Genomic DNA, 138348 nt, shown 5'->3' with positions numbered 1-138348 from the left:
ATGGTCACTCCCTCCAGAAATGCCATCTTCACCTGGCTTTCTGGATGCTATATTCTGTTGGTTTTCCTCCCATCTCACTAGCTGCTATTTCTCAGACTTTTACTGGTTCCTCCTCTTCTCCCCATCCTCCCAGGGCTCAGTCCTTCAACACCTCCACATTGGAACAGGATATGGGTAGGGCACAGTGGCTCACATCTGTAATCCCAGCACTTTGGGAGGCTGAGGAGGGAGGATCGCTTGAGCCCAAGAGTTCAAAAGCAGCCTGCACAACATAACGAAAACCCTATCTCTACGAAAAATAAAAAAATTAGCCGGGTGTGGTGGTGCGCACATGTAGTCCCAGCTACTCAGGAGGCTGAGGTGGAAGGATTGCTTCAGCCAGGGAGGCAGAGGTTGCAGTAAGTGGAGATCAAGCCACTGCACTCTAGCCTGGGTGGCAGAGCCAGACCCTGTCTCAAAAAAAAGTGAATGGGATATAGGACCTACTGCTAAACATTCCTGTCTCTGCCTAATCATTACTTCCTCTCGGAAAACCTTGGATCCCTCAAGATGATATTGGCTGTCTCTCCTTGGGAATCCACCCAATCCTATTCATGTGCCCTCCCGTTAGCACAGGTCACGTGATCGTACTCACCTTGTCTTGCACACTACAATATGAGCAGTTGAGCACAGTATTATGTAATATAACTGGTATGTTCGCAGCCTAACAGGTCACCTTGATTCATCTCTTATAGCTGTGTAATATTCCATGGGATGAATGTGCCGTAGATTGTTTACCTTGCACTGATCAAAAGTTATCTGGAGGTCGGTGGCTCACACCTGCAATCCCAGCACTTTGGGAGGCCAAGGCAGGAGGATTGCTTAAGTACAGGAGTTTAAGACCAGCCTGGGCAACACAGGGAGACCCCCATCTCTACATAATAAATTAATATGAAAAAAAAGCCATCTGGGTTGCTTCTGGTTGGGCTATTACAAATAAAAATGCTATGGATGGGCTGGGTGCGGTGGCTCATGCCTGTAATCATAGCACTTTGAGGGGCTGAGGCAGGTGGATCATGAGGTCAGGAGTTCAAGACCAGCCTGGCCAAGATGGTGAAACCCCATCTCTACTAAAAATACAAAAAAATCAGCTGACATGGTGGCACGTGACTGTAATCCCAGATACTCAGGAGGTTGAGAAAGATAATTGCTCAAACCTGGGAGGCAGAGGTTGCAGTGAGCTGAGATTGTGCCAGTGCACTCCAGCCTGGCCTGAGTGATAGAGTGAGACTCCATCTCAGAAAAAAAAAAAAAAAAATCTATGGATGTTCATGTACAGGTTTTTAAATGCTGAGAAATACTCTTGCTGGGTCATTTGGTAAGTGTACATTTAATTTTAGAAGGAACTGCCAAACTGTTTTCTAGGATGGCTGTAGGATTTTACACTTCCACAAGCAGTGTATGAGAGATCCAGTTTCCCTGCATTCTCATCCACGCTTGGTAGTTAGGATTGTGTATTTCAGCCATTTCAACGCATGTTATTGGTAGCTTGTCATGGTTTTCGTGTGTATTTCCTTAATAGCTAGTGATATTGAACATCTTACGATGTGCTTATTTACCATTCTTATACTGTCTTTCACTGAAATGTCTGCTTGAGATTTGCCCATTTTCTTTTTCTTTCTTTTTTTTTTAGCCAGAGCCTTGCTCTGTCGCCCAGGCTGGAGAACAATAGTGTGATCCTGGCTCACTGCAACCTCTGCCTTCCAAGTTTAAGCGATTTTCGTATCTTAGCTTCCCGAGTAGATGGGATTAACAGGCGCCTGCTACCAAACCCAGCTAATTTTTTTATTTTTAGTAGAGAGGGGGGTTTCACCATGTGGCCAGGCTGGTCTCGAACTCCCAACCTCAAGTGATCCACCCACCTCAGCTTCCCAAAGTGCTTGGATTACAGGCAAGAGCCACCGCTTGCTTGCTTCCTTCCTTCCTTCCTTCCCTCCTTCGTTCCTTTCTTTCTTTTCTTTCTTTCACTCCCTCCCTCCCTTCTTCCCTCCCTCCCTCCCTCCCTTCCTTCCTTTTACTTTTTCTTCCTTTCCTTCCTCTCTTTCTTTCTCAGAGCCTCACTTTGTCACCCAGGCTGGAGTGCAGTGGTATAATCACAGTTCATTGCAGTGTTGTCCTCCTGGGTTCAAGCAATCCTCCTACCCCAGCCTCCGGAGTAGCTGGGACTACAGGCACACACCACCATGCCTGGCTAATTTTTAAATTTTTTGTAGAGACAGGATCTCACTGTGTTGCCCAGGCTGGATTTGCCCATTTTCTAATTGGGTTGTTTGGTTTCTACTTCTTGAGCGTAGAGAGTGTTTTATATATGCTGGATACAAGTCCTTTGTCGGATATGTGATTTGCAAATATTTTCTCCCAGTCTGTGGCTTCTCTTTTCATCTTATTAATGTGGTCTTTCACACAGCAAATGTTTAAACATCTTGATGAAGTCCAATTTATCAATGTTTTTTATTTTGAGACAGAGTTTCACTCTTGTTGCCGAAGCTGGAGTACAATGGTGCGATCTCAGCTCACTGCAACCTCCACCTCCTGGGTTCAAGCGATTCTCCTGCCTCAGCCTCCTGAGTAGCTGGGATTACAGGTGCATGCTACCAGGCCCGGATAATTTTTTGTATTTTTGGTAGAGATGGGGTTTCATCATGTTAGCCAGGCTGGTTTCGAACTCCTAACCTCTGGTGATCCTCCCACCTCAGCTTCTCAAAGTGCTGGGATTATAGGCATGAGCCACCGTGCCCAGCCCAATTGTTTTTCTTTTATGGATTGTGCTTCTGGAGTCTCGTCTAAGAACTCTTCGTCTTTAGCTGGGCGTGGTGGCATGTGCCTGTAATCCCAGCTACTCAGGAGGCTGAGGCAGGAGAATCTCTTGAACTGGGGAGGCAGAGGTTGCAGTGAGCCGAGATCCTACCACTGCACTCCAGCCCGAGCAACAGAGTGAGACTGCGTCTCAAACAAACAAAAAAACAAAACTCTTCGCCTGACCCTACACCATGAAGTTTTTTCCTAGATCACTATCCATTTTGTATTAACTTTTTGCATAGGGCTGAGGCTCATTGCTTTGCCTATTTGTGCAATTGTTTCAGCACCACTTGAAAAGATCGTGCTTTCCCCATTAAAACGCTTTTGTACCTTTGTCAAAAACAAGTTGGTTGGCAGTGGCTCACGCCTGTAATCTCAGCACTTTGAGAGAGCTGAGGCAGGAGGATTGCTTGAGTTCAGGAGTTCAAGATCAGCCTCATCAACATAGTAAGACCTCGTCTCTACAAAAAATAAAACAAAATTAGCTGGGTATGGTGGTGTGTGCTGATATAGTCCCAACTACTTGGGAGGCTGAGGTGGGAGGATGACCTGAGCCCAGGAGGTCGAGGCTGCAGTGAGCCAAGATTGTGCCACTGCACTCCAAGCCTGGGTGACAGAGTGAGACACTGTCTTATAAACAAACAAAATTTATTTATTTATTTATTTTTATTTTTATTTGTTTTTGAGATGGAGTCTCACTCTGTCGCCCAGGCTGGAGTGCAGTGGCGATCTCGGCTCACTGCAAGCTCCGCCTCCCGGGTTCATGTCATTCTCCTGCCTCAGCCTCCTGAGTAGCTGGGACTACAGGTGCCCACCACCACGCCCGGCTAATTTTTTGTATTTTTAGTAGACAGGGTTACACCGTGTTAGCCAGGCTGGTCTCGATCTCCTGACCTCATGATCCACCCACCTCAGCCTCCCAAAGTGCTGGGATTACAGGTGTGAGCCACCATGCCCGGCAAAAAAAATTATTTTTTAAAGAGAGTTAGTTGACTGTACTTGTGTGAATCTATTTCTGAGGTCTCAATTCCATCTTATTGATTTATGTGTCTATCCCACTGGGGAGACCATAGTTTCTTGGTAACTATATTTATATAGTAAGTCATAAAATCAGGTAGATAGTGTGATTCCAACAACTTTTTCAAAGTGGTTTTAACTATTCTACTTCTTTTGCCTTTCCATATAAAGTTTAGAATAAACATCTATATTTAATACAAACAAACATTGCTGAGATTTTTGTAGGAATTGCATTACGCCTATAGATCAATTTGGGTTTTTGTTGTTGTTGTTGTTGTTTGAGACAGAGGTCACTCTGTTGCCCAGGCTGGAGTGCAGTGGCGGGATCTCAGCTTACTGCAACCTCTGCCTCCTGGGTTCCAGCTAGTCTCCTGCCTCAGCCTCCCAAGTAGCTGGGATTACTACCAGGTGTACGCCACCACACCCAGCTAATTTTATATTTTTAGCAGAGATGGGGTTTCACCATGTTGGCCAGGCTGGTCTTGAAATCCTGACCTCATGTGATCTGCCCGCCTTGGCCTCCAAAGTGCTGGGATTAAAGGCGTGAGGCACCACGCTTGGTCCCTATGGATTAATTTGAAGAGAATTGGTATCTTTAATATGTTGGATCTTCCAATTCAATCCTAATCTTGTGGTTAATGAAAGAATCTGAAGTAAAGGAAAGAACTATGGGATTGAAATGGGGTGCTGGGAGCAAATTTCTCTGGAATCTGAACTCTCTTTGACCTGTGATCAAATGAGGTCGGACTCCATCCTAGGGAAGTGAGAAGGGTCTGGGAGACATAAATATGCCAACTCACCTGTGTAGGTTTACAGTTTACAACATTACCTGGGGTTTCACAATTCAACTGCAAGAAAAGAATTAGCATCCGCATTTTTTTTAAACCAGTGTTTTCATATCCTTTATTCCCAAGTCAATGTATTTGTCAGTTTGAATGTTACATGTATGATAAAACAGATTATGAAAAGTATACTTATGATAAGAACATTATTTTATGTAACTGATCATTGAATATGCAACCTCTTGTAACAATAACTTAATGGACCCAACTCTACCTTCTGAATGGACAAATTTTATGATTCCCCTAAAACACTTTGAGTTGGGTATAGTTTCTTGTTGCTTCTTCCTGTGACCCAAGACTTAAAAATGAAGCTGGGCACAATGGCTCACGCCTCTCAACCCAGAGCTTTAGGAGACCAAGGCAGGAGGATCACTTGAGATCAGGAGTTTGAGACCAGCCTGGCCAACATGGTGAAACCCCATCTCTACTAAAAATAAAAAAAATTAGCCAGGCATGGTGGTGTATGCCTGTAATCCCAGCTACTCAGGAGGCTGAGGCAGGAGAATCGCTTTAACCTGAGAGACAGAGGTTGCAGTGGGCTGAGATCACGCCTCTGCACTCCACCCTGGGCAACAGAGCGAGACTGTCTAAAAAAAAAAAAAAGAATGAATCTCTGGAAACTAGCAATTAGAGCCAGACCTCCCTAGGACCAAGGAGACAGGAGTCGGGTAAAAGGACACTACAGGCCGGGCGCGGTGGCTCAAGCCTGTAATCCCAGCACTTTGGGAGGCCGAGACGGGCGGATCACGAGGTCAGGAGATCGAGACCATCCTGGCTAACACGGTGAAACCCCGTCTCTACTAAAAATACAAAAACTAGCCGGGCGAGGTGGCGGGCGCCTGTAGTCCCAGCTACTCGGGAGGCTGAGGCAGGAGAATGGCGTAAACCCGGGAGGCGGAGCTTGCAGTGAGCTGAGATCTGGCCACTGCACTCCAGTCCGGGCGACAGAGCGAGACTCCGCCTCAAAAAAAAAAAAAAAAAAAAAAAAAAAAAAAAAAAAAAAAAGGACACTACAGATGATGCCCACAGTCTCAAGCACTGTGGCATATGCTTGACTTCAGAGCATTCTGGCGCTCAAGGTCAAGTGTGGAGCCATCTATATATCCTGTCAATGCAAATGCCTGCAATGGCTACAATTAACAGGATATGGGAGAGAGGAGGCACATAATGTGTGGAGGAATAAATCAGTCCCAACAATTACGTGAACATTTCGAAAATTTCAATACCAAGGATTAACTTCTAAAATACAACTTTACATACTGCATGCCTGTAGTCCTGGCTATTCCGGTGGCTGGGGGAGGAGGATTGCTTGAGCCCAGGAGGTCAAGGCTGCAGTGAGCTATGATCACACCACTGCACTCCAGCCTGGGCAACAGACTGAGACCCTGTCTCAAAAAAAAAAAAAAAAAAAAAAAGACAAGTTTAGGCTGAGCATAGTGGCTCACACCTGTAATCCCAGCACTTTGGGAGGCCAAGGTGGGAGGATCGCTTGAGCCCAGGAGTTTGAAACCAGCCTGGGCCACAAAGTGAGACTCCATCTCTACAAAAAAATTAAAACATTAGCCGTGCATTGTGGCGCACACCTGTGGTCCCAGCTACACAGGAAGCTGACACAGGATGATGGCTTGAGCCCAGGAGTTCAGGGCTGCAGTGAGCCATGTTCATGCCACTGCATTCCAGCCTGGGTGACAGAGTAGGAGGACCCTGTCTCAAAAAAATGAAGTAAATTGGCCAGGTGCAGTGGCGTGTGCCTGTAATCCCAGCTACCCAGAAGGCTAAGGCACAAAAATCTCTTGAATCTGGTAGGCGGAAGTTGCAGTGAGCTGTGATCACACCACTGCACTTCAGCCTGGGCAATAGACTGAAACCCCGTCTTTAAAAAAAATAAAAATAGGCCGGGCGCGGTGGCTCAAGCCTGTAATCCCAGCACTTTGGGAGGCCGAGACGGGCGGATCACGAGGTCGGGAGTTCGAGACCATCCTGGCTAACACGGTGAAACCCCGTCTCTACTAAAAAATACAAAAAAAGCTAGCCGGGCGAGGTGGCTGGCGCCTGTAGTCCCAGCTACTCAGGAGGCTGAGGCAGGAGAATGGCATAAACCCGGGAGGCGGAGCTTGCCGTGAGCTGAGATCCGGCCACTGCACTCCAGCCTGGGCGACAGAGCGAGACTCCGTCTCAAAAAAAAAAAAAATAAATAAATAAATAAATAAATAAATAAATAAATAAATAAATAAAATAAAAATAAAAAGACAAGTTTAGGCTGAATTAAGCCCAGTGGCTCACACCTGTAATCCCAGCACTTTGGGAGGCCAGGGTGGGAGGATCACTTGAACTTAGGAGTTCAAAACGAGCCGGGGCCACAAAGTGAGACTCCATCTCTACAAAAAAAATTTTGAAACTCAGCTGTGCGTTGTGGCGCACACCTGTGGTCCCAGCTACACAGGAAGCTGACACAGGATGATCGCTTGAGCCCAGGAATTCAGGGCTGCAGTGAGCCGTGTTCACGCCACTGCACTCCAGCCTGGGTTACAGAGTAAGGCCCTGTCTCAAAAAAATTTAACAAATTGGCCGGGTGCTGTGGCGTGCGCCTGTAATCCCAGCTACTCAAGAGGCTGACGCACAAGAATCGCTTGAATCTGGTAGGCAGAGGTTGCAGTGAGCTGAGATCACACCACTGCAGTCCAGCCTCGGCCACAGAGTGAGACCCTCTCTCAAAAATAAATAAATGCAAGTTTATAGTCAGAAGCTATATAGCTAGCCATTCAATAAAATGCATGTGCAATATGGTGGAGGAGCTGTTGTGAACATCCCCATTTGAATGCTGGGCAAACAGAGTAGTTCAAGGTCCCCAAAGGATGCAGCAGGTCCTACTCATTTCAGAAGGGAACTCTAGAAACCATCCAGCCTGGGCAGAGCCCCCACTCCACTGGCCTGGAGAGCCACGAATCCGGCGCACGTCCTCCCCACTTTGCCCACCAGGGGGCGACAAGTCCCTGTTAAGGGGTCGCGGGCCGCAGAGCTGGTGGGAAATGGTTGAGGGGCGTGCGTGGGTCAGCGTTCCTTGGGGACCCGTGAAGCCTGGGCTTAGGGCTCACAGCGTGGGTCCCCAGCAGAGACAGGAGGCGGACAGCTTCCCGTGAACTGCAGGGGAGTCCCGGGACGCTGTCCTCCAGCGAGGTGGGGACCGGCTACGTCCCTCAGTTCCCCCCTCGGTCCTCGGGCCACAGGGACATTAGACTAGGGGGTCAGTTCTTCCAGGCCTACTCAGGCCTCTTCTGACCAGAGGCGCTGCAACGGACGCGGAGTTCAGGCCTCTTGGCGACCGCGGTCTCCTGAACCCTCCCTGCTCCCGTGGGGAAGAACCCCGCCCCTAGAACAGCCTCCCCTCCAGGTGTCTCCCTACACTACCCCTCCGTCAGCCCTAGGGAGGCCGATCCTGCCCCTTCTAGCGCCTCCCCTGCTTGGACCTGGTCCCCGCCCTCGGCCGCCCGCCAGTCCCCGAGGCGTACACGTGGTAGATCCCGTCAGTCCCGGAAGTCTCGCGTTACTCAAACGCCTCGCGCAGTCGCACTTGTGCTCAGGGAAGGGGCGGGGTGAACGGAAGCCGGGAAGGAGAGTCTCGGTTCGCGGGGTACGGCCGCGCGTGCGCATTCCGCAGCCCGTTCAGGACCGAGGCGCTGGCCGGGCGCCCACGGGCCGGCGGGTTGGTTGCGCCCCCGTCCTTCTTTCCCTGGGACCTGGGGTCGCGGTTACTTGGGCTGGCCAGCGAACCCTTGAGTGGCCTGGCGGGGAGCGGGCCTCGCGCGCCTGGAAGGCCCTGTGGAGCGAAGAGAGTGAGCACGGGAGGGGCGGCGGAGAGGCGCGAGGTTGGGGGAGACGCGGGATCTGGAGATGGGTAGGAGGGGACGAGGGACCGGAAGGAAACAGGGTTGTCGAGTGTGTCCCCTCTCGGGTGCACCCTTTTTCTTTGTATTTGTTTCAGACAGCGGCTTGCTCTGTTTCCCAGGCTAGAGTGCAGTGGCGCGATCACGGCTCACTGTAGCCTCGAACTCCCGATCTCAAGGGATCCTCCCGCCTCGGCCCGGGTAATTGAAAAAAATTTGTTTAAGACAGGGTCTTGCTGTGTTGCCCAGGCTGGTATCAAACACACAGGCTCCAGTGATCCTCCCGCCTCGGCTTCCCAAAGTGCTGAGGTTACAGGCGTGAGCCACTGCCGGGCCACGTGCACCCTTTGTACAGGAAAAGGGGTAGGAAAGCCTTCGAGGTCACTGTGATCCCTCTGATCTCATCTCTTTCCCATGCCAGAGCACACAGCATGGCAGAAAACCGAGAGCCCCGAGGTGCCGTGGAGGCTGAACTGGATCCGGTGGAGTACACCCTTAGGAAAAGGCTTCCCCACCGCCTGCCCCGGAGGCCCAATGACATTTATGTCAACATGAAGACTGACTTTAAGGCCCAGCTGGCACGCTGCCAGAAGCTGCTGGACGGAGGGGCCCGGGGTCAGAACGCGTGCTCTGAGATCTACATTCACGGCTTGGGCCTGGCCATCAACCGCGCCATTAACATCGCGCTGCAGCTGCAGGCGGGCAGCTTCGGGTCCTTGCAGGTGGCTGCCAATACCTCCACCGTGGAGCTTGTTGATGAGCTGGAGCCAGAGACCGATACACGGGAGCCACTGACTCGGATCCGCAACAACTCAGCCATCCACATCCGAGTCTTCAGGGTCACACCCAAGTAATTGAAAAGACACTCCTCCACTTATCCCCTCCATGATGTGGCTCTTCGCATGCCGAGTACTGGACCTTGGACCAGAGCCATGTAAGAAAAGGCCTGTTCCCTGGAAGCCCAAAGTACTCTGCATTGAGGGCGGGTGGGGGCGGGGGGGGATAATTGTCTCTTGGTGAGCCCAGTTAGTGGGTCTTCCTGAGTGTGTGTGTGTGTGTGTGTGTGTGTGTGTGATCTGTAACTATTGCCATATAAATAAAAAATCCTGTTGTACTAGTGTCCTGCCACCTCCACTGCCACTGACTCTTTCCTGTGTAAATTCTGTGTGTGCCTGAATAGGGATGGTAGGAAACGCTACAAGTATCTAGCTGAAAGGGGAACCCAAGTGTTTCTTGCCTCCATAGAGACCATAGATTATGCTATGAGCAGTGTAACAAAACGGTACAGTGCAGAAGCCCAGTCATCCCAATGTTTGTTTTAACGATTTTCATCTTCTAGTTGGGTGCAGTGGCTCCAGCTTGTAGTCCAAGCTGCTGGCGGAGGCTGAGGCGGAAAGATCGCTTGAGCCTGGGAGTTTGAAGGTACAGTGAGTTATGATCGTGCCATCTGCACTCCATTCTAGATGACATACTGAGACCCTGTCTATGCAAAAAAAACACTTTTTTTTTTTTTTTTTTTTCCTGAGATGAAGTCTTGCTCTGTCACCCAGGCTGGAGTACAGTGGTGCCATCTTGGCTCACTGCAAGGTCGGCCTCCTGGGTTCAAGTGATTCTCCTGCTTCATCCTCCGCAGTAGCTGGGATTACAGGTGAGCACCACCACGCCCCGCTAATTATTTTTGTATTTTTAGTGGAAACACCATGTTGGCCAAGCTGTTCTCGAACTCCTGACCTCAAGTGATCTGCCCGCTTCGGCCTCCCAGATGCAAAAAATTTTTAAAAACTAGATGAGTGTAGTGGCTTGCACTTATAATCCCAGCTACCTCATTGGCTGAGGCAGGAGGATCACTTGAGCCCAGGAGTTCGAGGCTGCAGTGAGCTGTGATCACCACACTACACTCCAGCCTGGGTGACAGAGCAAGACTGTATCTCAAAAAAAAAGAAAAAAACGAAGCAAACTAAGACTTCAGGACCTTCTTAGTGTCAGGCTCCGTGGTAGGGACTGACAATTGGCTTCATTTAATTCCTGGACCTGCAGGGCCTGCTGAGATGGCACCCGGGCTTTCAGGTCCAGAGCCCTTCAGACCTTTTTTTTTTTTTTTTTTTTTTGAGACAGTTTCACTCGGTCATCCAGCCTGGAGTGCAGTGGTGCAATCTCAGCTCACTGCAACCTCTGCCTCCTGGCTTCAAGGGATTCTTCTCCCTCAGCCTCCTGAGTAGCTGGAACTATAGGCGTGCACCACCATGCCCTGTAATTTTTTGTATTTTTAGTAGAGAAGGGGTTTCACCATGTCAGCCAGGCTGGTCTCAAACTAATGACCTCGAGCATTCTGCCCGCCTTGGCCACCCAAAGTGCTGGGATTACAGGCATGAGCCATTGTGCCCAGCCTTCAGACCCTTCTCACTGGGCTGCTTCAGTGGCAAAGAGACCCCCCCACACACATAATTACTGGGCACACAGGTAATACTTTCTGTTTGGATATTTGTGGGATGACCTGATTTTTCACATTTATCAAACTAGAGTCAACTAAAGCAATGTTTATCAAAGCGGGTTGTGACCCATTTGTGGGTCACAGCTTCTTAAAAAAAAAAAAAAGGCCAGGGGTGGTGGTTCACGCCTGTAATCCCAGCACTTTGGGAGACTGAGGCGGGCAGATCACAAGGTCCGGAGGTCAAGACCATCCTGGCTAACACAGTGAAATCCTGTCTGTACTAAAAAATACAAAAAATTAGCCAGGCGTGATGGTACATGCCTGCAGCCCCAGCTACTCTGGAGGCCGAGGCAGGAGAATCGCTTGAACCAGGGAGGTGGAGGTTGCAGTGAGCTGAGATCGCGCCACTGCACTCCAGCCTAGGCGACAGAGCGAGACTCGTCTCAAAAAAAACAAAAACAAAAACGAAAAAAACAAGGACGGGTGTGGTGGCTCACGCCTATACTTCCAGCACTTTGGGAGGCCGAGGCAGGTCAGTCTCTTGAGCCCAGGAGTTCGAGACCAGCCTAGGCAACATGGTGAAATCCCATCTCTACAAAAAATATAAAAAGCTATCCGGACATGGTGGCACAAACCTGTGGTCTCAGCTACTTGGGAGGCTGAGGTGGGAGGCTGAGCCCAGGAAGGGGAGGTTGCAGTGAGCTGAGATCATGCCAGTGCACTCCAGCCTGGGTGACACAGCAAGACCTTGTCTAAAAAAAGGAAGGAAAAAGAAAAAACAACCCAAGTTAAAAAAAAAAAGTGCAACTTAAATGGTGGTGTTTTATTGCAGATTTTTTTGTTTTTTTTGAGGCGGAGTCTCTATCACCTAGGCTGGAGTTCAGTAGCACAGTCTTGGCTCACTGCAACCTCTGCCTCCCAGGTTCAAGCGATTCTCCTGCCTCAGCCTCCTGAGTAGCTGGAATTATAGGCACGCGCCACCACGCCCGGCTAAGTTTTGTATTTTTAGTAGAGACTGGGTTTCGCCATGTTGGCCAGGCTGGTCTCAAACTCCTGACCTCAGGTGATTCACCCGCCTCGGCCTCCCAAAATGCTGAGATTACAGGTGTGAGCCACTAGGCCTGACCAGCAGATTTTTCAGTTAGGCATGTGTATTATATGTATGTGTAGCATAATAGGATGTACATTGTGTTTTTTACCGTTTGAGGTCATAAGCGTTTAAGAGCCTCTGATTTACAGATTAGGAACAGAATTTCATTCTAATTCAACTGAAGGTAGTTTGATCTGGAGGTCTGAAGATCAGGCTTCTAATTCATCAAAATCCCTTCCTCTGGCATCTGCATATGAAATGATCCCTACATTTAAGGAGCTCGCCATCTAATTGGGAAGGTGGATACATAATTTTTTGTGAATGAGTAAGATGTGTAAGACATAAGAGTAGCAATGATAAGGAAATGTGGAGATGGAAAGGGCTAATAACTTCCTGGTGGGACCCAAAATGGTTTCACTCACTTTTGATCTGGGCGTTGAAGGATGAATAGGAGTTTGCCAGGCAGAAAAGAGGGGAGATGGCATATTTGGCAGAGAGATCATAGTGGGGTGGGGAAATGGGTGGATTTGGCTGGGAATGGTGACTCATGCCTGTAATCCCAGCACTTTGGAAGGTCGAGGAGAGAAAATCGCTAGAGCTCAGAAGTTTGAGACCAGCCTGGGCGATAGAGTAAGACTTTGTCTCTGTCAAAAATTTAAAAATTAACTTGGCTTGGTGGCATGCACCTGTGGTCCACCTACTCAGGAGGCTGAGGTGGGAAGATTGCTTGAGCCCAGGAGGTTGACGCTGCAGTTAGCTGTGACTGAGGGCTTGCGAAACATCAAGAACCTGTCTCAAAAAACAGTGGGCAGGGAGGGGATTAATGAATAGGCAGCTACGTTCTGGGACTGGAGAGACTCGAGGTGGCTAGAAAGCAGGAGGTACTGGGAGACAAGGCTGCAGACATTTCCTTTTTTTTTGAGACAGAATCTCTATTACCAGGCTGGAGTGCAGTGGCGTGATCTCGGCTCACTGCAACCTCCGACTCTCTGGTTCAAGCGATTCTCTTGCCTCAGCCTCCTGAGTAGCTGGGATTACAGGTGTGCACCACCATAACCAGCTAATTTTTGTGTTTTTAGTAGAGACGGGGTTTCACCATGTTGGCCAGGATGGTCTCTATCTCCTTACCTCGTGATCCACCCGCCTACGGCCTCCCAAAAAGTGCTAGGATTACAGGCGTGAGCCACTGCACCCGGCTGGCTGTGGACATTTCTATCGGGCCACATCCCTTCCATCAGCCTGACTGCAAGGCTTCCTTGCCCGAGAGCCCCCCGGTAGCTGAGTGGGGAGCCGGCAGGAAGCTGGATGGAGCTGTGTCTCCCTGCACGTATGTGTTCCGGGCCTAAGCCCAGCAGAGGTGGTGGCAGGCAGCCTTTCCCATCTGGTTTGTTTTGGCAGTTCCCTCCTGCAGCCTATTTGTTTGTTGTTTCTACTCCATGTTTTCTCACTGCTTGCCAGTGGGGCTTCCCTCAGTGGCAGTTCTGCAGAAACAGACCTCCACATTGCCACTGAAGGAAGAGCGGGGCCTGGGGCTCACTCTTTTGTGTGTAGGGAGGCCTGAGCCAGGTTCCTGTATCTACTGGAGTCCATGCAGGGCAGGTGGGGTAGGGAACTCTGCCTGCAGGCCCGTCTATAGGGTGGCTTGCTCCAGCCTCTGTTCTCCTCCCTCTACTGTCTCTCCAAAGTGACTTCCATCAAAGCTCAGGAGGCTAGGAACAGTGAGTCATGTCTGTAATCCCAGCACTTTGGGAGGCCGAGACGGGCGGATCACCTGAGGTTAGGAGTTCAAGACCAGCCTGGCCAACATGGTAAAACCCCATCTCTACTAAAAATACAAAATCAGCTGGGTGTGGTGGCAGACACCTGTAATCCGAGCTACTCAGGAGGCTGAGGCAGGAGAATTGCTTGAACCTGGGAGGCGGAGGTTGCAGTGAGCCAAGATCGTGCCATTGCACTCCAGCCTGGGCAACAGAGCAAGACTCAGTCTCAAAAAAAAAAAAAAGGCTTGAAAAATAGGGGAGAGGGGTAAGGAGATGGAGGCAGAAGGTGTGTGCAAATGCAGTGCCCTGCCCTCCTTTTTACATTTTATTTTTTAAATTTATTTACGTTAGAGACAGGGTCTCACTCTGTAGCCCAGGCTGGAGTACAATGGTACGATCATAGCTCACTACAACCTCGAACTTCTAGGCTCAAGCAATCCTCCTGCCTCAGCCTCCCAAGCAGTTAGGACTACAGGCAAAAAAAAAAAAAAAAGTAAAAGCTACTATTGTTTTCTTTGTTTGTTTATCCGTTTGTTTTGAGATGGAGTTGCGCTCTTGTTGCCCAGGCTGGAGTGCGATGGCATGATCTCGGCTCACTGCAACCTCTGCCTCCCGGGTTCAAGTGATTCTCCTGCCTCAGCCTCCTGAGTGGCTGGGATTACAGGCATGTGCCACTAAGCCTGGCTACTTTTTGCATTTTTAGTAGAGACGGGGTTTCACCATGTTTGCCAGGCTGGTCTCGAACTCCTGACCTCAGGTGATCCGCCCGCCTCAGCCTCCCAAAGTTTTGAGATTACAGGCGTGAGCCACCGCACCTGGCCAAGAGCTAGTATTGTTTAGTATGAAGCCATTTTGCTAAGAAATGGTTTTACGCTTCTTTTTTTTTTTTTTTTTTTTTTTTGAGACAGAGTCTCGCTCTGTCGCCCAGGTTCGAGTGTAGTGGCCGGATCTCAGCTCACTGCAAGCTCCACCTCCTGGGTTTACGCCATTCTCCTGCCTCAGCCTCCCGAGTAGCTGGGACTACAGGCGCCCGCCACCTCGCCCGGCTCATTTTTTGTATTTTTTTTAGTAGAGACGGGGTTTCACCGTGTTAGCCAGGATAGTCTCCATCTCCTGACCTCGTGATCCGCCCGTCTCGGCCTCCCAAAGTGCTGGGATTACAGGCTTGAGCCACGGCGCCCAGCCGGTTTTATGCTTCTTTTTTTTTTTTTGAGACGGAGTCTTGCTCTGTCGCCCGGTCTGGAGTGCAGTGGCCGGATCTCAGCTCACTGCAAGCTCCGCCTCCCGGGTTTACGCCATTCTCCTGCCTCAGCCTCCGGAGTAGCTGGGACTACAGGTGCCCGCCACCTCGCCCGGCTAGTTTTTTGCATTTTTAGTAGAGACGGGGTTTCACCGTGTTAGCCAGGATGGTCTCGATCTCCTGACCTCGTGATCCGCCCGTCTCGGCCTCCCAAAGTGCTGGGATTACAGGCTTGAGCCACCGCGCCCGGCGGTTTTATGCTTCTTAATAGGAATGGGGAGAAGTGAAGGAAGGCAATTTTGTGTGTGTTTAATTCTCAAGTCTGAGTTATTAGTTTCTGCCAGACTCAGTTGTCACTCGCGTAACAGGGAAGGGGACAGGGCCTTGAAATATTAAGTGGTTTGGTCAGGCTGATGATCCTGCTAGAGAGGCCCAGCACTTTGTCCCAGGTGGGTTTCTGGTGCTTGGTCAGGAGTTGGGGGGAAAAATGGTGTTTCACAAACCCTCAAACCACGAGAGAGGTTGGACAAGAATGTGTCAATTGTAGTTCCTTAGGAAACAGAGGTCCAATTGCACAGAGATTTGGAATGAAGTAAAGGTCATCCTACCAGAAGGAAGCCTGTGAAAATGGCCACTTAAGTTCCCATCTTCCTAATGAGATTATGGGCGTTTTTCAGTTTATGTGTTTGAGTTTAGTGCTCTTTTCTAATTTTGGTCGCGTATTGTTTTTGTAATGAGCAAAAGTTCATTACAAAAGGTTTTTTTTTTTTTTTTTTTTTTTTTTTTTTTTTTTTTTTTTTTGAGATGGAGTCTGGCTCTGTCGCCCACACTGGAGTGCAGTGGCACAATCTCTGCTCACCGCAACCTCCGCCTCCTGGGTTCAAGCGATTCTTCTGACTCAGCCTCCTGAGTAGCTGGGATTACAGGTGCATGCCACCATGCCCAGCTAATTTTTGTATTTTTAGTGGAGACGGGGTTTCACCATATTGGCCAGACTGGTCTCGAACTCCTGACTTCGTGATCCGCCTGTCTCGGCCTTCCAAAGTGCTGGGATTACAAGCGTGAGCCACCGTGCCCGGCCTACAAAAGTTTTATGAAGCCTATTCCTGACTGATCCTTTGTTCTCTAAGTAAGGTGATCAGGCAGTTATCAAACTGATGAGGGGCCAGGCAAGGTGGCTCATGCCTGTAATCTCAGCACTTTGGAAAGCTGAGGTGGGAGGAACATTTGAGGCTAGGAGTTTGAGACCAGCGGGGGCAACACAGTGAGACCCTGGCTCTATAAAAAATAAGTAAGTTATTTTTTATAGAGTTATATTTTATAGAGTTATATGTTTTATATAAAAAATAAAGAAGTTAACCAGGCGTGGCGGTGCATGCCTGGTGTCACAGCTACTTGGGAAGCTGAGGAAGGATGATCATTTGAACCTAGGAGGTCGAGGTTGCAGTAAGCTATGATCGTGCCACTGCACTCGAGCCTGGGGAACTGAGGCAGATCCATCTCTAAATAAGTAAAAATAAAGCTGATGAGATACCACAAGAAGTTATTTTATTGCCCAATCCAGTAACTAATAAATATCTGATGAATGAATGGGTCAGTGGATACATGGATGGTGCAGAGGAGAATGGCTTGCTGTCTCCTGTATAACAAGCCTCTGCTCCCTTAAGAAAAGGCAACCATCTTGTCACTTGAAGTATGCAAACAGAGGGTGGACTTTCGCCCTCACAGGACCTGCTAGATTCCTTCCAACTCAGTCTATTAGTCTTGTTTGCTATTAGACAAATATACTTCCCTGAAAAGGGAAAAATTATTTGCTGGTTGATGAACTAAGACATGAGCAGAAGAGCTTACTTAGGCCAGGCACAGTGGCTCACGCCTGTAATCCCAGCACTTCGGGAGGCTGAGGTGGGTGGATCACCTGAGGTCAGGAGCTTGAGACCAGCCTGACCAACGTGGTGAAACCCCGTCTCTACTAAAAAAATACAAAATTAGCCGGGTGTGGTGGTGCACGCCTGTAATCCTGGCTATTTGGGAGGCTGAGGCAGGAAAGTTGCTTGAACCCAGGAGGTGGAGGTTGGAGTGAGCCAAGATCGTGCCACTGTACTCCAGCCTGGGTGACAGAGCAAAACTCTGTCTCAAAAAATAAATAAATAAGTAAATTACCAGGCACGGTGGCTCACGTCCGTAATCCCAGCACTTTGGGAGACTGAGGCAGGCGGATCACCTGAGGTGGGGAGATCGAGACTGTCCGGGCTAACACGGTGAAACCCTGTCTCTACTAAAAATACAAAAAATTAGCTGGGCATGGTGGCACATGCCTGTAATTCCAGCTACTTGGGAGGCTGAGGCAGGAGAATCACTTGAACCCAGGAGATGGAGGTTGTGGTGAGCCAAGATCGCACCACTGCACTACAGCCTGGGCAATAAGAGCGAAGCTCCATCTAAAAAAAATTAATTAATTAAATTAAAAATATATATAGACAGCCAGAGACACCTCCCTCCACCCCACTATTCTGATGACATTTTTTCAGTAAGTTGTATGGTAGGGGCAGCTATAATATAATACCCAAGGTAAAGTGCCACGAATCTGTCCCTGGCTCCCCAGAGAAACAGGAGACGATGCTGGAGGAAGGCTAAGGAATACACTGGACATTTGGTCTCCAGGTCTCCCAAGAAAGGACAATAGGAGAAATGATAAAGTGGGGAGTAGGGCAATAACAGCTAGTGTTTATCGATTACCATGTGCCAGGAGTTCCATAATCCCACCACAGCTGTGGGAGGCAATCACTACCATTTCTACCTCCCCACTCTGTGAAGAAGGCTCAGAGATAAAGTCACCTGCCCAAGTTAGGCTCCTGGCAAGTCAGTGGCAGAATTCAGGCCACCAGGCCGCGCGCAGTGGCTCACGCCTGTAATACCAGCACTTTGTGAGGCCAAGGCAGGCGGATCACGAGGTCAGGAGTTCGAGACCAGCCTGACCAACATGGTGAAACCCAGTCTCTACTAAAAATACAAAAATTAGCCCGGCGTGATGGTGTGTGCCTGTAGTCCCAGCTACTCAGGAGGCTGAGGCAGGAGAATCACTTGAACCCGGGAGGCAGAGGTCGCAGTGAGCCGAGATCACTCCACTGTACTCCAGCCTAGGCAACAGAGGAAGACTCCATCAAAAAAAAAAGAAAAGAAAATTCAGATCACCAATCCGATCACCAATCCAAGCGCTCCTGGTCACCAGACAACCAACCCCTTGAAGCCACCAGGCCACAGATCTGTTTGCTGAGAACAGAAACCTGGATGTCTGGTTCTATCAATGATTTTCTGACGAAGCAAGTAGCCCTTGCCTCATCGTCTCCAAACTGACTTGGCAAAGGATTTTCCTTTGGTTCTCTGGCAGGAATTCCTTCTTCAGCATTCTTTTTTTAATTTTTTTTTTTTTTTTTTTTTTTTTTTTTAAGAAAGACAGGGTGTTGTTCTGTCCCCAGGCTGGAGTGCAGTGGTGTGATCATAGCTAATTGTAGCCTCCAACTCCTGGGCTCAAGCAATCCTCCAGCCTCAGACTCCCAAGTAGCTGGGACTATAGGCATGTGCCAGCATACCTGACAAATTTTCTGTAGAGACAGGGTCTTCCTATGTTTCCCAGGCTGGTCTCAAACTCCTGGGCTCAAGGGATCCTCCCTCCTTGGCCTCCCAAAGTGCTGGGATTCCAGGCATGAGCTACCACGCCTGGACCTCCAGCATTCTTTCTTCCTTCATAGTTCCCCAAAGGCCACCCAACAAGGTCCCCAGCCACCTCCCCTCCTAGCACAGAAGGTCTTCTGGGCCTCTGGCTGAACTCGAGCTGAGCTGAGAAGCCACTGCTTGGAAATGAGGAGGGAAAGTGAAGCCGGGAGGCCCCCCCCGAAGTCTGACTCCAGGCAGCTGGGACTCCGTGCTGCCTGGGAGTCTAGAACAGCTCAGGGGGGCTGTAAATTTGCTTCTGCTTGGATTTCCGATCCGAATCCGCTGCCAGGAGGAATCCGTGGAGCACGGCCTGCTTCCACGCCCGCCATCCTCCTGTCACAACTGGCCCTTTTCAAACCCTGCCTTAGTGGCTGCCTGGTCAGGAAGTGCAGGAAGCTTCTCACGCCCCAGGATCCCAGGGAGCTGGGTTGACCGGGGGATGGCTCAGTGCCCCCTCTAGGCTGGGCCCTTCTCTGAGCATGTAGTGGAGGGACCACATAATGCAATCCACACATGGGTGGTGACCACAGAAAAGGGATATGCTGGATGCTTGGTAGACACAAAATTACATCAGAACTTCCATACGCAGCCCTTCACTCTCTTCGATGGCCAGGGCACCTGCACTACATGACTCCAGACGGTACCATTCCCATCAGAGTCTCTATGGACGCCCCTGGGAGTTGTGCAGTGCTCAACTTTGATGGCTGTCCGTGGCAGCCCTGCCAGTGAGATGCCTAAGACATGTACATAAATGACGGCAGTGCCAGGGAAGGAGACGATTTCCTGCTGGGAGATCAGGAAAGGCTTCATGGAGGAGGCGATGCACAGATTTGGGCTTTAAAGAAAAGGGGGAGATGATGTGGAGGATAATCCAGGAGGAGCCAAGGGCAGGAAGGCACAAACCATCTCCTGTGGTGGAGGGAGTGGGAGTGAGCAAAGTGGGAGAACAGGCTGGAACGTGAAGTGGATGGTGGGCCTTGGAGGGTCTCAGTTCTGAGGCAATAGGAAGCCGTGGCAGGTTCCTGTTCAGGGAATTGGCACAAATGAGGCTGATGTTGTGCAGCAGTCCTGGGCCTGGGGATCAGCATCATGTTAGAAGAGCAGGCAGATGGCGGGGGTGGGGGGCATTGGGCAGAGGGATGGTGGGCATTGGACGGGGAGCCCCACAGAGCTTCTTGTTTTCTTCCTGTTCCTCAAGGACAGATGAATGGACCCTGCATTACACAGTATCCAAGAGGCTCTGGGCTCCAAACCAGCCTCTCCCATCTTAGCAGAATTACTATGGCTTCAAGCTGGGTGCGGTGGCACACGCCTGCAATCCCGGCACTTTGGGAGGCCGAGGTGGGCAGATCACTTGAGGTTGGGAGTTCGAGACCAGCCTGGGCAACATGGCGAAACCCCGTCTCTACTGAAAATACAAAAATTACCGTGCATGGTGGCATATGCCTGCAATCCCAGCTACTTTGGAGGCTGAGGCAGGAGAATCACTTGAACCCAGAAGGTGGAGGTTGCAGTGAGCTGAGATCATGGCACCACTGCACTCCAACCTGAGCAATAAAGTGAGACTCCGTCTCAAAAAGAGAATTACTATGGCTTCGGATTGGGTATGGGACAGACCAAGATCCTGTCCTCCCTCCCAAGCTGCAAATCACAGCTCTCTCTCCAAAAGCCCCAGGGGACAAGTCAGTCACCACTCCTATCCAGCAGGCTCCAGCATTTAGAGGCTGGTGCCCCTGGCCCATCTCCCGCTCCTCCTCTACTGCAGACAAGGATGTAGGGACCCCTGAGAAGCTGTGTGAGGGGAGGGGCAGGTCTCACAGCCCAAAATGCTCCTCTTTCTCTAGCTGCATCCACCCCACCCATCTGTCTCCGGCCCCCTCTCTATGGTTAGGTCAGGGCATTGACGCAGGAGTCAGGGTCCTGGGAGAGCAGAGGCTGGGGAAGGGGAGCAGCCAAGACAGAACGCACGTGCAGCCATGTGTGGACGTGAGTGTGTGTGTGCACGTCCCAGGACTCTGCAATGGAGCAGAACCAGTTGCCAAGTGGGGCTGGGGGAGCCTGGACAGCAGGTTTGGGAAGGTTCAAGGTGAGCAGAGGATGCAGGGGAGCAGGGTCTGAGGGAATCAGGCCAGCCAGAAGCATACCAGCCTCTGTCTCCTGACCCCCACCCATCCATCTTGCCAAACCACTCATTTTTTTTTTTAAGACAGGGTCTCTTTCTGTTGCTCAGTCTAGAGTGCAGTGGCGTGATCATAGCTCACTGCAGCCTCGACCTCCCGGGCTCAAGAGATCCTCTGACTTCAGCCTCCTGAGTAGCTGAGACTACAGATGTGCACCACTATGCCCAGCTAATTAAAAAAAAAAAATTATAGACACGGGATCTCACTATGTTGCCCAGGCTGGTCTCAAACTCCTGACCTCAAGCAATCCTCCTGCCTCAGCCTCCCAAAATGTTGGGATTACAGGTGTGAGCCACCACACTTGGCCCAAACACCCCTCCCATCAAGCTCTTCACCTCACCACACCCTCATGGTCCCTCACCCCCAACAGGTCTTTTTTTCAAGTCACTTTCTCAGCCTGGTGTCTCTGACTACCTTACTTTAGATACCCCTGCCCGTGCTTTTTCTCTTTAGTTCTTCCGGCTGTTTGATATCCTCTATCTTTTCTTTTCTTCCTTTCTTTCTTTCTTTTTTTTTTTCCTTTTGAGACAGGGTCTCACTCTGTTGCCCAGGCTGGAGTGCAGTGGCAAAACCACAGCTCGCTGCAGCCTCAACTTCCTGGGCTCAAGTGATCCTCCCACCTCAGCCTCCTGAGTAGATAGGACTATAGGCACATGCCACCAAGCCCAGCTAATTTTTGTATTTTTTTTTTTTTTTTTGCAAAGATGGGGTTTCGCCATGTTGCCCAGGCTGATCAAGTCAACTCCTGGGCTCAAGTGATCCTCCTGCCTTGGCTTCCCAAAGTGCTGGGATTACAGGTGTTAGTCACTTCCCCCAGGCGAAATCTTCTATCTTGTACTCATTTTTGTGTTCATCATCGGCAACCCAACTAGAATGTCAGCTCCACCAGGGCAGGCATTCCTGGCTGTATCATTCACTGCTCTATCCCCAGGTCCTTGGCCACGGGTAGGTAGGAAATCCATAAATATCTTTTGAATGAATGAATGTTTCCCACTCTTTCCAAACAAAATCCAAATTCTTCAGAGAGGCATTCAAGGTCATAGCCTGACTCCGCCCTAAGTAGCACCCTGACCTCATCTTCCACCTCTCTCTCCTCTGCCCTCCCTTCTGCACACCTGACTTTCCATTCGCTTTGCTGAATCGACAATCCCCCACCCACCTCATACCTCTTCCCACAGATGCCCTAACCCCCTTCAAGGCTGAGGTCATTGTCATCTCCTCCCTCAAATCTTCCTTGATTTCTCCCAGCTAGCATTGAGCTCTCCCTCTTCCAAACTCTTACAGCTCAGATCTGCACATTCCAGTCTTTTTTTGTTTTTGAGACAGGGTCTCACTCTGTCGCCCAGGCTGCAGGGCAGTGGCGTGATCATGGCTCACTGCAGCCTCGATCTCCTGGGCTCAGGTGATCCTCCTGCCTTAGCCTCCTGCATATTTGGGACTACAGGCGTGAGCCACCACACCTGGCTAATTTTTTTTTTTCTTTTTTTAGAGACACGGTCTTGCTATTTTGTCCAGGCTGGTCTCGAACTCCTGGGCTCAAAGGATTTTCCTGCCTTGGTCTCCCAATGTGCTGGGATTACAGGTGTGAGCTGCGTTGCCTGGCCCTTTCTTGTCTTTTTTTTTTTTTTTTTTTTTTTTTTTTGAGACAGAGTCTTGCTCTGTTGCCCAGGCTGGAGTGCAGTGGCACAATATCGGCTCACTGCAACCTCCGCCTCCTGGGTTCACGCCATTCTCCTGCTTCAGTCTCCCGAGTAGCTGTGACTATAGGTGCTCGCCACTACGCCCGGCTAATTTTTTGTATTCTTTAGTAGAAACGGGGTTTCACTGTGTTAGCTGGGATGGTCTCAATCTGCTGACCTCGTGATCCACCTGCCTCGGCCTCCCAAAGTGCTGGAATTACAGGCGTGAGCCACCGCGCCTGGCCACTTTCCTGTCTTTTATGAAACCTAAGTAGGATAGGCTGGTATTTCACCACACCCATTTGACAGATGAGGACATTGAGGGCTCAAGGACGAGGCCACTTTCTAAGGTGTGAGAGGCCAGTTAGTCTTGATCTTCTGGGAATCTCACCCATCTGGCTCAGGGCTTCCAGAAGCCATAAAACCTTAGCTGTAAATCCCAGCCCCCATCACTCTTGGTGTTAGCTGTATTTCAGCGTTCTTAAGAACTCGGCCATGCAGCCTAGCTAACCTACACCGCAGGTCAAATAAACAGATGTCAAGGTGCATGTGTGGCCTGCACAATGGACTGTGTGCTCTGTGCACTAAAAGTTAAGTGTCTGGGGTGGGGGCTGGGTGCGGAGGCTCACGCCTATAATCCCAGCACTTTGAGAGGCCGAGGAGGGTTGATCACCTGAGATCAGGAGTTCGAGACCAGCATGGGCAACATGGCAAAACTCCATCTCTACTACAAACACAAAACATAGCCGGGTGTAAAGGTGCGCCTGTAGTCCCAGCTACTCCAGAGGCTGAGGCAGGAGAATTGCTTGAACCCAGGAGGCGGAGGTTGTAGTGAGTGGAGATGGCACCACTGCACTGCCCGGGCAACAGAGGGAGGCTACGCCTCAAGAAAAAAAAAAAAAACTTAAGTGTCTGGGTTTGCAGAGTTCTAGACAGTGAGGAGTGGGGTAGGGAGGAAGAACCCCAAATTTTTTGCCCTATTTGCCCCCATCAAATTCCTCAACATTGTCAACATTGTTTCTAGAACATGTCCTGGGATTGTGGGAAGGGAGACCACCCATTTGCCCGTCTCTGAAGCTTCTGGGCTTCCAGACCCAGGTACTTTGCAGGAACCCAGCAACCCAGGCATCTCTAAGTCTCCGCCCAAGACCGGGATGCTACCCAGGGGAGGTGTCCAGGAGCCCAGCCTTTCCCAGATAGCACGCTCCGCCCGTCCCGAGGGTGCGCACCCGGCTGCACTCCCCTCCCGGGACCCAGGGCCCGGGAGCAGCCCCCATGAACCGCACGCGCGTCTGCAGCAGCCCCGCTCACGCCCCAGCGAGCCTCAACCCAGGCGTCCTGCCCCCTGCTCTGACCCCGGGTGGCCCCTACCCTTGGCGACCCCTCACGCACACAGCCTCTCCCCCACCCCCACCCGCGCACGCACACATGCAGATAACAGCACCGACCCCCGGCCGGAGCCGCAGAGTCCCTGGGCCACCCCGGTGGCTAGCTGCGTGCGCCGCACCGCGCTGTCCTCCCGGAGCCGGACCGGGGCCACCGCGCCCGCTCTGCTCCGATCCCGCGCCCCCTGGACAGCCGCCCTCTCCTCCAGGCCCGTGGGGCTGGCCCTGCCCCGCTGAGCTTCCCGGGATGAGGACTCCCGGTGTGGTCACCGGGCGCGCCCCAGGTCGCTGAGGGACCCCGGCCAGGCGCGGAGATGGGGGTGCACGGTGAGTACTCGCGGGCTGGGCGCTCCCGCCCACCCGGGTCCCTGTTTGAGCGGGGATTTAGCACCCGGGCTATTGGCCGGGAGGTGGCCGGGTTCAAGGACCGGCGACTTGTCAAGGACCCCGGAAGGGGGAGGGGGTGGGGCAGCCTCCACGTGCCAGCGGGGACTTGGGGGAGTCCTTGGGGATGGCAAAAACCTGACCTGTGACGGGAACACAGTTTGGGGGTGGAGGGGAAGAAGGTTTGGGGGTTCAGCTGTGCCAGTGGAGAGCAAGCTGATAAGCTGATAACCTGGGCGCTGGAGCCACCACGTATCTGCCGTATCTGCCCGAGGGAAAGCCTCTGTCACACCAGGATTGAAGTTTGGCCGGAGAAGTGGATGCTGGTAGCTGGGGGTGGGGTGTGCACACGGCAGCAGGATTGAATGAAGGCCAGGGAGGCAGCACCTGAGTGCTTGCACGGCTGGGGACAGTAAGGAGGAGCTGGGGCAGAGGCGTGGGGATGAAGGAAGCTGTCCTCCCACAGCCACCCTTCTCCTTCCTCCCCGCCTGACTCTCAGCCTGACTCTGTCTTCTAGAATGTCCTGCCTGGCTGTGGCTTCTCCTGTCCCTGCTGTCATTCCCTCTGGGCCTCCCAGTCCCGGGCGCCCCACCACGCCTCATCTGTGACAGCCGAGTCCTGGAGAGGTACCTCTTGGAGGCCAAGGAGGCTGAGAATGTCACGGTGAGACCCCTTCCCCAATACTTTCCACAGAACTCACACTCAGGGCTTCAGGGAACACCTCCCAGATCCAGGAACCTGGCACTTGGTTTGGAGTGGAGGTGGGAAGCTAGATATTGCCCCCTACGTAACAATAAGTCTGGTGACCCCAAACCATACCTGGAAACTAGGCAAGGAGCAAAGCCAGCAGGTCCTATGGCCTGCGGGCCAGGGTTAGAGCCCTCAGGGACCCTTAAGTCCCCGGGCCGTGTGCATTTCAGATGGGCTGTTCCGAAAGCTGCAGCTTGAATGAGAATATCACCGTCCCAGACACCAAAGTTAACTTCTATGCCTGGAAGAGGATGGAGGTGAGTTCCTTTTTTTTTCCTTTCTTTTGGAGAATCTCATTTTGCGAACCTGATAAGATGGAAGGGAGAATGATCGAGGGAAAGGTAAAATGGAGCAGCAGAGATGAGGATGCATGGGCGCAGAGGCTCACATCTGTAATCCCAGGGTTTTGAGAGGCCGAGATGGGAGAATTGCTTGAGCCCTGGAGTTTCAGACCAACCTGGGCAGCATAGTGAGATCCCCCATGTCTACAAACATTTAAAAAAATTAGTCAGGCGAGGTGGTGCATGGTGGTAATCCCAGATACTTGGGAGGCTGAAGCAGGAGGATCACTTGAGCCCAGGAATTTGAGGCTGCAGGGAGCTGTGATCACACCACTTCACTACAGCCTCAGTGACGGAGTGAGGCCCTGTCTCAAAAAAGAAAAGAAAAAAGAAAAGTAATGAGGGCTGTATGGAATATGTTCATTCATTCATTCATTCAACAAGTCTTATTGCATACTTTCTGTTTGCTCAGCTTGGTGCTTGGGGCTGCTGAGGGGCAGGAGGGAGAGGGTGGCGTGGGTCAGCTGACTCCCAGAGTCCACTCCCTGTAGGTCGGGCAGCAGGCCCTAGAAGTCTGGCAGGGCCTGGCCTTGCTCTCAGAAGCTGTCCTGCGGGGCCAGGCCGTGTTGGCCAACTCTTCCCAGCCTTGCAAGCCCCTGCAGCTGCACGTGGATAAAGCCATCAGTGGCCTTCGCAGCATCACCACTCTGCTTCGGGTGCTGGGAGCCCAGGTGAGTAGGAGCAGACACTTCTGCTTGCCCTTTCTGTAAGAAGGGGAGAAGGGTCTTGCTAAGGAGTACAGGAACTGTCCGTATTCCTTCCCGTTCTGTGGTACTGCAGTGACCTCCTGTTTTCTCCTTGGCAGCAGGAAGCCATCTCCCTTCCAGATGCAGCCTCCGCTGCTCCACTCCGAACAATCACTGCTGACACTTTCTGCAAACTCTTCCGAGTCTACTCCAATTTCCTCCGGGGAAAGCTGAAGCTGTACACGGGGGAGGCCTGCAAGAGAGGGGACAGATGACCAGGTGCGTCCAGCTGGGCACATCTACCACCTCCCTCACCAACATTGCCTGTGCCACACCCTCCCTCACCACTCCTGAACCCCATCGAGGGGCTCTCAGCTAAGCACCAGCCTGTCCCATGGACACTCCAGTGCCAGCAATGACATCTCAGGGGCCAGAGGAACTGTCCAGAGCACAACTCTGAGATCTAAGGATGTCACAGGGCCAACTTGAGGGCCCAGAGCGGGAAGCATTCGGAGAGCAGCTTTAAACTCAGGAGCAGAGCCATGCTGGGAAAACGCCTGAGCTCACTCGGCACCCTGCAAAATTTGATGCCAGGACACGCTTTGGAGGCAATTTACCTGTTTTTGCACCTACCATCAGGGACAGGATGACCTGGAGAACTTAGGTGGCAAGCTGTGACTTCTCCAGGTCTCACGGGCACTCCCTTGGTGGCAAGAGCCCCCTTGACACTGAGAGAATGTTTTGCAATCTGCAGCAGGAAAAATTAAGGGCAGGTTTTGGAGGTTGGAGGGTACTTGACAGGTGTGTGGGGGAGCAGGGCGGTAAGGGTGGAGCTGGGATGTGAGTGGGAACCGTGAAGACAGGATGGGGGCTGGCCTCTGGTTCTCGTGGGGTCCAAGCTTTGTGTATTCTTCAATCTCACTGGCAAGAACTGAAACCACAGATATGACTCTTGGCTTTTCTGTTTTCCGGGAACCTCCAAATCCCCTGGCTCTGTCCCACTCCTGGCAGCAGTGCAGCAGGTCCAGGTCCGGGAAACGAGGGGTGGAGGGGGCTGGGCCCTACGTGCTGTCTCACACAGCCTGTCTGACCTCTCGACCCTACCGGGCCTGAGGCCACAAGCTCTGCCTACGCTGGTCAATAAGGTGGCTCCATTCAAGGCCTCACCGCAGTAAGGCAGCTGCCAACCCTGCCCAGGGCAAACCTGTGGTGCGCTAAGATTGTCATCAAGCAGAGGGAGCCCAGAGGACGGGTCCCTTTGGAGGTTTTGGGGACTGGTAACAGCTGCCAACCCTGGTCACTGGCCCTTGTTAATTTCTGCCTCTTCTTTGGTCTCTTTGGCTGATGCCACACTCCCAGCATCAGCCTTCCGCCTCAATGCACACCCCCGCTAAGTCCAGCTGCCTCCTTTACTCACTTGGAGACTGTCACCATGAATGCTGTCCTCTGAAATTCACAAAAGGGGCGGTACATACAGGTGCGGTTGGAGCCACCTCTATAGACAGCATCTGCTCAGGGACAAGGGTCACTCTAGGTGGTTCATTTATATATTTGTGATTTTGTTTGTTTGTTTTTAGAGACAGTGTCTTGCTCTGTTGCCCAGGCTGGAGTGCAGTGGTGCAATCATGGGTCACTGCAGCCTCAAACTCCTGGGCTCAAGCGATCCTCTGGTCCCAGCCTCCTGAGTAGATGTGACTAAAGGCATGCATCGCCCTGCCCTGCTAATTTTTTAGTCATTTTAATTTTTTTTAGAGATGGAGTCTTGCTATGTTGCCCAGGCTGGTCTCAAACTCTGGGCTCAAGTGATCCTCCCTCCTCAGCCTCCCAAAGTGCTGGGATTACAGGTGTGAGCCATTGCGCCTGGTTTATTCCTTCTACCTAATCTCTTACCTGCTCCCTCACTCCCCTGGGGTGGGGGACATGGAACGAATGAACTCTACTTCCACTCTTGATTTCTACTTCTCATTTTTCCCTTTACTCTGACCACAACTTCAGATTCCTTCTCAGAAATAATGCTTCAGTGGGAAAGGACCACCTGGGAGGGACCTGTGCAGACAGCAAAAAACTGTCATAAAACTGTATGGGAGGCCAGGTACGATGGCTCATACCTGTAATCCCAGCACTTTGGGAGGCTGAGGCGGGTGGATCACCTGAGGTCAGGTGTTCGAGACCAGCCTGGCCAACGTGGTGAAACCCCATGTCTACTAAAAATACAAAAAATAAGCCGGGTGTGGTGGTGGGGTCCTGTAATCCCAGCTACTCTGGAGGCTGAGGCAAGAGAATCACTGAACCTGGGAGGCGGAGGTGGCATGAGCTGAGGTTGTGCCACAGAACTCCAGCCTGGGCGACAAGAGCGAAACTCTGTCTCTAAAACAAAACAAAGCAAAAACAAACAAACAAACAAAAACAACTGTATGGGGACCCCGATCCTGGTTGTTATCCCATGTGAGGGCCCGCCTTTCTGCTTGTATCATCATCTGTAGAGAAGTCAGCCTGTGTTCCCCTGCACATACGCAAACGGGAGAGAATGTTTTGCAATCTGCTGCAGGAAAAATTATGGACAGGTTTTGGAGGTTGGAGGGTACTTGACAGGTGTGTGGGGAGCAGAGCGGTAGGGGTGAAGCTGGAATGTGAGGAGTCTCCGAAGGGGAGGACGCAAGAGAATTTTCCCTCTATTCTAACCTGCTCCTGGGCTACAGTGCCCTCTTCAGCTCTTACTGGGAACTGCTAGAGAATCCATAGGGCTGTGACCTTGTACATTTCTCTCTTTTTCTTTTTCACTTTTTTCTTTCCCCTCCCCTCCCCTGCCCTCCCCTCCTCTTTTTTTTTTTTTTTTTTTGCAATGGAGTCTCACTCTGTCACCCAGGCTGGAGTGCAGTGGCGCGATCTCGGCTCACTGCAACCTCCGCCTCCCGGGTTCAGGCGATTTTCCTGCCTCAGCCTCCCGAGTACCTGGCACCTGCCAACACACTTGGCTAATTTTTTGTATTTTTAGTAGAGGTAGAATTTCACCATATTGACTAGGCTGGTCTCAAACTCCTGAGCTCAGAGGATCCGCCCACCTAGGCCTCCCAAAGTGCTGGGTTTACAGGCGTGAGCCACTGCGACCGGCCGTGACCTTGTACATTTCAATACACATTTGTGTTGTGGTTTCCACAGATGGCATTTGATTCTTGCACTACGAGTGCTGTGAGTCAGTAAAGGAGAAATCTCCCTCTTAGGCTGCTGACATTGGAACTAAGAGGCTTGTTCTTAAGCCAAAGGAATCTAGCTAATAAGAGATCGAGCTAGAACCTGAGCACAGAATTTAGGACTCCTAACCGCAAAGGCTGTCCACCTCTTAGCCTGATTTGTAGTCTAAGGCTCAGACATCTCATCAACGAGTAACCTGCTTTTTCCTCCCTCCTCCCCCTCTGCAGGATACAGGGTCACTGATCTTATTCCACAACTCTCTTCAGACTTCTTACTGCTTTCAGTTTCTAAAATACAATAAAAAAAAAAAAATAGTAATTTTCAACCAGATGTTGCAGCTCATGCCTGTAATCCCAGCACTTTGGGAGACCAAGATGGGAGGATCCCTTGAGCTCAGGAGTTTGAGACCATCCTGGGCAACATAGTGAGACCCCCATCTCTACAAAAAAAAATTAAAAATTAGCGGGATGTGGTGGCATGCACCTGTAGTGCCAGCTACTTGGGAGGCTCAGGGCAAACAGCACTTTGGAAGGCCGAGGTGGGCGGATCCTCTGAGCTCAGGAGTTTGAGACCAGCCTGGTCAACATGGTGAAACTCCATCTCTACTAAAATACAAAACATTAGCCAGGTGTGTTGGCAGGTAGTCCCAGCTACTCGGGAGGCTGAGGCAGGAAAATTGCCTGAACCCGGGAGGCAGAAGTTGCAGTGAGCCGAGATGGTGCCACTCCAGCCTGGGAGAATCACTCAAGCCTGGGAGGTTGAGGCTGCAGTGAGCTGTGATCACACCACTGCCTTCCAGCCTGGGTGACAGAGCAAGATCCCATCCCCACCCCCACAAAAATGGTAGTTATCAAACCTGAACTGTCTGACCCCTCCTGGGATGGATGTGAGAGGCGAATACTTTAGAAACATTTATTCCAAGTTTATAAAATGGCTACTGTGAAGCAAGCCTTTGCACTAAGTGCTAGGATACATGAAACAACACTCATAGCCCAGTGTCCAGTGGGCAGCCTCCTGGGGGCAAAAAGACAGACACACATTAATTCATTTTATTTTATTTTATTTTATTTATTTTTTGAGATAGGGTCTTGCTGTATCACCTAGGCTGGAGGGCAGTGGTGCAATCTCGGCTCACTTCAACCTGGGTTCAAGCAATTCTTGTGCCTCAATCTCCCAAGTAGCTGGGATTACAGGCACATGCCACCACACCCGGCTAATTTGTGTGTGTGTGGTTTTTTTTTTTTTTTTTTTTTTTTTTTTTTTTTGTGGTAGAGATGGGGTTTCTCCATGCTGGCCAGGCTGGTCTCGAACTCCTGATCTCAAGTGATCCACCCACCTCAGCCTCCCAAAATGCTGGGATTACAGGCGTGAGTCACTGCACCTCGCCTTGATGCACATTAATTCAAACACAGTCATTTTGGTATGGGACTCAGTCCTAAGCTGTGCAATGCCAAGAGGCCGGGGAAGCAAAGAACCACAGGAGTTAAAAGAACTAAGTGAGGCCCAGAGTCCGTGCTGAGAGGCAGATTCCCAAGGAAGGTGTTGCCAGATTTCAGAGGTTCTTCGAGTGCAGGCCAGGAAAGGAACTTTCCTCTGAACTATGATTGTGGTTATAATTAACAACACATTCAATCTGTGGCATCTGCATGCTACGATTCTCACCCCAACTCCATGAAGCAGGAGTACAATGAGGATCATCCGCATTTGTCAGATGGGGAGCTAAGTTCTGCTGGAAAGTGACAGAGCCAGCTCTTTTGCTGGAAAGGACAGGAGCCAGCGCAAAGCCTAGTTCTGAGTCAAGAGGTTACATAATTGTTTAAAGATGATGCCTTCTGTTTGTAGAGAGCTTGGCTATTTACATGAAAAGCATGTGATTTCCTGGCCTGCTTTTCATTTGCTCTCCTAACGCCAAAAGGAAGGCCAGGATGTTGGAGGGTCTTCATTTTGCAGAGGAGGAAACTGAGGCCCAGAGAGATTATGGGCCTTGCCCAGGTCATAAAACATGCAGATGGGGCTGGACAAGTGGTTCATACTGGTAATCCCAGCACTTTGGGAGACTGAGGTGGGAGGATGGCTTGAGCACAAAAGTTCCAGACTGGCCCCAGAAACATAGGGAGACCCTGTCTCTAAAAAATTTTTTAAAGTAGTGGGGCATGATGGTGTGCACCTGTAGGCCCAGCGGAAGCAGGAGGGATCACTTGAACCCAGGGATTTGAGACTGCATTGAACTATGATTGCAGCGCTGCACTCCAGCCTGGGTGATAGAGCAAGATCCTGTCTCAAAAGAGAGAGAGAGAAAAAAAAGGTCCGGGTGTGGTGGCTCAGGTCTGTAATTCCTGCACTTTGGGAGACCAAGGTGGGTAGATCACTTGAGGTCAGGAGTTTGAGACCTGCCTGACCAACATGGTGAAACCTCATCTCTACTAAAAATATAAACATTAGCCAGGTGTGGTGGTACACGCCTGTAATCCCAGCTACTTGGGAGGCTGAGGCATGAGGATTGCTTGAACCTGGGAGGCAGAGGTTGTAGTGAGCCTAGATGGAGTCACTGCACTCCATCCTGGGCAACAAGAGCGAGACTCCATCTCAAAAAGAAAAAAAAAAAAGAGAGAGAGAGAGAGAGAGATAGTCAATTTTCTCTCTGACCCAGGGTCACCAGGGAGAAGAAAGAGAAGAGATGGAGTGGATGAGACAGCTGTGGTCAGCAAGGCGTGTCCATCTTCCACGACCGACTCCTTCCCATTCAATCCCCTGCTGTGGGCTCCTGCTTCTGCTTCTTCCCTACGTAGGCAGAAGGTACCTATCAACTTCCTTTCTTCCCAACTCCCCGCTCTGAGTACTGCCCTAGAAGCCAACTCAGCTGCCTCCTGCTGCCCCAGCTCTCCATCTTAACTGCAGCCTCTCGCTCCTGGGTACTCATTGCCTCAAATCCTACCTCTGGGCCCAAGCAGCAGGCTGAACAAAGACCTGTCCCCGGCTGGGTGTAGTGGCTCACGCCTGTAATCCCAGCACTTTGGGATGCCGAGGCGAGTGGATCACAAGGTCAGGAGATCAAGACCATCCTGGCTAAGACGGTGAAACCCTGTCTTTACTAAAAATACAAAAAATTAGCCGGGGGTGGCGGCGTGTGACTGTAGTCCCAGCTACTCCGGAGGCTGAGGCAGGAAAACGGCGTGAACCCAGGAGGTGGAGGTTGCAGTGAGCCGAGATTGCACCACTGCACTCCAGCCTGGGCAACAGAGAGAGACTGTCTCAAAAAACAAATAAACAAACAACAACAACAACAACAACAAACCTGTCCCCAGTTCACAGGTCACCTAGGATTCATCTTTTCTTTTTTTTTTTTTTTTTTTAAGATGGGTTTCGCTCTTGTTGCCCAGGCTGGGGTGCAATGGAGCAATCTCAGCTCACAACAACCTCCACTTCCCGGGTTCAAGCGAATCTTCTGCCTCAGCCTCCTGAATAGCTGGGATTACAGGCATACGCTATCACATCCAGCTAATTTTGTATTTTTAGTAGAGACGGGGTTTCTCCATGTTGGTCAGGCTAGTCTCAAACTCCTGACCTTAGGTGATCTGCCTGCCTCAGCCTCCCACAGTGCTGGTATTACAGGCGTGAGCCACTGTGCCTGGCCAGTCACCTAGGATTCTACTGGAATTACTGAACCCTAGTTAAGTAGGTGATCTCACCACGGTAGGGCTTGTTGCTGGAGTTGTATTAGCTAAATAGGGTCTTTTAGACACTGGAATCTAAGCTGAATGCTAATTATATTATTTCAAGCTGGTCAAAGTTAATTCTACTAAAATTCCATCATGAAACTGCGGCATCGTGAAAGACTGTTGGCAACAGATAAATAGATGATAGTATAGTTTCTCAACTTACAGGAGTCATGCCCAAATGTCTCTAAACTCCCTTATTTATTTAAGAAAACTGATTATTAAAAATGGCCAGTGGCTCATGCCTGTAATCCCAACACTTTGGGAGGCCAAGGTGGGCGGATCACCTGAGGTCGGGAGTTCTAGACCAGCCTGAGCAACATGGTGAAATCCTGTCTCTACTAAAAATACAAAAATTGGGCGTGGTGGTGCACGCCTGTAATCCCAGCTACTTGGAAGGCTGAGGCAGGAGAATCGCTTGAACCCGGGAAGCGGAGGTTGCAGTGAGTCGAGATCGTACCATTGTACTCCAGGCTGGGCGACAAGGGCAAAACAAGAGAAAAAAAAATTATGTGACCAGGTGCGGTGGTGTACACTTGTAAAATCAGCACTGTGGGAGGCCAAGGTGGGAGCATCACTTGAGGCTGGTAGTTCGAGACCACCCTGGTCAACATAGCAAGACCCCGTCTCTATAAAAAATGTTTTAAAAAATTAGCTGGGCTACTAAAAAGTAGGCTGTAGTTCCAACTACTTGGGAGGCTGAGGTTGTAGTGAGCTATGATTGAGCCACTGCACTCCAACCTGGGTGATAGAGCGAGACACTGGATCAAAAAAAAAAAAAAGTGACTGCCACACATAGATTTCTTTCTTTTATTATTATTATTTTTTTATTTTTATTATTTTTATTTTTTTTTGAGACGGAGTCTCGCTCTGTTGCCCAGGCTGGAGTGCAGTGGCCGGATCTCAGCTCACTGCAAGCTCCGCCTCCCGGGTTTACACCATTCTCCTGCCTCAGCCTCCCGAGTAGCTGGGACTACAGGCGCCCGCCACCTCGCCCGGCTAATTTTTTGTAGTTTTTAGTAGAGACGGGGTTTCACCGGGTTAGCCAGGATGGTCTCAATCTCCTGACCTCGTGATCCGCCCGTCTCGGCCTCCCAAAGTGCTGGGATTACAGGCTTGAGCCACCGCGCCCGGCCTCTTTTATTATTATTTTTTGAGACAGAGTCTCACTCTGTCACCCAGGCTGGAGTGCAATGGCGCGATCTTGGCTCACCGCAACCTCCACCTCCTGTGTTCAAGCGATTCTCCTGCCTCAGCCTCCCAAGTAGCTGGGATTACAGGTGCGCACCACCATGCCCAGCTAATTTTTGTATTTTTAGTACATGCTGGGTTTCACCATGTTGGCCAGGTTGATCTCAAACTCCTGGCCTCAGGTTATCCACCCTCCTTGGCCTCCCAAAGTGTTGGGATTATAGGTGTGAACCACTGCACCCAGCCAACATCATAGATTTCTGTCTTTTAAAAAATCTTGGCTGTTCTGATTGAGCCTCCTCCACAGTCTTACAGAGGAAGGAGCTAAAACACAGAGAGGGTGAGAAAAGTTCCCAAAGACACACAGCAAATTTAGGACTGGGCTCCAGTTCTCTCCAGGGGTTTTCCACAGCCCAAGGTCTCTCACACCTGTTCCTGCAAGCTGCCAGTCTTGTCAAGATTGCCAGTCTCTGGGGCCTTGCTGGTTCCTGACTCCCTAAAATACAGGGCCCAAGGGTCCCCCCCAATTTTCCTGTCATGCCTTGAGCTCCCCACCCCCACTTCCATACGGATTGGGAGCTGTGACCCCCAGCTCTGTGTTCCCAAAGGGAGGTCAGCTAAAGCAGCCACCAGGGGACTTATTGCCCAACAGGGAGTGGCTATGATCAATGCCTTCTGCTGCTCTTCCCTGGGTTAACCATTTCCTGGCCCTTGCCCCTCTGTTGATTCCTCTGCTAACCTGGTATGGAGGAAGGGTGGACAAGGGCTTGGAATGGGCACCCTTGATATCCCCAGCTCTGACATAAACAGGCAGGGGGGCTCTCAGTCCTCAGATGTGGTCCTCAGATGTCATCCCTGCGTGGGTTCTGTTGGCATTCCATGGCGAGGCTCTTCAGCCTCATTTGGGCAGAAGGGGTCCTGGAGACTGCAGAGGGGCTTTCTTTTTCTTTTATTTATTTCTTTTTAGAAACATAGTCTCCTAGTGTTGTCCAGGCTGGAGTGCGGTGGTGCAATCACAGCTCACTGCAGCCTTGAACTCCTGGGCTCAGGCGACCCTCCTGCCTCAGCCTCCTGAGTAGCTGGAACCACAGGTGCGCACCACCACGCTTAGATAATTTTTGTATTTTTTTGTGTAGAGGGTGGGTTCTCACTATGTTGCTCAAGCTGGTCTCGAATTTCTGGGCTCAAGTAATCCTCCTACCTTGGCCTCCCAGAGTTCTGGGATTACGGGCACAAGCCACTGTGCCTGGCCATTTCTTTCTTTCTTTCGTTATTTTTTGAGACACATTTTTGCTTATTGCCCAGGCTGGAGTGCAATGGCATGATCTTGGCTCACTGCAACCTCCGCCTCCCAGGTTCAAGCAGTTCTCCTGCCTCAGCCTCCTGAGTAGCTGGGAGTACAGGCATGTGCCCCCATGCCCAGCTAATTTTTTTGTATTTAGTCAAGACTGGGTTTCACCATGTTGGTCAGGCTGGTCTCGAACTCCTGACCTCGAGTGATCCGCCCACCTGACCTCAAGTGATCCGCCCACCTCGGCTTCCCAAAGTGCTGGGATTACAGGCATGAGCCACTGTGCCCAGCCTCTGGCCATTTCTTAATATGATCCAACCACATACCTACTGATAAATATTTATCATGATAATTTTTCCTATTGTAAACAATGTTGCAATTAACATCTTTAGGTATGGGCAAATTTGTGCAAAGTGCATGTACTTCTGCAGCAAGATTCCTAGAAAGGAAATGTTAGGTCAAAGATATGCACGTTTGAAAGTTCAATAGTCATTGTCAAATGCCTTCTAAGAAGTTTTCTGGCCAGGCACAATGGCTCATGCCTGTAATCCCAACACTTTGGGAGGCCAAGGTGGGTGGATCACCTGACATCAGAAGTTCGAGACCAGCCTGACCAACATGATGAAATCCGATCTCTACTAAAAATGCAAAATTAGCTGGGTGTGGTGGCACATGCCTGTAATCCCCATTATTTGGGAGGCTGAGGCAAGAGAATTGCTTGAACTCAGGAGGCAGAGGTTGCAGTGAGCTGAGATTGCGCCATTGCACTCTAGCCTGGGTGACAGAGCGAGACTCCTCCCCAAAAACAAACAAGCAAAGAAACAAACAAACCAAAAAATAAATGCCTTCTGAGAAGTTTTCCCCGTCTGGGCACAATGGCTCATGTTTGTAATCTCAGCACTTTGGGAGGCTGAGGCAGGAAGATCACTGGAGCCCAGGAATTTGAGACCAGCCTGGGCAACATAGTGAGACCCTATCTCTATAAAAAAAAAACAAAAACAAAAACAAACCCAAAAATTAGCTAGGCATGGTGGCTCGTGCCTGTAATCCCAACTACCCTGGGAGGCCGAGGTGGGAGGACTGCTTGAGCCTGGGAGGTTGAGGCTGCAGTAAGCTGCGACGGCACCTCTGCACTCCAGCCTGGGCAACAGAGTGAGACCCTGTCTCAAAAAAAAAAAAAAAAAAAAGGTTTTCACCAACATTCTTTTTTTGTTTTGTTTTGAGACAGGGTCTCACTCTGTTGCTCTGGCTGGAGTGCAGTGGCTTGATCATAGCTCACTGCAGCCTCGAACACCTAAGTCCTCCCGCCTCGACCTCGCAACTAGCTGGGACCTACAGGCACATACTGCCATGCTTGGTTAATTTTTACATTTTTTGTGGAGACAGGGTCTCACTCTTTTACCCAGACTGGTCTCTAGCCTCAAGCGGTCCTACCGTCTCGGCCTCAAAAAAGCACTTGGGGCCGGGCGCGGTGGCTCAAGCCTGTAATTTCAGCACTTTGGGAGGCCGAGACGGGCGGATCACGAGGTCAGGAGATCGAGACCATCCTGTCTAACTCGGTGAGACCCCGTCTCCACTAAAAAATACAAAAAAACGCCGGCCGGGCGCGGTGGCTCAAGCCTGTAATCCCAGCACTTTGGGAGGCCGAGGCGGGCGGATCACGAGGTCAGGAGATCGAGACCATCCTGGCTAACACAGTGAAACCCCGTCTCTACTAAAAAAATACAAAAAACTAGCCGGGCGAGGTGGCGGGCACCTGTAGTTCCAGCTACTCGGGAGGCTGAGGCAGGAGAATGGCGTAAACCCGGGAGGCGGAGTTTGCAGTGAGCTGAGATCTGGCCACTGCACTCCAGCCTGGGTGACAGAGCGAGACTCCTTCTCAAAAAAAAAAAAAAAAAAAATACAAAAAAACTAGCTGGGCGAGGTGGCGGGCGCCTGTAGTACCAGCTACTTGGGAGGCTGAGGCAGAGAATGGCGTAAACCCGGGAGGCGGAGCTTGCAGTGAGCTGAGATCCGGCCACTGCACTCCAGCCTGGGCGACAGAGTGAAACTCCGTCTCAAAAAAAAAAAAAAAAAGCACTTGGGATTACCAGCATGAGCTACTGCACCTGGCCACCAACCTACAGTCTTATCATCACTGAGTTCGTATCTACCTGCATCATCTTGTCCAACACTCCATACTACCGATCTTTCAAATTGTTGTCGGCTGGGCACAGTAGCTCATGCCTATAATTCCAGCACTTTGGAAGGCCAAGGCAGGCAGATCACTTGAGCCCAGGAGTTTAAGACCAGCCTCGGCAACATGGCAAAACCCTGTTTCTGCAAAATATACAAAAATTAGCCGGGCTTGGTGGCGTGTGCCGGTAGTCCCAACTACTCCAGAGGCTAAGATGGGAGGATCACCTGAGCCTGGGGGTTGAAGCTGCAGTAAGCCAAGTCATGCTGCTGCACTCCAGCCTGGGTAACAGAACGAGATCCTGTCTCAAAAAAAAAATTTTTTTTTTGGTCAATATAAGAGTCATAGTTTTGATTAGCATTTCCCTTATTACCAGTGAAACAGAACAGCTTTTCAGATGTTTGCTGGTTGTTTGTATCTCTTCCTCTGTGACTTATCTTTCTCAGTGATTTGCCAATAGGCATTTGCAGTCCTTTTTTATTTTTGACACAGAGTCTCACGATCTCGGCTCACTACAACCTCCACCTACCAAGTTCAAGCGATTCTCATGCCTCAGCCTCCTGAGTAGCTGGGATTATGAGCATGTGCCACCACCCCTGGCTAATTTTTTGTATTTTTAGTAGAGATGGGGTTTTGCCATGTTGGCCAGGCTGGTCTTGAACTCCTGACGTCAAGTGATCCACCCGCCCTGGTGTCCCAAATGCTGGGATTACAGGTGTGAGCCACCATGTCTGGCCGTTTGCAGTCCTTCCTTCACCTAACTCTCCAGTTGCCACCGTTGCCAGTTATAGAATTTTAGGTTTGAAATGGTTTTCTGTTGGAATTCTGCAGACAATGTTCCGCTGTGTCTTAGACTCCATGGTTGCTCTTGAAAAGCTGGATGCCATGTTGATTTCTGATCGTTGGTATATGACCCGTTATTATCTATTTGAAAGTGTTTCAGATCTTCTCTTCTCCCGTGATAGTCTGAAATCCAGTGCTTCCATGGGTCTCTGTGCATTCATCACCCTGGACACCTTTGTAATCTAGAGACTTGTATACTTCAGTGCTGGGTATTTTTCTTGTGTGCTTTTCTTTTTAAAATAATAATTTCTTTTCCTGTGTTCTCTCTTTTGGAACTCCTTTCGTTTGAGGTTAGACTTCCTGGGTTGATCCTCCAAACCTGTTTCCTTTTTGTGTCTTTCTCTTTTTTTCTCCCTTCTCTCTAGTTTACTTCCCTCAATTTCAGTCTACAACGCTTCTACTGGATGGTAAATTTCAACTCTCGTAGCTTTAATTTCCCAGAGCTTTTCTGTGTTTCTCTGTTCATTCTTCATGGCATCCTTGGAAGGATGCCAAGCTAAGGAGGCCAAGGGTGAATAAAAGGGGTCCAGGCTCCCAACTGTGCCCTTCTCCTCTCCCCTGGGAGCCACCACTGAGGTTCCTCATGGTTCCTCCGGTCTGGACTCTGCTGCTGCTGGTGGGGGCTGCCCATCTCAGGTAAGCTGGGCCCAGCGGGTAATGATAAACCAGAGTCAGTTGAGGGTGGCTATAGGAATACGGAAGGGCAGAGCTGGAGGGGGTGAGCAGGCTAACAGCAAAAGACCTGGAGAGAGGCCGGGCGTGGTGGCTCACACTTGTAATCCCAGCACTTTGGGAGGCTGAAGTGGGCGGATCACGAGGTCAGGAGATCCAGACCATCCTGGCCAACATGGTGAAACCCCGTCTCTACTAAAAATACAAAAAATTAGCCAGGTGTGGTGGTGCACACCTGTAGTCCCAGCTACTTTGGAGGCTGAGGCAGGAGAATCACTTGAACCTGGGAGGCAGAGTTTGCAGTGAGCCGAGATCATGCCATTGCACTCCAGCCTGGGTGACAGAGTGAGACTCCGTCTCAAAAAAAAAAAAAAAAAAAGACCTGGAGAGGAAGGGGGAAACCCAGTGGGATAGAAATGGGTTGACCTTGACCACTGACCAGGAAGGGGGAGAGCTGCACAGTCCCAGAGCCTGGAATTAAGGGGCAGTTTCTGGGAGCAGGACAGGGCTACAATGTGAGAAGGGACAGAGGAGGTGCAGAACTGGAAGACACATGTAAGGCTAGGAGAGAAGGATCGAGGGGTCAGGCCCTCAGGAAATGGACAAGACCCAGGGTGGACCCAGCTGATGAGACAGACTTAAGTACGAGGCAGCAAAGAAATGATGGATGACAGGCCAGGCGTGGTAGCTCACCCCTGTAATCCCAGCACTTTGGGAGGCCGAGGCGGGTGGATCACCTGAGGTCAGGTGTTCGAGACCAGCCTGACTAACATGGTGAAACCTTGTCTCTACTAAAAACATAAAATTAGCCAGGCATGGTGGTGCATGCCTGTAATCCCAGCTACTTGGGAGGCTGAGGCAGGACGGTCACTTGAACCCGGGAGGCGGAGGTTGCAGTGAGCTGAAATTGCACCATTGCACTCCAGCCTGGGCAACAAGAGTGAAACTCCGTCTCAAAAGAAAAAAAGAAATGATGGATGTCTTGGTGTCCTGCAGTGTGTTTGGGAGAATTTGAACAAGTAGAACTTCAACAACAAAAAACTGAGGGCTGAGCACAGTGGCTCCTACCTGTAATCCCAGCACTTTGGGAGGCCAAGGCGGGAGGACTGCGTGAGGTCAGCAGGTCACTGCAAACTCTGCCTCCCAGGTCAGGAGGCCAGCCTGTGCAACACAGAAAGACACCATCTCTATAAAAAAATAGAAATAAATTAGCTGGGTGTGGTGGCATGCTCCTGTAGTCCCAGCTACTGGGGAGGTTGAGGTGGGAGGATTGCTGGAGCCCAGGGGTTTGGGGCTGCAGTGAGTTGTGATTGCACCACTGCACTCCAGCCTGAGTGCCAGGGAAAAGAAAAGAAAAGAAAAGAAAAAAAGTCAAGTCACATACATTCACTGCATAAACACGGATCATCCTTACGTGACCACTCAGAAAGCTTACAGTCACTGAGTCTTATAATTCTTGATAATGACAAGAGTTGCATTTTTGCTTTCTCCAAATCACTCCCAAGGAGAGAGAAGCCTCTGGACAAGAAGCTGGTTGTTCGCAGCTCTAGGGACAACTGTGAGTTGGAAACCAGGAGTGCTAAGATTTCTCCTCCCTCCTCTGAACCCACATTCTGCCACCAGAACGCCAGTGCCTGAGTTCCTAGCAGAAGCAGCCACCTCCAGTCCCCTCCGGGCATCAGCCAGGACTACAAAACGTGTCCCACCAGACCAAGTCCAGCCCTCCAACCTCAGTTCATGACCCCGACCTTGGCATTCTGTCCACTCTCCCAGACCTGAATTTCTCCTAAAAGATTCGCTCTTTCAAATCTCTGCTCTGGGCCGGGCGCTGTGGCCTCACACCTGTAATCCCAACACTTAGGGAGGCCGAGGTGGGAGGATGGCTTGAGGCCAGGAGTTTGAGAGTAGCCTGGGCAACACAGTTAAGACTCCATTTCTACAAAAAACAAACAATTTCTGCTCTGGACCCCAAGTCTTTGCGACAGCTTTCTTTTTATTTTCTTTTTTTTTTTGAGACGGAGTCTCCCTCTGTTGCTCAGGCGGGAGTGCAGTGGCGTGATCTTGGCCTCACTGCAAAGTTCGCCTCCTGGGTTCAAGCGTTTCTCTTGCCTCAGCCTCCCCAGTAGCTGGGACTACAGGTGTGCGCCACCACACCCGGCTGATTTCATGGCAGCTTTCTCTAAGCCTAGCAATCTTGCTACTTCCATCTCCCAGTGTGGTTCTGGGCCCTGCCCCTGTCCTCTCTGAAATCTCACAGTGACCCGTTCTTCCTAGACGTCCTCACCCAGTGTGATTTTGAGGACGACGCCAAACCCCTCTGTGACTGGTCCCAAGTGTCCGCAGATGATGGAGACTGGGTTCGAGCCAGCGGGCCCTTTCCCACCAGCACCACCGGGCCTCCCGGGGGGTACCCCAATGGAGGTAAGGGGCTACGGTTTTCGGGGGACCATGAGCAGGGAAGTGGCTGGGAGGCGGGAATGGCTAGATGGAGGGAGAAGGGAGGCAACCAGATCAGAGTGCCGGGGCTCTGAGAAGGGGATGGGTGGGGGCAGCCCTCGGAGGTGACTGGGCCTCAGGGTCCTGGGCTCTGCCTCCCCCAGAGGGCAGCTATCTGCATATGGAATCGAACAACTTCCACCGTGGGGGCGTGGCCCGCCTGCGCAGCCCCAACCTATGGGAGCAAGGCCCCCTCTGCGTGAACTTCGCCTACCACATGTTTGGGCTGTCTTGGGGCGCCCAGCTCAGGCTGCTGCTGCTCTCGGGGGAAGAGGGCCACCGCCCCCATGTGCTCTGGAAACACCGGAACACCCAGAGACCCTCCTGGATCCCCACCACCGTCACTGTGCCCGCAGGGTTCACTCTGCCCACCCGGGTAAGGCCAGGGGCAAATTGTGGGACCTCGGGGGAAATCTGGGTGTTGGGGAGTCTGGGGGTGGAGGTGTGGCAAAAAGGGATTGTGGGGGCTAAGCCATCTAAAATCAGGAAGGAAACTAGGAACCAGGAGGCCTGGCTGAGGGGCTCATGGGGTTGGGTCCATTTATCTTCTTGCAGCTGATGTTTGAGGGAACACGGGGTAGCGCTGCCTACCTGGACATTGCCCTGGATGCCCTCTCTATTCGCCGGGGCTCCTGCAATCGTGGTGAGTCCCTGTCCCTTCTCCTCCCCCCGCCTGCCCTCGGACCCTTTTCTCTCCGCCCTCGCACAACTACCCAGGGTGACAGGAGCAGTTCATGGGCCAGGAGTCTAGTTGCTTCCTCTGCCTCTGCCCTCCATGCCAGAGGCAGAGATCACGCCACTGCACTCCAGACTGGGTGACAGAACGAGACTCTGCCTCAAAAAAAAAAAAAAAAAAAAAGATGAAGAATGAAAGGTGCCAGAGAAAGGAGATGAGGAGCTGGCTGTACTGGGTCTGCCAGGTGGAGCTTGTAGGGCTTTGACTCTGGTAGCAGCCACGCCTAAAGAGAGGTCTCCGCCCAGCACTGTGGCTCAGGCCTGTAATCCTAGCACCTTGGGAGGCCAAGGTGGGAGGATGGTGTGAGGCCAGGAGTTTGAGATCAACCTGGGCAACATAGGGAGACCCTGATGTCTACAAAAGAATTTATTTATTTATTTATTTATTTATTTGAGACGGAATTTCACTCTTGTCACCCAGGCTGGAGTGCAGTGGCGCGATCTCAGCTCACTGCAACTTCTGCCTCTTGGGTTCAAATGATTCTCTTGCCTCAGTCTCCCAAGCAGCTGGGATTACAGGTGCCCACCACCATGCCTGGCTAATTTTTGTATGTTTAGTAGAGCTGGGGTTTCATTGTGTTGTCAAGGCTGTTCTAGAACTCTTGACCTCAGGTGATCTGCCCACCTCAGCCTCCCAAAATGCTGAGATTACAGGCATAAGCCACTGCGCCTGGCCAAAAACTTTTAAAAAATTAGCTGGGTTGGCCGGGTGCGGTGGCTCAAGCCTGCAATCTCAGCACTTTGGGAGGCTGAGACGGGCGGATCATGAGGTTAGGAGATCGAGACCATCCTGGCTAACACGGTGAAACCCGGTCTCTACTAAAAAATACAAAAAACTAGCCAGGTGAAGTGGCGGGTGCCTGTAGTCCCACCTACACGGCAGGCTGAGGCAGGAGAATGGCGTAAACCCAGGAGGCGGAGCTTGCAGTGAGCTGAGATCCGGCCACTGCACTCCAGCCTGGGCGACAAGAGCGAGACTCCGTCTCAAAAAAAAAAAAAAATTAGCTGGGTGTGGTGGTGCCACCTGTAGTCTTAGCTACTCGAGAGGCTGAGGTGGGAGGATTGCTTGAGTCCAGGAGTTCGAGGCTGCAGTGAGCTATGATCACACCACTGTACTCCAGCCTGGGTGACAGAGACCCTGTCTCTAAAAAAGAAGAAATATTATCTCTTCCCTTCTTTCTTTCCTCTCAGTCTGTATGATGCAAACATGCAGCTTTGATATTCCAAATGACCTCTGTGACTGGACCTGGATCCCAACTGCCTCCGGGGCCAAGTGGACTCAGAAGAAAGGGTCGTCGGGAAAGCCAGGCGTGGGGCCTGATGGCGACTTCTCTAGCCCTGGTAGTGAGTAGCGGCCATGCTTCTGTCTTTCTGGGCACCACGCACCCTACCGTAATTGCCCTGGGATGGTCTGGTATGAACACCTACAGCTTCAAGCCTCTTATCAGCTCAAGTTTCACCCAGGAAGCTGATTTCAAGAACCCAGCCAGCCTCCCCCACCACCGCCCTACAAGCTCTTCCTGGCACACCCCATACAGCCAGCTCCTCATCTCCTTTCTCTGGCACCTTTCATTCTTTTTTTTCTTTCTTTTTTTTTTTTTGTTTGAGGCAGTCTCGTTCTGTCACCTAGTCTGGAGTGCAGTGGCATGATCTCTGCTCACTGCAACCTCTGCCTCCTAGGTTTAAGCAATTCACCTGCCTCAACCTCCCGAGTAGCTGGGACTACAGGCATGCACCACCACACCCGGATAATTTTTGTATTTTTGGTAGAGACAGGGTTTTACCATGTTGGCCAGGCTGGTCTCGAACTCCTGACCTCAAGTGATCCACCTGCCTCAGCCTCCCAAATGCTGGGATTACAGGCATGAGTCATTGTTTCTGGCCCCTTTCATTCTTCATTCATTCAAGAAATACTGAGCACCTACAATATGCCAGCTGCTGTCCTAGGCACTTGAGATACACCAGTGTACAAAACAGACAAGGAAGAGTAGGGTGGGGTAGTGGGGGACAGTTACCGAAACAAAGTAAATATAGTTATAAAGTGAGCGGTGCCACTGGGAAAATAAAAAGTTGAACAAGTTTGGAGCCAAGTGCACTGGTTCACACCTGTAATCCCAGCGCTTTGGGAAGGTGAGACGGGAGGATCACCTCAAGTGATCCGCCCACTTCGGCCTCCCAAAGCGCTGGGATTACAGGCATGAGCCACTGTACTCAGCCGTGAGTTATCAATTATTTATTTATTTATTTCTGAGACAGTCTCGCTCTGTCTCCCAGGCTGGAGTGCTGTGACTTGATCTCAGCTCACTGCAACCTCTCCCGCCCAGGTTCAATTGGTTCTCCTACTTCAGCCTCCTGAGTAACTGGGACTACAGGTGTGCACCACCATGCCCAACTAATTTTTATATTTTTAGTAGAGATGGGGTTTCCCTACGTTGGCCAGGCTGGTCTCGAACTCCTGACCTCAGGTGATCCATCCACCTCGGCCTCCCAAAGTGCGGGGATTATAGGCGTTGAGCCACTGTGCCTGTGTGAGTTATCAATTTTAAATGGGCTGGTCACAGTAGGTCACATTCAGGACACATTTGAGCATGAACTTGAAAAAGGTGAGGGAGTAAGGCCTGAAAATTATCAGGGGTAGAGGAGGATATTCCAGGCTGAGGGGCCAGCTGTGCGAAGGTCCTGAGGTAGCAGTAGGGCTGTCAGGGAAGGAGGGGATCAAGGTACAGCAAACAGCCATGTGGCCGGGATGAAGAGGGTGACCTGAGATCCACAGGAGAGGCAGATCACATAGAGCCTTAAAGGCTATCGTCAGGACTGTGGATTTTCTGTTCTGTATGAATGGGGAGCTTTTGCAGGATTTTGAGCAATTATTTGATCTGACTTATTTTTAAAGCATTTTTTTGTGTTGCGAATCCACTAAGAACAGTCAAGGTCGATGCAGAGAGGCTGTTTAGGAGTCTTTTGCAAAACTCCAGGCGATATTCTTTCTTTCTTTCTTTCTTTTTTGAGACGGAATCTTGCTCTGTCGCCAGGCTGGAGTACAGTGGTGCAATCTCGACTCACTGCAACCTCTGCCTTCTGGGTTCAAGTGATTCTCCTGCCTCAGCCTCCCGAGTAGCTGGGATTACAGGCGCGTGTCACCATGCCTGGCTAATTTTTGTATTTTTAGTAGAGATGGGGTTTCATCATGTTGGTCAGGGCGGTCTCAATCTTCTGACCTTGTGATCCACCCACCTTGGCCTCCCAAAGTGCTGGGATTACAGGCATGGGTCACTGTGCCTGGCTGATAGTCTTTCTTTCTGTGCACCCAAGTCTGTCCCTAGCTTCTTTCCAACACCTCCCTATGCTCGCAGCTGAGCTTCTTTCTCTTTCTACTGTTGACTTCTTCCTTTTCTCTCTCACACAACATTCACTTTCTCTCTCAATCTTCTCCACACAACCCACATTTCAACCCCTCACTCAAGAGGCCAAGCATAGAGAGTTCTGCTCTCTAATTTCCTTTCTGAGTTTATACTTCTTAATTTTGAATTTAAAAAAATGTTTTTAAAAACTAAGCCAGGTGCAGTAGCTCAGGGCCTGTAATCCCAGAACTTTGGGAGGCCGAGGTGGGCAGATCACTTGAGGCCAGGAGTTCAAGACCAGCCTGGGACATATAGTGAGATCTTGTCTCAACAAAAAATACAAAAATTAGCCCAGCGTGGTGGCGCACATCTGTAGTCCCAGATACTCTGGAGGCTGATGTCGGAGGATCGCCTGAGCCTGGGAAGTGGAGGTTGCAGTGAGCTGTGATCGCACCACTGCACTCCAGTCTGGGCGACAGAGTGAGATTGTGTCTCAAAATAAATAAATAAATAAAAATAGGGATGGGGGTCTTGCTACATTGCCCAGGCTGGTCTCAAACTCTGGGCCTCAAGCCATCCTCCTGCCTCGGTCTCTGAAAGTGCTTGAAGTACAGGTGTGAGCTGTCACACCCAGCCTATATCTCTTTGTTCTTCTTTTTCCCTTAATATTTCTCCTTCTTCAATCTGTTTCCTCCCTTCCACCTTACCATTTCCACATTTTCTTTTATTTTCTTTATTTGTAAAGATGGGGTCTTGCTATATTGCCCAGGCTGGTCTCGGACTCCTGGCCTCAAGTGATCCTCTTGCCTCTGCCATATTTTCTTTTCTGTTCTTCCCCATCTTTTCCTCTCTCCACTCCATTAGTGTCCACTCTGACTCCTGCCCTCCTGTCTCTGATCTTTCCTGCTGCCTAAACTTTGTCTTCTACAAGGGCCCTGGCCAGGCGTGGTGGCTCATGCCTGTAATCCCAGCACTTTGGGAGGCGGAGGCAGGCAGATCACCTGAGGTCAGGAGTTCGAGACCAGCCTGGCCAACATAGCAAAACCCTGTCTCTACTACAAATACAAAAAATTAGCTAGGTGTGGTGGTGTGCGCCTGTAATCCCAGCTACTCCGGAGGCTGAAGCAGGAGAATTGCTTGAACCTGGGAGGCGGAGATAGCAGCACTGCACTCCAGCCTGGACAACAGAGTGAGACTCTGTCTCAATAAAAATAAATAAGTAAGTAAAAGCAGGAGAATTGCTTGAACCTGGGAGGCGGAGATAGCACCACTGCACTCCAGCCTGGACAACAGAGTGAGACCCTGTCTCAATAAAAATAAATAAGTAAGTAAAAGCAGGAGAATTGCTTGAACCTGGGAGGCGGAGATAGCACCACTGCACTCCAGCCTGGACAACAGAGTGAGACCCTGTCTCAATAAAAATAAATAAGTAAGTAAATAAATAAGTAAGTAAATAATAAATAAATAAGTAAATAAATAAATAAATAAGGCCTTAAGAAGCCCTGGCCCCACCTTCGCTGGAAGCCTGCCAGCCCTCTCTGCCACCCCTCAGCATTTTTAAATTATGTACTGTGGACTGTGCCCAGGAGCTTCAGTAAATGCTGGCTGGCCTTTTGGCTATTTATTTTTCCTTTTTCTCCCTTTCCATTTCCATCTTGCTCGCTTCCTTATATTTTCTTCGCCTTTCACTTTTTTTCCTCCCATTTCTCCTCTTCCGTTTCTCATAGGTCTCCCTATTTTCTTTTCTTTCTTTCTTTCTTTTTTTTTTTTGGAGACAGAGTCTCGTTCTGTCGCCCAGGCTGGAGTGCAGTGGCACGATCTCAGCTCACTGCAACCTCCGCCTCCCGGGTTCAAGTGACTCTCCTGCCTCAGCCTCCTGAGTAGCTGGGATTACGGGTGCCCGCCACCACGCCCGGCTGATTTTTGTATTTTTTTTTTTTTTTTTTTTTTTTTTTTTTTTTTTGAGACGGAGTCTCGCTCTGCCACCCAGGCTGGAGTGCTGTGGCCAGATCTCAGCTCACTGCAAGCTCTGCCTCCCGGGTTAACGCCATTCTCCTGCCTCAGCCTCCCGAGTAGCTGGGACTACAGGCGCCCGCCACCTCACCCGGCTAATTTTTTTTGTATTTTTTAGTGGAGACGGGGTTTCACCGTGTTAGCCAGGATGGTCTCGATCTCCTGACCTCGTGATCCGCCCGTCTCGGCCTCCCAAAGTGCTGGGATTACAGGCTTGAGCCACCGCGCCCGGCCGATTTTTGTATTTTTAACAGAGACGGGGTTTCGCCATGTTGGCCAGGCTGGTCTTGAACGCCTGACCTCAGGTGATCCGCCCGCCTTGGCCTCCCAAAGTGCTAGGATTACAGGCGTGAGCCACTGCGCCAGCCCGTCTCCTTGATTTCTCTTTCACCATTTTCCCACTTCCTTTTCTTTCCCTTCCCTCTACCTTCCCGGTTGTTTCCTTTCTTCTCCTTCCTCCTGCCCATTCCCGCCATTCCAGCCTCTTCGCGGCCGCTCAGGATCCCACCTTCCGCAGGAGTGAGCGCGCACCAGGCAGGACCGAGCGCGCGCCATGCATGACTCCCTGGGACTCGGGCGCGAGCATGCACGCGAGCGCGCTCTCCACGAGTTGGCAGCCGCTTACATTTTCCTCTTCGCTACCAGTTGCGTCATCTAGCGAGGTCCACGCTGATTGGCTGTCTGAACTGGGGGCCGAGGTGGTGTTGGGTGAGAGGGGGTTTGCCACTTTGCTAGTCTGTGTCAGAGCCGCGGTGACTCTCAACAGTTTGTGTGAATAGGTTATGTCCAGCGGGTAAAGAAAAGGAAGAGGCAACCAGGTGTAGTGGCTCAAGCCTGTAATCCCAACACTTTGGGAGGCCAAGGCGGGAGGATTGCTTGAGGCCAGGAGTTCAAGACCGGCCTGGGCAACATAGTGAGACCCCCATCTCTTAAAAAAAAAAAATTAGCTGGGCATAGTGGTGTGCACCTGGAGTCCCAGCTACTCGGGAGGCTGTGGCAAGAGGATTGCTTGAGCCCAGGAGTTTGAGACCTATGCCACTGCACTTTAGCCTGGGCAATAGAGCCATACCCTGTCTCAGAAAAGAAAAAAGAAAAAAAAGGAACAGGCTATGACTCTGGTGGACCTTAAGAGTTAGCACCCGGGCCAGACGTGGTGGCTCATAACTGTAATCCCTTGGAAAGCCAAGGTAGGTGGATCATTTGAGCCTAGGAGTTCAAGACCAGCCTGGGCAATGTGGTGAAACTCCATCTTTTCAAAAAAAAAGAAAAAGAAAAGAAAAATTAGCAGAGCTTGGTGGAGCACACCTGTAGTCCCAGCTACTTAAGGAGCCTAAGGCTGGAGGATCACCTGAGCCCGGGGAGGTTGAGTCTGCAGTGAACCATGAGAGCCATGATTGCGCCACTGCACTCCAGCCTGGGTGACAGAGTGAGACTGTCTCAAAAACAACAACAACAACAACAACAATAAAAAAGAGTTAGCACCCAAAGGACAAAGTTCTAGTGGCTGCTTTGGAGAAGGTGTCTTGAGTTTCCCATTTCAGCGCCGGGTCCTTACCCAGCCCAAGTATTTCTGGAAAAGTTGGGCCGGGCGCGGTGGCTCAAGCCTGTAATCCCAGCACTTTGGGAGGCCGAGACGGGCGGATCACGAGGTCAGGAGATCGAGACCATCCTGGCTAACACGGTGAAACCCCCTCTCTACTAAAAAATACAAAAAACTAGCCAGGCGAGGTGGCGGGCGCCTGTAGTCCCAGCTACTCGGGAGGCTGAGGCAGGAGAATGGCGTAAACCCGGGAGGTGGAGCTTGCGGCTAAGATCCGGCCACTGCACTTCCGCCCGGGCGACAGAGCGAGACTCCGTCTCAAAAAAAAAAAAAAGAAAGAAAAGTTGAAGACCTCAGTCAGTTGGGATAGGACCACCTCGGTGTTGCCTGATTCTAGGCTGCTGTTGGGGCCCAGCCTCCTCAGGGCCCTATCTCTGCTGCCATCTTCCCTCAATTCCATCCACCTCAATTCCCTGGCCTTTTGCTTCACAGGTGGCCACTACATGCTCCTGGACCCCAAGAATGCAAGACCCGGACAGAAAGCCGTCCTCCTGAGCCCCGTGAGCCCGTCCTCCGGCTGTCTGAGCTTTTCCTTCCACTACGTCCTCCGGGGCCAATCTCCTGGTGCAGCCCTCCACGTTTACGCTTCCGTCTTGGGTTAGAGCGGAGAATTCACGGGATTTATACTGACCTGGGCACATCTCCCAGGGTTGGCTTGATGGGGAAACATGGGGCATCCCTCAGGGTCTAGGGAGGTATGGAATATGTGTGAGATTATTCCATGAAGTGGAAATCATGGCTGGGAAGGCTCTTTGGGAGGCCGAGGTGGGCAGATCACGAGGTCAGGAAATCGAGACCATCCTGGCCAACATGGTGAAATCCTGTCTCTACTAAAAATACAAAAATTAGCCACATGTAGTCCCAGCTACACAGGAGGCAGGAGAATCGCTTGAACCGGGCAGGCGGAGGTTGCAGTGAGCCGAGATCGTGCCACTGCACTCCAGCCTGGCGACAGAGCGAGACTCCATCTCAAATAAAAAAGAAGGTTGTGCTGGCCTGGCAAGGTGACTTACTCCTGTAATCCTGCACTTTGGGAGGCTGACGCTGGTGGATCACCTGAGGTCAGGAGTTTGAGACCAGCCTGGCTAACATAGAGAAACCTTGTCTCTACTAAAAATACAAAAATTAACCAGGTATTGTGGCACACGCCTGTAATCTCAGCTACTCAAGAGGCTGAGGTAGGAGAATCGCTTGAATCTAGGAGACAGAAGTTGCAGTGAGCCAGGATAGTGCCACTGCACTCCAGCCTGGGCAACAGAGCAAGACTCCATCTCAAAAAATAATGATGATAAATAAACAAAATAAAAAAGAAGGTTGTGCTTTCATTTGGCAGTAATAGTCCCCAACTATACCCTCTGCTCCTCATCCTCCTGGGTATAGTTCAAAGTCATTTCCCAGTCCCCTTAAGCTCACTTCTCCCTCCGATTCCTTTCACTGCAGGGAGCATCCGGAAACACACTCTCTTCTCAGGACAACCTGGGCCCAACTGGCAGGCTGTTTCTGTCAATTACACAGCTGTGGGACGGATACAGGTACAGAGAAGCAAGGGGTCAGGTCCTTGCACATGGTAGGCACACCCAATGTTGAAATAAATTGAGGGGCGTGGTGCTGTGTCTCATGCCTGTATTCCCAATACTTTGGGAGGCTGAGGAGGGAGGATTGCTTCAGGACAGGAGTTCAAGACCAGCCTAGGCAACATAGCAAGACCCCATCTCTACAAAAAAATACAAAAATTAGGCGGGCATAGTGATGTGTGCCTGTAGTCCCAGGTACTCGGGAGGCTGAGGTGGGAGGATCATTTGAGCCCTGGAGGTCAAGGTTGCAGTGAGCTATGATCGCACCACTGCGCTCCAGCCTGGAAAACAGGGCAAGACCCTGTCTGGGGGAAAAAAAAAAATGAATTGAGGGTCTGGGATAGGGAGTAGGGATTCTGGGTCGTGGAATGGAGCCGAGTCAGATCAGGGGCTTAGGGGTATGGGCTGTGCTCACTCCCAGCCCATCTCCCTTTTTCTCCAGTTCACCGTGGTGGGCGTTTTTGGAAAGACCCCAGAGCCAGCTGTGGCAGTCGATGCAACCAGCATTGCTCCTTGTGGGGGTGAGAACAGGCCCTGGGAGGCCCGGATCTCTCAGAATCCGGGGTGGGCTGGGGGAGGGCTGGAGAGTGTCACTCAACTTGCTTAAATATCCTATTTTGATCCCCCAGAGGGCTTTCCTCAGTGTGACTTTGAAGACAACGCCCATCCCTTCTGTGACTGGGTCCAGACTTCCGGGGATGGTGGACACTGGGCCCTCGGACATAAAAATGGACCCATCCATGGCATGGGCCCCATGGGAGGTTTCCCTAATGCAGGTGAGGAGATTGAAGAGCGCTCGCGCCAAGGAATCACTCAGTCTGCTCCCAGGTAGTGGACTGGCTGCTGTGACTGGTGGGAGAAGTTGTTTCGGACAGGGGGAAGATCAGTCCACAGGTGTTTGTTCGGAAGTTGCCATGGTACCGGAACTGTGGAGCTAGCAGAGTAACTTAAAGATTCTCAGGGTGGGGGGATCACTGAAATCCTAAGAAAACCCAGGCAATCTCACTTCATAGAGCCCAAGGCTTCAAAACCCACCACTTCATTTTCAGTCTAGACATTTATGAGTGGCTCATGCCTGCAAGTCTAGCACTTTGGGAGGCTGAGGCGGGAGGATTGCTTGGGCCCAGGAGTTTGAGCTCAGCCTGGGCAACATAGTGAGAACCCCATCTTTAGGAAAAAAAAAAAATATATATATATATATATATTTTAAATTAGCCAGATGTGGTGGCGTGTGCTTGTAGTCCCACCTACTTGCGAGAGTGACGTGGGAGGATCGCTTGAGCTCAGAAGTCGAGGCTGCAGTGAGCTGTGATTGAACCAGTGCACTCCAGCCTGGGCAACAGAGCGAGACCTTGCCTCTAAAAAATAAAAAAAAAAAAAAATAGGCCAGGCATAGTGGCTCACATCTTTAATTCCAGCACTTTGGGAAGCCGAGGCAGGTTGATCACTTGAGGTCAGGAGTTCGAGACCAGCCTGGGCAACATGGTGAAACCCTGACTCTACTAAAATTATATAAAAATTAGCCAGGAGTGGTGGTGTGCACCTGTAGTCCCAGCTACTCAGGAGGCTGAGGCAGGAGAACCGCCTGACCCCAGGAGGCAGAGACTGCAGTGAGCTGAGATCACACCACTGCACTCCAATCAGGGCAACAGAGTGAGATTCTGTCTTACAAAAATATAAAAAGAAATAATTTTTTAAAAAGACAATAATGAGGGCAGGGTGCAGTGGCTCACACAGGTAATCCCAGTGCTTTGGGAGGTTGAGGTGGGTAGATCACTTGAGGCCAGGAGTTTGAGACTAGCCTGGCCAACATGGTGAAACCCCACCTCTACCAAAAACACAAAAATTAGCCAGACATGGTGGCACACACTTGTAATCCTAGCTACTTGGGAGGCTGAGGCAGGAGGATTGCTTGAACCTGGGAGGTGGAGGTTGTAGTGAGCTAAGATCGTATCACTGCACTCCAGCCTGGGTAACACACACACACACACACGCGCACGTGCGCGCGACATTAATGAATGTAATCTAGGTTGCTGGTTTGCTTCTCTTTTTTTTTTTGAGATGGAGTCTTACTCTGTCACCAGGCTGGAGTGCAGGCGTGATCTCAGCTCACTGCAACCTCCACCTCCCGGGTTCAAGTGATTCTCCTACCTCAGCCTCCCGAGTAGTTGGGATTACAGGCATGCACCACCACGCCCGGCTAATTTTTGTATTTTTAGTAGAGACGGGTTTCACCATGTTGGCCAGGATGGTCTTGATCTCTTGACCTCGTGATCGGCTGGCCTCGGTCTCCCAAAGTGCTGGGATTACAGGCGTGAGCCACTGTGCATGGCCGCTTTTCCCTTTCTTTGTGACCCCACCTTCTTTAGTTAGATGTTAGATGTCTAAAATGAGCGGAAAAAATAATGCTACGACCTGGGGAATTTGAGTGTTTGCTCAGATCCCTGTTCAGAAAGCGAAGCTTTGCTAAAGCAGCAGTGGTATGTCCTGTGCAGGCTTCTTATCTTGCCTGTCCCCTTCCTTTGCCCAGGGAGTCACTATATCTACCTTGAAGCTGACAAGTTCTCCCAGGCAGGGCAGTCGGCCAGACTGGTGAGCCGGCCCTTCTGCGCCCCGGGTGACATCTGCGTGGAGTTCGCGTACCACATGTATGGCCTTGGGGAGGGTACCATGCTCGAACTCCTCCTGGGAAGTCCTGCGGGGAGCCCTCCGATTCCTCTCTGGAAACGCGTGGGGTCTCAGCGCCCTTACTGGCAGAACACCTCCGTCACCATCCCCTCAGGACACCAACAGCCCATGCAGGTGAGAGACAGAGGCGGGGGTCCTGTCTGTGTGGGGTGAGGGGGCCAATGCCTGGGATCTGGGGGCACCACCAGTGCTGAAGAGGTGGAGAACTGGAAAGAGAGCCAAGAAAAGGGGAACTTCATGTTACGGAAAGTGAGAAAGGGGCCGGGACAGGGTTAGACCGTTGAGGCTGGAACAAGGTGACATTTTGGCAGAGGACAGACTCTATGCCCAGCAGAATCACAGAGTTGCTGGAGATTCAATTTTGTTTCTCTCTCTGTCTTTCTCCCTTGTCGCCTTCAGCTGATTTTCAAGGCCATCTGGGGCAGCAACATGGCCTTTGTGGTTGCTATGGGTTTCATCTTGATCAATCCTGGGACTTGTCCAGGTAAGACCAAAGCCCAGGCTCCAGAAAGGGGGCAGTACCCTGAGATCACCATTCCCCAGGGTTCTCTCTATGACCTGCTTAAAATGCAGGTCCTAGCTGGGCACGGTGGCTCAAGCCTGTAATCCCAGCACTTTGGGAGGCCAAGACGGACGGATCATGAGGTCAGGAGATGGAGACCATCCTGGCTAGCATGGTGAAACCCCACCTCTACTAAAAAATACAAAAAACTAGCCAGGCGAAGTGGCGGGTGCCTGTAGTCCCAGCTACTCGGGAGGCTGAGGCAGGAGAATGGCGTGAACCCGGGAGGTGGAGCTTGCAGTGAGCTGACATCCGGCCACTGCACTCCAGCCTGGGAGACAGAGCGAGACTCCGTCTGAAAAAAAAAAAAAAAAAATTGCGGGTCCTCCCTGGAGCCCGAATTCTCACCCAGCTGGCTTTATTTTCCGTCTTCTACCCACCTCTCCTTCCCCTGCACTTCAAGATGTTTGCCTGGGTGAATGTGGCTTAGATACCATGGATTCTGGGGGCTGGATCCAGAACTCCTTCCTTCCCCTGCAATCTTGAAGGCCAGACCCATATCCCATTCATTTTTGCTTTTCTCGTACCTGGCACAATATCTGACATATATTACTGTTTGTTGAGTGAATGAAGGTTGGGGGTTGGAAGTAGAAAGAAAGGTGTATGTGGCCGGGCGCAGTGGCTCAAGCCTGTAATCCCAGCACTTTGGGAGGCCGAGACGGGTGGATCACGAGGTCAGGAGATCGAGACCATCCTGGCTGACACGGTGAAACTCCGTCTCTACTAAAAAATACAAAAAAACTAGCTGGGCAAGGTGGCGGGCGCCTGTAGTGCCAGCTACTCAAGAGGCTGAGGCAGGAGAATGGTGTGAACCCGGGAGGCAGAGCTTGCAGTGAGCTGAGATCCGGCCACTGCACTCTAGCCCTGGCGACAGAGCGAGACTCCGTCTCAAAAAAAAAAAAAAAAAAGAAAGGTGTAAATAAGTCGCCCATTGGAGCCCACTCCAATTAGATGGCAGTGAAGAGGGTGGTGGTATGGTTTTGACTAAACTCCAGGGATTCTTTTTTTTTTTCTTTTCAGTGAAAGTGCTACCAGAGCTTCCTCCCATATCTCCAGTTTCTTCCACTGGCCCTTCTGAAACCACCGGCTTCACAGAAAATCCTACAGTTTCCATAGAAAAACCCACCGTCACCACAGAAAAGCCCACAGTCCCCAAAGAAAAGCCCACCATTCCCTTAGAAAAGCCCACCATCCCTACCGAAGAGCCCTCTCTCCCCCCAGGAAAACCCACTGTCCCCGCAGAAGAGCCCACCACCACCACTGAGGAGACCACCATCTCCACAGAAGAGCCTGCTATCCCCACAGAAAAACCCACTGTCCCCACGGAAAAACCCACTGTCCCCACGGAAAAACCCACTGTCCCCATGGAAAAACCCACTATCCCCACTGAAGAAACCACCACCTCCATTGAAGAGACTACCATCTCCACAGAAAAACCCACCATCCCCGTGGAAAAACCCACCATCCCCACGGAAAAACCCACCATCTCCACGGAAAAACCCACCATCTCCACGGAAAAACCCACCATCCCCACGGAAAAACCCACCATCCCCACGGAAAAACCCACCATCCCCACGGAAAAACCCACCATCCCCGCGGAAAAACCCACCATCTCCGCGGAAAAACCCACCATCTCCACGGAAAAACCCACTATCTCCACGGAAAAACCCACCATCTCCACGGAAAAACCCACCATCCCCACAGAAAAACCCACCATCTCCACAGAAAAACCCACCATCCCCACAGAAAAACCCACCATCCACACAGAAAAACCCACCATCTCCACAGAAAAACCCACCATCCCCACAGAAAAACCCACCATCTCCACAGAAAAACCCACCATCTCCACAGAAAAACCCACCATCTCCACAGAAAAACTCACCATCTCCACAGAAAAACTCACCATCCCCACGGAGAAACCCACCATCCCTACAGAGAAGCTCACAGCCCTGAGGCCACCCCATCCCAGTCCCACAGCCACTGGGCTGGCAGCCTTGGTGATGTCTCCACATGCTCCAACTGCCCCTATGACCAGTGTGATCCTGGACACTACCACACCCCCCAGACCCAATACAGGTATGAGGTGGATGGAGTGTGGGCCAAGGCTGAATGTCAGAGAGTGACTAGGAGAGAGTCAGGGAAAGGGATGCTTCTGGTAGAAAGCTTCTAGTTGCTTCTAGATGCTTCTAGTACTCTCAGGGCGGAGCTGAAGCAATCCATGGTGACTTCAGAGGAAATGGGGAGGACTGTCCAGAGTGAGAGGGATGGCAGGGCTGGAGTGGTTGGGGGTGTCAGGACCTAGCCACGAGGCTTCCTTCTCCTTGTTTGTTATTGAGATATAATCCATATTTCATAAAATTCACCCTTTTAAAGTGTACAATTCTAGGCCGGGCATGGTGGCTCACACCTATAATCCCAGCACTTTGGGGGGCCAAGGCAGGAGAGTTGCTTGAGCACAAGAGTTCGAGACCAGCCTAGGCAACATAAATAGCAAGAGCCTGTCTCCACTTTAAAATGGAAAAAAAAAAAAAAAATTAGCTGGGTGTGGTAGGGCACACCTGTAGTCCCAGCTACTTGGGAGACTGAGGTGAGAGGATCGCTTGAGCCTGGGAGGTTGAGGCTGTAGCGAGCCATGACTGGGTCACTGTACTTTAGCCTGGGCAACAGAGCGAGACCCCATCTTTAAAAAAAAAAAAAGCTGGCCAGGCGCGGTGGCTCAAGCCTGTAATCCCAGCACTTTGGGAGGCCGAGACAGGTGGATCATGAGGTCAGGAGATCGAGACCATCCTGGGTAACACGGTGAAACCCCGTCTCTACTAAAAACTACAAAAAACTAGCCAGGTGAGGTGGTGGCGCCTGTAGTCCCAGCTACCCGGGAGGCTGAGGCAGGAGAATGGCGTGAACCCCGGAGGCGGAGCTTACAGTGAGCTGAGATCCGGCCACAGCACTCCAGCCTGGGTGACAGAGCGAGACTCCGTCTCAAAAAAAAAAAAAAAAAGCAAAAGCAATTCTATGGTTTTTAGTATATTCCCAAGGTTGTGCAACCATTATCACTTTCTAATCCAGACATTTTTATCACTCCAAAAAGAAACCCTGTACCTATTAGCAGTCCTCACTCCCCCTTCCCCCAGCCCCTGGCAACCACAAATTTCTTTCCTTTATCCATGGATTTGCCAGTTCTGGACAGTTCATACAAATGGAATCATGCAATATGTGAGCCTTTGTGTTTAGCTTCTTTCACTGAGTGTAATGTTTTCCGGGCCATCCATACTGTAGCATGCATCAGGACTTCATTCCTTTAAAAAAAAAATGTCTTTTTTTTTTTTTTTTTTTTTTGAGACGGAGTCTCGCTGTGTTGCCCAGGCTGGAGTGCAGTGGCGCGATCTCGGCTCACTGCAAGCTCCGCCTCCCGGGTTCACCCCATTCTCCCGCCTCAGCCTCCGAGTAGCTGGGACTACAGGCGCCCGCCACCACGCCCGGCTAGTTCTTTGTATTTTTAGTAGAGACGGGGTTTCACCGTGTTAGCCAGGATGGTCTTGATCTCCCGACCTCGTGATCCACCCGCCTCGGCCTCCCAAAGTGCTGGGATTACAGGCTTGAGTCACCGCGCCCGGCCTGTTTATATTTTTGAGACAGGGTCTCGCTCTGTCACGCAGGCTGGAGGGCAGTGGCGTGATCTCAGCTCACTACAACCTCTGCCTCCGGGGCTCAAGCAACTATCCTGCCTCAGTCTCCTGAGTAGCTGGGCCCACAGGCCTGCACCACCAGGACCAGCTAATTTTTGTATTTTTTAGTAGAAACGGGGTTTCACAGGCCGGCGCAGTGGCTCAAGCCTGTAATCCCAGCACTTTGGGAGGCCGAGACGGGCGGATCACGAGGTCAGGAGATCAAGACCATCCTGGCTAACATGGTGAAACCCCGTCTCTACTAAAAAATACAAAAAACTAGCCGGACAAGGTGGCGGCCGCCTGTAGTCCCAGCTACTCGGGAGGCTGAGGCAGGAGAATGGCGTGAACCCAGGAGACGGAGCTTGCAGTGAGCTGAGATCCGGCCACTGCACTCCAGCCCAGGTGACAGAGCAAGACTCCATCTCTAAAAAAAAAAAAAAAAAAAAAAAAAAGAAACGGGGTTTCACCATGGCGGCCAGGCTGGTCTTGACCTCCCAAAGTCCTGGGATTACAGGGGTGTAATCCTGTAATTACACTTCAGTCTCGGCCTCCCAAAGTCTTGGGATTATAGGGGTGAGCCACTGTGTCCGGCTCTGGGGTTTCGCCCTGTTGGCCAGGCTGTTCTTGAACTCCTGGCCTCAAGTGATTCGCCTGCCTCGGCTTCCCAAAGTGCTGGGATTACAGGTGTGAGCCACCGTGCCCAGCCTAAAATTGTTTTATTTTTAATTTTGTTTTGTAGGGATGGGGTCTCACTACGTTGCACAGGCTGGTCTCAAACTCCTGGCCTCAAACAGTCCTCCCACCTCAGCCTCCCAGAGTGCTGGGATTATAGGTGTGAGCCACCACACCCAGCCTTCAGGCCTTTTTATGGCTGAATAATACGGTCCTGTTTCCTAGAGAAGAACTTGAGTTTGGGGGTAGAGGAGAGACAGGGAGACTCCCTGAGAAAGCTGTGGAATGAAAGCATGACAGAGGCTGTTTTCTCCTTAGAGCGCTGCCCCCCAAATGCACACTACGAATCCTGTGCTTGTCCTGCTTCGTGCAAGAGTCCCAGGCCTAGCTGTGGGCCGCTCTGTCGGGGGGGCTGTGTCTGCAACCTTGGCTTTTTGTTTAGTGACAACCACTGCATCCAGGCCTCTTCCTGCAATTGCTTCTACAACAACAACTACTATAAGGTAAGCCCCTCGGGATGCTGTGGTCCCATGAGGGAGATTGATGGCAGAACACCTGGGTTCCAGCTCCATCTGCTCCCCAGGTGAAGGAACGGGGATCACTGGATAGTCCCAAGGGGTCAGCTCAGAAGCAATGGTTACACGACAGCGAAGTTATTCATTTAGTCTTTTCTTTTTTTTTGAGACAGGGTCTCGCTCTGTCGCTCAGGCTGGAGTACAGTGGCGTGATAGTGGCTCACTGCAGCCGCCACTTCCCGGGCTCCAGTGATCCTCCCACCTCAGCCTCCCAAGTAGCTGGGACTGCAGGCACATGCCACCGTGCCCAGCTAATTTTTGTATTTTTGGTAGAGACAGGGTTTCACTATGTTGCCTAGGCTGGTCTTGAAATCCCGAGTTCAAGCAATCCTCCTGCCTCAGCCTCCCAAAGTGATGGGATTATAGGCATAAGCCACTGTGTCTGGCTGGGCACATTTAGTTTTTTCTTTTTTGAGACAAAGTCTCGCTCTGTCACCCAGGCTGGAGTGTAGTGGCACGATCTCAGCTCACTACAACCTCCACCTCCCAGGTTCAAGCAATTGTCTGCCTCAGCCTCCCAAGTAGCTGGGATAACAGGCTCACGCCACCACGCCCGGCTAATTTTTGTTATTTTTAGTAGAGATGGGGTTTCACCATACATTCTTTTTTTTTTTTTTTTTTTTTTTTTTTTTTTTTTTTTTTTTTTTTTTTTTTGAGACGGAGTCTCGCTCTGTCGCCCAGGCTGGAGTGCAGTGGCCGGATCTCAGCTCACTGCAAGCTCCGCCTCCTGGGTTCACGCCATTCTCCTGCCTCAGCCTCCTGAGTAGCTGGGACTACAGGCGCCCGCCAGGTCGCCCGGCTAGATTTTTGTATTTTTAGTAGAGACGGGGTTTCACCATGTTAGCCAGGATGGTCTTGATCTCCTGACCTCGTGATCCGCCCGTCTCGGCCTCCCAAAGTGCTGGGATTACAGGCTTGAGCCACCGCGCCCGGCCTCACCATACATTCTTTACCTCTTTAAATCTTTTATCCATATTTATAAAGTGTACACAATAAGATTTTCTACCTCATATAAGATTATTGTAAAGATGAAATTAAATCCTAACACATACAATTACTTAATAAGTGTTAATTATTATCGTTAGTAATTTATGATAAATATATGCAACCTATTAATTAAAAGTGCATTAAAGGGCCTGGCACGGTGACTCACACCTGTAATCCCAATACTTTAGGAGGCTGAAATGGAGGGATTGCTTGAGCCCAGCAGTTTGAGGCTGCAGTGGGCTATGATTGCACCACTGCACTCCAGCCTGGGTGACAGAGAGACCCTGTCTCTAAAAAAAAAAAAAACCACAACAAAATGTGCATTAAGTAATTCATTAATGTCCAGAGCCTCTTCTCAGCTCCAGGTGTTCTTCCCGTTGACATTACAGCTTCTACTTGTCCCTTTTGGGACTATTATTTCCTTCCCCTGCCCCCTTTAACCAGTCTCCTGGGTCTCTCTGAGTTGCTGCTGAGATCAGCCTGGGCAGAAAGATGTGTTACAACCATTGGCACTAAGAGGCTCTTCCCTCTGCCCTAGGAGGCGTGTATTCACTTTTATTTTGTTTTTTCTTTTTTGGGGAGGGGGGCAAACTATTCACTCACAGTCCTCTATTGATGCAAAAACCATTCTAGCCGTTTTTGTTTGTTTGATTTTGAGACAGAGTTTCGCTCTTGTTGCCCAGGCTGTAGTGCAATGGCGCCATCTCCACTCACCACAACCTCCTCTTCCCGGGTTCAAGCAATTCTCCTGCCTCAGCCTCCCAAGTAGCTGGGATTACAGGCATGAGCCACCATGCCCGGCTAATTTTGTATTTTTGGTAGAGGTGGGGTTTCTCCATGTTAGTCAGGCTGGTCTCGAACTCCTGACCTCAGGCGATCCACCCTCCTCGGCTTCCCAAAGTGCTGGGATTACAGGCGTGAGCCTCCGCACCCAGCTGTATTCACTTCTAATAGGTTCATTTATGCATTCAAGAAATGTTTATTTAGTACTTTCTTCAAAGGTTTTTTTTTTTTTTTTTTTTTTTTTTTTGGTAGAGATGGGGTCTGGCTCTGTTGCCCAGGCTGGTCTATGAACTCCTGGGCTTAACCCATCCTCCCATCTCAGCCTCCCGACGTGGTGAACCGCCACACCCAGCCTATGTAGTACTTTCTACTCTCCTGGCCCTGGGGTTGCTATGGATAGGTTGTGGTCCTTGCCCTCATAATGCTCTCAGATTCAGAGACACAAATGGGGGTCTTGGTTTACTCCTTCATTCAACAAGTATTTATTGAATGAGAGCGTTCATGGGAGGACTAAGATGTTGGGTAAAGACAGACATTGGCCGGGTGCGGTGGCTCATGCCTGTAATCCCAGCACTTTGGGAGGCCAAGGTGGGCAGATCACCTGAGGTTAGGAGTTCGAGACCAGCCTGGCCAACATGGAGAAACCAAGTCTCTACTAAAAATACAAAAATTAGCCAGGCATGGTGGTGCACACCTTTAATTCCAGCTACTCGGGAGGCTGAGGCACGAGAACCGCTTGAACCCGGGGGCGAAGCTTGCAGTGAGCCAAGATCGTGCCACTTCACTCCAGCCTAGGCAACAGAGCGAGACTCCATCTCAAAAAAAAAAAAAAAAATGTCAGACATAAGGCTGGGTGCGGTGGCTCACACCTATAATCCCAGCACTTTGGGAGGCCAAGGCAGGAGGGTCACTTGAGCTCAGGAGTTCAATACCAGCCTAGGCAACATAGCAAGACTCCATCTCTCCAAAATGTTAAAAAAAAAAAAAAAAAAAGTCGGGCATGGTGGCATGTTCCTGTAGTCCCATATACTTAGGAGGTTGAGGCAGGAGGATGGTTTGAGCCCAGGGGGTCAAGGCTGCAATGAGCCATGATTGCACCACTGCACTCCAGTCTGGGCAACAGAGTGAGACCCTGTCTCTTAAAAAACAAAAACAAGTGGGAGGAGAGGAGAGCGTTCTGGGAGGAGAGAAAAGCGCGTGCAAATGTGCTGTCGTGGTGAGAATATCAAGTATCAAGTAGGTGGTGGGGAGAGGAATCACATGAGGAAGGTCAGGTCTGCATGGGACGGCAGCCTCTCTCCCGGGCACGGCGGAGGGAAAGGAAGAATAGCTGGTCATGGAGGCTCACGCCTGTAATCCCAGCACTTTGGGAGGCTGAGGCAAGTGGATCACCTGAGGTCAGGAGTTCGAGGCCAGCCTGGTCAACATGGTGAAACCCCGTTTCCACTAAAACTACAAAAATTAGCTGGACATGGTGGTGGGTACCTGTATTCCCAGTTACTCAGGAGGCTGAGGCATGAGAATCACTTGAACCTGGGAGGCAGAGATTGCAATGAGCTGAGATCAGACTCCATCCAAAAAAAAAAGAAAGAAAGAAAAAAGGAGGGAAGAAAGGAACGAAGAGAAAGAAAGGAAGGAAAAAGGAAAAGAAAGGAAGGAAGGAAGGAAGAAAGGAAAGAGGGAAGGAAGGGCCGGGCTCAGTGGCTCATGCCTGTAATCTGAGCACTTTGGGAAGCCAAGGCAGGCGGATCTCCTGAGGTCAGGAGTTTGAGACCAGCCTGGCCAACGTGGAGAAATCCCATCTCTACTAAAAATACAAAAAATTTGGCCGGGCACGGTGGCTCAAGCCTGTAATCCCAGCACTTTGGGAGGCCGAGACGGGCAGATCACGAGGTCAGGAGTTCGAGACCATCCTGGCTAACACGGTGAAACCCCGTCTCTACTAAAAAATACAAAAAGCTAGCCAGGCGAGGTGACTGATGCCTGTAGTCCCAGCTACTCGGGAGGCTGAGGCAGGAGAATGGCGTAAACCCGGGAGGCGGAGCTTGTAGTGAGCTGAGATCCGGCCACTGCACTCCAGCCTGGGCGACAGAGCGAGACTCCGTCTCAAAAAAAAATACAAAAAATTTGCTGGGCATAGTAATGGTCATCTGTAGTCCCGGCTACTCAGGAGACTGAAGCAGGAGAATTGCTTGAGCCCGGGAGGTGGAGGTTGCAGTGAGCCGAGATTGCACCACTGCACTCCAGCTTGGGCAACAGAGTAAGACTCCATCTCAAATAAATAAATAAATATAAAAAAGAAAAAGAAAAGAAAAGGGAGAAGGACTCTAGGAGCTATATGACCATGTGACCTCACATCCCTTTCTCCCAGCCTGGGGCAGAGTGGTTCAGCCCCAACTGCACAGAACGTTGCCGCTGTTGGCCAGGGAGTCGGGTCGAGTGCCAAATCTCTCAGTGCGGGACACACACTGTGTGCCAGCTTAAGAATGGCCAGTACGGATGCCACCCCTATGGTGAGAGCCCCTCCCCATGCTGTCCCTGCCTGCCAGCCTGTTGGAGTGGACGTGACGCCAGGATGCCAATCCCTCGATTGAGCAGAGGAACGGGGGCCTGCCACCAGGCAGCGGGTGGGCCGGCGTGTGGGGTCCAGCCTGAAGGGGCCACAGAAGCAGCTTCGCCTGTTCTTTCCCCCTCCCAGCAGGCACTGCCACCTGCTTGGTCTACGGAGATCCTCACTATGTCACCTTTGATGGGAGGCACTTTGGCTTCATGGGCAGGTGCTCTTACATCTTGGCCCAACCCTGTGGCAACTCAACAGGTAGGCCCTGGAGATGCTGCCGTGGTCTGGGGGAAGGGTCTGTGGGCAGCGCTGCTGGGCATGAGGCATGGTGGGTGGCAGGAAGGGGCAGGGCGCAGATGGGGGAGAGGCAAAATAGGAGCAAGTTCTTCTGTAAGGTGAGGGTTGAAGGCCGGGCATAGTGGCTCACACTGGTAACCTCAGCACTTTGGGAGGCTGAGGCAGGAGGATCACTTGAATCCAGGAGTTTCAGACCAGCCTGGGCAGCACAGCAGGACTCTCATCTCCATGAAAAAAAAATTAAAAATCAGGCCGGGTGCAGTGGTTACACCTGTAATCCCAACACTTTAGGAGGCCAAGGTGGGTGGTTCACCTGAGGTCAGGAGTTTGAGACCAGCCTGGCCAACATGGTGAAACCCCATCTCTACTAAAAATATAAAAAATTAGCCGGGCATGGTGGCAGGCACCTGTAATCCCAGCTACTAGGGAGGCTGAGGCAGGAGAATCGCTTGAACCCGGGAGGCAGAGGTTGCAGTGAGCAGAGATTGCGCCACTGCACTCCTGCACTCTAGCCTAAGCAGTAAGAGCAAAACTCCATCTCAAAAAAAAAAAAAAAATTAAAAATTCAGCTGGGTGTGGTGGGACACACCTATAGTCCCAGCTACTTGGGAGGCTGAGGCAGGAGGATCACTTGAGCCCAAGAGTTGGAGGCTGCAGTGAGCTATGATCACACCACTGCACTCCAGCCTGGGTAGCACAGTGAGACCCTATCTTGAAAAATAAATAAATACATACATAAATAAAGTTTAAAAAAAAAAAAGAAGGCAGTGACTGGGGAGCACAGACGCCCTGGAGGATGTTCCAGCCACTGAACGGAGCCAGACATGTTGCGGCTGCAGGCTCTTCTGACAGAGGCAGTCGTGGTCTGCTCCTGTGTGGGTCTGGCCTTCTCTACTGGACTTTGGGGCCAGTGTCTCTGTGGCGTTCATCTCTCCCTGCGGCGCTGGGCTCAGGGCACTGCTCGTGACGGATGTTGAGAAATGAGCCACTGGGCTCTTTTCATTCTTCTCCCCACCCAGACCCATTCTTCAGGGTGACAGCCAAGAATGAGGAGCAGGGACAGGAAGGCGTGTCCTGCCTAAGCAAAGTCTACGTGACCCTTCCCGAGACCACTGTCACCCTGCTTAAGGGCAGACGTACTCTGGTGAGCCCCATTCTGCCCCCACCATCCTTGTAGGGTCTGACTGTGTGTCCTGGCTGACCCTTCCAGGCCCTGAACCCTCCCACAGATGGGATTCCACAGGACAGTGGCCTGCAATTCCAGCTCCTTGGGAGGCTAAAGTGGGAGGATTGCTTGAGGCCAGGAGTTTGAAGCCAGCCTGGGCAAGATAGCAAGACCCTGTCTCTTTAAAAATAGAAAAAATTAGCCTGGTGTGGTGGCACTTGCCTATTGTCCCCTCTACTCCAGAGGCTGAGGTGGGATGATTGCTGGAGCCTGGGAGGTCGAGGCTGCAGTGAGCTGTGATTGCACCATTGCACTCCAGCCTGGGCAACATAGTAAGACACTGTCTCTTAAAAACAAAAACAAAACAATGGTGAGGAAGCCCCAGTCCACTCCTGGTGGATTAGATTGTTAGGCTGCTGTGGATGGTGTCTTGCCTTCCAGCCATGGAAATGGAAGTCTGCTGGGGTCGTCCTTGACCCCCAGATCTGTCTCTCTGTCTCTTGCCTCTGCCCTGCCTTCCAGGTTGAGGGTCAGCGAGTTACTCTCCCAGCCATACCCTCTAAAGGCGTCTTCCTGGGTGCAAGCGGGAGATTTGTGGAGTTGCAGACGGAGTTCGGTTTGCGGGTGAGATGGGATGGTGGCCAGCAGCTGTATGTGACTGTGTCCAGGTGAGGCAGTGTCCCGGCCAGGCAGCTGCCACTTCTTCCTGCTGCCTCTTCTTCCTGGTGCCCACCCTGCCCACTCCCCTTCCATCCCTGGCAGCACTACTTGATCCTTTATGCATCTCCTGATGGGTGGGAAGCACCCTGCTTAAGTGGCAGGGCTCTCTTTGGACCAGGAGACAGGAGAAAATGGTTTCGGGGCATATGATAGATAGCAGGATGGTTGTACATGCTTTGGTGATGTGCTAGAAGGAGCACTAGTGAGTTCTGGAGGCTTTCAGAAGGGCAGACACCTGGTCCCATTCTCAAAGGAAGAGTGGCTCCCCAGATGGACAAAACAAGGGAAAGAAAGGTTCTTTTTCTTTTTTTTTTTTTGAGACAGGATCTCTCGCTGTCTTCCCCAGGCTGGAGTGCAGTGGTGCTATCTCGGCTCCCTGCAACCTCTGCCTCCCAGGTTCAAGCGATTCTCCTGCCTCATCCTCCCAAGTAGCTGGGATTACAGGCATGCACCACCATGCCCAGCTAATTTTTGTATTTTTAGTAGAGACGGGATTTCACCATGTTGGCCATGCTTATCTCAAACTCCTGACCTCAGGTGATCCTCCTGCCTCAGCCTTCCAAAGTCTTGGGATTACAGGGGTGAGCCACTGTGCCCAGTGAAAGAAAGACTTTATAAAAATAATTTATAGCAGCCAGGTGCAGGGGTTCCCGCCTGTAGCTCTGTACTTTGCGAGGCTGAGGCGAGACAATCCCTTGGGGCCAGGAGTTCCAGACCAGCGTGGGCAACATAGTGAGACCCCATCTCCACAAAAAAATTTAAATATCAGCCAGGCGTAATGGCCTACACCTATAACCTCAGCACGCTGGGAGGCCAAAGCAAGAGGATCATGAGCCCAGGAGTTCCAGACCAGCCTGGACAACATAGTGAGATCCTGTCTCTTAAAAAATAAAAAACAGCCGGGCGCAGTGGCTCAAGCCTGTAATCCCAGCACTTTGGGAGGCCGAGGCGGGTGGATCACGAGGTCAGGAGATCGAGACCCTCCTGGCTAACACGGTGAAACCCCGTCTCTACTAAAAATACAAAAAACTACCCGGGCGAGGTGGCGGGCGCCTGTAGTCCCAGCTACTCGGAGGCTGAGGCGGGAGAATGGCGGGAACCCGGGAGGCGGAGCTTGCAGTGAGCCGAGATCGCGCCACTAGACTCCAGCCTGGGCGACACAGCGAAACTCCGTCTCAAAAAAATAAAAATAAAAATAAAAAATAAAAAACAAAATTAGCTGGTTGTGGCGGGACTTGCTTGTAGTCTCAGCTACTTAGGAGGCTGAGGTGGGAGGATCGCTTGAGCCCAGGAGTTGGAGGCTGCAGTGAGATGAGATTGCACCACTGCGCTCCAGCCTGAGCCACAGAGGGTGACCCTATCTCTAAAATAAATAAATAAATAATTTGACCAGGCACAGTGGCTGACACCTGTAATCCTAGCACTTTGGGAGGCCGAGGCAGGCAGATTATCTGAGGTCAGGAGTTCGAGATCAGCCTCGCCAACATGGTGAAACCCCATCTCTACTGAAAATACAAAAAAACTAGCTGGGCATGGTGGTGTGTGCCTATAATCCCAGCTACTCGGAAGGCTGAGGCAGGAGAATCGCTAGAACTTGGGAGGCGGAGGTTGCAGTGAGCCGAGATTGCACCACTGCACTGCAGCCTGGGTGACAGAGAGAGACTCCATCTGAAAAAAAGAATAATAAAGTAAAATAAAAATAAATAAATAAATAAATAAATAAATAAATAAGGCGGGAGTGTTTTAGGGCCAGCAAGGAGTTTGCTGTGGCTGGACAATGAACAGAGGGGAAGGAGGCTTGGGGGAGAGCCATGGGGTCCTCTTGTCCAGTCCGCACCTCTTCATCCTCCTCACGCCCTCTGCTTTTGGACTTCAGTTCCTTGCCTTCTCTGCCTCGAGGACGGAGGCTCCTTCTCTCCATTAACGCCAGCTCCTCTCCTGTTCCCCCAGCACCTACTCTGGCAAACTCTGTGGTTTGTGTGGAAACTATGATGGCAACAGTGACAATGACCACCTGAAGTCGGACGGCAGCCCAGCAAGAGACAAGGAGGAGCTGGGGAACAGCTGGCAGACGGACCAGGACGAGGACCAGGAGTGAGCAAGGAGCCCTCCCACAGGGGCTCTGGGAGGGTCCCGTCCCCTTCCTGGCATGCTCTCTCTCTTTTTTGTTTTTGAGATGGAGTCTCCCTCTTTCACTCAGGCTGGAGTGCAGTGGTGTGACCTTAGCTCACTGCAACCTCCACCTCCCAGGCTCAAGCAATTCTCCTGCCTCAGCCACCTGAGTAGCTGGGATTACAGGCGCCCACCACCACGCCCGGCTAATTTTCTTATTTTTGTAGAGATGGGATTTCACCATGTTGGCCAGGCTGGTCTCAAACTCTTGGCCTCAAGTGATTCACCTGCCTTGGCCTCTCGAAGTGCTGGGATTACAGGTGTGAGCCACCACGCCACCATGCCCAGTCCTCCCCCACCCCGTTTTTTTTTTTTTTTTTTTTGAGATGGGATCCCCGTCTGTCTCCCAAGCTGGAGTGCAATGGCACGATCGTGGCTTACTGTAGCCTCAAACTCCTAGGCTCAAGCAATCTTCCCTTCTCTGCCTCCCAAGTAGCTTGGATTATACCATGCCCAGCTAACTTTAACAAAATGTTTTGGTAGAGATGGGAAGTCTCACTATGTTGACCAGGCTGCTGGCCCTCCCCAACTTTTTTTTTTTTTTTTGAGATGGAATCTTGCTTTGTCACCCAGGCTGGAGTGTAGTGGCGCAATCTCAGCTCACTGAAACCTCTGCCTCCTGGGCTCAAGTGATTCTCGAGCCTCAGTCTCCCAAGTAGCTGGGATTATAGGCACACGCCACCACACCTGTCTGATTTTTGTATTTTTAATAGAGACGGGGTCTCATCATGTTGGCCAGGCTGGTTTCGAACTCCTGACCTCAGGTGATTCGCCTGCCCTGGCCTCCCAAAATGCCGGGATGACAGGCATGCACCACCGCACCCAGCCTGTGCCCTCCCTTTTAAAATGACTGGCATTGCCCCTTTCTCCTCTCTACCCTGGAGACTTCAAGTTGTTCTTTCAGTTGCTCAATATTCTTCTTTGTTTGTTTGTTTGTTTTTAGAGACAGGGCCTTGCTCTGTCACCCAGGCTGGAGTGCAGTGGATCAATCACAGCTCACTGCAGCCTCCAAGTCCTGGGCTCAACTGATCCTCTCACCTCAGCCTCCTGAGTAGCTGGGGCTATGGATGTGTGCCACCAAACCCAGCTAATTTCATATTTATTTTTGTAGAGATGGACTCTCACTGTGTTGCCCAGGCTGGCCTGGAACTCCTGGGCTCAAGCGATTCTCCCTACCTCGGCCTCCCACAGTGTCTGGCCAGGGCTCGGTGTTCAGACATCCTCTGGGAGGGGTTTCCCAGCTGACAGGCTGGTTCGCCAACCAGGACCCGGCCTGCCAGCCTTGCTGCCTGCTGGGTTAGGGCTGAGCTGGAAGTGAGTCTTTGTCTTTAGGGCGTTTGGGGTGGTTCTCTTGCAGGTGTCAGAAGCACCAGGTGGTGAATCCCCCGTCTTGTGATTCATCTCTGCAGAGCAGCATGTCAGGGCCAGGATTCTGTGGACGGCTGGTCGACACCCGTGGCCCGTTTGAGTATGAAGGAGGGCAGGCAGGGTCATGCAGGGGCGGTGCTTGGCACCTGGGCTCCTCCAAGGGTCTGGCCCCATCCACCCCAGTCCCCCTGACTTGGTCTCTCCCTGTAGGACATGCCTGCTGCATGTGAAGGCCACTTCCTTCTTCGACAGCTGCATGCTTGATATGTGCAGATTCCAGGGACTGCAGCACTTGCTGTGCACACACATGTCCACCATGACTACCACCTGCCAGGACGCAGGCCATGCTGTGAAGCCCTGGAGGGAACCCCACTTCTGCCGTGAGTTGTGCCAAATGCAGGGGAGAGGCCAGGCGCAGTGGCTCACACCTGTACCCCAGCACTTTGGGAGGCCGAGGCGGTGGATCAGAAGGTCAGGAGTTCGAGACCAGGCTGGTCAGCACGCCGAAACCCCGTCTTTACTAAACATACCAAAATTAGCCAGGCATGGTGGCATATGCCTGTAGTCCCAGCAACTCTGGAGGCTGAGGCAGGAGAATCGCTTGAACTTGGGAGGTGGAGGTTGCAGTGACCCGAGATTTCACCACTGCACTCCAGCCTGGTGACAGAGTGAGATTCCATCTCAAAAAATAATAAAAATAGGCTGGGTGCGGTGGCTCACGCCTGTAATCCCAGCACTTTGGGAGGCCGAGGTGGGTGGATCACGAGGTCAAGAGTTCGACACCAGCCTGGCCAAGATGGTGAAACCCTGTCTCTACTAAAAATACAAAAATGAGCCGGCCGTGGTGGCACGCGCCTGTAATCCCTGCTACTCAGGAGGCTGAGGCAGAGAATTGCTTGACCCCGGGAGGCAGAGGTTGCAGTGAGCTGAGATCGTACCATTGCACTCCAGCCTGGGCTACAGAGCGAGACTCTGTCTCAAAAAAATAAATAAATAAAAAATAAATAAATAAATAAATAAATAAATAAAAATACAAAAATCAGCTGGATGTGGGAGTGGGCGCCTGTAATCCCAGCTACTTGGGAGGCTGAGGCAGGAGAATCACTTGAACCCAGGAGGTGGAGGTTGCAATAAGCAGATACTGCACCACTGCACTCCAGCCTGGGCAACAAGAGTGAAACTCTGTCTTTAAAAAAGAAAAAAAAAAGTGTTTCTGTGCAGCCAAGTCATCACATGCAGGCACACGGTACAGGCCCTAGGCAGGGGAGGCAACGAGGCTGCCTCCCAGCTCCTGGTGTGGCCCAGCTCTTTGGGGAAGCTGCTTCAGGGCAGGTCTATCCCCTGACTCAGACCTCACAGGTGGCCCTGGTCCCCTGCGGGCCAACAGCTCACCTGGGGCATGTTTTCACAGCAACGTTACCAGTGGTGGGTCCGTCTGTTCCCACCATAGGTCTATCTAAGGCTCTCAGGGCAGGTGCCTTAGTGCTGGCCCTGCAGCCCCAGGGAGCCAGCCAGGCTTCTTGGGGAAGCTTCTCACAGTCACTCTCTCTTCTCGAGACTGGCCAGAAGCCTGGAGCTGGGACCCTTCCGAACGTGTCTTTCCTGTTTCCCACCTGGCCTCGTGGCTTGTTTGTCTCCTCACCCAAGCTTTTCCCTCCACCAGCAATGGCTTGCCCGCCCAACAGCAAGTACTCTCTGTGTGCCAAGCCATGCCCTGACACCTGCCATTCAGGATTCACCGGCATGTTCTGCTCAGACCGGTGCGTGGAGGCCTGTGAATGCAATCCAGGCTTCGTCCTCAGTGGCCTCGAGTGCGTACCTCGCTCCCAATGTGGGTGCCTCCACCCTGCAGGCAGCTACTTCAAGGTGAGCGGCTGCGTGGACCTCTCAGCCCTGCAGCCAGAAAGGGCCTGCTCCCTGCTCTCACAACCCCTGCAAGCTCTTTCTTTTCTTTTTGTTTCTTGTTTTGTTTTGTTTTTGAGACAGAGTTTCTCTCTGTCCCCAGGCTGGAGTGCAGTGACACCATCTCGGCTCACTGCAACCTCCGCCTCCTGGGTTCAAGCAATTCTCCTGCCTCAGCCTCCCGAGTAGCTGGGACTACAGGCGTAAACCACCATGCCCAGCTAATTTTTGAATTTTTAGTAGAGACAGGGTAGGGGGCGGTTTCACCATATTGTCCAGGATGGTCTTGATCGCTTGACCTCGTTATCTGCCCACCTGGGTCTCCCAAAGTGCTGGGATTACAGGCATGAGCCACCACACCTGGACCTTGGTTTTTTTGTTTGTTTGTTTGTTTGTTTTTTGAGACGGAGTCTCACTCTGTTGCCCAGACAGGAGTTCAGTGGCACGATCTCAGCTCACTGCAACCTCTGCCTCCTGGGTTCGAGTGATTCTCCTGCCTCAGCCTCCTGAGTAGCTGGGATTACAGGCACGCACTACTACGCCAGGCTGAGTTTTGTGTTTTTAGTAGTGATGGGATTTTGCCATGTTGGCCAGGCTGGTCTCAAACTCCTGACCTCAAGTGATCTGCCCACCTTGGTCTCCCAAAGTGCCGGGATTATAGGCATGAGCCGCCACACCTGGCCTCGGATAGATCAATTTTGGTTGAAATGATGAACAGACCCAGAAATAATGAAGTGACTGAAGCAATGAATGGATGCCGAGCTTTTGCAGCGAATCTCAGAGCTTCAGGAAGAGAGGATGTCTCCCCACGATTAAGCCAGTGATCTGAACAGCTCTGGTGGGCTCTGGTGTCAGATCTGGGAACAAACAAATCAAAACAAACCACTGTCTCTTCCTTCCCTGCTGTCTTTCCCCAGGTAGGGGAGCGGTGGTACAAGCTGGGCTGCAAAGAGCTGTGCGTCTGTGAAAGCAACAACAGAATTCGCTGCCAGCCCTGGAGGTGTAGGGCCCAGGAGTTCTGTGGCCTGCAGAATGGTATCTATGGCTGCCATGCCCAAGGTGAGCCGTCAGGGTGGAAGGTGAGCCAGGGGCTGCCCAGGCAACGCCAGGCAAGGTGATGGGTCCTGCCCAAAGCAGCTTCCCCAGACAGCTGAGTCTCCACCAAGGCCTAGGAGGGGCAGCGTTGTCAAGGACCCAGAGGGTGAGATTGGGGACGTCAGTGTTTCTCTTCGGCAGCTCCAAACCAAGCCAACCACACTTCCTAGGGAGACACCACACCTGCGGGTGGGCCGTGGGGACCATGACAATGTGGACTCGCCAGTATGGCAGCTCTGGGTCAGAGCTTCCGGGGAGTGGAGCAGTGAGACTGTGAACTCCATCTTCTCCTCCGCAGGTGCCGCCACCTGCACGGCCTCGGGCGACCCCCACTACCTGACCTTCGATGGCGCCCTGCACCACTTCATGGGCACCTGCACCTATGTCCTGACCCGGCCTTGCTGGTCCAGGTCCCAAGACAGCTATTTTGTTGTGAGCGCCACCAACGAGAACCGCGGGGGGAACCTGGAGGTCTCCTACATCAAAGCTGTCCACGTGACGGTCTTTGACCTCAGCATCTCACTGCTCAGAGGCTGTAAGGTCATGGTGGGTGTCTTCCTCCTGCCTCCTGGACCCTGAACACCCAGCCTGCTTGCTTCTCTCCTGTGCCCCTCCTTGCCCACATGCCCACCTCTCTGGCTCCTTAGAGCACCTGGGAGGCACCTGCAGCTGACCCAGACCCTCTTCCTTGGACTCCCTCCTCCCTCTGTGAAATGCCCACCGGCACTAGCCCCTCCTGCTCCCAGTTTTTTGCTCCCCCCTCACAGCTTTTTTTTTTTTTGAGATAGGGTCTTGCTCTATCACCTAGGCTGGAGTGCACTCGTGCAATCATAGCTCATTGCAGCCTTGACTCCCTGGGCTCAAGTGATCCTCCCGCCTCAGCCTCCCAAGTAGCCGGAACTACAGGCACTCACCACCTGCACGGCTATTTTTTTTTTTTTACTTTTTGTAGAGACGGGGTTTCTCCATGTTGCCCAGGCTGATCTCGAGATCCTGGGCTCAAGCAATCCTCCCGCCTTGGCCTCTCAAAGTGCTGGGTTTGCAGGCATGAGCCCCCGTCCTTGACTTTAACCCAAGTTCCTTCCTGACTCTCCTTTCTACGTCCTCCCTGCCTCTGAAGCTGAATGGCCATCGGGTGGCCCTACCTGTGTGGCCTGCACAAGGCCGGGTGACCATAAGGCTCAGCAGCAACTTTGTCCTCCTCTACACAAACTTTGGGCTCCAAGTTCGCTACGATGGGAGCCACTTGGTGGAAGTGACAGTCCCCTCCTCCTATGGCGGCCAGCTCTGTGGGCTGTGCGGTGAGTTTCCTGGGTACCTGCAGGGAAAGCTGGGGCAATGAGGAGGCGTGTGACCTGGTCCCCCCACATCTCTGTGAGGTGTTCTAAGTACTTGTCAACTGACTAATTGGTTGAGGACATTAGGCATGAAGGTAGGAGTTAAGGGAAGATGGAGATAAAGAGACAGAAAGGGGCCGCGCACTGTGGTTCATGCCTGTAAATGCAGCACTTTGAGAGCCCGAGGAGGGTGGATCACTTGAGGTCAAGAGTTCGAGACCAGCCTGGCCAACATGGTGAAACCCTGTCTCTACTAAAAATACAAAAATTAGCCAGGTATGGTGATGCACGCCTGTAATCCCAGCTACTCGGGAGGCTGACGCAGGAGAATCGCTTGAACCTGGGAGGCGGAGGTTGCAATGAGCCGAGATCATGCCACTGCACTTCAGCCTGGGTGACAGAGCAAGACTCCATCTCAAAAAAGAAGAAAAAGCAAAAGAGACAGAAAGGGTTAACTTTGCTATGCAGAGTGAAGAGTGAGGGTGCCTTTTCTGGCCAGGAGGATGGTGGCCCTGGGGCCTGGCCTGTTGGGGGGCCTTTGTTGCCTGTTTTAACGACTCCCTCCTCCAGGGAACTACAACAACAACAGCTTGGATGACAACCAGCGCCCTGACAGAAAGCCTGCGGGCGATTCCGTGCAGCTGGGGGCAGCCTGGAAGTTACCTGAATCCTCTGAACCTGGGTGAGCTGGGGGCTGGGGGAGCCAGGCAGGAGGGGCTGGGCCAGGGAAAGGCCTCAGGGAGCAGCTTGGAAGTGTCCTTTGTGTGTCCCCACTCCCTCTGTGCTGTACCTCCCTACTGGCCGGAAACTGGCAATCTCTCCTGTTTAGACTCTCCAAGATTGGAGTTGGTAAGAAGCTGTTCTGACCTCCCACGCCCCCACGCCCACGCCTGCTGACTTCTCCTAAGTTTAGTGATCTCTTTGGAGGGTCCACCTGAGTTCACCCTGAGGTCTAGCCTTTTTCCTTCCTGCTGCATCTCCTGGCCTTCCCACTTGAGGGCACCATTTTGTCCTCTTCTCCTGTATCCCTCTCTCTTTCCCTGTCCACTTTTTGTTTTGTTTTGTTTTTGAGACAGAGTCACGCTCTGTCACCCAGGCTGGAGTGCAGTGGCACAATCTTGGCTCACTGCAACCTCCGCCTCCCAGGTTCAAGTGATTCTCCTGCCTCAGCCTCCCAAGTAGCTGGGATTACAGGTGCTCTCCACCACACCCGGTTAATTTTTGTATTTTTATTTGAGACAGGAGTTCTCCATGTTGGCCATGCTAGTCTCAAACTCCTGACCTCAGGTGATCTGCCTGCCTTGGCCTCCCAAAGTGCTGGGATTGCAGGTGTGAACCACTACGCCCAGACCCTTGTCCACTTTTGCTTCGGTTTGGGAGATGGTTCCTCAGGCCCTCAGGTCTTCCCTTCCCTTTTTCCTTTCCTTTTTTTCTTTTCTTCTCTTGAGACGCGGTCTTGCACTGTTGCCCAGGCTGGAGTGCAGTGGTGCAATCATAGCTCACTGAAGCCTCCAGCTGCTGGGCTCAAGCCATCCTCCCACCACAGCCTCCTGAGTAGCTGGGACTACAGGCACATGCCACCACGCCCGGCTAATTTTTAAAAGTTTTGTGTAGAGATGGGATCTCACTATGTTGCCCAGCCAGGTCTTGAACTTCTAGTCTCAAGCAATCCTCCTACCTTGGCCTCCCAAAGTGTTGGGATTATAGGCATGAGCCACTGTGCCCAGCCTGTAGCCCTCAGTTTCTGTTCTCTCCTCATTCAGCTGTTTCCTTGTGGGTGGCAAGCCCTCCAGCTGCCAGGAGAACAGCATGGCAGATGCCTGGAACAAGAACTGTGCGATCTTAATAAACCCTCAGGGTAACACATGCCCCTGCTGGCCCTTTTTCCTCCCTGAAGGACAGGAGACTGGGGAGGGAGTCTAGTCAGGGAGGGAGAAACAAGACCAGAAACAGATGGAAAGGCACGAGGGAGGCAAATGGGAACACAGGGCCAGCCAGTGGTCACCTTCTTGGGACCTATGACTGATGGGTCTGTATTTGTGTCTCAGGCAGTAGATAAATCCGGGATTTCTTTCTTTTTTTTTTTTTTTCTATCAAAAATGTTTTAATAGGCCGGGTGCAATGGCTCATGCCTGTAATCCCAGTACTTTGGGAGGTTGAGGAGGGCAGATCATGAGGTCAGGAGGTCGAGACCAGCCTGGCTAACATGGTGAAACCCCATCTCTACTAAAACTACAAATAATTAGCTGGGCCTGGTGGCGGACACCTGTAGTCCCAGCTACTCAGGAGGCTGAGGCAGGAGAATCGCTTTAACCTGGGAGGCAGACGTTGCAGTGAGCTGAGACTGTGCCACTGCACTCCAGCCTGGGCCACAGAGCAAGACTCTGTCTCAAAAAAAAAAGAGAAAGTTTTAATAGAGATGGGGGAGTCTCACTATGTAGCCCAGGCTGTTCTCGAACTATGGACCTCAAGGGATCCTCCCCCTTGGCCTCCCAAGTAGTTGGAATGACAGGCATGAGCCACCACGCCTGGCCGTTTTTTCTTTTTTCTTGTTTTTTAGAGATAAGGTCTCACTCTGTTGCCCAGGCTGGAGTGCAGTGGCACGATCACAGCTCACTGCAGGCTTGAACTCCTGGGCTCAAGTAATCCTCCCGCTTCAGCCTGCAGAGTAGCTGGGACCACAGGCATGCACCACCATGCCCAACTAATTTTTTTTTTTTTTCTGAGTTGGAATCTCGCTCTGTCGCCCAGGCTGGAGTACAATGGCGTGATCTCGGCTCACTGCAACCTCCGCCTCCCAGGTTCAAGCTATTTTCCCACCTCAGCTTCCCAAGTAGCTGGGATTACAGGCCTGTGCCACCACACCCAGCTAGTTTTTGTATTTTGAGTATTTCACCACGTTGGCCAGACTGGTCTTGAACTCCTGACCTCAAATGATCCGCCTACCTCAGACTCCCAAAGTGCTGGGATTACAGGCATGAGCCACCGTGCCCAGCCTAATTTTTTAATATTTTGGAGATGAGGTCTTGCTATGCAGCTCAGGCTGGTCTTGAACTCCTGGGCTCAAGTGATTCTCCTGCTTTGCCCTCCTAAAGTGCTGAGGTTACAGGCGGGAGCCACCACACAAATCTGGGTTTTGTTTGTTTGTTTGTTTTGTTTTTATTCTTTGTCGCCCAGGTTGGAGTGCAATGGCACAATCATAGCTCACCTGCCTCAGCCTCCCGAGTAGCTGGGACTACAGGTGTGCACCACCATGCCCAGCTAATTTTTGTAGAGACAGAGTTTCACCATATTGCTCAGGCTGGAAAATCCGGGGTTTTTGTTTGTTTTGTTTCATTTTGTTTTGTTTTTGGGACAGAGTCTCAATTTGTTGCCCAGGCTGGAGTGCAATGGCACTATCTCAGCTCACTGCCACATTTGCCTCCTGGGTTCAAGAGATTCTCCTGCCTCAACCTCCCGAGTTGCCTGGACTACAGGTGCCCTCTACAATGCCCTGCTAATTTTTGTATTTTTACTAGAGATTGGGTTTCACCATGTTGGTCAGGTGAGTCTTGAACTCCTGACCTCAAGTAATCTGCCCGCCTCGGCCTCCCAAAATGCTGGGATTGCAGGTGTGAGCCACTGTGCCTGGTGGGAAAATCCAGGTTTTGATTGAAGTGGATGTCAAATCAGCCCCCAGGGAAGCCACATGGCCCTGATCCTTCCTGGCCCATCCCCTGGCTCACCCTGCTCCTTCCTGGCCCCTCCCCTGGCTCACCTGCCTTCTCTCTTCCTGCAGGACCCTTCTCTCAATGTCATCAGGTGGTGCCTCCCCAGTCCAGCTTTGCCAGTTGCGTGCATGGCCAGTGTGGGACCAGGGGCGACACCACGGCCCTGTGCCGCTCCCTGCAGGCTTACGCGTCCCTGTGTGCCCGGGCTGGCCAGGCTCCTGCCTGGCGGAACAGAACTTTCTGCCGTGAGTGACTGGCCACCTGTTCCCACAGCCTGTAGGAACCCTCCAGAATTCTGCCCTCCCTTTCTCCCTCTAAATTCTATTTTTTTTTTTTTCTTTGAGATGGAGTCTCGCTCTGTTGCCCAGGCTGGAGTACAGTGGCGCAATCTCGGCTCACTGCAACCTCCACCTCCTGTGTTCAAGCCAAGGTGGGCGGATCACCTGAGGTCAGGAGTTGGAGACCAGCCTGGTCAACATGGCGAAACCCTGTCTCTATTAAAAATACAAAAATTGCCGGGCGCAGTGGCTCAAGCCTGTAATCCCAGCACTGTATTTTTTTTGGGGAGGCCCAGACGGGTGGATCACAAGGTCAGGAGATCGAGACCATCCTAGCTAACACGGTGAAACCCTGTCTCTACTAAAAAAAAAAAAAAAAAATACAAAAAACTAGCCGGGCGAGGTGGCGGGCGCCTGTAGTCCCAGCTACTCGGGAGGCTGAGGCAGGAGAATGGTGTGAACCTGGGAGGCAGAGCTTGCAGTGAGCTGAGATCCGGCCACTGTGCTCCAGCCTGGGCGACAGAGCGAGACTCCATCTCAAAAAAAAAAAAATACAAAAATTGGCCAGGTGTGGTGGTGAGCACCTGTAATCCCAGCTACTCGAGAGGCTAAGGTGGGAGAATCGCTTGAACCTGGGAGGCAGAGGTTGCAGTGCACGGAGATCGCACCACTGCAGTCCAGCCTTTGTCACTTTGGGCAACAAGAGTGAAACAAAAAACAAGACTGAAAAACAAAACAAAACAAAAAGTTCTGGTGATGGATGGTGGTAATGGCAGCACAACAATATGAATGTACTTAGTGCTGTTGAAGTATACATTTAAAAATTGTTGCCGGACGTGGTGGCTCACGCCTGTAATCCCAGTACTTTGGGAGGTTGAGGCAGGTGGATCATGAGGTCAGGAGATTGAGACCATCCTGGCTAACACGGTGAAACCTCGTCTCTACTAAAAACACAACATATTAGCCAGGCGTGGTGGCGGGCGCCTGTGGTCCCAGCTACTCGGGAGGCTGAGGCAGGAGAATGGTGTGAATTCGGGAGGCGGAGCTTGCAGTGAGCCAAGATCACACCACTGCTCTCCAGCCTGGGTGACAGAGTGAGACTCTGTCTCAAAGAAAAAAAGAGTATTAAATGGTAGATTTTATGTCTGTTTGTTTTTTTTGGTTTTTTGCTTTTGAGAGTCTTGCTGTCGCCCAGGCTGGAGTGTAGTGGTCTGACCTTGCCTCATTGCAACCTCTGCCTCTCAGGTTCAAGAGATTCTCGTGCCTCAGCCACCTAAGTAGCTGGGACGACAGGCGTGCACCACCACGCCCAGCTAATTTTTGCATTTTTAGTAAAGATGAGTTTTCACCATGTTGGCCAGCCTGATCTCGAACTCTTGACCTCAGGTGGTCCACCTGCCTCAGCCTCCCAAAGTGCTGGGATTACAGGTGTGAGCCACCATGGCCAGCCACTACTAGGAGCTTTTGATGCCCCAAGGTTTGTGGGCTGGAAATGCCACCCCACTCTTCCTAATGCTCTCATTTTCCTTAGCTATGAGGTGCCCACCTGGCAGCAGCTATAGCCCCTGTGGCAGCCCCTGCCCAGCCACCTGCAGCAGCATAAACGACCCGAGGGACTGCCCCAAAGCACTGCCCTGTGCTGAGAGCTGCGAATGTCAGAAAGGCTACATCTTGAGTGGAACCTCCTGCGTGCCCCTTGGCCAGTGTGGCTGCACCGACCCAGCAGGCTCCTACCATCCGGTGAGAGGCCAGGTAGCAGGGGCCCTGCCCTTTCCAGGCCCACATGTTTGGGGTCAGGGCAAGCTCAGGGGAGGCAGGAGGAAGGCTCAGAACCTGGAAGGGGCAGGGCTGGCCAAGGCTGGGGGACGAGGAGGAAGGCCAGATGCTACAGCCAGCTTCAACCAGGACATCAGCCCATCTCCCGATTCTAACCTTCTGTTGGCTCTGCTGGTCCCTGTGGCCCACAGGTTGGGGAGCGCTGGTACACAGAGGACACCTGCACCAGGCTCTGCACCTGCTCTATCCACAACAACATCACCTGCTTCCAAAGCACCTGTAAACCCAACCAGATGTGCTGGGCCCTGGATGGGCTACTCCGTTGTCGGGTCTCAGGTAGGAGGACCACAGTGATAGGGGGACCCCACAGCCCTGAGGCCAGCTCTCCCAACTCCCCAACAGACTCCCTGCTGCCTGTAGCACTGGGGTTCAGGTTTTGGCTCATAACTCTGCTGCAACGAAGAGCTTCCGGTGGGAAAGATGACCTCCAACTGCTGAGAAGAGAGACTCACCCATCCTTCTCCTGTAGCGGCCATCAACTTAGATGGAGTATTATAAATCCTTTCCTGGGGCTGGACACCGCGGCTCACACTTGTAATCTCAGCACTTTGGAAGGCCAAGGCGGGCGGATCACTTGAGACCAGGAGTTCAAGACCAGGCTGACCAACATGGCTAAACCCCATCTCTACTAAAAACACAAAAATTAGCCTGTAATTTTTGTATTACTTGAGAGGCTGAGGCAGGAGAATTGCTTGAACCCAGGAGGTAGAGGTCGCAGTGAGCAGAGATCACGCCATTGCACTCCAGCCTGGGTGACAAGAGCAAAACTCCATCTCTAAATAAATAAATCTTTCCCTGGAGGCCAGGCATGGTGGCTCATGCCTGTAATCCCAGTGCTTTGGGAAGCTGAAGTCGGAGGATCACTTGAGGCCAGTAGTTCAAGACCAGCCTGGGCAACATGGTGAGACGCCCATCTCTACAAAAAATAAAAACTAAAAAATTAAAAATTAAAATTAAAGACATTGTACCTGTAGTTCCTGCTACTTGGGAGGCTGAGGTAGGATGATCTCTTGAGCCCAGGAATTAGAGTCTGCAGTGAACTATGATCTTGCCACTGCACACCAGTCTGGGTAACAGAACAAGACCCTGTCTCTAAAAAAAAATTTTTTTTAATTAGTTGAATAGGGTACTTCATGCCTGTAGTCCCAGATACTCTGGTGGCTGAGGTAGGAGGATGGCTTGAGCCCAGGAGTTTGAGGCTGCAGTGAGCTATGATCATGCCACTGCATTCCAGCCTGAGTGACAGAGAGAGACCATGTCTCAAAAAAGAAAAAAAAAAATCCTTCCTCCAAAGAATCATGCCCCCCTCCACCCATAAACTTCATGCCTCCTAACCCTGGCCCCAGGTTTTTTTTTTTTCTTTTCTTTTTTTTTGTTGAGACAGAGTCTCACTCAGTCGCCCAGGTGCAGTGCAGTGGCGTGATCTCAGCTCACTGCAAGCTCCACCTCCCGGGTTCATGCCATTCTCCTGCCTCAGCCTCCCAAGTAGCTGGGACTACAGGCGCCCGTTGCCACGCCGGCTAATTTTTTGCCTTTTTAGTAGAGACAGGGTTTCACCGTGTTAGCCAGGATGGTCTCGATCTCCTGACCTCATGATCCACCCACCTCGGCCTCCCAAAGTGCTGGGATTACAAGCGTGAGCCACCGCGCCCGGCCTTTTTTTTCTTTTTTTGAGGTAGTGTCTTTGTCGCCCAGGCTGGAGTGCAGTGGCGCAATCTCGGCTCACTGCAACCTCCGCCTCCCTGGTTCAAGCGATTCTCCTGCCTCAGCCTTCCAAGTAGCTGGGATTACAGGCACATGTCACCACACCCTATTTTTTTTGTTGTTGTTTGTTTGTTTGTATTTTTTTAGTAGAGACGGGGTTTTACCATGTTGGTCAGGCTGGTCTCAAACCAGCCCGCCTCGGCCTCCCAAAGTGCTGGGATTAGAGGCATGAGCCACTGCGCACAGCCGGACCTGGGGTCTTGACTCTTTTCTGGAAGGCAGGGAGAACCCAGGACTAGTTTCCCAGGGACCCTGTCCCTGCCAGAGGAACATCATAGCCCAGCTGTCTCTCTGTCCTCCCAGGTATGGGAGTGTGTCAGCTCCCAGGGGAGTCCCACTACATGAGCTTTGATGGTAGCAACCATTCTATCCCGGACGCCTGCCCTCACGTCCTGGTGAAAGTGTGCCACCCCGCCATGGCCTTGCCGTTCTTCAAGATCAGTGCCAAGCATGAGAAGGAGGAAGGTGGAACTGAGGCTTTCCGCCTTCATGAGGTCTACATTGACATCTATGATGCCCAGGTCACCCTGCAGAAGGGCCGCCATGTGCTGGTAAGCGGGGTGTGGTGGCTGGGCCTGGGAGGGAGTGTTGGGGAGGGGACTCCGGTCCCTGCTCCTACTCACCATCACTGTCCTCCTGTTTAGATCAACAGCAAAAAGGTCACCCTCCCCGCAATCTCCCAGATCCCCGGGGTCAGTGTCAAGTCCAGCAGCATCTACACCATTGTTAACATCAAGATCGGGGTGCAAGTCAAGTTTGACGGGAATCGTCTCTTAGAGATTGAACTCCCCACAACCTACTATGGAAAGGTGAGGAAAACATCTGGCTCTGCTAGCTGGGGAGGCAGCCCCAGGGAGATTGATGGCTGGCAGGGATATGGGGGCAGTGTTCACATCGTGCCTGCCCAAAGAGGCCACTCCTCAGGATGGAGCAGGGCAGTGGTGGTGAGCGCCTTTCTGTGTAGGATGGACAAGAGTGTTTCCAGGAAAAACCATTCTGGCTGGGCGTGGTGGCTCACGCCTGTAATCTCAGCACTTTGGGAGGCCAAGGCAGGTGGGTCACCTGAGGTCAGGAGGTCGGGATCAGCCTGGCCAACATGGTGAAACTCTGTCTCTATTAAAAATAAAGATTAAAAAAATTAGCTAGGGGTGATGGTGCACACCTGTAATCCCACCTACTGGGGAGGTTGAGGCAGGAGAGTCTCTTGAACCTGGGAGGCGAATAGTGAAGTGAGCCGAGATCATGCCACTGTACTCCAGGCTGGGTGACAAGACCCGAAACTCAAAAGAAGGGAGGGAGGGAGGGAGGGAAGGAAGAAAGGAAGGGAGGGAGGGAGGGAGGGAGGGAGGGAGGGAGGGAGGGAGAAAAACCGCTCTCATGGAAGGAAGGAAGGAAGGAAGGAAGGGAGGGAGGGAGGGAGGGAGGGAGGGAGGAAGGAGGGCATCGTAGATGTCAATGTAGACCTCATGAAGGCGGAAAGCCTCAGTTCCACCTTCCTCCTTCTCATGCTTGGCACTGATCTTGAAGAACGGCAAGGCCATGGCGGGGTGGCACACTTTCACCGGAAGGAAGGGAGGGAGGGAGGGAGGGAGGGAGGAAGGGAGGGAGGGAGGGAGGGAGGGAGGAGGAAGGAAGGAAGGAAGGAAGGAAGGAAGGAAGGAAGGAAGGAAGGAAGGAAGGAAGGAAGGAAGGAAGGAAGGAAGGAAGGGAAAGGAAGGAAGAAAGGAAGGGAGAAAAGTCACTGTCATGCTTCCCCAGCACCAAAAAACCACTCTCCCTGCCCAGGTCTGCGGCGTGTGCGGGAACTTCAATGATGAGGAAGAGGATGAACTAATGATGCCCAGCGACGAACTAGCGCATAGTGATAGTGAATTTGTGAACAGTTGGAAAGACAAGGACATTGACCCAAGGTAGTGGTCTCCTAAGACCCTCTAGCTTTTCTTTCTTTTTTTTCCGAGACGGAATCTTGCTCTGTCACCCAGGCTGGAGTGCCATGGCATGATCTCGGCTCACTGCAACCTCCGCCTCCCGGGTTCAAGAGATTCTCCTGCCTCAGCCTCCCGAGTAGCTGGGATTACAGCCACCCACCACCATGCCCAGCTAATTTTTGTAGTTTTTAGTAGAGATGGGGTTTCACCATGTTGGCTAGGCTGGTCTCGAGTTCCTGACCTCAGGCGACGCGCCTGCCTCGGCCTCCCAAAGTTCTAGGTAATCATGAGCCACCACATCTGGCCCCTCTAGCTTTTCTTTCTTTTCTTTTTTTTTTTTTTTTGAGATGGAGTTTTGCTCTGATGCCCAGGCTGGAGTGCAGTGGCACTGCAACCTCTGCTTCCCAGGTTCAGACAATTCTTGTGCCTCCACCTCCCGAGTAGCTGGGATTACAGGTGCATGACACCACGCCCCACGCCCGGCTAATTTGTGTATTTTAGGTAGAGACAGAGTTCCACCATGTTGGCCAGGCTGGCCTTGAACTCCTGACCTCAAGTGATCCACCTGCCTCAACCTCCCAAAATGCTAGGATTACAAGTGTGAGCCACTGTGCCTGGCCTCCCCTCCAGCTTTTCATAGTAACATGAGCTAGGGAGCCAGACTGTAGGGCACACCTGGGGCAGGAAGACCAGAATGTTCCTTTTATCTTCTTCAATTTTTAAATTTTTTGTAGAGACAGGGTCTCGCCACGTTTGCCCAGGTTGGTCTCAAACTCCTGGGCTCTAATGATCCTCCGCCTCGGTTTCCCAAAGTGCTGGGATTACAGGCCAGAATGTTGCTTTGTGTGTGTGATTTGAGAGCGATGACTTCTGGGCATTATGGGGTGATGTGTGTAATTGATCCATCTCAAGGCTGCTAGAACTCACTTGAGGAAATGTGAAAGTCTTCCTTTCCTCACTTAGAAACCTTGGAGGAGGAGCAGGAGCAGTGGTTCATGCCTGTAATTCCAGCACTTTGGGAGACCAAGACTGGAGGATCACTTGAGGCCAGGAGTTTGAGACCAGCCTAGGCAACATAGCAAGACCCCATCTCTATAAAAAATTAAAAACAAAAATTAGCCAGGCATGGTGGCACATGCCTGTAATCCCAGCTACTGGGAAGGCTAAGGCAGGAGAATCGCTTTAACCTGATATACATAGAGGTTGCAGTGAGCCAAGATCACGCCACTGAACTCCAACCTGGGTGACAAAGTGAGACCTTGTCTCCAAATAAACCAAAACCAAAAATTAGCTGGGCGTGGTGGCAGGTGGCTGTAATCCCAGCTACTCAGGAGGCGGAGGCAGGAGAATCGCTTGAACCCGGGAGACGGAGGTTTCAGTGAGCAAAGATTGCACTACTGTACTACTGCACTCAAGCCTGGGCGACAGAGTGAGACTGTCTCCAAAAAAAAAAGATAAACAAAAAAAAAAAAACAAGAATTGGTTGGGCGTGGTGGCGGGTGCCTGTAGTCCCAGCTACTCGGGAGGCTGAGGCAGGAGAATCTCTTGAACCCGGGAGGGGAGGCGGAGGTTGCAGTGAGCGGAGACTGTTGCATTGAACTCCAGCCTGGGAGACAGAGCAAGATTCCCTCTAAAGAAAAAAAAAAAAATTGTGTCATAGTAGGGGGACAACTGTCCCTAGGCTGATTCTTTTCCCTTCCCAGTTGTCAGAGTCTCCCGGTAGATGAGCAGCAGATTCCAGCGGAACAGCAGGAGAACTCGAGTGGAAACTGCAGGGCGGCCGACCTCCGCAGGGCGCGGGAAAAGTGCGAGGCAGCGCTCCGGGCTCCCGTGTGGGCCCAGTGCGCCTCCCGCATAGACCTCACGCCCTTCCTGGTGGGCTGTACGTACACCCTGTGTGAGTTTGGAGGTCTCCACCAGGCCCTCTGCCAGGCTCTGCAAGACTTTGGGGCCACCTGCCAGAGCCAGGGCCTCAAGCCCCCACTCTGGAGAAACAGCAGCTTCTGCCGTGAGTGTGCCCTGCTGTCACCCCAAACCCCTCCCAAACCCCCTTTCCCTCTCTGCTTCCTTGAGAGCTCCCTCACTCTCCTTCCTGTTTGTTCCTGATTCAGCCCTCATTGTCTCTTTGACAAGGACTATTTTAAAATTATATATATATATATATATATTTTTTTTTTTTTTTTTTTTTTTTTTTTTGCTGGGTATAGTGGCTCACGCCTTTAGTCCCAGCACTTGGGGAGGCCAAGGTGGGTGGATCACCTGAGGTCAGGAGTTCGAGATCAGCCTGGCCAACATGGTGAAACCCCATCCCACTAAAAACACAAAATTAGCTGGGCGTGGTGGCACATGCCGTAATCCCAGCTACTCGGGAGGCTGAAGCAGGAGAATGGCTTGAACCTGGGAGGCAGAGGTTGCAGTGAGCCAAGATGGTGACATTGCACTCCAGCCTGGGCAAAAAGGAGCAAAACTCTGTCAAAATTTTTTTTTTGAGACAGGGTCTCTCTCTGTCACCCAGGCTGGAGTGTACCACTACACCAGCTAATTTTTGTATTTTTAGTACAGATGGGGTTTCACTACGTTGGCCAGGATGGTCTCGATCTCTTGACCTCGTGATTCGCCCGCCTTGGCCTCCCAAAGTGCTGGGATTACAGGCGTCAGCCACCGCGCCTGGCCAAGAAGGTTTATTTTTCTTTAACGCACTCTCTCATTCTAGGAGCAAAGCAGAGGTGCAGGGGGCGCTGCGAGCTTCTCAGGGCCAGTGGAGGCAACATGAGCACGGCAGCCTGAGCTGGCTGGAGGGTCAGGGTGAACGCAGCGCACAGGTCCTGTACAGAATGGGGCCTCTGCTCAGCTGCCCCACAGCTGGTGGGCATCACCGTGGGTCCAGTGTGACCAGACCCTCTGATTTTTTTTTGTTTTGTTTGTTTGGAATAAGCTATAAGCCTGAGTTTTTATTTGATATTGCCATACCTTTTTTTTTCTTTTCTTTTCTTTCTTTTTTTTTTTTTTTTTTGAGTTTCACTGTAGCTCAGGCTGGAGTGCAGTGGCATGATCTCGGCTCACTGCAACCTCTGCCTCCCAGGTTCCAGTGATTCTCCTGCCTCAGCCTCCGAGTAGCTGGGATTACTGGCATGTTCCACCAGGCCCAGCTAATTTTTGTATTTTTAGTAGAGACGGGGTTTCACTATTTTGGCCAGGCTGGTCTTGAACTCCTCACCTCAGGTGATCCACCTGGCTCAAGCCTCCCAAAGTGCTAGGATTACAGGCGTGAGCCACTGCGCCTGGTCATGAAAAATAACAAGTCTTAATTTGAGTTTTTATTATGAGTGAGATTGGACATTTTTTCATATACTTAGGAACCCTTTGAATTTCCCTTTCTGTAAACTATCTGCTCATAGCCAGTCACCATTTTTCCACTGAGTCATTGGTCTTTATTGAACTATTTCATGCAAGTCCTTTATCTATTATGGAAAGTAGACCTTTATTAGTGCTCTGAGTTACACAAAGTTTTCCAGTCCTTTTTGTTTTCATCGTTTGGCTTTTTTCTTTTCCATGCAGGAAAAAAATTTTTATGGGGTCAAATATATTAATCTTGTTTTATGTCTTCTGCATCTTGAGCAATAGCGATAAATGCGAGCTGCACAGAAACTACAAAAGAGTTTGCTGATTCTTTGCTCTAGAAATTTTGTTTGTTTGAGATGGAGTCTCGCTCTGTGGCCCAGGCTGCAGTGGTGCGATCCCAGATCACTGCAGCCTTCGCCTCCCAGATTCAAGCAATTCTCCTGCCTCAGCCTTCCGAGTAGCTGGGATTACAGGTGCCCCCCACTACGCCTAGCTAATTTTTTTGTATTTTTAGTAGAGATGGGGTTTCACCATGTTGGCCCGGCTGGTCTCAAACTCCTGGCCTCAAGTGATCTGCCTGCCTCGTCCTCCCCAAGTGCTGGGGTTACAGGCGTGAGCCACCATGTCCGGCCTGCTCTAGAACTTTTATGGGTTCTTTTTTCTATATTTAAGTGAGGTTTTTTTTGTTTTGTTTTGTTTTTTGGTGTATATTAAGTTTTTGACCCATGAGGATTTATCCTGATGTGTAAAATGAGGTGTGAATCAACTTTGTTTCTGTTTTTCTCCAGAAGGCTAGCCAGCTGTTCCAACATTATTAAATGACGAATCTGTCTTTGCCCAGGGACTGAGATTCCACACTTTATCTTCTACTAAATTCCCATATATATTTGGATCCTTATCTGAGCTTTCTCCTCTGTTCTATTGGTTCATCTGTATTTGTATGTAACAGTAACACAAAGTCGTAATCATTGAAAATTTAAAATGAGCTTTGGACTGGGCACAGTAGCTTATGCCTGTAATCCCAGCACTTTGGGAGGCCGAGGTGGGCGGATCACCTGAGGTCAGGAGTTTGAGACCAGTCTGGCCAACATGGTGAAACCCTGTCCCTACTAAAAATACAAAAATTAGCTGGGTGTGGTGGTATGTGCCTGTAATTCCAGCTACTCAGGAGGCTGAGGCAGGAGAATTGCTTGAACCCAGGAGGTGGAGGTTGCAGTGAGCCGAGATTGTGCCATTGCACTCCAGCCAGGGTGAAAAGAGTGAAACTTTGTCTCAAAAAAATAAATAAATAAATAAAAATAAAATAAAATAAACGTTGACTTATGGAGGGACATTTACCACTGATGGCTCTTTTTTTTTTTTTAGGGATTTCTTGGCTTTCCTGGTTTGCTTATGTCTTCAGCTCAACTTTGAAATCATCTTGTCCTATTAAAAGCACACACACGTTTGGGCTGGGTGCGGTGGCTCACGCCTGTAATCCCAGCACTTTGGGGGGCCGAGACGGGCGGATCACGAGGTCAGGAGATCAAAACCATCCTGGCTAACATGGTGAAACCCTGTCTCTACTGAAAATACAAAAAAATTAGCCGGGCATAGTGGTGGGCGCCTGTAGTCCCAGCTACTCGGGAGGCCAAGGCAGGAGAATAGCGTGAACCCAGGAGGCGGAGCTTGCAGTGAGCCAAGATCACGCCACTGCACTCCAGCCTGGGCGACTGAGTGAGACTCCATCTAAAAAAAAAAAAAAAAAGCACACACACACATATAAAATACTTTTGGTGGCTGGGTGCGGTGGCTCACGCCTGTAATCCTAGCACTTTGGGAGGCCAATGTGGGAGGATCACCTGAGGTCAGGAGTTTGAGACCAACCTGGCCAACATGGTGAAACCCCATCTCTACTAAAAATATAAAAATTAGCCTGGCGTGGTAGTGCATACCTGTAATCCCAGCTACCTGGGAGGCTGAAGTAGGAGAATCTCTGGAACTGGGGAGGCAGAGGCTGCAATGAGCCAAGATCGCTCCTGGGTGTCAGAGAGAGACTCTGTCTCTGCACCCCGCCCCCCCCATAAAAAATATTTTTGGTATATTTTATTGAGATCACATTAAATGTGTACATTCACTGAGGCAGAACTAATCACCATGTTGCTGAGCCTTCCTATCCATGAACATGGTATACATTTCCATTTGTTCACACTACTTTTGCTTAAGGGCCTTTCTTTAACTCCCCCAACAGAATTAACACCTCCCTTCTCTGTGCCTCCATCATGCCTTGTATACTCTTGCCTGTCAACACACCTGCTGATCATGCACATCAAGGTCATGCTGCAGTTACTGTTTGACCACAGTCCTTCATGCTGACTTGGGAGAGTCATTCTTGTTCCTTTTTGTTTTTTTTTTTTTTTTTTGAGACAGTCTTGCTCTGTCGCCCAGGCTGGAGTGCAGTAGTGTGATCTTGGCTCACTGCAACCTCTGTCTCCCGGGTTCAAGCGATTCTCCTGCCTCAGCCTCCTGAGTAGCTGGGACTACAGGCACCTGCCACATACCCGGTTGTAGTATTTTTAGTAGAGACGGGGTTTCACCATGTTGGCCAGGATGGTCTCGATCTCCTGACCTCATGATCCACCCTCCTCGGCCTCCCAAAGTGCTGGGATTACAGGCGTGAGCCACGGTGCCCAGCTACTTGTTCCTTTCTTTCCCCCAAAGCCTGGCACACAACCCATACTCAGTAAATGTTTTCTGAATGAATAACAAAAGAACAAAAAAAAGCTCCCCAAGCCTTATTGGTCATCCACCCATAGCCTGGTTTCTACAATCCCTGCCCACCTTGGCTCCCCTGTGACCCTCTCCAGTGACCCACTGTCTCCTTCACCCACAGCTCTGGAATGCCCTGCCTACAGCAGCTACACCAACTGCCTTCCCTCCTGCTCACCCTCCTGCTGGGACCTGGATGGCCGGTGTGAGGGCGCCAAAGTCCCCTCTGCCTGTGCTGAGGGCTGCATTTGTCAGCCCGGCTATGTGCTGAGTGAGGACAAGTGTGTCCCCAGAAGTCAGTGCGGCTGCAAGGATGCCCATGGTGGCTCCATCCCTGTGAGTGGGCATGGGAAGTCGGACTGGAGGCAACACAGCTTGAGGGCGGTGCTTTCTCCTTTTCTCCACCTCTCTCCGCCTGGGATACCCATAACTTTACAACTGGCTCGGGGGTGTGAAGGCTGGTGTGAGTGGCACATTGATCTCTAGCCAGGTGTGGGCTGATGGCACATGATTTGGGTTTTGGATTTGAGGAATCCAAACAAGGAGCACGTGGCATGGTATAGTGGAAAGACCATGGGCTCATTTCAAGCTGACGTAGGATTGAATCCTGATAGTGCCACTGATGAGTCAGATGACCTGTTATCTCCGTTTCCTCATCTGTAAAATGGGTTCAGTAGTACCTCCTGCACAACATTATGTAAGACACCAAGCACAAACACAGTGCCGTTTTCGTTTTTTTTTTTTTTTTTGAGACGGAGTCTCCCTCTATTATCCAGCAGGCTAGAGTGCAGTGGCATGATCTCTGCTCACTGCAACCTCCGCCTCCTGGGTTCAAGTGATTCTCTTGCCTCAGTCTCCTGTGTAGCTGGGATTACAGGCAAGCGCCACCACGCCCTGCTACTTTTTGTATTTTTAGTAGAGATGGTGTTTCGCCATGTTGGCCAGGCTGGTCTTGAACTCCTGACTTCAAGTGATCTGCCTGCCTTGGCCTCCCAAAGTGCTAAGATTTCAGGCGTGAGCCACCACACTTGGCCCGCACAGTTGTCTTTTGGATGTTCACATGACACTGTGGCTGCCTCTGGCCAGCATCAATTAAACCATTTAGATGGTGGGCTAGGCTGCTGGGGCAAGAGGAAGGAGAACTGGCCCTTCCCTCTTCACTCTTTTTTTTTTTTTTTTTTGAGACAGAGTCTCACTCTGTTGCCAGGCTGGAGTGCAGTGGCGTGATCTTGGCTCACTGGAACCTCTGCCTCCTGGGTTCAAGCAATTCTCCTGCCTCAGCCTCTCGAGTAGCTGGGATTACACGCGTGTGCCACCACGCCCAGCTAATTTTTGTGTTTTTAGTAGAGAAGGGGTTTCACCAGGTTGGCCAGGCTCGTCACAAACTCCTGACCTCAGGTGATCCGCCGTCTCGGCCTCCCAAAGTGCTGGGATTACAGGCGTGAGCCCCTGCGCCCAGCCCCCTTCTCACTCTCTTTTTCTTCCTGTAACTTCTACAGCTGGGCAAAAGCTGGGTCTCCCGTGGTTGCACGGAGAAGTGTGTCTGCACAGGAGGAGCCATTCAGTGCGGGGACTTCCGATGCCCCTCTGGGTCCCACTGCCAGCTCAGTTCTGACAACAGCAAGAGCAATTGTGTCTCAGACAGTAAGGGGAGCGACCGGGGAGGATGGAGAGGGGAGCAGTTGGGGCCAGGGCTGAGGTGGGGGAAGAGGCAGGGTGGAAAGGGGCTTAGCCTAAACCCCAGCACAGTCAGGGGTTGGAGCAGGCGACTGGATCAGGAGGCCTGGCCTCCAGTCTGGCTCTTGCCAACTCTGTGGCCATGTACCAGGTCCTGATCCTCTCTGGAACCCTCCACCTGTAGGGCAGAAAGAGGGGACTGGCCAAGGCGATCCTCCAAGGTTTTTGTTTGCTTGCTTGTTTGTTTTTTGAGACAGGGTCTTGCTCTGTTGCCCAGGCTGGAGTGCACTGGCACCATGATATAGCTCTCTGCAATCTCAGATGCCTGGAAACAAGTGATCCTCACACCTCAGCCTCCCAAGTAGCTGGGACTACAGGCATGGACCACCACACTCAGCCAATTTTGGTATTTTTTTTTACCTAGAGATGGGGTCTTGCTATGTTGCCCAGGATGGACTTGAACTCATGGGCTCAAGTGTTCCTCCTGCCTCAGCCTCCTAAAGTGTTGAGATTATAGGCATGAGCCACTGTGCCTGGCCCCTCTAAGGTTTTTAATCAGGCCAGGAGAGAGAGAAAGTTGAAGATCAAGGATCCAGGGAGGCTGGGCATGGTGGTTCACACCTGTAATCCCAGTACTTGGGAGGCTGAGGTGGAAGAGTCACTTCAGCCCAGGAGTTTAACACCAGCCTGGCCAACATAGGAAGACCCTGTCCCTACAAAAAATTTTAAAATTTTAAAAAATTAGGTATAGTGGCTTGTGCCTGCAGTCCCAGCTACTCAGGAGGCCGAGGCAGGAGAATTGCTTAAGCTCAGGAGTTTGAGGCTGCAGTGAGCTATGACTGCACCACTGCACTCCAGCCTGGGACACAGAGTGAGACCTTGCCTCAAAAAATAATAATAATAATAATAATAATAATAATAATAATAATAATAAAAGGGCCTTTAATTGAATGTCAGTAGGTATTGGGAAAAAAAAAAAGTCCAGGTACCAGGCCTGGTGGCTTATGCCTGTAATCTCAGCACTTTGGACTTTGGGAGGCTAAGGTGGGAGGATTTCTTGAGGCCAGGAGTTCGAGACCAGCCTGGGCAATGTAGTGTGGCCCCCATTTCTAAAAAAAGAAAAAAATTAGCTGAGGGTGGTGGTGCACACCTGAAGTCCCAGCTACTCTGGTGGCTGAGGCAAGAGGATTGCTTGAGACCAGGAGTTGGAGGCTGCAGTGAGCTATGATTGTACCACTTGCACTCCAGTCTGGGTGACAGAATAAGATCCTGTCTCGAAAAAAAAGAAAAAAAGAGAAAAGAAAGGATCCAGGGAGTCCGAGCCTAAGAGGGTGGCCACAGGGGATGTCACCGTAGGGGAGGGACTCTGGGGACCGTTACACCTGGGCAGAGTCCCTTCTCAGTCTTTTGTTTTGTTTTTTGGTTTTTTTTTTGAGATGGTGTCTCACTCTGTCGCCCAGACTGGAGTGCAGTGGTGTGATCTTGGCACTCACTGCAACCTCCGCCTCCCAGGTTCAAGCAATTCTCTTGCCCAGTAGAGAACTACCAAGTAGCTGGGATTACAGGCACGCACCCACCATACCCAGCTAATTTTCGTATTTTCAGTAGAGACAGGGTTTTGCCATGTTGGCTAGGCGGGTCTCAAACTCCTGACCTCAGGTCATCCACCCGCCTTGGCCTCCCAAAGTTCTGGGATTACAGGCATGAGTCACTGCGCCCGGCCCCTTCTCACTGTTTGACTTCTTCGCAGAGTCTGAACAATGCTCAGTCTACGGGGACCCCCATTACCTCACGTTTGACGGCTTCAGCTACCGCCTCCAGGGCCGCATGACCTATGTTCTGATCAAGACTGTGGATGTACTGCCTGAGGGAGTGGAGCCCCTCCTCGTGGAGGGACGCAACAAGATGGATCCGCGCAGGAGCTCCACCTTCTTGCAAGAAGTGATTACCACCGTCTATGGCTATAAAGTGCAGCTCCAAGCTGGTCTGGAGCTTGTGGTAAGAGCTGGGCCAGGGCCTGGTGGGTGTGGGGAGGCAGGTGGACCAGGTAGGCCACCTGGAGTAGAAGTCAGAGATCCCTGTTCCCTGGGACGTTTGTGACGGTTGGGCTGGTTGTAAAATCAGAGTCAGCAGGACGCAGTAGTTCATGCCTGTAATCTCAGCTACTCAGGAGGCTAAGATGGGAGGATCACTTGAGCCCAGGAGTTCAAGACCAGCCTGGGCAACATAGCAAGACCCCACATCTCTGCAAAAAATTTAAAATGAGCTGGGTATGGGGGCGCATACCTGTAGTTCCAGCTATTGGACAGGCTGAGGCTGGAGGATCTCTTGCGCCCAGGAGTTTGAGGCTGCAGTGAGCCAAGATCTTGCCACTGCACTTTAGCCTAGGTGACAGAGAGAAACTGTCTCAAAACCAAAAACAAATTCAGCAACAAGCTCTTGTCATGTGGGGAGGCAGCGGAGGCTGGCAAGAGACAAGAGGAAGAGAGGAGGAGGAGGAGGACAGAGCATGAGGTGTGTGAAGGTCAATCCTGGGCTGAAGAACCAATGGCATCCACTATACCAATGTATTTTTATTTCTTGAGACAGAGTCTCGCTCTGTCGCCCAGGCTGGAGTGCAGTGGCACCATCTCAGCTCACTGCAACCTCACCTCCAAGGTTCAAGTGATTCTCCTGCCTCAACCTCCCTAGTAGCTGGGACTACAGGCGTGCACCACCACACCCGGCAAGATGGGGTTTTGTATTTTTAGTAGAGACACGGTTTCCCCATGTTGGCCAAGCTGGTCTGGAACTCCTGACCTCAAGTGATCCGCCTGCCTCAGCCTCCCAAAATGCTGGGATTACAGGCATGCGTCACCATGTCCGGTTAATTTTTGTATTTTTAGTAGAGATGCGGTTTCTCCATGTTGGCCAGGCTGGCCTGGAACTCCTGACCTCAAGTGATCTGCCCACCTTGGCCTCCCGAAGTGCCGAGATTACAGGCGTGAGCCACCACGCCCAGCCTCACTGCACCAATTTTTTGCAAGGAAGGACTTGGGCTGGGAAGGGGGCGGACCTCACAGAAACTTCTGCCACATGAATAGCAAAGCCCACTGGGGTATCTTATTCCACTGTCTGCACGGAGACGTATGGAGATGACTGGGAAAAGCAAAGCCCAGCCAGGAAACGGCAGCAGATCAGGTGGATTCAGCCCTCCCTGTGGCTCCTGTCTTCCCTTTTTAGGTCAACAACCAGAAGATGGCTGTCCCCTACAGGCCGAATGAGCACCTGAGGGTCACCCTGCGGGGCCAACGCCTCTACCTGGTCACCGACTTTGAGCTGGTCATCAGTTTCGGTGGAAGGAAAAATGCAGGTACCAGAGAGAGGGGAAAGCAGAGCAGAAGGGCCGTTTCTGAGAAGTGGGAGGGAAAATCCTGTCTAAGACAGGCAAAGCCTGGTGAGCGGACTCGGCCCGGTAGTGGGGCACCCAGCTCCACAGGAGGACCAGGGGGAGGTGGGGTGAGAACAGGTGGAGAGCAGAGGGCAGAGTATTGGCCAGGCGCTGTGGCACCGGCCTGTAATCCCAGAGCTCTGGGAAGCTAAGGTGGGAGGATCGCTTGAGGTCAAAAGCTCAAGACCAGCCTGGGGAACATAGTGAGACCCCCGTCTCTACAAAAAAACTGTTTAAAGGCCATGCGCAGTGGCTCACGCCTGTAATCCCAGCACTTTGGGAGGCTGAGGCAGGCCTATCACCTAAGGTCAGGAGTTCAAGACCAGCCTAGCCAACATGGTGAAACCCCATCTCTACTAAAAATACAAAAATTAGCTGGGTGTGGTGGTGGAGGCCTGTAATCCCAGCTACTTGGGAGGCTGAGGCAGGAGAATCACTTGAACATGGGAGACGAAGGTTGCAGTGAGCTGAGATGGTACAACTGCACTCCAGCCTAAGTGACAAGAGCAAAACTCTGTCTCAAAAAAAAAAAAAAAAAAATTTAAATGAGACAGGTATGTTGGTGCATGCCTGTAATCCCAGATTCTGGAACTGGAGATGCTGAGACGGGAGGATCACTTGAGGCCAGGCATTCGAGACCAGGCTGGGCAAACATAGCAAGACCCCATCTCTAAAAAAAAAATAAATAAAAAATTAGCTGGATGTGGTTGTGCACACCTGTAGTCCCAGCTACCGGAAAGGCTGAGGAGAGAGGATCACTTGAGCCCAGGAGTTGGAGGCTGCAGTAAGCCATGATTGAGCCACTGTACTCCAGCCTGGGCAACAGAGCAAGACCTGCTTTAAAAAAAAGTTAATTAAGGCCGGGCGCGGTGGCTCATGCCTATAATTCCAGCACTTTGGGAGGCTGAGGCAGGCGGATCACGAGGTCAGGAGATCGAGACCATCCTGGCTAACACGGTGAGACCCCGTCTCTACTAAAAATACAAAAAATTAGCCGGGCGTGTTGGCGGGTGCCTGTAGTCCCAGCTACTTGGGAGGCTGAGGCAGGAGAATGGAGTGAACCTGTGAAGCAGAGCTTGCAGTGAGCGGAGATCATGCCACCACACTCCAGCCTGGGCAACAGAGCAAGACTCTGTCTCAAAAAAAAAAAAAAAAGTTAATTAAATAAAAAGAGTAAGGGCTGGTTGCAGTGCTCATGCCTGTAATCCCAGTACTCTGGGAGGCCGAGGCGGGCAGATCACTTGAGGTCAGGAGTTCCAGACCAGTTTGGCCAACATGGTGAAACACCGTCTCTACTAAAAATACAAAAATTAGCCGGGCATGATGGTGTGTGCCTGTAGTCCTAGCTACTTGGGAGGCTGAGCCACGAGAATCGCTTGAAACTGGGAGGCGGAGGTTGCAGTGAGCCAAGATCACGCCACTGCACTCCAGCCTGGGCAACAGAGCAAGACTCTGTCTCAGAAAAAAAAAAAAAAAAAAGAGAGTGAGGAGTCTCACTTCTGGGGGCCCCCTTCCTCCCACAGTGATCTCCCTACCCAGCATGTACGAGGGGCTCGTGCGTGGCCTGTGTGGAAACTACGACAAGAACCGCAAGAATGACATGATGCTGCCCAGTGGCGCCCTGACCCAGAACCTCAACACCTTTGGCAACAGCTGGGAGGTGAAGACCGAGGATGTCCTCCTCCGATTGCCCAGGTGCGTGGCCTGGAAGGGATGAGGCTGGGGAGGTGAACAACAGTGTCTGTGCACAGTGGCCGTTAGCCCTCCTGTCCTTAGCAGAGGATGAAACTCCAAGGAGAGGGTGCAGAGAGGCCTGGATCCTCCCAATTCCGTCATTCCCTCTCACCTGACTCTGGGGACACCCGCTCAATGGAAATCCCACTCTGTGCCCCTGCTCTGCCCTCAGCCTGCCTTCCCAGTTCTTCTTCTTCTTTCTTTTTTTCCTTCTTCCTTCTTTCTCCTCCTCCTCGTCCTCTTCCTCCTCCTTCTTTTTCTCTTCCTCCTCCTCCCCCTTTTCCTCCTTCTTCTTCCTCTGTCACCCAGGCTGGAGTGCAGTGGCGTGATCTCAGCTCACTGCAACCTCTGCCTCCCAATTTCAAGTGATTCTTGTGCCTTAGTCTCCTGAGTAGCTGGGACCACACTCTCGGCTAATGTTCGTATTTTTAGTAGAGATGCGATTTCACCATGTTGACCATACTGGTCTCGAACTCCTGACCTCAAGGGATCCGCCCACTTTGGCCTCCCAAAGTGCTGGGATTACAGGTGTGAGCCACCACACTCAGCCCCATTTCTTATTTCTTTTTTTAAAATAGATTTTTTTTTTTTTTTTTTTTTGAGATGGAGTCTCTCTCTGTCGCCCAGGCTGGAGTGCAGTGGCCGGATCTCAGCTCACTGCAAGCTCCGCCTCCCGGGTTTACGCCATTCTCCTGCCTCAGCCTCCCGAGTAGCTGGGACTACAGGCGCCCACCACCTCACCCGGCTAGTTTTTTGTAGTTTTTAGTAGAGACGGGGTTTCACTGTGTTAGCCAGGATGGTCTCGATCTCCTGACCTCGTGATCCGCTCGTCTCGGCCTCCCAAAGTGCTGGGATTACAGGCTTGAGCCACCGCGCCCGGCCTAAAATAGATTTTTTAGAGATGGGGTCTTGCTCTGTTACCCAGATTGGAGTACAGTGGCGTGATCTTGGCTCACTGCAGCCTCCACCTCCTGGGCTCAAGTATCCTCCTGCCTCAGTCTCCCGAGTAGCTGGGACTCCAGGCAGGCACCACCACACCCGGCTAATCAGTTGTTCTTCTTCTTCCCCCACTTCACCTTCCTCGGGGCCTCACCTGACCCAGTGGCTGTCTCTGCTGCAGGGCTATACCAGTGGAGGAAAGACGAGGGGTGGAACTGAGCTTCCACGTGTCCGAATGTAGCCCGGAGCAGCTGGCGAGCAACAGCACCCAGGCCTGTAGGGTGCTGGCAGACCCCCAGGGCCCATTTGCTGCCTGTCACCAGACAGTGGCTGCAGAGCCCTTCCAGGAGTGAGTCATGGGCCCAGGACTTGCGGGAATGGCCCAGGTGCCTGCTCTGGTCTTTCCCTGGGGCCTCCTGCCCACTTCCTGACCCAAGCTCTGTGTGGTTCACTCCTCCGTTCTCCCTGTGGCCTCATTTCCTTGTGACCCTCCCTGGACACCAGCTGATGTCTTTCTATTTGGGGTTCCAGGTTCTCTTCTGCAGGGGTGGGTCTCCTCACCTCCCCAAACTCTGACTGCACCATTCCTGCCCCCTCTCCGCCCCAGGCACTGCATGCTGGATCTGTGCTCCACTCAGGACCCAAGAGAGCAAGAGGAGCTGCGCTGCCAGGTCCTCAGTGGGTACGCCATCCTCTGCCAAGAGGCGGGCACTGTCCTGGCTGGCTGGCGGGACCGCACCCTCTGCGGTGAGGCGCTGCCCCTCCCCGTGCCTACCCTGACCCCTCTGCCATCCACCTCTGCTGAACACTCTTCCCACCACTGCCTCATCTCGGACTTTCTGTCTTAGTCTCAGCATCGCTCGAATTTCTGTCTTAGTCCTAGGTCCAAGTCAGCACAACCAACAGCTTGCCTCCTTCTCTACCCCTACCTGGGAGCCTCCCAACCCCATCCCACATCCCACCCCTTCCTGCCAAGGTCCACCTCTGCTCAACCAGTTCCTTCAAATGCTGTAATGCTGCAGACAAAAAGACCCTGGATGGGCTGGGCATGGTGGCTCACACCTATAATCCCAGTGCTTTGGGAGGCCGAGGCTGGAGGATGGCTTGAGCCCAGGAGTCCCAGGCTGCAGTGAACCATGACTGCACCACTGCACCCCAGCCTGGGCAACAGAGCAACATCCTATTTAAAAAAGAAAAGAAAAGAAAAGAAAGAAAGAAAAAGAAAAAAGAAAGAAAGAAAAAGAAAAGACTAGACAGGCTGGTTGTGGTAGCTCACACCTGTAGCTTCACCACTTTGGGAGCCTGAGGCAGGAGGATCAATTGAAGCCAAGAGTTTGAGACCAGTTTGGGCAACACAGTGAGACCCCATCTCTATAAAAATTGTAAACAAATTAGCCAGGTGTGGTGGTGCATGACTATAGCTCCAGTCACCAGGGAAGCTGAGGTGGGAGGATCACGGGAACCCAGGAGTTGGAGGCTGCAGTGAGCTGTGATAACGCCAGCCTAGGCACTCCAGCCTGGGCAACAGAGTGAGACTCCATCTCAAAAAAGAAAAAGAAAAAGAAAAAGAAAAAAAGACCCTAGATGAAGCTCCCACGCGTTCTGGCTTCTTGCCTATAAGCAACTCTGAGTGTTTTTGTTGTTGTCGTTTGAGACGGAGTTTTGCTCTTTGTCGCCCAGGCTGGAGTGCAACAGCGCGATCTTGGCTCACTGCAACCTCTGCCTCCCGGGTTCAAGTGATTCTCCTGTCTCAGCCTCCCGAGTAGCTGGGATTTCAGGTGCCCGCCACCATGCCTGGCTCATTTTTGTATTTTTAGCAGAGATGGGATTTCACCATGTTGGCCAGGCTGGTCTTGAACTCCTGACCTCACGTGATCCACCTGCCTCATCCTCCCAAAGTGTTGGGATTACAGGTGTGAGCCACTGCGTCCAGCCTACTCTGAGTTTGCCTGCCCAGCCCCAGCCAGCTTCTGACCACGATTGTCCCCGCAGCCATGGAGTGTCCAGCAGGTACCATGTATCAGAGCTGTATGACACCCTGCCCAGCGTCCTGTGCCAACCTGCCGGACCCCGGGGACTGCGAAGGCCCCTGCGTGGAAGGCTGTGCCAGCATCCCAGGCTATGCCTACAGCGGCACCCAGAGCCTCCCGCTGGCTGACTGTGGTTGCACCAGCAATGGCATCTACTACCAGGTCCGGGCTGGCAGCGGGAGGCCCCGGGGAACAGAGGTGCCAAGGAGAGCCAGACCAGGGATGGAACCGGAACGTCTCCTCCTGACCCCTCCCCTTTCTAGCTGGGCAGCAGCTTTGTGACTGAGGACTGCTCTCAGCGCTGCACCTGTGCCACCTCACGGATCCTGCTGTGCGAGCCATTCAGCTGCAGAGAGGGGGAGGTCTGCACCCTGGGGAACCACACCCGAGGCTGCTTTCCAGGTGAACCTGCACCCCTGCCTGGTTCCAAGCTGCCCCATGCCCTGGGGCATCCATGGACCAAGGATCGTCCCTTTGTCCTGGGGACTCTTCCACATTGATTTCAGGACGTCTGTCCCTGCCTTTGTAGGGAGAGACAAAGGACAAAGATCTCCCCTTCCCTAAGCATCCACGACCTGCCCAATCCTTCCCTAGCATTCCTTCCCATTATCTCCTTCAGCCCTGGTGGTTAGCACAGGACTTCTAATTTATACATAACAAACATGGAGTTCAGAGAGGTTAAGCAGTTTCCTGCCGGGCGTGGGTGACTCATGCCTATAATCCCAGCATTTTCCGAGGTGAAGTGGGAGAATTGCTTTGAGCTCAGGAGTTCAAGATTAGCCTGGGCAATATGGGGAGACATCGTCTCTACTAAACATTAAAGAAAAAAAGAGCTGGGTGTGGTGGTGCACTCCTGTAGTCTCAGCTACTTGGAAAGCTGAGGTGGGAAGATCACTTGAGCCCAAGAAATTGAGGCTACAGTGAGCTATAATTGTGCCACTGCACTCCAGCCTGGGTGACAGAGTGAGATCCTGTCTCAAAACAGAAGAGAAGAGAAGGGAGATGGGGAGGGAAGGGGAGAGGAGGAAAGGAAGGGAGGGAAAGGAGGGGAGAGGAGGGGAGAAGAGACAGAGGGAGGGAGAGAGGAAGAGAGGAAAGAAGAGATAAAAGAGTTTCGAAGGGCCGGTGCGCGGTGGCTCACGCTTGTAATCCCAGCACTTTGGGAGGCTGAGGCAGGTGGATCACAAGGTCAGGAGATTGAGACCATCCTGGCTAACACGATGAAACCCCATCTCTACTAAAAAAATACAAAAATTAGCCAAGCGTGGTGGTGGGCGCCTATAGTCCCAGCTACTTGGGAGGCTGAGGCAGGAGAATGGTGTGAACCCGGGAGGTGGAGCTTGCAGTGAGCCGAGATCGCGCCACTGCACTCCAGCCTGGGCGACAGTGTGAGACTCCGTCTCAAAAAAAAAAAAAAAAAAAAAAGAGTTTCGAAGGAAGTAAGTTTCCCCAAAGCCCAGGGCTAGTGAGGCAGGGTTGGGAGTCAGGCTGGCTGACCCCTGGCCAGTCTCTGGCAGCCGCTACTTTCTCCCCTGGCGTCCCAGCCTCCAGCCAGGCCTTCCCTGAGCTGGGAATGTCCTCCCAGGGGCCCCCTCCCACAACCCTCTCTGTCCTTGCAGAAAGCCCGTGTCTGCGGAACCCCTGTCAGAATGATGGGCAGTGTCAGGAGCAGGGAGCCACCTTCACCTGCGAGTGTGAAGTTGGTTATGGAGGAGACCTTTGTACGGAGCCTCGAGATGTGCCAGCTCCCAGAAAGCCAGGTGAGGGCATCATCCAAGGCCCTGTACCCTCACAGCCTCTTCCTGGCCCACAACCACAGAATGATTCTATATGTATTGTATTCACATGTAGAATGATATGCATTATAATATGTTATAGATACATAAAAAACAAGATTGATTTGTATATATGATAGTAATATATTAATATATGTTGTATGTTAATTATATATTTATATATTGCATATATTATTATAGTAGGAATTATAATATAATCCCTAGAAATTAGCAAGACAAGCATCCTCAAAAAACCAGTCCTGGCCGGGCGCGGTGGCTCATGCCTGTAATCCCAGCACTTTGGGAGGCCGAGGTGGGCGGATCATGAGGTCAGGAGATCGAGACCATTCTGGCTAACATGGTGAAACCCTGTCTCCACTAAAAATACAAAAAGTTAGCCAGGCGTGGTGGTGTGTGCCTGTAGTCTCAGCTACTCAGGAGGCTAAGGCAGGAGAATCACTTGAACTCGGGAAGTGGAGGTTGCAGTGAGCCAAGATCAAGCCACTGCACTTCAGCCTGGGTGACAGAGCAAGAATCCATCTCAAAAAAAAAAAAAAAAAAAAAAAATTAGCGGGTATGGTGGTGCACAGCTGTAATCCCAGCTACTCGGAGGCTGAGGCACGAGACTCGCTTGAACCCTGGAGGCAGAGGTTGCCATGAGCTAAGATTGCACTACTGCGCTGCAGCCTGGATGACAAAGCAAGACTCCATCTCAGAAAAAAACCAAAAACCAAAACCAAAAACAAAACAAAAAACTAGTTCCTGTGCCCACCTCCTACCTATATACTGTGGAATCTTCTCTCTGAAGCCCAGCTCCCCATTCCTGTGACCTGTATCTCTCACCCCTGCTGCTTCCTCCTCCTGTGTCCATCGGTGCCTCTCCAGCACCTTCCACTGTCCTTCCCCATCCCAAACTACAATTCCCATGAGCCTCTGGGCCAGCGGTTTTTCAGCTTTATCTTGTCTAAGATTGAAGAGGGGGTAACTTGTGAACATGTGTATTCCAGAACACACCCCGAAAGATCAGATCCAGTAGGTCTGGAGTGGGCCCAGGAATCTTTTTTTTTTTTTAAGACAGAGTCTTGCTCTGTTGCCCAGGTTGGAGTGCAGTGGCATGATCTCCGCTCATTGCAACCTCCTCCTCCCAGCTTCAAGTGCTTCGCCTGTCTCAGCCTCCTGAGTAGCTGGGATTACAGGTGCTGGCCACCACGCCTGGCTAATTTTGTATTTTTGGTAGAGACAGGGTTTCGCCATTTTGGCCAGGCTGGTCTCGAACTCCTGACCCCAGGTGATCCTCCCACCTCAGCCTCCCAAAGTGCTGGGATTACAGGCATGAGCCACCGCACCCAGTCAGAATCTGCATTTTCAACAAGGGCCCAGGAAACTATGGAAGTGACTCCAGGGCTACTCTTTGAGAAATGCTGGCTGAGATGACACCTGGACTCTAGGGCACCTATGAGGAACAGCTACCCCCTCTATAGGCTTAAGGGAGGGCAGGCATGGTGGTTCATGCCTGTAATTCCAGGACTTTGGGAGGCTGAGGCAGGAGGATAGCTTGAGCCCAGGAGTTCAAGACCAGCCTGGTAACATAGCAAGACCCCATCTCTACAAAAAATCACGAAAATTAACTGAGTGTGGTGGCATGTGCCTGTAGTCCCAGCTACTTGGAAAGGAGGCTGAGGCGGGAGGATCGCTTGAGCCCAGGAGTTCAAGGCTGCAGAAAGCTATGATCCGGCTACTGCACTCCAGCCTGGGCAACAGAGCCAGACCCTGTCTAAAAAGGCTTATGGGAAACAGAAAACATTGTGGGGGTTGGGGTGGGGGCGCTAAGACCTTGGAGTCCCTGGAGGTGAGAACCTCCTGGAGGGAGAAGCAGACATACCTAGAGATTTAGAGAGATGAGGTCCCCTGGGGTAGCACGCAGTCCCCAAAAGGGAGTGCCCATGAGTCCCCACCCTTCCCGTCTCACGTTCGACCTAATGTCTCTTCCCCACACCTGGAAGCATCTGACCCGGTGGCCGTCCTACTGGGACTGCTGGTGCCTGTGGTGGTTGTAGTACTGGCCGTGACCAGAGAGTGCATTTATAGAATGAGGAGGAAGAGGTGAGTCCTGGGAAGAGGAAGGGTGGGTGGGGTGTGCAAATTGGGGAGTGCAAACGGGGGAGCGGCTGGGCCCATAAAGGGCCACTCGGGGACCCATGTCTATTCCCCCATGCCTTCTAGAGAGAAAATGCAGGGCCAGGAGGGAGACAGACTGGCCAGGCTGGTGGACACAGGTGAGAACCGACCCCACAGCCCGGAACCTTAGGGCCTAGAGTTGAGTCTCCTCTCATACATGGTTTTCTTGCTTTCTCCTCAGATATTGTTCTGGACTGTGCCGGTTAAGTTGCTCAGTTTTGAATTGTCTTCAAACAAGAAGATTAAATAAATATACGTATTTATTTATTTGAGACAGGGTTTTGCTCTATCATCCAGGCTGGAGTGCAGTGGCATGATCAGAGCTCACTACAGCCTCAACCTCCTGGGCCTCCTGCCTCAGCCTCCCAGGTAGCTGGGACTGCAGGCATGCGTCACCATGAGGGTTAAATTTTAACATTGTTGTTTTTGTAGAGATAGGGGAGAGAGTCTCACTACGTTGCCCAGGCTGATCTCAAACTCCTGGCGTCCAGCAATCCTCCCGCCTTGGCCTTCCAGGACACTGCAGTTACAGGCATGAGCCACGGCACCTGGCCAAAATTATTTATTTTTGTCTTGGTTTTTTGTTGAGACAGGGTCTCGCTCTGTCTCCCAGGCTGGAATACAGTGGTGTGATCTCTGTTCACTGCAACCTCTGCCTCCTGGGTTCAAGCAATTCTCCTGCCTCAGCCTCCTAAGTAGATGGGATTACAAGTATGCACCACCTTGCCTGGCTAATTTTTGTATTTTTAGTAGAAATGAGGTTTTGCCATGTTGGCCAAGCTGGTCTCGAACTCCTGACCTCAAGTGATCCGCCTAACTCGGGCTCCCAAAGTGCTGGGATTACTGGCGTGAGCCACTGTGCCTGGCCCAAAATTATGTATTTTTGAGACGTGAATGTCCACATGATTATGGTGGAGGAAGTTGGGTCTTAGAGGGAGGAAAATGAGGGAGAGAGGCACGTGGAGGACTAGGTAGGGCTGGGTTCTGTGCAAAATGTCTAGAGGGGAGAGGAACTTAGGTTTGAGGTGGGGTTGTTGTCCCTTAGAGAAAACCACATGGGGGTGGCCCATTTGGTCCCGGCAAGGCTGACATCACTGGGGGAGACAGAAGGAGCAGGGAAGGCAGAAGGAACAGGGCAGGCAGGGGAACAGAGGGTGGGATGCAGCCCCAGACCCTTGGCTTCTGATTTAGGAGAAGACTTCACCCCAGGAATCTGAGTGCTTAGAGGATATGGCGTCTGGCTCCCCACCAAGGTGATTCTGAGAAATTTTACATGTCAAATACAGACTAAGGTTGGGGAATGTGGCTTTTTCTTTTTTCTTTCTTTCTTTCTTTTTTTTTTGGAGACAAGGTCTCACTCTGTTGCCCAGGCTAGAGTGCAGTGGTGCAGTCATAGCTCACTGCAGCCTTGACCCCCGGGGCTCAAATGATCCTCCCATCTCAGCCTCCTGAGTAGCTGGTACTACAGGTATGCACCACTACGCCTGGCTAATTTTGATGTTTTTTGGAAGAGAGAGGGTCTCACTATTTTGCCCAGGCTGGTCTTGAACTCCTGGGCTCAAAGAGCTCAGCCTGCCTCCACCTCCCAAAGTACTAGGAATACAGGTGAGCCACCTTGCCCAGCCAAATGTGGCCTGCCTGCCTTTCCTCCCTCCCTCCTTTCCTTTCTTCTTTCCTTCCTTCCTCCATCCTTCCCTCCCTCCTTCCCTTCCTTTTCTTGCTCTCTTCCTCCCTCATTTCCTTCCTTCTTTCCTTCCTTCCTTCCTCCCTCCTTCCCTCTCTCCCTGCCTGCCTCCCTTCCTTCTTCCCTCCCTCCCTCCCTCCCTCTCTCTCTCTTTCTCTCTCCCCTCCCTCCCTCCCTTCCTTCCTCCCTTCCTTCCTTTTGTAGAGACAGGTGCTTCCTGTTACCCAGGCTAGAGTGCAGTGGTGCAATCATAGTTCATCCCCTAAGTCCCTCCCACACCTCCTCGGGGGTACAAAACATGGGTGATGTGTCACCAAGGGAAGATGGGACAGAGGACTCAAGAGCCCGAGGGACTCCAGAAGAGGGCAGTAGAGGTGAGAAATTGAGGACAAGACGCCCCGGGCTGGAAAGGGCCCAAGCTGTGATTTGGGGTCCAGCACTGACACAAACACGACAACAGGGGGCGACGGAGAGGCAGAAATGGAAAAAGCAGGTCGGGCGTGGTGGCTCACGCCTGTAATCCCAGCGCCTTGGGAGGCTGAGAGGGGAGGACTGCTTGAGGCCAGGAGTTTGAGATCAACCTGGGCAATATTATGAGGCCCCCCCCCCGCCGTCTCCACAAAGAATAAAAAATCAGCTGGGCGTGGTGATGTGCTACTCGGGAGGCTCAGATGGGAGCTTGAACTCTGGGCTCAAGCCTCAGCCTCTCAAGTAGCCAGGACTACAGGCGCATGTCACCATGCCTTGGCTAAAAAAAGTGGGTTTTTTCCAAAAAGCAAATCAGCCTGTGACCCTCTGGGGAGGCCCCCACCCTCAGCATTCCTCCATTTCCCAAAAGGGGCTGGGGGTTACTGAGGGCGGGGTCTGGGGTCTGGGGTCTGGGCTGCTGAAGAATTCTGACCTCTATCCTAGTAGGAGTGACCCACTCACCCCAGCCTGAGGCGAAGGTGCAAACGTCCCACCCCCTTCCTGGGGACTCCTGCCTCCTATCAGGCAGGTCCTTGCTTGGGAGTGGGGACTGGGATTTTTGCTTGGGCTCTAAGAAGGAAAGGAAGGCTTGCTGGGTGCAGTGGCTCACACCTGTAATCCCAGCACTTTGGGAGGCTAAGGCAGGCGGATCTTTTGAAGTCAATAGTTGGAAACCAGCCTGTCGAGATTGCACCACGGCACTCTAGCCTAGGCACCAGAGTGAGACTGTCTTAAAAAAAAAAAAAAAAGGCCAGGAACGGTGGCTCACGCCTGTAATCCCAGCACTTTGGGAGGCCGAGGCCGGCAGATCACGAGGTCAGGAGATCGAGACCATCCTGGCCAACACAGTGAAGCCACATCTCTACTAAAAAATACAAAAAAAATTAGGCGGGTGTGGTGGCAGGTGCCTGTAGTCCCAGCTACTCAGGAGGCTGAGGCAGGAGAATGGCGTGAACCCGGGAGGCAGAGCTTGCAGTGAGCCAAGATCGCACCACTGCACTCCAGCCTGGGCAACAGAGCAAGACTCCATCTCAAAAAAAACAAAAAACAAAAAAACACTGACAATTGGGTTGGTGGAGGATCGGGTCGTAGGACCCCAAAGGGGATTTGGGTTTGGGGATGTCAAAACAGGGAGGACAGGCTGGGTGTGGTGGCTCACACCTGTATTCCCAGTGCTTTGGGAGGCTGAGGAGGGAGAGTTGGTTGAGGTCAGGAGTTGGAGACCAGCTTGAGCAACACAGTGAGTCCCTGTCTCTACAAAAATGTAAGAAATTATTGGGTGACTGAGGCGGGAGGACTGTCTGAGCCCAGGAGTTCCAAGCTGCAGTGAGCTATGATTGCACCACTGCACTCCAGCCTGGGCAACAGAACAGAACCCTGTCTCTAAAGAAACAACCAACCAACCAGGGAGGATTGAGTTCTAGAAATGTATTATACTCTGCGCTCATCCTCTGGGATGACACGCCCTGAGGCCTTCATGGAAGGAAGCAAGACCCAACATGGGTAAGGAGAGGACCCTGGGAAGGAAGGGTCCTGCCCAGCGAGACTCTCCCTTTCCCTAGCTGGAAGAGCATTCACGCTGGGGAGCTGGATGTGGCAGGAAGGCTCAGGGCAGCCTGGAGCTGTTGGGCTGGACCTCAGGGGGCTTCTGCAGCCCCCTACTCTGATCCCAGCTCCCCACACCGGGTCTTCACTCTTGGCCTCTCTGCTGTGCCTCTGCAATACCCATTAACCTTTCTCCAGCTACCAGCTCTCTAGGATACCTGATCTAGCCTGGATGTCTGGTTGGCAGGGGAAGAGGGTGGGCCTGGGCAACATCCTCTGGATGGACCCGAGTCCCTCCCACACCTCCTTGGGGGTACAAAACATGGATGATGTGCCACCAAGGGAAGAGGGGACAGAGGACTCAAGAGCCTGAGGAACTCCAGAAGACGGTTGTAGAGGTGGGAAACTGAGGACAAGCCTCCCTGGACCGGGAAGGGCTCAAACTGATTTGGGGTCCAGCACTGACCCAAACACGTCAACAGGGGGCGACTCAAGTGCAGAAATGGAAAAGGCAGGTTGGGCGCGGAGGTTCGCGCCTATAATCCCAGCGCCTTGGGAAGCTGAGAGGGGAGGATCACTTGAAGCCAGGAGTTTGAGATCAGCCTGGACAACATTGTGAGACCCACCCCGCCGGCCCATCTCTACAAAAAAATTTAAAACTGGGCGTGGTAGCGTGTGCCTGGAGGATTCCCAGTTACTCAGAAGGGTGAGATGGGAGGATCCCTTGAGCCCAGGAGTTGAAGGTTATAGTGAACTATGATCATTCCACTGCACTCCAGCCTGAGCGACAGAGCGAGACCCTGTCTCAAAAACAAACAAAAAAGCGAAAAAACAGAAAAAGAAATGGACCAGGTTAAGCCAGGCTGGTCCTTGTCAAGACCTGCCCCTGCAGGTGTCCAGGGGGAGGGAGGCCAGAAAGATCCCTGGAGAAAAGGACACAGAAAATGGCAAGAAAGAGAGCCGGGCCTTTGGAGGGGGAAGTTGGGGGAAGACAGGAGGTTCCCCCTCCCGTTTCCAAGAGGCTGGGAGAACCTGCCCGGGCAGCATCTTGAATGGGAGAATTGTCCTTGGCCCAGCCACCCGAGCAAGTGCCTGTGTACACATGTGGGGGGTCCCTTCTTCCCTTCCCCCACAGCCAATGCAGACACTCTCCCCGCATTGCCTCAAAATCTACCCCAGCTGTCAGCATCTGGCCCCCATCTGTCTCCTTCATCCAACAGGACCCCCTGCTCCAGCTCCTGCCCCCTCCTCCCTCTCCAGGGGCTGTGGAGCAGGGGTGGGAGCTCAAGGCCTTCCCTCCTTCCTTCTCGCAGCAGCCCCTGGCCAGGACAGAGGAACCAGCACAGGGGAGGGAGGGGACAGCCCCACCCCGGAGGTGCCCCAGGCTCTTGGCAGAGCCAGCTGGAGCTGTTAGAAGCAGCTGCCGAATGATTCATCTTGCCCCACCACCTCAAACACACCCTGGGGCTCATAACCAAGTTCCAGCCCCTACAGCCCTGCAGCCTCCAGACCTCTGACCCCTCTCGGTCAGTCACAAAGCCCTCCCTACCCAGCCCCACTCTCCTTAGAAATGTAGTCCATCACCCCCGGAGCTGGGACACGTCCCATTTTCTTTTATTTATACAAAAAGTTATTTTTAAATATAATTTAAGAACCCCTCCAAGCACCGGCGTCCGTTTCTGGGTTCCACCACCACCTACCGCCCCTTTCACTACCTCACCCCGCACCCCTTCATGGGACACAGCTTGGGGGTCCCAGGCGGGATCCCGGGAGGCGGCATGACCAAGGCACTGTTCTGGAAACAGACACGATGATGGATCCCTGTTTCAACTTGGGCAAAGGAGGCCGTAGTGAAACACAGGTTCCCTCCAACACAGAGCTGTGACAAGGACGGTAGAAAAACGAAACGAAAAAACAAGAAGGGAACGGGGAGAAAAATTAAGTCCAGAAACAAAACTCAAAAACCTTCAATATGAAGGCAGCAGCTAGGGGAGAGGCATTTACAAGGGAAAAAATGATTGAGTTTGGTGGTGACAGCAGCAAGTTGGGACTACAAACCCCAATGGTTTTGTCACTGGGCCCTGACACCCCTTCTTGCCCCCTGGGCAGCCCCCCTCTCCGGAGCTGGCAAGGGAGTCACACTCTCTTTGGTCTGCGGGAAGGCACCCGTCAAGGTGAGGGGGGGTCACCTGGGGAGGCCGGGAGAGGATGGGCGCTTCCTTTCCCTCTGGTCACACCCAGTCCCGAGGGAAAGGTGCCCTCACCCTTGGTCTGGAGTTCTTCGAGAGGGCTGGGGGGGGTGATTTCCCCCTCCTATTATGGCAGAACCCCCAAATCCTGTCTCTCCAAATTGCCAACTCCCCACCCCACGGGTTCAAAGTGCAATCCAGCGGGGCTCAGGGTTGGGGGCCTCTGTGAGTCCCCACTCTGCCCCAGAAAGATGGGGAGGCCGTGTCCCTGGGGTGGGCAGTTCCTGCAGGTCAGTACTGCGGGGTCGGTCCTCCGGTCCCACCCGGGGCTCCTGGCTTGGCCTGGGACTTCATGTGCTGGACACTGGCCAAGATTTTCTTCTGGTGTCCCGCCAGAGTGACTCCGATTCGGAGCAGGTCCCTGTAGAAGGAAAGGAGAGCTCGGTGAGACCCTAGGGTCCCTGGGGCCGCTCTCTTCGCTTGGCTACTGAGCTGGTCCTAGCCTCAGGATTGTAAGCCAATCAAAAAAGCCAGCGGGAGAGGGAGAACCGATGTCAACAGTTGCAGGGCAGTTTTAGGAGCCAGGCAGCAATCCTTCTGTGCAGCGGCAGCAGGGGGTGGGGCTGGAGGCCAGAGGCGGGGGGCTTTGGCTTGGGTACCAGGGAAGGAAGGAAAAGAGAGAAAGTCCCGCAAACTGACACTGGGGGAAGAGGCTGCACAGATTGCCACAGAGGGAAATGGAGACGTGAGAAAGAAAAGGCCGAAGTGGGAGAGGAAGAGCTGGGTGGAGAGGAAGAGGAGGTTGCTGATGGCTGGAGGCTGAGATAAGGGGAAAAAAGGGAGAGGAGGCCCTCTGGGTCAGAGAGAGGATGGGAAGAATTAGGGAGGGATGTGCCCAGGCCCCATGGGGCAGGGGCAGACTGGCCTGGGACCCTCTGGCTCTAGCCTCCTGAGTAGCTGAGACCACAGGCACGCACCACCATGCCCGGCTGTTTTTTGTTTTTGTTTTGTAGAGATGGGGTTTTGCTATGTTGGCCCGGCTGCTCTCAAACTCCTGGGCTAAAGCAATCGGTCCACCTCCCAAATTGCTAGGATTACAGGCATGAGCCACCACCCGGCCTTCTTTTTTTTTTTTTTTTTTTTTTTGAGATGGAGTTTCACTCTGTTGTCCAGGCTGGAGTGCGATGGCACAATCTTGGCTCGCTGCAATCTCCACCTCCTGGGTTCAAGCGATTCTCCTGCCTCAGCCTCCTGAGTAGCCGGTATTACAGACACGCACCACCATGCCCAGCTAATATTTGTATTTTTAGTAGAGATAAGGTTTCACCAAGTTGTGCACAATGGTCTCGAACTCCTGACCTCAAGTTATCCACCCGCCTCGGCCTCCCAAAGTGCTGGGATTACAGGCATGAACCACCGTGCCCGGCCTTCAGATTTTTATATTCCTTCTATTTCTGTTATTCAACCTGGGGTGAGAGATCTTGGGAGAGAAACGGGAAAGCGGAAAGGGGCAGCAGCAGACAAAGGCCAAGTGGGGATATGCAGCCTTTGGGATGTGAGGAATCATAAAACCATTTCACATAAAAGCTGAAGAGGATCTCCAAAACCTAGCCCAATCTTCTCCTTTTATGGGTGGAAAAAGAGAACCCGAGCTGACACGCTGTTACTGTGAGAGCCGGGCCTGGAATGCAGATAGATGCACAAAGATAGAGGCGGAAATGCGATGGCCCAGGGCCGTGATGGCAGGAGGAGGTGAGGCGGGCAGGCTGGCCCTGAAGAGTCCTTGGGTCCTTGGCTACATGGGGCTGTTACTGCTCCTCCGGGGCCCTTCTAGGCATGGCATGAACACGGTGCGAGAAGACAGCGTTGGCACCCGAAGCTGACCCCAAAAGCCCCTGCAGACCCCATGGGCCTGACTCCAGCTGCCTTGCTCTCCCCGCCCCACTCCAGCTCCTGCCACTACTTACTCGGCAGAGATCTGGCTGACCAGCTCAAAGGAGCCAAAGCCAGCGGCTGCAAAACTTTCTTCGTATCTTCCCATCTTGATGGCCCGAAGCCACTCGCCCACAGAGCCAAAAGCTGAGTAGTGAGGCTGCCGCTGGTCCAGGAGAGGATGTGAGGCCCTGGGGGGCAAGGATGGGGAGGAATGCTGAGTACCAGGCCCGGGTCCGGGCGAGGAGGTGGAGCCCAGCCTTGGAGAGGCGGACAGAGACCCCTCCACCTAACATCAATGAACAGACACTTCTGGGCAAGGAGTGGGGGCAGAGAGAGCAGGAAGGAGGGCCCATTCTCTGCAGTCCTCACCCGCCATTCTCCCGGGCCACGATTTTGAGGCTGGCAGGGTTCCGGATCATCTTGTCCAGGGCGCTAACCACCTGAGGGAAGCGGGGCCGGGCATTCCGGTCTTTCTGCCAACAGTCCAGCATGAGCTGGTGGAGGGACGTGGGACAGTCTGGGGGCGGGGGCAGCCGGTAGTCCTGTTCAATGGCATTGATCACCTGGAAAGAGGGGAAGCAGCTCTGGGTAAGGCTGTCCAGGAAAAGCAAAGATGGTAACAGGCCCAGGAAATGATAGCTTGGCAGATGGTAGCATAGCAGCCACAGCCCTCGCAAAAATCACAGATCCAGGAATCCTCCTAGCCGGAGTTGAAGCCCTCTGTGGCTGGAGGCCCCAGCAGCTCTTAGGCTATGATACAGACATGTTACCTTCCAACCCTGCCCTCCGTCTCTGCATCCTTCTGCGACCCAAATATGCTGTATCCAACTCTTTATTTATTTTTTAAGACGGAGTCTCCCTCAGTTGCCCAGGCTGGAATGCAATGGCGTGATCTTAGCTCACTGCAGCCTCTGTTCTGCATTCAAGTGATTCTCCTGTCTCAGCCTCCCAAGTAGCTGGGATTACAGGCACCTGCCATCATGCTCGGCTTTTTTTTTTTTTTTTTTGAGACGGAGTCTCGCTGTCGCCCAGGCTGGAGTGCAGTGGCCGGATCTCAGCTCACTGCAAGCTCCGCCTCCCGGGTTTACGCCATTCTCCTGCCTCAGCCTCCCGAGTAGCTGGGACTACAGGCGCCCGCCATCTCGCCTGGCTAGTTTTTTTTGTATTTTTTAGTAGAGACGGAGTTTCACTGTGTTAGCCAGGATGGTCTCGATCTCCTGACCTAGTGATCCGCCCGTCTCGGCCTCCCAAAGTGCTGGGATTACAGGCTTGAGCCACCACGCCCGGCCGCTCGGCTAATTTTTTGTATATTTTTAGAGACGGGGTTTCACCATGTTGGCCAGGCTGGTCTTGAACTCCTGACCTCAGGTGATCTGTCCACCTTGGCCTCCCAAAGTGCTGTGATTATAGGTGTGAGACACCGCGCCAGGTCCTCAACTCTTTTTAAAAATTTTTTGTAGAGATAGGATCCGGCTGTGATACCCAGGCTGGTCTCAAAATCCTGAGTTCAAGTGATCCCCCCTCGTCAGCCTCCCATAGCGTTGGGATTACAGGCGTTGAGCCACTAGGCCTGGCCCTGCATCTCAACTCTTTGATACAAGGATCAATTCTCCTTTTTGTCATCTCCACGGTCTCAAGAACCCAGCAGTGATGACTTTCTGGGAACCCACCCTTCACCCCAAATCCCAGGTGAGAAAACACTCAAGAAAAGCTTGGTACGACCATGGGACACTTACATCCTGATTGCTCATGTCCCAGTATGGCCGCTCCCCAAATGACATCACCTCCCACATCACAATCCCGTAACTCCAGGCATCACTGGCGGAAGTGAACTTCCGGAATGCAATGGCCTCCGGGGCAGTCCATCGGATGGGAATCTTTCCTCCCTGAAGAAGGAGGAGAAAAGGTGAGCTGGGGGACTCACTGAGGGACTCACCAGACCCAGCACACTGCCCCCTAGACCCCAACCCCACTCTGCTTTTTTCCCCTAGCTCAGGCCCCAAGCCTCCTACTCTCCAATGCTGTTTGCCCAGGTTGGAGTGCAGTGGCACGATCTTGGCTCACTGAAACCTCCGCCTCCCTGGTTCAAGTGATTCTTCTACCTCAGCCTCCTGAGTAGCTGGGATTACAGGCGTACACCACCCCGCCTCCGTCAGCTAATTTTGTATTTTTAGTAGCGACAGGGTTTCCCAATGTTGACCAGGCTGGTCTCGAACTCCTGACCTCAGGTGATCCTCCCGCCTCAGCCTCCCAAAGTGCTGAATGAATTTACAGGCATGGGCTACCGTGCCTGGCCACTGTTCTTTCAAGACAGGGTCTTACTGTGTTGCCCAGGCTGCAGTACAGTGGCACATTCATAGCTCACTGCAGCCTCCAACTCCTGGACTTAAGCGATCCTCCTGCCTCAACCTCCCAAATAGCTGGGACTACAGGTGCATGCCACTGCACCTGGCTAATCTTTTACCTTTTTTGTAGAGATAGGGTCTTGCTGTGTTGCCCAGGTTATCCAACTGTTATTTTCCTAGACATCTGGAATTCGGCTTCCCGGAGCTGACTGTCCCCACCACCCACAGCCTGCTCCTGTATCCTCTCCCTGGAGCAGGGCTGCCAAACCCTCAGCCTCCCACCTTTCCAACCTGCCCTCCCCACCTGGCCCTAAGAAGCTCACACCCCTGGTCCCCAGCGTTACCAGGGAGCTCGTGTAGGTGGGATCGGAAGAGTTCTCCTCCAGGAATCGGGAAAGGCCAAAGTCAGACACTTTGCAGACCAGGTTGCTGTTGACTAGGATGTTGCGAGCAGCCAGGTCTCGGTGGACGTAGCTCATCTCGGCAAGGTACCGCATGCCCGAGGCAATGCCCCGCAGCATGCCCACGAGCTGGATGACCGTGAACTGTCCGTCGTTTAGCTGGAGAGCAGATGGGGTGGGGGCTTGGTGAGGCCAGCCCACCCACCATTCCCCCTCCCATCCACATCTTTTTTTTTTGAATTATTATAGTTTTAAGTTCTAGGATACATGTACACAACGTGCAGGTTTGTTACATATGTATACATGTGCCATGCCTTTTTTCTTTTTAGAGGCGGAGTCTCGCTCTGTCGCCCAGGCCAGAGTGCGGTGTCGTGATCTTGGCTCACTACAAGTTGCGCCTCCCGGGTTCCCGCCATTCTCCTGCCGCAGCCTCCCGAGTAGCTGGGACTACAGGCACCCGCCACCATGCCTGGCTAATTTTTTGTATTTTTAGTAGAGACGGGTTTTCACCGTGTTAGCCAGGATGGTCTTGATCTCCTGACCTCGTGATTCGCCTGCCTCGGCCTCCCAAAGTGCTGGGATTACAGGCGTGAGCCACCGCGCCCGGCCCACATCTTTTTTCTTTTTCAAGAGACAGGCTCTTGCTCTGTTACCCAGGCTGGAGTGCAGTGGTGCCGTCATAGCTCACTGCAGCCTCATCCTCCTGGGCTCAGGCAAGCTTCCTGCCTCAGCCTCCTGAGTAGCTGGAACAATAGGCATGTGCTATTATGCCTGGATAATTTTTTAATTTTTAGTAGACATAGGTTCCCATTATGTTGCCCAGGCTGGTCTTTAACTCCTGGCCTGAAGCGATCCTTCCGCCTGGGTCTCCCGAAGCACTGGGATTACAGGTGTTGAGTCACCACATCCAGCCTCCCGTCCACTTCCTAAACTGTATAATGTCACTTCCAGACGCATCTCACAACTCACCTGTAGGGCAAGTCCCCAATTCTCCCAGGTGAGCCTTCCTTTCTTTTCCCAAGTTTTCTTGGTTCTTGCAACAATATCACAACACATTGTTTAACTTACAATGGTTGCTGTTTCAATGGTAAGTATTCAGTCTCTCCGAATTAGATTATAATTTGAAAAATTATTTCAAGTTTTCCTTCCATTTAACCTGGTACACTGCTTTATACCCAGGAAATACTCAACAAATGCTGTTCTGTTTTTCAGTTTTTTGGAGACAGGGTCTCTTTCTTTTCCGCAGGTTGGAGTGCAGTGGCACGAACATGGTTCACCACAGCCTTCAACTCCTGGGCTTAAAGGATCCTTCTGCCTCAGCCTCCTTAGTAGCTGGGACTACAGGTGCACACCACTGCACCTGGCTAATTAAAACAAAGGGTTTTTTTTTTTTTTTGGTAGAGGTGGGGGTCTCACTGTGTTTCCCAGGCTTGTCTCTAACTCCTGGCCTCGAGCGATCTTCCCACCTTGGCCTTCCGCAAGGTGCTGGGATTACAGGCATGCGTCACCTGAGCGACCTGTCTACAGGTGGAGATGCACTGGTGCTGATCCAACCACAAAACTGTTCAGCCCTCTTGGACTAGCTGTGTGTGGATTTGCAAGAGAACAGTGAGGAACTGCAGTATGGCCACTGATGAGTGCAGAAACCAACGTCTGAAGCCCAACCTTGACCTTGAAAGAGTCCCCTCTTACCAGGGAAACCAACAAGTCACAGACAGTAAACAAATCCCATTTTCTGGGTTCAGCTAACATTCGGGAGACCAAGGCCGGGCGCGGTGGCTCAAGCCTGTAATCCCAGCACTTTGGGAGGCCGAGACGGGTGGATCACGAGGTCAGGAGATCGAGACCATCCTGGGTAACACGGTGAAACCCCGTCTCTACTAAAAAATACAAAAAACTAGCCGGGCGACGTGGCGGGCGCCTGTAGTCCCAGCTATTCGGGAGGCTGAGGCAGGAGAATGGCGTGAACCTGGGAGGCGGAGCTTGCGGTGAGCTGAGATCCGGCCACTGCACTCCAGCCTGGGTGATAGCGAGACTCCATCTCAAAGAAAAAACAAAAAGATTCGGGAAACCCTCTGCAGCCCTATAGAACCAGGGACATAGAGTCCAAAAACTGAATTCTGAATCCCCTCCAGACCTGCACCTGCCCTACTCCCCGCTCAATTCATGGCAACACCATCATTTGCCAGATGGTCAGAGTACAGACCTCAGAGTCTCCTGTGACCTCCTTTTCTCCCTCACCAGCCACTTCCAATCCATCGGCAAGTTCTGCTGGTGATGCTTCCAAGACATGTCCCAAATCCAAACCCTTCCCTTCACCCCACGGCCTGGATGCTGGCAACAGACTTCTGCTGCAGGCCTCTCCCAGCTCTCGCTCTTGCTCCCCAGCACCCAGCAAAGATCTTTGTATTTTTTTTTTTTGAGACGGAGTCTCGCTCTGTTGCCCAGGCCGGAGTAAAGTGGCATTATCTCGGCTCACTGCAACCTCCGCCTCCTGAGTTCAAACGATTCTTCTGTCTTAGTCTCCTGAGTAGCTGGGATTACAGGGGTGCACCACCATGCCTGGCTAATTTTTGTTTTTTGTTTTTTTTTGAGACGGAGTCTCGCTCTGTCGCCCAGGCTGGAGTGCAGTGGCCGGATCTCAGCTCACTGCAAGCTCCGCCTCCTGGGTTTACGCCATTCCCCTGCCTCAGCCTCCCGAGTAGCTGGGACTACAGGCGCCCGCCACCTCGCCCAGCTAGTTTTTTGTATTTTTTAGTAGAGACGGGGTTTCACCGTGTTACCCAGGATGGTCTCGATCTCCTGACCTCGTGATCCGCCCGTCTCGGCCTCCCAAAGTGCTGGGATTACAGGCTTGAGCCACCACGCCCGGCTAATTTTGTATTTTTAGTAGAGACAAGGTTTCACCATGTTGGCCAGGCTGTTCTCAAACTCCTGACCTCAAGTGATCCACCTGCCTCGGCCTCCCAAAGTGCTGGGGTTACAGGTGTGAGCCACCGTGCCCAGCGGGATCCTCTTAAACCACTCTCCTGCCAAAGCCCTCCAGCGGGTTCTCATCACACTGCCCAATGCAGGGTCTACCATCTCTCCTCTGTTCACCAGGTTCACCTGCACTCGCCTTCCCGTCTCTCTCTCAAGAGATGGGAGGCCGGGCGCGATGGCTCATGCCTGTGATCCCAGCACTTTTTGGGAGGCTGAGGCGGGCGGATAACCAGGTCAGGAGATCAAGACCATCCTGGCTAACACGGTGAAACCCCGTTTCTACTAAAAATACAAAAAATTAGCCAGGCATGGTGGCGGGCGCCTGCAGTCCCAGCTACTCGGGAGGCTGAGCAGGAGAATGGCTTGAACTTGGGAGGTGGAGCTTGCAGTGAGCCAAGATCGCGCCACAGCACTCCAGCCTGGGGGACAGAGTGAGACTCCATCTCAAAAAAAAAAAGAGAGATGGGATCGCCCAGGTTGGAATGCAGTAGTGCAATGATGGCTCACTGCAGCCTCGATCTCCCAGGCTTAAGTGATCCTCCTGCCTCAGCCTCCGGAGTAGCTGGGACTACAGATATGTGCCATCATGCTCTGCACATTTTTGTATTTTTTGTAGAGACGAGGTTTCACCATGTTGCCCAGGGTGATCTCTAACTCCTGGCCTCTAGCAGATCTGCCAGCCTCGACCTCCCAAAGTGCTGGGATTACAGGTGTGAGCCACTGCGCCTTTAAGCAGCTTTCTGTCTCTTTGACCAGTATTGGTGGCTTATGCCTTTAATCTCAGCACTTTGGGAGGTCAAGGAGGGTGGATGGTTTGAGGCCAGGGGTTTGAGATCAGCCTGCCCAACATGGTGAAACCCTGCCTCTACTAAAAATACAAAAATTAGCCAGGCGCGGTGGCTCATGCTTGTAATCCCAGCACTTTGGGAGGCTGAGGCAGGCAGATCACGAGGTCAGAAGTTCAAGACCATCCTGGCCAATATGGTGAAACCCCCGTCTCTACTAAAATACAAAAATTAGCTGGGCGTGGTGGCCGCTCGCCTGTAGTCCCAGCTGCTCAGGTGGCTAAGGCAGAAGAATCTCTTGAACCCAGGAGGTAGAGGTTGCAGTGAGCCGAGATCGTTCCACTGCACTCCAGCCTGGATGACAGAGCGAGACTCCGTCTCAAAAAACAAACAAACTAAACCAAAAAATCCCGCATCAGATAGAGCTTCTCTTACAGAAAATACAGAGAGACAATATAAATGATCCCACAAGAAGAATCTCATAAATCCAGAAAACAAGACATTCAGGCGGACAACAGACCCAGCCCCTCAGTGTGTCAGTGTCATCATAAGGAGCTGCTCAGGATTTAGAGAGGTGCAAAAATATAATAATCAGTAGGCACGGTGGCTCATGCCTGTAATCCCAGCACTTTGGGAGGTTAAGGAGGCAGGATCGCTTGAGTCCAGGAGTTTGAGACCAGCCTGGGCAACATAGTGAGACCCCATCTCCACAAAAAATTTAAAAATTAGCCAGGTGTGGTGGTGTGCACCTGTAGTTCCAGCTACCCAGGAGGGCTGAGGCAGGAGGATCACCTGAGCCAAGGAGTTTGGAGGCTGCAGTGAGCTATGCCTGCACCACTGTACTCTAAATTGGGTGACAGGGCGAGACCCTGTTTCTAAAATAAATAAATAAAATATATATAATAACCAGGCACAAAGCCTGGTCCTGAACTGGATCCTGGTTGGAATAAAGCAGCAGTGAAGGACATTTTTGGAACAACTAGAGAAACGTGAAAATCAGCTGGGTATTCAATGATGCTAGGGAATCACTATAATTCTGTTCAATGCAATGTTATTTTGCTACATAGAAAAATGTTTTGATTTTTTAAAAAAAGATGCCTAGGCCAAGCATGGTGGCTCATGTCTGTAATCCCAGCAATTTGTGGGGCCGAGACGGGTGGATTACTTGAGCCCAGGAGTTCAAGACCAGCCTGGGCAACATGGTGAAACCCAGTCTCTACTAAAAATACAAAAATCAGCCGGGTATGGTGGCGCATGCCTGTAATTCCAAGCTACTCAGGAGGCTGAGGCAGGAGAATCACTTGAACCCAGGAGGTGGACGTTGCAGTGAGCCAAGAACGCACCATTGTACTCTAGCCTGGGTGACAGATGAAGACTCGGTCTTAAAAAAAAAAAAAAAAAAAAAAAAAAAAAAAGCCTAATAAAGTTAAAAAAAAAAGACAGTCAGTAAAATCTGGTAAAGTGGCCAAAGAAAGTAAGCTCTTCCCTTTCCTCTCTAGCCATATTTGCGTGAATGACCCTGTTTGCTTTTTTTCACATTTGAAATGATTTGTTTACTTTTTTAAAAAGCTGTCTGTTTACTTGCTAATTTTCAGTCCCCCTGCCCCACTAGACCATCTGTTCCCCAGGAGCAGAAATCCAGTTTGCTGTGTGCATAGCTTTATTCCTGGGGACTGGGAGGATGGCTGGTGCATAGAAGGGACTCAGTAAATATTTGTCAAATGAAAGAATGACAGGCCAGGCACGGTGGCTCATGCCTGTAATCCCAGTGCTTTGGGAGGCTGAGGAGGGAGGATCGCTTGAGGCCAGGAATTTCAGACCAGCCTGGGCAACCTATCAAGATCCTGTGTCTACAAAAAAATTTTAAAATTTGCTGAGCATGGTGGTACATGAGTGTAGTTCCAGCTACTCAGGAGGCTGAGGCGAGAGGATCACTTGAGCCCAGGAGGTCAAGGCTGCAGTGAGCTGTGAATGCACCACTGTACTCCAGCCTGGATGACAGAGTGAGACCCTGTCTTAAAAAAAAATTAAAAATTAAATTAAAACAAAATTTAAAAAACAAGGAACGACAACCTTCAGCTGTATGGGTCAGTGGCAAAGGAAGGTCCCAGGAGCCTGGCCTTTCCCAGAGGGAAAATTAAAGGCAGAGGACTGGCCGGATGTGGTGCCTCATACCTGTAATACCAACACTTTTTGAGAGGCTGAGGCCGGGAGATAACCTGAGGTCAGAAGTGTGATACCAGCTTGGCCAACATGGTGAAACCCTGTGTCTACCAAAAATACAAAAATTAGTCGGCATGGTGGTGGACGCCTATAGTGCCAACTACTTGGGAGACTGAGGCAGAAGAATCGCTTGAACCCTGGAGGCCGAGATGGCAATGAGCCGAGATTGCACCACTGCACTCCAGCCTGGGCGACAGAGTGAGGCTCTGTCTTAAAAAAAAAAAAAAAAAAAGGCAGAGGACCAGGGCTTAGCCCAAGAGGAAAAGGCTGGAGAAGGTGACATGGGATCCACTGTCTGTCCTGGCTTCTTAGCCCAAGTGGCCTCTGGGTGTAAGCGGGAACTCCAGGTGGCCGCGGAAGCCAGGGAGGGTGCTCACCCGCAGGAAGGAGTCCAGGGCGCCGTTCTCCATGAACTCCGTGAGAATCATGACAGGCATGCTGTTGGTGACCACGCCCTCCAGGCGGATGATATTGGGATGCTCGAACTGGCCCATGATGGAGGCCTCGCTCAGGAACTCGCGCCGCTGCCGCTCCGTGTAGCCACCCTTCAGGGTTTTAATTGCCACACAGCTCTCCTTCTTCCCTGGGGCCTTGAGCCGCCCCCGGCATACCTCGCCAAACTCACCTTCAAACAAGGACATGGAGGTCATCAGCTCTCCCGCCTTAGTGTGGCCCTGCCCACCCCGCTTGTTCCCAGGTGCCCGGGCAGCCTTCCGCTCTCACCTGCGCCAATCACCTCTTCAATCTTGACATAGGAGACATCGATCTCTTTTGCAAATTCCCTCACAGCCTCATTAGGGTCTTCGTAAGTGAAGGGGTCGATATAGACCTTAGTACCTGAGAAAACAGGCAGGGCCCCGTCAGCTGGGAATTAACTCCCACTGGACTCGGAGGCTCGGCTCATAGCTCTTGGCCCCAAGCCCCTATTTCCTTGTTGTTTTTCTTCTTCCTAAGATGGAGTCTCGCTCTGTCGCCCAGGCCTGGAGTGCAGGGGCGCGATCTTGGCTCACTGCAACCTCTGCCTCCCACATTAAAGTGATTCTCCTGCCTCAGCCTCCCGAGTAGCTGGGATTACAGGTGCCCACCACCATGCCTGGCTAACTGTTGTATTTTTTTTTTTTTTTTTTTTTTGAGACGGAGTCTTGCTCTGCCGCCCAGGCTGGAGTGCAGTGGCTGGATCTCAGCTCACTGCAAGCTCCGTCTCCAGGGTTTATGCCATTCTCCTGCCTCAGCCTCCCGAGTAGCTCGGACTACAGGCGCCCGCCACCTCGCCCAGCTAGTTTTTGTATTTTTAGTAGAGATGGGGTTTCACCGTGTTAGCCAGGATGGTCTTGATCTCCTGACCTTGTGATCCGCCCATCTCGGCCTCCCAAAGTGCTGGGATTACAGGCTTGAGCCACCACGACCGGCACTGTTGTATTTTTTATAGAGACGAAGTTTCAACATGTTGGCCGGGCTGGTCTCGAACTCCTGACCTCAAGTGATCCGCCCACCTCTGCCTCCCAAAGTGCTGGGATTACAGATAGGAGCCACCACGCCCAGTCCCAAGCCCCTATTTCCATCAAATTAGGGCAACCCACCGTGCCCAATGAGATACTGTCCGTGTTTGTCCGAATATTCTGCTTCTCTCCCGTTGCTCTGCTTCCTGTAGCCAATGGGAAAGGAGCAAAAGGTAAACTGAGTCACACATCTCTATGAGGCACACAGTGAAAGGAGGAGCAGGGATTGGAGAAGATTTCAAGTAAAAAGAGGCTGGGGGCACCCAGAAAGTCTTGCCCTGTAGCACCCAGGCAGGTGGCCATCAACTCAGGGCTTCCTGGCCCCTCCGGGTGTCAGAGCCCTTACCTGAGGCAGAGAACAGCGACCACAATGACCACCAGGACCAGGACCACACCCACGACTGCCGTGCCCGCAATCAGGGCCAGCTGCTCCCGCCAGCCCTCGTTCTCTGCAGAAGAAAAGGCTGTTGATCAGGAGAAACTGATGGGCCTGCAGGAGGCCCCAGCCCCAGCTCTGAGCAGTGAACTGTGATCTCCTGAGAACAGGTCCCCAGTACAGGGGACAGGTGGAGGGAGAGGACACAGGCAGGCAGGGTCAGGGAGCAGACCACGGGTTTCAAACTGTCCTCCAGGGGCCAGCAGGCTCCTCTGAAGTCCCTCAGGGCAAGGGAGGAAGTTCCACAATGTTTTTACTGCCAGAGTAGATTTTTGTTTGTTTTTTGAGATGCAGTCTCACTCTGTCGCCCAGGCTGCAGTGCAGTGGTGCAATCTCAGCTCACTGCAATCTCTGCCTCCCGGGTTCTGCAATTATCCTGCCTCAGCCTCCTGAGTAGCTGGGATGACAGGTGTGTACCACCATGCTCGGCTAATTTGTGTATTTTTAGTTGAGATGGGGGTTTCACCATGTTGGCCAGGCTGGTCTCGAACCAGCCTGGGCATAAGCCAGCATGCCAGCCACCAGAGAGAGTGGTTGTGATTTGGCTGTAGTTTAAATACCAGAGTCCACAAAAAAAAATCTCCATTCAATGAAACATTCTAAAGGTGAAACATTTTCAGGTTTTTATCCAAAAAGTAGAAACAATTGAAATGTTCACTAAAAGATAAAATAATAAACAAAACTGGCTATTTCCATACAACTGATTATTACGTCTCCATATAAAGAAATGAAATACTGGCCAGGAGCAGTGGCTCATGCCTGTAATCCCAGTACTTTGAGATGCTGAGGTGGGAGGATTGTTTGAGGCCAGGTGTTCAAGACCAGCCTGGGAAACACAGCAAGACCCCATCTCTACCAAAAAATAATAATAATTAGCCAGGCATGTCCCAGCTACTCAGGAGGCCGAGGTGGGAGGATCCCTTGAGCCCAGGAGGTTGAGGCTGCAATGCACTATGATCATACTGTTACATTGCAGTGTCGGTGACAGAGCAAAACCATGTGTCAAAAACAAAAACAAAAAACAGATCAGGTCCGGTGGCTCATGCCTGTAATCACAGCACTTTGGGAGGCTGAGGTGGGCGGATTGCCTGAGCTCAGGAGTTCGAAACCAGCCTGGGTAACATGGTGAAATCTATCTTTACAAAAAATACCAAAAAAAATTAGCTGGGCATGGTGGCTCATGCCTGCAGTCCCAGCTACTTGGGAGGCTGAGATAGGAGGATCACTTGAGCCTGGGAGGTTGAGGCTGCAGTTGAGCTGTAACTGAACCACTGCACTCCAGCCTGGGTGACAGAATGAGACCCTGTTTCCGAAACAAAGAAACAAAAAGCAAAACACAACCAAAAAAACCCACGGATATATACTACAACATGCATAAACCTTGAAAACATTCTGCTTGGTGAACAGTCACGGAAGACCACAGTGGAGGATTTCAAGACAGAAAGTGGATTAGTGCTTGCCAGAGGTTGAGGCAACAGAAAGATCTGGGTGGAGGGTGATGGCTAAGGGCTATAGGGTCTCCTTTGAGGGTGCTGAAAAATGTCCCTAAATTACTTGTGGTGGTGACTGCACAATTCTGTGAATGTATCGATTGTACACTTTGAACAGGCAAATTGTATGGCAGGGGAACTGTACTTCAGTAAAGCTATTACAGAAAATTACAAGGTTTAGAAAGCCACTGGTCCAAGGCCGGGTGTGGCAGCTCACACCTGCAATCCCAGCACTTTGGGAGGCCGATGCGGGCGGATTGCTTGAGGCCAGGAATTTGAGACCAGCCTGGGCAACACAGGGAAAACTGTCTCAACAAAAAATTAAAAAAAAAATTAGTTGAGCACGGTGGCATACACCTGTAGTCCCAGCTACTTGGGAGGCTAAAGTGGGGGGACTGGTTGAGCTCGGGAGTTGCAGGCTGCAGTGAGCTAGATGGTGCCACTGCACTCCAGCCTGGGTGATAAAGCAAGATTCTGTCTCTTAAAAAAAAAAAAAAAAAGTTAGGCCGGGCGTGGTGGCTCACGCCTGTAGTCCCAACACTTTGGGAGGCCAAGGCAGGTGGACCACGAGGTCAGGAGATTTAGAACAGGAGGCAGGGCCTGCAGTGAGCCAAGATCGCGATAGAGCAAGACCATGTCTCAAAAAAAAAAGTTAAAGAAAAAAGAAAGCCACTGGCCTAGCATATTAAAAATAACCTGTTACCTCCAATCCTCAAAGCCCTGCAAGAAGCTTCATGATATTTCCAATTTATTGGATGGGGGAATGGAGAGCTCAGGGTCAGGTTGTTGCTAAACATCAAGCCTGTGCTGAGCCTCTTTTTTTTTTTTTTTTGAGACGGAGTCTCCCTCTGTAGCCCGGGCTGGAGTGCAGTGGCCAGATCTCAGCTCACTGCAAGCTCCGCCTCCCGGGTTTACGCCATTCTCCTGCCTCAGCCTCCCGAGTAACTGGGACTACAGGCGCCCGCCACATCGCCCGGCTAGTTTTTTTGTATTTTTTTAGTAGAGACGGGGTTTCACCGTGTTAGCCAGGATGGTCTCGATCTCCTGACCTCGTGATCCACCCGTCTCGGCCTCCCAAAGTGCTGGGATTACAGGCTTGAGCCACCGCACCCGGCCTTTTTTTTTTTTTTGAGACAGTCTTGCTCTGTTGCCCAGACTGGAGTGCAGTGGCACAATCTCAGCTCACCACAACCTCCGCCTCCCAGGTTCAAACAATTCTCCTGCCTCGGCCTCCCGAGTAGCTGGGATTACAGGCGTGCACCACCACACTCAGCTAACTTTTGTATTTTTAGTAGAGATGGGGTTTCACCATGTTGACCAGACTGGTCTCGAACTCCTGACCTCAAGTGATCCTCCTGCTTTGGCCTCCCAGAGTGCTGGGATTACAGGGTGAGCCACCGTGCCTGGCCGTGCAGTGAGCTTTGATCGCGCCACTGCACTCCAGCCTGGGGGTACAGAGTGAACCACGCCGGACTTCACACTCAGCTGTTGGTTTTGGTTTCGACATCCTACGTTCTTTCCTCTCTAGGGCATGCCATGTGATCCACAGAAAGAAGGACATGAAGATAGGACTTTAGCCGGGTGCGGTGGCTCACGCCTGTAATCCCAGCTCTTTGGGAGGCTGAGGAGGGCAAATCACAAAGTCAGGAGTTCAAGACCAGCCTGGCCAACATGGTGAAACCCCGTCTCTACTAAAAACACAAAAAATTAGCCAGGTGCAGTGGCAGGCGCCTGTAATCTCAGCTACTCGGGAGGCTGAGGCAGAAGAATTGCTTGAACCCGGGAGGTGGAGTTTGCAGTAAGCCCAGATGGCACCACTGTATTCCAGCCTGAGGGACAGAGCAAGACTCCATCTCAAAAAAAAAAAAAAAGAAGATTGGACTTTGGGGACCTGGGGTCTTCCCAGGAACTTTGGGGGTCTTTCCAACCCCCACCTTCATCCCTTCCCCAGGCTCACCATCCAGTTGGGTCTGGCTGTGATGTTCCTGGCCAAAGGGTCCGTAGCCGGCCTCAGAGCGCGCCCGTACTTGCACCAGGTAGCTGGCTCCCCGCTTCAGCCCCCGCAGCTCTGCCCGGTTTTCTGACGTTTTCAGGAACCGCACGCTGCTGGGACCCTCGGCGCCCTGTCCAGGAGAAGTAGGGGGGTGGCCATCATGCGGGGCCCTAAGTTCCTGCTGCTCTTCGTGCCTCCTCCCCTCGCCCTCCACTCCCATCACTAGCCTGCCTCGCAGCTGGTGGGGCCTTTGGGAGAACTTATGTATGCAAGCCATGTGCTGTATTCATAATACCATTTTTTTTTTTTTTTTCTGAGACGGAGTCTCGCTCTGTCGCCCAGGCTGAAGTGCAGTGGCCGGATCTCAGCTCACTACAAGCTCCGCCTCCCGGGTTTTCGCCATTCTCCTGCCTCAGCCTCTCGAGTACCTGGGACTACAGGCGCCCACCACCTCGCCCGGCTAGTTTTTTTGTATTTTTTTAGTAGAGACGGGGTTTCACCGTGTTAGCCAGGATGGTCTTGATCTCCTGACCTCGTGATCCTCCTGTCTCGGCCTCCCAAAGTGCTGGGATTACAGGCTTGAGCCACCACGCCCGGCCCCATTTTTTTTTTTTTTTTTTTAAGACAAGGTCTCACTCTGTCTCTCAGGCTGGAATGCAGTGGCGCAAACACAACTCACTGCAGCCTCGATCTCAAGTCGAGAATCACTTGGGCTCAAGTGATTCTCCTACCTTAGCCTCCCGAGTAGCTGGGACCACAGGCACACGCCACCATGCCTGGCAAACTTTTTTTTTTGAGATGGAGTCTCACTCTGTTGCCCAGGCTGCAGTGCAATGGCGCCATCTCAGCTCACTAGAACATCCGCTTCTTGGCTTCAAGTGATTCTCCTGTCTCAGCCTCCTGAGTAGCTGGGATTACAGCGGCCCACCAACATGCCCAGCTAATTTTGGTATTTTTAGTAGAGATGGGGATTTCACCATGGTGGCCAGGCTGGTCTCGAAGTCTTCATCCCAGGTGTTCCACCTGCCTCAGCCTCCCAAAGTGCTGGGATTACAGGCATGAGCCACTGTGCCCAGTCTAATTTTTTTCATTTTAAATTTTTCATAGAGATGAGGTTTCACCATGTTGCCCAGCCTGGTCTCAAATTCCTAGGTTCAAGCAATCTGTCCACCTTGGCTCCCAAAGTGCAGGGTATTACAGGCGTGAACCACCACGCCTGACCTGAGCCACTGTGTCCAGCCGCTGGTAACTATTACAGTAACTATTTTATAGATGAAGAGTCTGAGGCTCAGACAGGCCAAGGGGCTCACCCAAGGCTGCCCAGGGAATCCATGGCAGAGCTGAAATTCAAATACCTGCCAGGTGCCTACAACCCACGTGTCACAGCCAGGAGAGCACAACCCATTGCCCACCCACCCCAGGGCCGGGGGATGGCCTCACCTTCTCATGGTACTTGACCTCGTAGTCCAGCACAGCCCCACTGGGTGCCCGGGGAACAGCCCAGGCCAGGCTCAAGCTGCTGGGTGAGGACCGCGTCACCCGGATATCAGACACTGCAGGAGGTACTGTGAGAGGCAGAGACACAGGGAACCCTTCTGCATGGTAGGTCTGTCCCTTAACTTTAAAAATTTTTTTTTTCAAGACAGAGTCTTGCTCTGTCACCCAGGCTGGAGTGCAGTGGCACAGTCTCGGGTTACTGCAACCTCCACCCCCCGGGTTCAAGCAATTCTTCTGCTTCAGCTTCCCAAGTGGATTACAGGTGCCCACCACCATGCCTGACTAATTTTTTATTTTTAGTAGAGACGGGGTTTTACCATGCTGGCCGGGCTAGTCTTGAACTCCTGACCTTATGATCAGCCTGGCCGTGTCCCTTATCTTTTCCAACACTTCCTCTGCTGGCTACGCTTATCTCAGTTTCTCCCCGGCTGTTTCGAGAATTCCTTGATTCTCTCGGCCCCCAGTCCCATCGGGAGCCTTCCTGTACTTAACTCTCCAGCCCACCTTTATGTCCTCCTCACCCTCTCTTTCTTATTCGTTTATTTTGAGAGAAGGTCTCACTCTGTCACCCAGGCTGGAGTGCAGCGGTGCGATCATAGCTCACTGCAGCCTCCAACTCCTGGGCTCAAGCGATCCTCTCGCCTCAGCCTCTTGAGTAGCTGGGACCACAGGCACACACCGCCTCGCCTGGCTAATATTTTTATGTTTTGTGGAGACAAGATCTTCCTATGTTACCCAGGGTTGTCTTGAACTCCAGGGCTCAAGTGATCCACCTGTCTCAGACTCCCAAAGTGCTGGGATTACAGGAGTGAGCCACTGAGCCCAGCCATTGCCCTCTTTCTGCCTCTTGCCCCCAAAGCCTCGGCCCCTCACACTTCCTGGGGACCCTTCACAGCCCCTGCCTCTCCCCTTCAGGCCGTCAGTGACATCTCTCCCGCTGGACCACCAGCCGCCCCAGCCCCCAAGTCTCACCCTCTCGGTCGGTGGTGACATTGACAGGCTCAAATGGGACGGGCCCCGTGGCTAAGGAGGACACTCCGTTCAACGCAGTGACCTCAAAGGTATAGGTGAAGTCAGGACGCAGCCCTCGAACCACCACCCAGGGCTCCACCAGGTCCCGGGGGCCAGGGTCAAAGGTCAGGTCTCCCCCGCAGGGCGCACAGGAGCTTCCGGGTCGGCACTCCCGGCAGCGGAGGGCGTAGGTGAGGTCCTCTCGGCCACCGGACTCCAGGGGGGCACTCCATTCCAGGTGCAGGGAGGAGCCGTTCAGGCGGGAAACCACGCTCCGGGGAGCCGAGGGAGGGGCTGCAGGAGACCAGGGAGTCAGGCAGAGGCTGACCTGCTCCGCGGTGGTGGGGAGAGGTCTGTGGAGGGACCAGCAGCCATGCTGGACTCTTGCCTTTGAGAAAGCGGGCTCCACCTGTTCCTCTGGGCTAGGGACCAGCATGCCAGGGACAAAGGGAGGAAGCCCAGGGAGGATGGGGGCCATGTCAGGGTCCATCTCAGGGGTCTGTGACCCCTCCCCAATGAACTTGCACCTGGGTGCTGGTCACTTACTGGTGCAGGGTGCACCCCGGGGGTCTGTGCGTGCCCGGAAGTACCCGATGCGGCACTGGCAGACGGCTGATCCAATGCTGTTAGAATGGCTGTTGGCTGGGCATGGCTGGCAGGACCCTTCTCCTGACAGGGGCTTGAAGGTGCCCTGGGCACAGGCTGAGAGAGAGAGAAAGCATTCATCAAAAGCATGCACGAAAACATCCATCTGCACGGTGGGCCTGGTGGCTCATGTCTCGAATCCCAGCGCTTTGGGAGGCTGAGGCCAGAGGATCGCTTGAGCCAAGGGGTTCAAGACCAGTCTGGGCAACATACTGAGATCCCATCTCCAAAAAAAGAAAAAAATTCCAGCGCTTTTAAGGGTGATGAAGTGCTAAGGTGGGAAAATGGACAAAAGATCTCAAAACCTCTCCTCTTAGAGGAGAAAGGAGATTCTCTCCAAAGAAGAGATCCTAACCTGTTTTGACCCTAATCTTGGCAATCTGGTGAAGCCCACACAAAGACCTCTACTCCAAATTATGATTTTAAATGCACACCACAAAATACATATGAATACCAGGGGAACCAATTAAGCTGAAATGCAATGACTGAAACATGAGGAAAAAACTTTGGCCTACAGCAACACTTGTGTTTCTTTATTAAGATATAGTAGCAGGGCCAGGCGCGGTGGGTCAAGCCTGTAATTCCAGCACTTTGGGAGGCTGAGACGGGCGGATCACGAGGTCAGGAGATCAAGACCATCCTGGCTAACCCAGTGAAACCCCATCTCTACTAAAAAATACAAAAAGCTAGCCGGGCGAGGTGGCGGGCGCCTGTAGTCCCAGCTACTTGGGAGGCTGAGGCAGGAGAATGGCGTAAACCCGGGAGACGGAGCTTGCAGTGAGCTGAGATCCGGCCACTGCACTCCAGCCTGGGCGACAGAGCGAGACTCCGTCTCAAAAAAAAAAAAAACAAAGATATAGCAGCAGGTCTCTTAACCTCTGTAATACTGAAGTCATCATGAGCAAAAACAATGTTTTGGCTCTTGGAATGGGCTGTAAATATCTGTGATTTTTTTTCCCTAAGAAGGAGGCCAAGGCAGGCAGATCACTTGAGGTCAGGAGTTCAAGACCAGCCTGGCCAACATGGTGGAAACCTGTCTCTACTAAAAATACAAAAGTAGCCAGGTGTGGTGATGCATGCCTGTAATCCCAGCTACTACTTGGGAGGCTGAGGCAGAAGGATCGCCTGAACCCGGGAGGCAGAGGTTGCGGTGAGCTGAGATCCTGCGACTATACTCCAGCCTGGGCAAAAACAGCCAAACTGCTTCCTTTTGGAGTGCGCTCCCAGGCTGGAGTGCAACGGCGCGATCTCGGCTCTCCGCAACCTCTGCCTCCCGGGTTCAGGCGATTCTCCTGCCTCAGCCTCCCAAGTAGCTGGGATTACAGGCATGCGCCACCATGTCCAGCTAATTTTGTATTTTTGGTAGAGATAGGGTTTTTCCATGTTGGTCAGGCAGGTCTCCCAGATAATTATTTTAAAATTTTTTTGTAGAGACGGGGTCTTGCTATGTTGCACAGGCTGGTCTCAAACTCCTGGGCTCAAGTGATCCTCCCACCTTGGCATCTCAAAGTGCTGGGATTACAGACATGAACCACTGTGCCAGGCAATAGCTATGATTTCCATGGGGCCCAAGTCTCAGGTCCTGCTACAACCGCAGGTGGAATTTCAAGTGGAAATTAATGAATTTCAGGTGAAAATAAAAAGTCTTTTTTTTTCCAGCCAGGTGTGGTGATGTATGCCTGTAATCCCAGCACTTTGGGAGGTGGAGGCGGGCAAATCACTTGAGGTCAGGAGTTCGAGACCAGCCTGGCCAACATGGCAAACCCCCGTCTCTACTAAAAATACAAAAACTAGCCAGGTGTGGTGGTGCATGCCTGTAGTCCCAGCTACTCTGGAGGCTGAGGCAGGAGAATCGCTTGAACCCAGGAAGCGGAGGTTACGGTGAGCCAAGGTCACGCTACTGCATGCTAGCCTGGGCGACAGAGCAAGACACTGTCTCAAAAAAGAAAAAAAAAATTCGGCCAGGCGCGGTGGCTCACGCCTGTAATCCCAGCACTCTGGGAGGCCAAGGCGGGCGGATCACGAGGTCAGGAGATCGAGATCATCCTGGCTAACATGGAAAAACTCCGTCTCTACTAAAAATACAAAAAATTAGCCAGATGTGGTGGCAGGCGCCTGTAGTCCCACCTACTAGGGAGGCTGATGCAGGAGAATGGTGTGAACCCGGGAGGTGAGCTTGCAGTGAGCAGAGATCGCACCACTGCATTCCAGCCTGGGCGACAGAGTGAGACTCCGTCTCAAAATAAATAAATAAATAAATAAATAAATAAATAAATAAATAAAGTCATTTTTTTTCCTCCATCAAAGCTCACAGATTCCCTAGAAAACCAGAGGGTAAGAAGCCCTGCTCTAGAAAGAAGGCTAAGTGAGAATTCAGTATCAGTAAATTAGAGACTTACAATGAACAAGTGTCCCTACACCAACAAGGTCCACCCCACAGGACAGTCCTGCAGCCCAGCCCAGCCTCCCATGTTCGGCAAGCAGGGAAGTTGGCCAAGGTTAAAAAGAAGTCTGGAAATGAGAAAGGGCTCAGAAAACAGACCCTCTGGTAACAGTGCTCAGGAGAGGGAAGAGCATTTGAAACAGAAAGTTGGCTGGGTGCAGTGGCTCACACCTGTAATCTCAACACTTTGGCAGGCCGAGGTGGGCGGATCACGAGGTCAAGAGTTTGAGACCAGTCTGGCCAACATGGTGAAATTCTGTCTCTACTAAAAATACAAAAATTACCGGGCATGGTGGCGTGTGCCTGTAGTCCCAGCTACTCGGGAGGCTGAGACAGGAGAACTGCTTGAACTGGGACCAGGAAGGCGAAGGTTGCAGTGAGCAGAGATTGCGCCACTGCGCTCGAGCCTGGGAGACAGAGCAAGCCTCCATTTCAACAACTAACTAAATAAAATGGAAGCTTAAGAAGTGGGTCCTGAGTGGAGTTCAGGACTCTCCCCCGGATGAACAGCAGTCGCAGGGGAAGCACCAGCTCTCACCTCGGCACTTGGTGTTCCCCTCGGCTGCCTCGAACCCCGGAGCACAGCTGCAGCCGGTCACTGGCTGCTCAGCCCACTGGCCATCCTCACGGCAGTAGAGGCTGGGGCTGGGGCCAGGGGCGGGGACGGCATCCACCACGCAGCTGCCAGCCACGGGCACAACTAGCTCCCGAGGCACAGTCTCCGGGAAGCGGGTCAGGTTCACAGTCAGCTGGGCGCACTTCTTGTAGAAGAGGTGCAGGGAGAGCAGGGCCATGCAGGCACCCTGGTCCTGGAAGGCCAGGTAGAAGCCGGCCTTGCTGAGTGGTCCCAGACGCAGTGTCTTGACATTCACCTTCCCAGTGGCCTCGGCCCCAGGGCGCTTCCGGGTGAGATGCTCCGCGGCCACTGTGTCCACCTGCCGGGGCGGGGGAGGCACATCGCTGCTGTCCCCACTCCCTGAGGACCCAGTGGACTGTCATGCTTTTCCCAGCTCACCCCCCTGGGCCTCCTTGGTTCCTGTTCCAGAACCTTCCCTCCACCTTCCCCAGGGCACACTTTCTGCAGGCCCCCACACTGTCCATTCATCCTTGCAAAGCTCCTGTGATGTGCCCAGCCTCTGGCCTGCACCTCTGCCCTTTTTATTCACTTATTCTACAAACATTTACTGACACTGACGCCATGCCAGGCCCTGACCTCAGAGTCAAGGAGACAGCAATGAATGAATCTTAGGGAAGTTATAAAGTACCCTGAGGCCGGGCGCAGTGCCTCACGCCTGTAATCCCAGCACTTTAGGAGGCCGAGGTGGGAGAATCTCTTGGGCCCAGGAGTTAGAGACCAGCCTGGGTAACATAGAAGACCCCGTTTTAAAAATATAGATATAAAAGAAAAATAAATAAAGTAAAATGAGTGCTGAGACACGCAGGTGGACAGAGTTATGCAGGACTGTAGGGAGGAGAGAATCAGCTGAGGCAGCACAGGCAAGATCTCAGAGCTGGAACTTGGAAGACAAGTAGGGGTGTGAGAGGCAGAGAGGCCCCCAGGTGGAGACATCACCGCTGCAAAGTCATGAGCTGGAAACCAGCCAGGTGCAGTCAGGGAATGGGAGAAACTCAGCGTGGCTGGAGCGTAGTGGGGTAGAGTGGTTGAGTTGACTGGAGGAGAAGCCTGACCCCTGGGCCTCCCTGGGGACCGGGCCAGGCAGCCCCCATATATTCTGCTGCTCCGCCCAGAAGATCACCCTGTTCCCTCCCCAGACCTAAGCCTCCTGCTTCCAGCCCCTAGCGCCCCAGTCAGAGGCCTCAGAACTACATCGGCTGCCCTCCAGGCTTGCTGGCTGGAATCCCACCTTGGCTGTGGCTGAGCCCCAGTGGCGCCCAGGTACCTTGATGTAGGGGTTCTCCATCCAGGCTGGTGTGAGGGCTGTGGCCGTGTCCGCATCGCTCTCATAGTAGAAGACGGTGAAAGTCTCCTTGCAGGAGCGCCCGGCCCGAGGCAGGGACAGGCACTCAAGCATGGTGAAGCGCAGCGTGGCGTAAACGTGGACGGCGCCACGCCGTGGGACCCAGCCCGTGCGAAGCCAGTGGGCCTGGCCCGGGGCACGCTGCACGTCACACACCTCGTAGGTGCGCACACTGTGCTGTTCCTCATCCAGGCCGCTCAGTTCCTCCCACTGTGCAGAGAAGGAGGTCAGCTAGGGGGCTGGGGAGCTGCCAGGGAGAGGGCTGCATGGGGTGAATCCTAGAGTGAGAGGGACGGAGAAAGGGGGCCCGCTGGTACTGCGGGGAGGGCGCCTCTGAGGAGAAGGGCTCAGACAACACTGCTGGGGCTGGTGTCATCTAGGGGGACAGGGGTGAGGAGTGGTGCACAGAAAGCAGGTGGCACAGGCCCTCCCTCCTCCCTCAGTTTCCCTTCAGAGCTCCAGCTCCTGGGTGCAGCTCTCACCTGCCCGTCCACCTGAGGGAACGTCACCCACTTCAGATCCGCAGTTTCCAATTTTGTGTTCAGCAGGGTCTCTGAGACAGACAGACAGAGTCAGTGCCGCTTGGGGTTGGGGATGGAGGTCAGGAAGACCAGATCCGTGGGAACTAGAGGAGTTGAGGGGCCAACAGGGGACTAAGCCCTGTCCTCTGCACCCGCCTCCAATTTCTGGCCTCTTTTGCTAAGTGCCAACCCCACCGCCAACATCTGGTAGGCATGGGGCTCCCTTGGGATACCCCAGATCTAGGCCTTCCTGGAGGAGCGGGGGAGATCAAAATGAACGGGGAGAAGGGGCGGCAGCTCAGAAAGGGTTAAAATGAAAGCCGTGCCCTGGTCCTGACCCCCAAGAGCAGAGGCTGCTGGTATGGGAGAGGAACCTCTTGTCTTAGCCTCCATGTTTCCCCTCCCAAGTCCCAGAATCGGTCTCTCTACCCCACAACTTCACTCCCTGTCCAAGACCCCTCCCTGCTTTCAGACCTAACACCCCGTCCTTTCCTCCTTGAAGGGAGTGCTCTGTGCCTGGGGCATAGCCCTGGCCCCCATCCCAGCACCTCCCTCCTCACGAGTGCCCTGATCAGGAAGCGCTGGAGGCCAGGATGCTAGGGTTCCCAGGCTCCCGCAGAGGCCTCACATCTGGATTTGGTTACGGGAAGGCAGAGGGGAGGAGATTATGGGGGGCGGTGTGAATGGGAGGGTTGAACACACCTGGCTTGGCTCGAATCATCGGGGGAGGGGACAGGCACTGGAGGAAGGGGGGGATTAGGAAAAACTGCACAGCCCCTGGCAGTGGAGATTGGAGGAGGGAGGGTAGGGGAATCCCCTCAGGGGCTAGCAATGTGGGGGGCAGCGGGTGCTAGGAAGGGCGGAGAGGGGAGCCAGAACACCTGGCTCCCACTCCATGGGAGCTGCAGGAGAGAAGGCAAAGAGGGTGGGTGAGGCAGCCTCTTCCTGGGGTCCAAATGATGTCCTCTGGCCAGGGTTCAGCTGGGAAGCCAACCAGCCTGAGGTGAGAGGTGCAGGGTCCCCATGGGTGGCAAGAGACAGTCCTGCTCGCTGGGGACAGGATGCCCGGGTTCTGGGAAGGGGGTGGATAGAGGCTGCCGTCTCCACCCTCCATTGTTCCAGCCGGGATAGTGTTTTCCTGTCTCCAATTTACACACTGTCTCTGCCTCGGGCTGTCCGCAGCCTAGAGCCAGAGCCCGCTCCCTTTCTGCACCCCAGCTCAGCTGCAGCACGCTTTGATCTGTCAGTTCGTGTGTCTCTCACCTCTCTCCTCCTCCACTCTCTGTCCACCTCAATTTCTCTTTCTGACAAGTCACTATCTCTCCTTTGCTTTCGGCCTCCACTTCTCGCCATTCCTCCGAGCACAGGGCCTTAAATAAAACTACATAACTTTAACTAAGCCCCGGCCTCCTCATCTGAAAAATGGGGGCAATGATAGCACCCACCCTCAGCGTTGCTGGATGGGTGAAATTAACATTTGTAAGGCACTCAGCACAGGCTTAGTGCTTGGAAACACTCAGGTAATAGGTGTCACAATCACCATTTCCTCTGCGTCTTTCCTTCTCACCACACCTCGTCCTCGTGGTTTTTCCACCCCTTTGGCCTTCCTCTTCCCCTCGTTCACGGTTTTTTTTTCCCCTTCTCCTTTCTGAGCTGGGCAAACCTCCCCTCACTCCCAACCCCACACCTAGCCTTTGATCTCCAGCCCAGGGCAATCCTGCCCAGCCCAGGGGGGAGAGGGTTTTTCTAACTCCACTGAAAGCTTCCCTTCGGGAGTCCCTCATAGCCTACCCCCCATAGACCACTTTCATAGCAGACAGAGAAAGGGGGGTGTTGGCAGCTCACTGAAAGGAGATTAGGGACACAGAAGGAGGGTTTCTAGGGCTCTTGGCTTCCCCTCTAGGGGACCAGGAGGGACAGCGATCCATGGCCAAAGAAACACTTGGAGAGACCAGGAGGCGGGAGATAGGCTGGTTAAGTTAGGGCAATGTGGGGACCATGTAGGTCAGTTTCTACCTGGGGGCTGTGTAGGTCCTAGGTCTCAAGGGAAGCCCGGGACTCACCTGGGGCCCGGGTCTAGACCGCATTTAAAGGAGTGGGGTGCAGCCTGTAGAAACCAAAGAGCCACTCTATAGCAGGGGCAGGGGCAGGGGCAGTGGGCCGGAGAGCGGTTTGGGGGTTTGATGTGTGAATGCAAAGGAGGCCATCCTGTTGCAGGAGTGTGGAATTGGAGGATCAAGGTGTGATGGCTAAAGAATTGGCGGTGGGGGTCATTTTAGGGCCTAGCACGAAAAGTTCTGCCTTGTCTGCTGTTGCTCCTCCAGAAACCTTCCCTCATGTAGGGCGGGAGGTGGGACTGGAACAGAAACTTTGCAGATAGTTTTGAAGAGTGGGGTGGGGAGGAAAGGAAAGGCTGCCAGGGGCGTATGGAGTCAGCAGTGAGAGTTTGGGGAGCCCGGGCAGGGGAATGTCCCGGGTCGCAGCCAGACTCCATCTCTTTCCCAAACAAAAGAAAACTCCACTCCCCGCCGGGCGCCTCTTCCCCGCCCCCCTCCCGTTCCAGCGCTATCGGTCCTAAGTGTTTGGGATTGGAGTGCCCGGGTAAAGGTAGACAGAGGCCGGCCACTCCACTCCGAGGCCCAGATGTGGTGGGGAGGTCCCAGGAGTGACGGGGTGCCTCCCCAAAGGAAACTCACCTTCCAAAGCGGCGGCCAAAGAAGCCCAGCAGAGCAGCGCCCGGAGCTCCATGGCGCCGCCTCACTCGGGTAGAATCCGAACTGAGTTTGGGGGGCCCTCGCCCCCCCAGGTCTGACTCTCCCTGGGCGGGTGGACGTCGATTCTCCGCGAGGACTCTCCGTCGGGGCCCTCAGCGCGGGCCCATGCGAGCGTGCGGGGCACCGGGCGGCGGCGCCAAGTGTGGCTCCGCGTCTGTGCCGCGCGCGGGCGGCGGGCCCGGAGCGTGCTGGCAGTGGCCGCGCCGGGCGGGCGCGCAGCAAGACGTGGCTGGAGTCGGGGTCCCTCCGGGGCCTCGGGGTCCCGCCCCGGGTGGCGGAGGCTGAGCCGGCCGCTCGCGGTCTCCCCCCCTCCCTGGAGTGGCTCTGCTCGCGCCGCCGGGCCGAGTGCTCTCCTCGCGGGCGGGGATGGTTGGAGCCCGAGCAGGGACGGAGCGGGAGGGAGGGAGACTGCGGCGCGGAGCCGGGCGGGCCGGGCCGGGGCTGAGCAGCGCTGGGACTGGGTCGGGCGGCGCCGGGCCCGGGAGGGAGGGGGGCGCGGGGGGCGGGGGCAGCTCCCCCAACGCCGGGGCTCGGCGAGGGCCTGGGGAGCGCTGATTGGAGCTCACGCTACTGAATAATTCATGAGAGAAGCGGAGAGGGGCACCGAGCGGAGCAGGTCGGGAAGTTGGGAGAAAGTTTGGAGAAGGGGGAGGGGCGGCGGGTGAGGAGCCCCGGGACCGCCCAGATGTGCGCCGTGGCCTTGCGCGCTGTCTGGGACCGAGCATGTCGGGGCTGGGGCCCAGGGACCCCCGGGACAGGCCCGAACCCTGCTGGCACCAGGGAGCAGAGAAAACACACACCTAGCAGCAACACGGAGGGCCGCCCAGGCGTGCACGTAAATGTTCACCGCGCACACAAAGCCCTCTCTGACCTTGCTGCGGACTCCAGATGCCGCTCTTGGATGCGCCCACTACCCTCTAGTGGGCGCAGGGACTGCGTTTGGGGGAAAAGGAAGGAAAAGGGAGTAGAAGCTTTGGAGAATAGAGGGCCGCCCAGGGGGCCTCAAGGAGCAGTCCCAGTTTGGATAACCTTGCAGCGAACATTCACAGTCACCCCATAAACATTCAGTGTTGGGGACCTATTGTGCGCGCCACCAAGCCCTGGAAAATGTCCAGAGGGGGCGCGCATTAAGCTGCGCTGGGGAGTAGAGAAAAATCAAGGAAGCAACGGTAAAGAAAAGGTGGGTGTGGCCGGGCACGGTGGCTCACGCCTGTAATCCCAGTACTTTGGGAGGCCGAGGCAGGCGGATCATTTGAGGTCAGGAGTTCAAGACCAGCCTGGCCAACATGGTGAAACCCCATCGCTACTAAAAATACAAAAATTAGCTGGGCATGGTGGCGCGCTCCTGTAATCCTAGCTACTCGAGAGGCTGACGCAGGAGAATTGCTTGAACCGGGACCCGGGAGGCTGAGGTTGCAGTGAGCTGAGAGCTAAGATCTAGCCACTGCATTCCAGCCTGGGCTACAGAGTGAGACGAAGTCTTAAAACAAACAAACAAAAAAGGTGGGTGTGTCCAAGAGGGTGAGGGGTCCGGCTAGATCTCCAAATCGCCCTTCTCACTCTCACTCTCATGTTTTGGGGGGGCTTCCCCGCCGCCTGCAGCCATGACCCCTGAGGCTGGGGCTCCGGCTGCGGCTGCTGTCTTTCCTGAGCTGTTTCCTGTCTGGCTCCTGGGGGCCCTCGGGATGACTGGGAGGGGCCCTTCCTCTCATTACCAACTCCCCTCACCCTCCCATCAGTTAGCAGGGAGGGTCCAGCACAGCCGTGCTCCTCCCACCAACCCCCTTCTACTTCAGGGAACTTACCGTGTGGGTTACTGGATGGATGGATGGATTGGAGGGGGTGCTGCTCCAGGAGTCAGCCCCTGCAAGGGGCAGAAAGAAAGAGCTTAGACTCCCACAGTAATTAGCGGGGACAGAATCCTTTTTTCTTTTTTTGAGACGGAGTCTCCCTCTATTTCCCAGGAGTGCAGTGGTGTGATCTCCGCTCACTGCAACCTCAGCCTCCCGAGTAGCTGGGATTACAGGCGCAGGGCACCACCCCCGGCTAGTTTTCGTAGTTTTAGTAGAGACAGGGTTTTGCCATGTTGGCCAGGCTGGTCTCGAACTCCTGACCTCAAGTGATCCACCCACCTTGGCCTCCCAAAGCGCTGGGATTACAGACTTTAGCCACCGCGCCCTGCTGGGGGACAGAATCTTGAAGAGCCCAGCAAGAGAGATGTTGGAGTCCAGGATGCTTGGGGGGCTGCCAAGCGCCCTTACGTCCCAGATAGGACAGCCGGGCCTGTGATAACCTCTTGTCCCGGATTACTTATCTTCCTGCTGCAAGAGGTGTTCCCCACACCCTTGCCCTTCCTCGCTGTTCTGCCTGGGTCCTGCGCACGGGTTGGGGTGGGGGGGGTGGGTCACCGAGGGCAGGAAACAGCCGGCTCTGCTGGAGCCAGGCAGACCAGGCTGGAGCTGGGAATTCCCTCCTCCCTCCCCAGTGCAGTCCCAGTCTCCCCTTCTCTTATTCAGCT

At 52.3% G+C, this 138348-nt stretch overlaps 4 protein-coding genes across 8 annotated transcripts; 3 read left to right on the top strand and 1 right to left on the bottom strand.

The window, feature by feature from the left end:
* The first annotated feature begins 8278 nt into the window (after window positions 1-8278).
* Window positions 8279-9709, top strand: POP7 (POP7 homolog, ribonuclease P/MRP subunit). 3 transcript variants are annotated; one of them, XM_030933370.1, is made up of 3 exons: window positions 8295-8530; window positions 8704-8782; window positions 9003-9709. In XM_030933370.1, exon 3 carries the CDS (start codon window positions 9013-9015, stop codon window positions 9433-9435), a length of 423 nt encoding a protein of 140 aa, XP_030789230.1. In that variant the 5' UTR covers window positions 8295-8530; window positions 8704-8782; window positions 9003-9012; the 3' UTR covers window positions 9436-9709. The 3 variants fall into 3 exon arrangements, with proteins under 3 accessions (XP_010376034.1, XP_030789230.1, XP_030789228.1); XM_030933368.1 differs by having other exon boundaries at window positions 8680-8782; XM_010377732.2 differs by lacking the exon at window positions 8704-8782 and having other exon boundaries at window positions 8279-8530.
* Window positions 9710-23499: 13790 nt separating this feature from the next.
* Window positions 23500-27157, top strand: EPO (erythropoietin). Of its 3 annotated transcripts, XM_030931973.1 has the most exons (6): window positions 23500-23776; window positions 24113-24390; window positions 24966-25111; window positions 25369-25455; window positions 26031-26210; window positions 26345-27157. In XM_030931973.1, exons 2-6 carry the CDS (start codon window positions 24378-24380, stop codon window positions 26498-26500), a joined length of 582 nt encoding a protein of 193 aa, XP_030787833.1. In that variant the 5' UTR covers window positions 23500-23776; window positions 24113-24377; the 3' UTR covers window positions 26501-27157. The 3 variants fall into 3 exon arrangements, with proteins under 3 accessions (XP_030787833.1, XP_010376037.2, XP_010376036.2); XM_010377735.2 differs by having other exon boundaries at window positions 23500-24390; window positions 26348-27157; XM_010377734.2 differs by having other exon boundaries at window positions 23500-24390.
* A 12060-nt stretch (window positions 27158-39217) lies between these two features.
* ZAN (zonadhesin) lies at window positions 39218-103233 on the top strand. The gene is made up of 47 exons (XM_030932772.1): window positions 39218-39270; window positions 40812-40864; window positions 41581-41727; window positions 41907-42178; window positions 42358-42445; window positions 43729-43881; window positions 49924-50088; window positions 50932-51023; window positions 51508-51586; window positions 51695-51841; window positions 53596-53867; window positions 54153-54237; window positions 55336-56391; window positions 58974-59158; window positions 63372-63513; window positions 63699-63818; window positions 64877-65001; window positions 65545-65690; window positions 67693-67836; window positions 69272-69382; window positions 69493-69662; window positions 70946-71148; window positions 72102-72243; window positions 72578-72825; window positions 73400-73580; window positions 74187-74298; window positions 75380-75474; window positions 77395-77571; window positions 79136-79344; window positions 79572-79716; window positions 81508-81755; window positions 81849-82013; window positions 82990-83114; window positions 84836-85140; window positions 89347-89558; window positions 90722-90866; window positions 92650-92897; window positions 94122-94251; window positions 95853-96024; window positions 97184-97351; window positions 97610-97749; window positions 98995-99194; window positions 99296-99434; window positions 100652-100792; window positions 102811-102910; window positions 103031-103083; window positions 103167-103233. Exons 1-47 carry the CDS (start codon window positions 39218-39220, stop codon window positions 103190-103192), a joined length of 8034 nt encoding a protein of 2677 aa, XP_030788632.1. The 3' UTR covers window positions 103193-103233.
* A 5031-nt stretch (window positions 103234-108264) lies between these two features.
* EPHB4 (EPH receptor B4) lies at window positions 108265-136320 on the bottom strand. The gene is made up of 17 exons (XM_010377737.2): window positions 135753-136320; window positions 133018-133088; window positions 132458-132745; window positions 131095-131491; window positions 128015-128170; window positions 127430-127762; window positions 126401-126525; window positions 124925-125090; window positions 121388-121490; window positions 121123-121187; window positions 120266-120379; window positions 119920-120167; window positions 113496-113711; window positions 112543-112692; window positions 111176-111369; window positions 110839-110994; window positions 108265-109292 (listed from the first exon to the last, which is right to left on the bottom strand). The coding sequence occupies exons 1-17, from the start codon at window positions 135802-135804 to the stop codon at window positions 109163-109165; spliced, it is 2964 nt and encodes a 987-aa protein (XP_010376039.1). The 5' UTR covers window positions 135805-136320; the 3' UTR covers window positions 108265-109162.
* Window positions 136321-138348: the final 2028 nt, after the last annotated feature.

Source organism: Rhinopithecus roxellana, chromosome 6 (assembly GCF_007565055.1).
Source record: "Rhinopithecus roxellana isolate Shanxi Qingling chromosome 6, ASM756505v1, whole genome shotgun sequence".
In the NCBI taxonomy this organism is placed as follows: Eukaryota; Metazoa; Chordata; class Mammalia; order Primates; family Cercopithecidae; genus Rhinopithecus; species Rhinopithecus roxellana.
This window is presented reverse-complemented; position numbering and strand designations above follow the sequence as displayed.

Coding starts and splice junctions, on each gene's coding strand:
- POP7 (XM_010377732.2), top strand. CDS start 9,013: ATGGCAGAAAACCGAGAGCCCCGAGGTGCCGTGGAGGCTGAACTGGAT.
- ZAN (XM_030932772.1), top strand. CDS start 39,218: ATGGTTCCTCCGGTCTGGACTCTGCTGCTGCTGGTGGGGGCTGCCCAT. Junction 65,691..67,692: donor CTGTATGTGACTGTGTCCAG/GTGAGGCAGTGT, acceptor CTGTTCCCCCAG/CACCTACTCTGGCAAACTCT. Junction 92,898..94,121: donor AAGCTGGTCTGGAGCTTGTG/GTAAGAGCTGGG, acceptor TTCCCTTTTTAG/GTCAACAACCAGAAGATGGC.
- EPO (XM_030931973.1), top strand. Junction 25,112..25,368: donor AGGAGGCTGAGAATGTCACG/GTGAGACCCCTT, acceptor TGTGCATTTCAG/ATGGGCTGTTCCGAAAGCTG. Junction 25,456..26,030: donor ATGCCTGGAAGAGGATGGAG/GTGAGTTCCTTT, acceptor CACTCCCTGTAG/GTCGGGCAGCAGGCCCTAGA.
- EPHB4 (XM_010377737.2), bottom strand. CDS start 135,804: ATGGAGCTCCGGGCGCTGCTCTGCTGGGCTTCTTTGGCCGCCGCTTTG. Junction 121,491..124,924: donor CAGCCAGACCCAACTGGATG/GTGAGCCTGGGG, acceptor TTTCTTCTGCAG/AGAACGAGGGCTGGCGGGAG. Junction 111,370..112,542: donor GGGACATGAGCAATCAGGAT/GTAAGTGTCCCA, acceptor CCCTCTTTCCAG/GTGATCAATGCCATTGAACA.